Source organism: Ranitomeya imitator, chromosome 9 (genome assembly GCF_032444005.1).
Source record: "Ranitomeya imitator isolate aRanImi1 chromosome 9, aRanImi1.pri, whole genome shotgun sequence".
Lineage (NCBI taxonomy): Eukaryota > Metazoa > Chordata > Amphibia > Anura > Dendrobatidae > Ranitomeya > Ranitomeya imitator.
The window spans coordinates 24,112,663-24,256,841 of NC_091290.1; the positions used below are offsets into that span (position 1 = coordinate 24,112,663).

Here is a 144,179-nt window from a genome sequence, read left to right on the forward strand (position 1 = left end):
AGATTAGTGGATTTCTGCTTATTCACAGTGTAATGTACACAGAAAGCTGCCAGTCAATGGTGTGGGCAGGCTTATACAGGGCTCGGCATTCAGAGCGCTGCTAGATCTGCAGCAGAAAAGTGTGATTTTATCACAACTGCTCCACCCAGTAAAGTAGGGGACATCGCTGGAATCAGGGTCCCTGCCCCTATTTCATGCTGCTCTCAGATGGGTAGCAGTAACTTGGTGCCAGATTCCGTTTAGTATAAGTGCTATTATCTAACACGCTAGGATCATCTACATTTAGAATAGAGATGTCCCCTGGTTATATGGGGCTAATACTAGACGCGTCATTCACACCCCATGATCTGGTGATATACAGACATCCCCACTAGGATACTCACAGCGGCAGGTTCTTGGATCTCCGGGATCTCATAGATTCCACTGTCAGGAATCGCCAGCACAGTTGGATCTAAAACAGTGATAAAACGGTGAAGAAATAAAATGTATTAGACGACATCAATCCTACATACACAATACAGCAATCTACAGGAGAAATAACGGCCGTCTGTAAATGGGGATATCACTAATTATATGGGGACTGTAAATATGAGGAGCACATCGCCCTCACTGTACATGTGAGTGATGGGAAGAGAGAGCTCAAACTGAGCAGCAATATGCAGATTAGCCTGGAAGTGCACGAGGGCGTGTCACTGCACTCAGACGGTTTCTGCCACGCCCCCAGTGCACTTCCATCCAATTTGGTGCATTGCTTCTACGTTAGATTCTCCTGAGATATTGGATTTCTAAAAACTAAAAGGTTCCTTTCATTAGAGGGTAATGGACTGCCCAGTCAGAGCAGCACTTCACATGTACCATGTGCTGGCAGGTTCCCTGTACACAGAGTAGAGTAAATCCGCCATTGCCCCCTGTGCTCTAGAACAGGGGTCCCCAACTCCAGTCCTCAAGGCCCACCAACAGGTCATGTTTTCAGGATTTCCTTTGCATTGCACAGGTGATGCAATTATTACCTGGGCAAGACTAAGGAAATCCTGAAAACATGACTTGTTGGTGGGCCTTGAGGACTGGAGTTGGGGACCCCTGCTCTAGAATATCTGGAGATTCCTTCTAGAAGGACGGATATTCGTCCTACCTGTGATCAGATCGCTGCTCATTTCCACCTGACTCGTATTCGGGTCAGGGATCATTTCTGGGTGTAGATTTTGCCCATCTTCGGTGTCGCCTTCTGTTGTTTCCTAATAGTTAGAATATATAAATTTAATATGTGGAAGATTTCACTAAATTACCAAATCCATAAATCAGGGAGCACTAAACCTGCATTTACAGATGCAGCAGTTGTAACTATACAGATAATGCGCCATGTTTTCTCATTGTCTCATTTAGGTGGATTAAGATAAATTAAGATTGAAAAATCAAATGTTCAGTGTAAACTCCTCTGCACCGTGACCCCAGAGCCGTGTTACCTGCGCTCGAAATATCATGGGGACATCGTGTCCTTCATTCATTACAGTATTAAGCCGGTTTCACACATCAGTGCCTCTGGTACGTGTAGCGACAGTTTTCTCACATACCGGAGACACTGACACACGTAGACCCATTCAAATGAATGGGTCTATGCACATGTCAGCGTGTTTTGACAGACCACGTGTCCGTGTTCAAAACATGCATACATGTCTGTTTTTACCCGTGAGTATAGCAGGGGAGGGTGAGCCACGCGATATTCACCTGTCCCCGTTCCACCACCGCGCGCTGCTGTGTCTTCCGCATCCTCTGGCTGTGACGTTCAGGTCAAAGGGCGCGATGACGTGTTTAGTGTGCGCGCCGTCCTCTGCCTGAACAGTCACAGCCAGAGATCCGGAAGACACAGCAGCGCGCGGTGGTGGAACGGGGACAGGTGAATATCGCAAGTGCCAGTGTCCCCGCCTGCTCAGCAGCAGCATATGGGGCATAATATTCTATGGAGCATCTTATGGCCATAATCAACCTTTGTGCAGCATTATATGGGGCAAATGTTTCTACGAAACATGTTATGGGGTCATAATCAACCTTTGGGCAGCATTATATGGGTCATATTTTTGTATGAAGCATCTTATGGGACCCATCATAAACATTATGGAGCATTATATGGGGCATATTTTTGTATGGAGCATCTTATGGGGCCCATAATGAACTGTATGGAGCATTATATGTGGCTCCTGATTCAATATGGATATTCAAAAACACTTAACCTACTGATGTCTCAATTAATTTTACTTTTATTGGTATCTACTTTTATTTATGAAATTTACCAGTAGCTGCTGCATTTCCCACCCTAGGCTTGTACTTGAGTCATTAAGTTTTTCCAGTTTTTTGTGGCAAAATTAGGGTTCTCAGCTTATACTCGGGTCGGCTTGTACTCGAGTATATACGGTAATATACTGTATAGGAAACTTGTAGACATGACAATTCTGTAATATCGCCTGTTATCTCAGCATTACAAGCAGGAAGCCTGTAATCCTAGTGATAGACAGAGGCCGATATACAGACGTTCCGCCACTGAGCTGTGACTACATCTGCAGAATACAGACTGCCATCACAGGCGAGGAGGGAGCATAAAGGTACCGTCACACATAGCGACGCTGCAGCGATACCGACAACGATCCGGATCGCTGCAGCGTCGCTGTTTGGTCGCTGGAGAGCTGTCACACAGACAGCTCTCCAGCGACCAACGATCCCGAGGTCCCCGGTAACCAGGGTAAACATCGGGTAACTAAGCACAGGGCCGCGCTTAGTAACCCGATGTTTACCCTGGTTACCATCCTAAAAAGTAAAAAAACAAACGCTACATACTTGCGCTTAGTTACCCGATGTTTACCCTGGTTACCAGCAAAGACATCGCTGAATCGGTGTCACACACGCCGATTCAGCAATGTCTACGGGGAGTCCAGCGACGAAATAAAGTTCTGGACTTTCTTCCCCGACCAGCGATCTCCCAGCAGGGGCCTGATCGCTGCTGCCTGTCACACTGGACGATATCGCTAGCGAGGACGCTGCAACGTCACGGATCGCTAGCGATATCGTCTAGTGTGACGGTACCTTTAGGGATTAGTGGCCATAATTCTGCTTTCCCTGCCAGGAGCTGACAGGGAGGCCTGTAAGATCTAACACCAGCTCTTCTGATATCTGACTGGTGATCTGGTAAAGATCAGAAAACAAGGACGTGTGACAGAGAAGAGGAAGGATCCTTACCAGGCGTTCCGATGAGCGGGCCGGACCTTCCAGTACAGACAGGAGTTTTTGGGCGAGGTCCTGAATACAAGACAAATCGCCATTTTGAAATCTTGTTTCAGCCTATAAAAAGAAAAGAAATAAAAATGAAAATCCTGAGGTGAGAAAGGTCACAATGAAGGCGGCCATTTTATGTGACACTTGCTCCTCTGTCTGCAGACACAATGACGCCTTATCTGGGGATTAGTGGTGTTGTATATTGGAGGAAAGAAGAAACTTGTATCCCGCCATTATTATCTATTATTATGGAGAAGATTTGTGCGGAGCGTCCTCCACTTACCTGCTGTAGTGAAGTCCTGATGTTCTGAGGTAAATCTCTCAGATATTCTGAGGTGAGTTGACCTCGGTGGTATTTGGTCAGGCAGTCCCTTACTAGCCCCATCACCAGCCGGTGAGTGAAGCTGAGGACGCCATCGGGTGGTAGAAGCGCAGTGTCAGGGCGATTGTTAATAAAAATCCCCCATAGTGCGTCTACCTGAAGTTTATCTAGAAGATAGTGAGCCATAGCGAGTAAGTGCAAGTGCGCACAGTTCACCAGCTATAGAGTCAAACAATGACACCCGTGACACTGTGCGAGTTCTATAAATAGAGTCTGTGTTCCGTGATGTCATAATAGCCGACAATCAGTGATGTCATAATAGCGTCATGAGTGATGTTATCATGGTATCTTGCAATAGAGTCTTCATGGGCGGCTCTGTACAAATAGATGCTGCCTAGTAATTCTGAAAGTGGAAAACCATAGAATGAATTATGTCTCCATGTTATTATGGACATTCTGTTTTATTTCCAGCTTGAACACAACCAGGAAAAGGGTATGTTCACAAGATGCATTTTTGCAGCATTTTATTCTACCCTTAAAACCAGAGGTAGCAGGAAAAACGCTACGTACAATACTCATGTTTTTCAGCATTTTGTTTTTTATTTCATTGAGTTGAATGGTTGAAAATCGCTGCAAAACTGAAAGAATTGACAAACTTCGAATAAAAAAAAAACATTAGAAAAAAATGCAACGTGTGATTGAGAGTTTAGAAATCTCATTCTTGAAGCTGCTACTTTAAAATGAGCTGGGAATGTAAATTCAGACTTACAGGAGCATGGTCAGACCAGGAGATAATCCCTGTGTGGGCATCCAAACGAAGAGGTAAGGTCCTACTATCCACTAGAAAAAAAAAATTATGCTTTAGGTATGTGTATTAGGAAAAAAAGTGTAATCCCTTTCATTCACATGTAGATAGCGCCAAATATCGTGAAGATGGAATTCATCAGCTGTAGGTCTCAATTCCTTTCTATCACCCCTTATAGGAGGAACTGTCCAGATTAGCGGATCAAGGGGCATTAAAATCTCCACAAATGAGAGCCCTTAGATGTCTCTGTCGCCTTCTGAAAAAGGTTTTTGGCAAAAGTTAGTTGCACTGAATTTGGTGCATATATTGTTGTATAGTACACTCCATTAAATTTACACGTGAGGATGATATATCTTCCACCCGGGTCAATGTCAGTGTCAATCAGCTCAAAGGAGACCGAGTCCCGCACAAAAATACAAACTCTAGCCTTCTTATACACCCCATTAGCAAAAAAAACATATAGGAATCTTTTTATGATGCAAACGAAAATTTAAAAAAAAAAGTCATTGTGATATTGCATATATCCAAGAAAGGTGGGTTTCTTTGTATGAATGGGTTTTATGTGGCCATGTGCACACAACCCCAAAGCTTTCTTCATTCTCGAAACTAACAAAATAAGGTTCTGTATAACATCAGATCTTGTTTTCCTGAAAGTATAAAAAAAATGCAATAAACACTACAATGTATAGAATTATTTTACAACTAAGCCAAGCAGCTTACAAAGAGGTTACCTATATCACTTACCCAGTAGCAAATTCAATATTTTATCTGCAGTTTACAAAGTAGAAAAGGGTTGTATGGGGTTAACAGTACAACGGTGTCTTTCAGTGTGCACATTCCCATATAGTACCTCCTGGCAATACATTGCTTGTGTATTACAACACTATGTAAGTGAATCCCTTTAGTTGTCAGCGTTCACAATCTTTCCTGAAAATGTAATATCTTATAGGTATTTTTCAATATATTAATTTTGTATGTGAGCAGAAAGCATCAAAAGTGGAATACTTAGGGTATGTTTCCACTTCAGGATTTGATGCAGGTCAAATCTGCACCAAATCTGCACCTGAGGTCGCTGGCAAGTCACCTGCATTTTTCATGCGTTTTTTGACGTGTTTTTCATGCGGATTTGTGTGTGTTTTTGTAAGCTCAATAAAGATATACAAAAACAAAATGGTGATGTCATTTCTTATCCAACCTCTTCATTTACATACTCCATTGAAGAATAATGTTTACACACACAGTCAGATGATAGATAACAGATAGATGATAGATAGATAGATAGATAGATAGATAGATAGATAGATAGATAGATAGATATGGGATAGATAATAGATAGATCTATCGTATCTATCATATTTATCTATCGTATCTATCTATCGTATCTATTATCTATCTATAAATAATTAATTTAAAGAAAAGGGGGGGGGGGGGAAATGGCTCCCACGCAATTCTCTGCGCCAGAGGGGGAAAACCGACGGCCGGGGGCCAATATTTGTAGCATATAAGGGGGTAATAACCGTGGCCTCTCTCTAGGCTATGAATATCAGCCCGCAGCTGTCTGCGTAGCCTTTACTGGCTATTAAATTAGGGGGACCCCAAAAAAAATGACGTGGGTCCCCCTATATTTTATAGCCAGAAAGGCTACGCAGACAGCGGCGGGCTGATATTCATAGCCTAGAGAGGGGCCATGGTTATTGGCACCCCCGGCTACAAATACCAGCCACCCCAGAAATGGCGCATCTGTTAGATGCGCCAATTCCGGCACTTAGCCCCTCTCTTCCCACTCCCCTGTAGAGGTGGGATATTGGGTAATAAGGGGTTAATGTCACCTTACTATTGTAAGGTGACATTAAGCCCAGTTAATAATGGAGAGGCGTCAATAAGAAGCCTATCCATTACTAATCCTATAGTAGTGAAAATGGTAAAAAGAAACAGCCAGAAAAAAGTATTTTAATATTCTTAATTTCACCATACTTACCATACTCGATCACATGCAAAAAATTAAAAATAATAAACCAAAAATAATAAACCAGCCGTATACTACCTTTCCGCCGTAGTCCAATTAATAACGAGTGTCCCACGACGATCTCCCCTATAGAATAGTGACATCGGGTGACGTCACTGCTCTATAGGCCCTCTAGTGACACACTGACAGGAGACAATGGCTCCTGCAGTGCATCACTGAAGAGGTTACCTGAGTTCAGGGTCTCACTTTATGGCCGGCATCACACTAGTGAGTTTTACGGACATATGAGAGGCGCAAAAACTACGCATTGCACACAGACCAATGATTCTCTAAGGGGCAGCTCCTATCTGCCATATATTTCGCAGCCGTATTTTACGGGCGTAGAAAATCGCAGCATGCTGCGTTTGTCAGCGTATTGCGCAAAAAATCCGCCAATGAAAGTCTATGGGGCGACAAAAATATGGATTACACACGGACCAGCAGTGTGACTTGCGAGAAATACGCAGCGCTGTTCTAGAGAAAAGCCGGTAATTCAGTGCGGTGTACAGTAATATCACACCGACAGGTTAGAATAGAATAGATAAAATTAATGTCTACACATAGCATAGGGCAGGGGTCGGGAACCTATGGCTCGCGAGCCAGATATGGCTCTTTTGATGGCCGTATCTGGCTCGCAGACAGGGGGCCGGCAAGTAGGAAGCGGGGAGAAAAAAAAAAAAAGACGCCCCTTTAAATCTTCGGGCGGCGCCGTCCGCCGCCATGACCAGCTCCCCCCACCCCCGGGCCCCGCCCCCGCTCTAATACTCACCTCTATTGGTTCCTGCGGCGCCGGCAGCTGCAGCGTCCTCTGACTCTGCGACGTCTCAGAGCAGAGGGCGCGATGACGTGACTCCTGTGTGCGCCGCTCAGCCTCTCTGTCCTGAGCGTCGCAGAGCCGGAGAGACGCTGACTGCACCGGACCTACGCTAGGAACGGGAGAGGTGAGGATTTTACTTTTTTTTTTTTTTTCTTTATGTCTGACTGTCTGTGGGCAATGCTGGACACACTGGGGCAATACTGGAGACCATGGGGCAGATTGCTGGACACACTGGGGCAATACATGAGACCATGGGGCAGATTGCTGGACACACTGGGGCAATACAGGAGACCATGGGGCAGAATGCTGGACACACTGGGGCAATACAGGAGACTATGGGGCAGATTGCTGGACACACTGGGGCAATACTGGAGACCATGGGGCAGAATGCTGGACACACTGGGGCAATACAGGAGACCATGGGGCAGAATGCTGGACACACTGGGGCAATACAGGAGACCATGGGGCAGATTGCTGGACACACTGGGGCAATACTGGAGACCATGGGGCAGAATGCTGGACACACTGGGGCAATACAGGAGACCATGGGGCAGAATACTGGACACACTGGGGCAATACAGGAGACTATGGGGCAGATTGCTGGACACACTGGGGCAATACTGGAGACCATGGGGCAGAATGCTGGACACACTGGGGCAATACAGGAGACCATGGAGCAGAATACTGGACACACTGGGGCAATACAGGAGACCATGGGGCAGAATGCTGGACACACTGGGGCAATACAGGAGACCGTGGGGCAGAATGCTGGACACACTGGGGCAATACAGGAGACCGTGGGGCAGAATGCTGGACACACTGGGGCAATACAGGAGACCATGGGGCAGAATGCTGGACACACTGGGGCAATACAGGAGACCATGGGGCAGAATGCTAGACACACTGGGGCAATACAGGAGACCATGGGGCAGATTGCTGGACACACTGGGGCAATACAGGAGACTATGGGGCAGATTGCTGGACACACTGGGGCAATACAGGAGACCATGGGGCAGATTGCTGGACAACATGGGGGTAATATGCTGGACACACTGGGGCAGATTGCTGGACAACATGGGGGTAATATGCTGGACACACTGGGGCAGATTGCTGGACAACATGGGGGTAATATGCTGGACACACTGGGGCAGATTGCTGGACAACATGGGGGTAATATGCTGGACACACTGGGGCAGATTGCTGGACAACATGGGGGTAATATGCTGGACACACTGGGGCAGATTGCTGGACAACATGGGGGTAATATGCTGGACACACTGGGGGCAGGACTTGAGGCATGGACAGAATGTAGATACGGTTACTGTGCAGAGTGACACTATATCGCCTTTTTTTCTTCATGTGATGTAATGTAGAAGTTGTGAAAAATTAAGTAATGTGTTCTGCAAGCGGAGCTCGAGATAACTGTGTTATTTCCTGCAGAAACGAGTCCTGGCTGGAAGGAATGATGGCGGTCTGTGCTGGATGAAAGATGAAGGACTTCACCTAGAGACGTCACTGGTGAGTCAGTGTTGCCTATACACTGACACTATATATACACTGTATACTATATACTCAAATCTGGCATTCTCTCAACATCAGGTGGGAAGAATGCCAGCTTCCAGTCATGCGCAGGAAAAAGAAGAAGCCAGACTGCTGGACTGATGTCATGCATCGCAAGCTCACAATGTAAGTTATTTATTTAATTTTTTACTGCTAATTACCATTGTTTCAGTCCAGTTGTGGCTTTATACAGCAGGGAGGAGCATTCCTTGCTGTACTAAGTGAACATTGGAGCGATTGATCTGTCAATGGCCCTTTAAACATATTGTACGGCTCTCGCGGAATTATATTTCAAAATATGTGGCGTTTACGGCTCTCTTAGCCAAAAAGGTTCCTGACCCCTGGCATAGGGAGATATATACATATATTTCATACAGCGCTAGATAGCAGAAAAGCCAGTAATTCAATTGCCGGCTTTTGCTATCTCCTTCCCAAACCGACATGATATGAGACATGGTTTACATACAGTAAACCATTTCATATCCCTTTTTTTTTTTTTGTATATTCCTCACTACTAATGTACTAATGTTAATAGTGTGTGTGCGCAAAATTTGGGAGCTCTAGCTGTTAAAATAAAAGGCTAATTCGCGGAAAAAAACTGGCGTGGGCTCCCGCGCAATTTTCTCCGCCAGCGTTGGAAAGCCAGTGACTGAGGGCAGATATTAATAGCTTAGAGAGGGACCATGGTTATTGCCCCCCCATCCCCGGCTAAAAACATCTGCCCCCAGCCACCCCAGAAAAGACACATCTGGAAGATGCGCCTATTTTGGCACTTGGCCACTCTCTTCCCACTCCCCTGTAGAGGTGGGCTATGGGGTAATAAAGGGTTAATGCCACCTTGCTATTGTAAGGTGACATTAAGCCAGATTAATAATGGAGAGGCGTCAATAAGACACCTATCCATTATTAATCCAATAGTAGTAAATGGTTAATAAAACACACACACACATTAGGAAAAAAGTATTTTACTGAAATAAAGACACAGGGTGTTGTAATAGTTTATTATACTCTTAATCCAAATGACGACCCTCGTTCTGTAAAAAAGGAAAAATAAAAAAACAACAATATCCCATACCTTTCTGGAGCTCAGTCATGTCCCACGATGTAAATCCATCTGAAGGGGTTAAATAATTTTACAGCCAGGAGCCTGCAAGGGAAGGAGCTGTGACCTCATCCAGAGTCCCAGCTGAATGGGGCTTTCATTCTAGTGTTAAATGGAGGGTTCCATACTGTGCACTGGACAGTGAAACTGTGATGTCCAATGGGCGAGGGTCAGCAGAGGAGTTATTGTGCGTCTTTACAGTATGTCCTTTCAGTTGACCCTGCGATTCCTCGCTGTCTGTTAGCTGAGGATCAGGCCTCGACTCCTGTGGCATGAACTCAGGATGGGTCATGAAGCTACGGATGACACTGCAGGTCTGTCGCTTTTCAAGTCCCTCATACAGGGAGCTGTGAAAAAACATTAACCACCTTAATCTGAGTCTGTATCCTGTTCAAGCCTTTAAACCACAAGATCTGGCCTTTTCGGAGCTCCATTTCTGCATGGTCAATCTCATCTACATCCTCTGGCAGTTCTTCATGGGGAATTTCCTCTTTCATGGGCCCATGGCCTGCTTCTTTCAAAAACTAAAGTTGGCTTGTGGGAACTGTGCAGATTAACTGGCCCCATGACAGCTCCCCGAGTCCTATAAAGATGCACCAGAACTATTGGGACAAAGTTAGGCCAGAGCAACTGAATGGTTTACAATTACAATCTGTGCTGCAAAAGTTCCCACAACAACCGCACAAAAGATAGGGTTTCTGAAGATGTTCTCAAAAACATTCCGTTCCCCGTGGATTTTTCGGGCGTTGACCTCATTAAAAAATTGCATTATAACAAATGTGTTGAATACAATAGTGTAATGTTCTGAGGGAGGGAAATGTAGGGGTGCATTTCTTCCACTGTCAATGTCAAAAAAGGGTGTCTCCTGCGAAGAGCAGAGTGAAGATGATAGTCAACTGATATATGGCATGGCCCAAAATATTTTTCATCATAGTACGCAAGATGAGTGGCTTGTTACGACCGTGTGGTTTACGCAGAAGTAGTGATTCTGTGGGAGGCTCAGTGGCAAGTGCAAGGGATGCAAAGGTATCCATAATCACATTGACCCAAAGCACCTGTACAGCTTTTAAAGGAGAGTCCTGAGTGATGCAGGCTCCAGTGAAAGCAACAATGACAGCAACCACGTTAACAGTGAGCTGGAACTGAAGGAACTTGGAGATGTTATCATACACGTTGTGTCCCCACATAACGGCCTTTACAATGCAGGTAAAGTTGTCATCTGTGAGGATAATGTCTGAGGCTTCCTTTGCCACATCTGTACCAGCTATACAAATGGCAAATCCCTCTGCTTTCTTCAATGCTGGCCCTTCATTAGTTCCATCCCCTGTGACGGCAACCACTTGTCTCTGTTCCACCACTGTGCTGTCAATGATTCCTTTCACCAATGTGTGCTTGTCTGTGGGGGATGACCGTGCCAGCACTCGAAGACTTGGCCAAACTTTGTCCAGCTTTTCTTGTTCTACCTCCCCCTTTTCATTGTGAATTAGTGTGTTTAACTCTTCCCTCAAGGCACAGGAAGTCTTCCCCAGGTTGTAGGATGCCACACTTTGTAGCAATGGCACGAGCTGTGTTGATATTGTCCCCAGTAACCATGCGCACAGTAATCCCAGCTCGCTGGCACTTCAGTATAGCCTCTGGCTCCTCTGGATGAACAGGGTCTTCAATGCCCACCACAGCAATACAAGTGAGGTCAGACAAGATATTAGCTTCGTTATCCCAGTCAGGTTCAGTGCCTGCTGGGAAGTCCCGATATGCCAAACAAATCGTACGAAGACCATCACATGCCTTTGGCTCTATTACTTTTTTGACCATTTCATCCCGGGCTCTAGTCTTAAATGGGCATACCTCGCCACCTTGATCCAAAATTTTTGTACATTTGCAAAAAATTATTTCAGAGGCGCCTTTGCTGTACATGCGGAAACCTCCTCCAGACTCGCTGAGTACTATGGTCATGGACTTGCGCACTGAATTAAAGGTATACACTTTGTAGAGTTTCTCTTCAGGAATCTCATTACGAACAGCTTGGTAATCTTGCTTCAGGTCCAAAACAAATCCCAGCAGATCACATTTAGTCTTATTACTCACTTGTCTTGTAAGACTACCTTCTTTTTCTGGGGGAAAAATCTTTGATGTATATGCTGAGTTAATAGATTTTCCATTGATAAGCAGGTCTAATATTTTTTGGTTAACGTACCAGTCTTGTAAGAACATATAGCTGCAGCATTACCCATAGTTTCACAAGCATCCAAGTGACGAACAAGGTTAACATCCTTCATCATTTTCTTCATGGAGTATGCCAGCAATATGGTCACGGCAAGGGCTAGCTCCTCAGGAACAGCCACCACAAGTACGGTGACACCGATGATAAAAAATTTAAAGTACTGAATGTAGATAGGGGTGCACTCTGCGAGCCATGGACGCCCCAATACACCAAAAGTGTAAATGACAAAGTACAGCACCATGATCACGGTGATGGCAGACATGATAAGACCTGCTTTTCCAATCTGCACAGCTAGCCGGGTCAGTTTCCCTTGTAAGACAGACTTCTCCTTTTTTGGTACTTTGACCACTTTCTTTTCTCTTTCTTCACTTTCTAAGCCTTCCTCACTCTTTAGAGGTTGTATTTCCAGGGCGACACCATCCTGTGCTTTTGCTTTGTTGCGATTCTCTGGAGGTCCTTGTTTTTTACCTTTCTTTGACTCTTGCTCTTCCTCGCCCCCTTCATTTGCTCCCAAAAGAGTAAAAATGATGCCTGTCTGAGAGTTGATGCCTACGGCTGTGACAACCATGCGTCCGGACCCTTCCATCACGTGAGTGCCACACAGCAGCATGGGATCCTTCTCAAGGGACTTTTTCACCTGATCACTTTCTCCTGTTAGCGAGCTTTCATCCATTTTCAGGTCATTACCCTGGATCAAGATGCCATCTGCAGATAGGAGATCACCATATTTTATTTGTGCAATATCCCTGGCCACCAGTTCTGCCACAGGAATCTGGATGACTTGCCCTTTTTGGATAACAGTGAACTTTTACTCCTGCTCAATTCGACTCTGAAGGCCACGGAACTGCTTCACTTTGCTCCAATCATTGAATGCAGTTACCAAAACTACAATTATGACTGAGAACAAGGTGGTCGCTCCCTCAATCAAACCAGCTTGTGCTTCTCCTTCATCCTCCACTCCTTCAGCTGCTTCCGCACGTGCTTCATTATTTTCCCGTCTATCGCCCTACACGTGCCCTCCATTCTACAAATGACCTAAGACTAACATCCCCCGTAATCCGTCTCCAAGACTTCTCTCGTGCTGCGCCAGCTCTCTGGAATGCACTTCCCCAGACAATCAGACTGATACCTAGCCCCGACCTATTCAAGCGCGCTTTAAAAACCCATCTCTTCAAACAAGCCTACCACATCAACTACTCAGTAAACTAACTTTGTCCTGTTCCCTCCTTCCAAATATTATCTGCATGTGAATCTGCACCCTACTATTCACCTGTCTCCACACCCTCCATGCACACGATCAGGGCCGCCATCAGGGCATGACAGCCGTGACTGGCGTATGGGGCCCGGTGAGCAGAGGGGGCCCGCATCGGGCCCCGTCTCATCTGGTCACCGGGCCCCCCCTGCAGGCGCTGCGGCAGCGGCACACTATTGACGTGCGGGCCCGCGCCCGCACGTCAATAGTTAACAGCCGCCAGCCAGTCTGAGGCTGGCGGCTGAATAAGGCTGCAGTGCGCAGTCGCCGGCGTCTGACGTCATTGTCAGCCGCCGGGCCCGGCGGCGAGTGCGTCTGTGTGGAGCCTGGAGAGGGAGCTTCACCCGGCGCTGGAGCTTGGCCAGGTAAGAAGTTGTGTTTTTTTTTTTCTTTGAGAGCTGCTGCGATCCGGGGGGCAGGATGATGGACACACAGGGGCAGAAATGCTGGACACACAGGGGCAGAATGGTGGACACAGTGGGGCAGAATGCTGGACACACAGGGGCAGAAATGCCAGACACAGTGGGGCAGAAATGCTGGACACAGTGGGGCAGAATGGTGGACACAGTGGGGCAGAATGGTGGACACACAGGGGCAGAAATGCTGGACACAGTGGGGCAGAAATGCTGGACACAGTGGGGCAGAATGGTGGACACACAGGGGCAGAATGGTGGACACACAGGGGCAGAATGGTGGACACAGTGGGGCAGAATGCTGGACACACAGGGGCAGAAATGCCGGACACAGTGGGGCAGAATGGTGGACACAGTGGGGCAGAATGCTGGACACAGTGGGGCAGAAATGCTGGACACAGTGGGGCAGAAATGCTGGACACAGTGGGACAGAATGGTGGACACACAGGGGCAGAATGGTGGACACACGGGCAGAATGGTGGACACAGTGGGGCAGAATGCTGGACACAGTGACACAGGGGCAGAAATGCCGGACACAGTGGGGCAGAATGGTGGACACAGTGGGGCAGAATGCTGGACACAGTGGGGCAGAAATGTGGACACACAGGGGCAGAAATGCTGGACACAGTGGGGCAGAAATGTGGACACACAGGGGCAGAAATGCTGGACACAGTGGGGCAGAAATGCTGGACACAGTGGGGCAGAAATGCTGGACACAGTGGGGCAGAAATGCTGGACACAGTGGGGCAGAAATGCTGGACACAGTGGGGCAGAAATGCTGGACACAGTGGGGCAGAAATGCTGGACACAGTGGGGCAGAAATGCTGGACACAGTGGGGCAGAAATGCTGGACACAGTGGGGCAGAAATGCTGGACACAGTGGGGCAGAATGCTGGACACTGGGGCAGAATGCTGGACACAGTGGGGCAGAAATGCTGGACACAGTGGGGCAGAAATGCTGGACACAGTGGGGCAGAAATGCTGGACACAGTGGGGCAGAAATGCTGGACACAGTGGGGCAAAAATGCTGGACACAGTGGGGCAGAAATGCTGGACACAGTGGGGCAGAAATGCTGGACACAGTGGGGCAGAAATGCTGGACACAGTGGGGCAGAAATGCTGGACACAGTGGGGCAGAAATGCTGGACACAGTGGGGCAGAAATGCTGGACACAGTGGGGCTAATGCTGGACACAGTGGGACAGAATGGTGGACACACACAGGGGCAGAAATGCTGGACACACAGTGGGGCAGAATGCTGGACACAGTGGGGCAGAATGCTGGACACACAGGGGCAGAAATGCTGGACACAGTGGGGCAGAAATGCTGGACACAGTGGGGCAGAAATGCTGGACACAGTGGGGCAGAAATGCTGGACACAGGGGCAGAAATGCTGGACACAGTGTGACAGAATGGTGGACACACACAGGGGCAGAAATGCTGGACACACAGTGGGGCAGAATGCTGGACACACAGGGGCAGAAATGCTGGACACAGGGGCAGAAATGCTGGACACAGGGGCAGAAATGCTGGACACAGTGGGGCAGAATGCTGGACACAGTGGGGCAGAATGCTGGACACACAGTGGGGCAGAATGCTAGACACACAGTGGGGCAGAATGCTGGACACACAGTGGGGCAGAATGCTGGACACACAGTGGGGCAGAATGCTGGACACAGTGGGGCAGAATGCTGGAGACAGGGGCAGAAATGCTGGACACAGTGACAGGGGCAGAATGCTGGACATTGGGGCAGAATGCGAGACACAGTGGGGCAGAATGCTGGACACAGTGGGGCAGAATGCGAGACAGTGGGGCAGAATGCTGGACACAGTGGGGCAGAATGCTGGACACAGTGGGGCAGAATGCTGGACACACAGTGGGGCAGAATGTTGGACACAGTGGGGCAGAATGCTGGACACAGTGGGGCAGAATGCTGGACACAGTGGGGCAGAATGCTGGACACAGTGGGGCAGAAATGCTGGACACAGTGACAGGGGCAGAATGCTGGACACAGTGACAGGGGCAGAATGCTGGACACAGGGGCAGACTGTGAGACCCAGGGGCAGAATGCGAGACACGGGGCAGAATAGAGATACGGGGCATGATTGGAGACACGGGGCAGGATGAAAGACATGGGGGCATGACTGGAGACAGATGGGGCAGGATTGGAGACAGATGGGGCAGAATGGAGACACAGGGGGCATGATTGGAGACAAGTGTCAGGATTGCAGACATGGGGGCATGGTTGGAGACATAGGGGGCAGAATGGAGACATGGGGCATGATTGGAGACACTGGGGGCAGAATTGGAGACAGATCGTGCAGGATCATGGGGCAGGATGGATATGATGGAGACAGATGGGGCAGGATGGAGAGATCACATGGGGCGATCATATGGGGCAGGATAAGGAGATCATATGGGGCAGAATGGATACTCATGAGGGCAGGATGGGAGAATATCTGGCTGACGCCAGGAATGAGACACACGGGGCCAGGCTGGGTGATATTATTAATACCATAGGGGCTAATTTAGGGATATTATTACTGCAGTGATGTATTTATTTTATTTTTTGAGTATACTGTTTTAAATGGGGGGCGGTCCTGTTACTGTATAGAGTGATACTATGTCGCCTTCTTCATGTGGTGTAATGTAGAAGTTGTGAAAAATTAAGTAATGTGTTCTGCAAGCGGAGCTCGAGATAACTGTGTTATTTCCTGCAGAGAGAAGTCCTGGCTGGATGAAATGATGGCGGTCTGTGCTGGATGAAAGATGAAGGACTTCACCTAGAGACGTCACTGGTGAGTCAGTGTGTTACCTATACACTGACACTATACACTGTATACAGAGCTCCTGTGTATAATTTCACTAGTGATCACTATATTATCTGTACACAGACACTGCATACTAAGTACAGATCTCCTGTGTATAATGGCACTTATGGTGATAGTATGGTGCTTTTTTAAAAATTACTGATCAGAATTGTAGTATTCAGTCACTATGTGGTGGTAATATGTGGTCTGGACATGGTGTTGTGGTATTTGTTCCTTGTATGTGATATTATTCGATCACTGTGGTGGTAATATGTGGTCTGGTCATGGTGTTGTGGTATTTGTTCCTTGTATGTGATATTATTCGATCACTGTGGTGGTAATATGTCATCTGGTCATGGTGTTGTGGTATTTGTTCCTTCTATGTGATATTATTGGGCATTTTAAAAATTGAAAAATAAATAAAAATATACCTAAATTGTATTGCATATTTTAACAAATATTTAATAGGCTACAGCAGAGTAGGGCCCGGCCAAAAGTGTCTACCGTGTTATGGTGGCGGCTTAAAAAATCTTTTGGCCAAAACAAAAGCTGCCTGCTATATGTGTGATCTGGTGATGGGAACTGTTAATGTGTGATTGGTGAGAAGTGGAGTTTTTCCAAGAGAGAGTGGTGGGACTGTGGACAGTTCGAGGGGTGGAGCCTGGAGGCGGGGCTGGGGTGGAGCCTGGGCGGAGTCTCAAGGGGGCCCCGAAAATTTTGCCAGTATGGGGCCCCGAAATTTCTAGTGGCAGCCCTGCACACGATAACTGCACTTGATACTGGACTATTGCACTTAAAGGGACTCTGTCACCTGAATTTGGCGGGACTGGTTTTGGGTCATATGGGCGGAGTTTTCGGGTGTTTGATTCACCCTTTCTTTACCCGCTGGCTGCATGCTGGCCGCAATATTGGATTGAAGTTCATTCTCTGTCCTTCATAGTACACGCCTGCGCAAAGCAATCTTGCCTTGTGCAGGCATGTACTACGGAGGACAGAGAATGAACTTCAATCCAATATTGCAGCCAGCATGCAGCCAGCAGGTAAGGAAAGGGTGAATCAAACACCCGAAAACTCCGCCCATATGACCCAAAACCAGTCCCGCCAAATTCAGGTGACAGGTTCCCTTTAAACACACGGGCTGATGACCGGATCATGCAGCTTTATATGAAAATCCCTATTTATTATAATTGCCAGACCTGAAATAACAAGCACTTTTCACCTATTGTGTCCCCCCATTTCCTTGTAGATTGTAAGCTTGCGAGCAGGGACCTCACCCCTAATGTCACTGTTTAAATTGTCTTAACTTGTACTGAATTTATTGTCTGTACATGTCCCCGCTTAATTGTAAAGTGCTGCGGAATATGTTGGCGCTATATAAATAAAAATTATTATTATTATTATTATTATTAATGACAGGCCAAGTGATGGCTGCAATTTCCAGGATGATTAAGGTTACATCTTGTAATGCCTCCCATACAAGTTGCAATAATATTTTGGCTTTCTTTGGGGGAATAACATTTTTTCCAAATGTTTGTCTTCTCTTTTCCAAGTCTGCTAGGTTTCCGGACAAACCTTCTACTGGAGAGGTCTTTAGTCTTCTGCAGATGCTGTTCATTCCACCATAAGGTCCCGCAGTTCCTGCACGCTGCACCCAAAGTCCCCTTCATAGCTGCCATCATTGACAGAATTAGAAGGGTGATGATCTGTGGAATTGTTTGTCATTTTGTGGATGTGATTCCACAGGAGTCTGTGTACCACCTCACTTATCTCCTCTTTCTTTTAGGCTTGATTGTTTTCTTTTTTTAATGTTCTTGTATTCCTGCGTTCTATGTGAAGTCTTCCTTGGGGGATTAGCCTATACCACTCTCCTTTCACACATTTCCAATGAGTGCGTTAAGCTCGACAATGCAAACAGGATGCACATGTTACAGGGGTGTGGTGAGGGTAACCTGGTGGCTTATCCAGGTGTTCCTGGAGACCCGAAATGGAGGATAGCAGGTGCTTTTGTGATGTTTTAGTTGCCAGTTTTACTGCTGCGGATGACTTCTGGATGTCCTTCTCCTCCTCCGGACTGCACATCAATGGATTCCTCTGTTGTAACTAATGGCAAGGAAAAAGCGCGGGAAGAGGAGGAGGAGGAGAAGCTACATGGTGACACAGCCGCACTGCGCAGGGCTGTCAGGGAATCCATCACAATGACTTTTAAGAAATTATTTCCATATTAATGATCTCTTAAAAGGGGAGTTCAGTCCCTTCACGTTCAAAGACACTACTAGAATACCCATCATATTTAGAAATGCGACAGTCAGAGTTAGGAAGGCGGAAGGAACACACCAAAAACAAAAAACATACAAAAAAAATAACAACAATAAGCAAAAAAGGTGCCTAATAAGGTAGACATAACCAGAAAAAGAGCAGCCCTCACAAAACATGTAAGCTGGGGGTATCAGACTTCGCAGAGTCAATTGCCGTCCAACTGTAATCTGTAAACAGATCAGCACTGAAAAAAAAGGAAGAAAACTGCAATGTGTGCACAGAACTTTAGTGGAATTATCGTTCACAATTTTGTACAAATATATTCACGGTAATGCACACAGCGCCCCATAGTTCTTCACTACATTGTCATGCAAGATTCATCTTATAAAGCTCCATAAAGAGTCATATATATATAGAGAGAGAGAGAGAGCGAGAGAGGCTATATCTATAGTGCTCCCAGTGGGAACATGCCACAACTGAAAATGTGATCAGAAACAGCCTTAGTGTATTATTAAATTTGGAATGATGACACAAATAAGTAAAAAGTGTTTTTTTTTTATTCAGGAAAAATCTCAAATGAACTGTACAAGAGGCAGACGCGAAACAGCATGTCATCCCAACACTTTCCGGAAACATAGCTGTGCAAATATTATGTATGAGGTGGGTTACAAGTTAAACTGTACAATTAAACATAAAAAATAATCTTTACTGGTCCAAACATCTGTGCTAATTAACGTAATTCATATTCTATCTTTATTATTACATCTATACTGTGTTTCTTGGTCTGTCTTCAGTAAGCTCCCCCTAGTGGAGGCTCGAGAGACTTTTAACTAACTATACAACTGTGAAAAAGAATTTGGGGCTGTGTATATAAGAAATAAAAAAGTTTGGCCCCCCTTAAAGATATTGTATAAAATGAATTTGCACAGAGTTCTGGTTTTCTGTAGAATAATAATAAAAAAACAAACAAACATATCCTCCAGTACAATAGATATTACTGAACTTTTGCTGAAAACTAAAGGCGGCAGTTGAGTGTTCGGAGGCTCAGTCTTGTCTATAAAGAAGGGTTTCATTGCCGTTGGGGAAACCGTACATCCGAGTATACAGAGCAGAGCCGTTTAATGGCATATGGAGCATGTGGTCCCCGCCAGTACGCTTTAGTTATTAAAGCAGCTGTGATCCATGTGGTTAAAATCCTTCACTTCTTAAAAAACTGATCTGTATCAGTCGCAGTTCCAAAAAAAGCATGAACATCTGCGTTTTTCCCTGAAATATATATTTTTTTAACATATTCTAAAACACACCGGGCAGCAATCTGTATTGCACCGCATCGGTATATTGCTTCCAGTCCTTCCCATACTTGCTGGAGCATCGGTGCTCGTCACGTATACAGCGATGGACGAGCAAGATGGTCATGTATATGATATAGAAATAAGGCAGGAGATGATCGAAGCCGCAGGCTATGCAGTATGACAGCGCGCCCATCAAGTCTCCAGTGTAGTTGAAATGTCGGGCCACCCCCCAAAATCCAGAGATCATCAGTTTGCTGTAATGCCTCTTGCCATCTGCTGAAGTGTAAGAGCATTCAATATATTTGGGCTTTTTACCCCAGATCACACAGTTGCCGTTGGTACGTCTAAACAGATCCTTCTGATGGTTAGTCATCCTGAAGATGTAGTATCCGGTCAGACCGAGTAGTAAAACTCCTACAGCGGCAGGTGTAGATAGCTGGACTGGGTTGTACACCAAATATAGACCCTGAAGATATAAAGTGCACAGTGTTAGTATTTGTGAGTTTCATGGATCGCACTCATACCTATGATATTCTATGAAGCTGTGCACGTCTGATTTTTTTTTTTTCCTGAGACATCATGGTCCTCGGGAAATATAGGAGACATGTCATACTTTGATCCAAGTGTCAGATCAAAATCAGCAATGCAAAACTATGGGTCCGATTTTCACGGACTGATGGAAAAAGTGGAGCAACTTTTTTCCCCCCCCCCTCCGCATCCAAGAAAAACTGATGCCACTCTGATCAGAATAATTGGACCGTTTTTCTCATATGTGGAGATCAAGATCGCGTGACCCTATCCTTTAAAGGAATTTTTCAGTCTTTTTTTTTTTTAAATAAATAAATCTTAGGCTAATTACACATGCATTAGAGGCTACTGTGGCGAGAGTATGTTCATGTATGTCCATAAGTGTCCAGAGTCTTGATGGATGCTGAGGCATTCGTCCATAATAGGAACATTTTATATAATAATATATAATATTACCGTATATAAAAAAAAAAAAGTTTGCCATGCTTTCCCATGCCTGAGAAAAATGAAATGGAATGGAGATGCCATACCAGGCAGACAGAAGCCAAAATGACACTTTTTGGAATGAGGATCTATAAAAAATATTGACGTGCATGGCAGAAACTTTTAGCCTAACTTATTGTATAATAAAAAGTTATGTTATTTTACAATATTGTTTATGCATCAATTCCTTATAATTATCAAGATATAGCTTTAATTAGCTACTTTTAAATGATGGATCTGTACTGGCCATGTGATGTTCCCCGCGGTAAATGATGTGTTACAGTACAAGGGTGTAAAGAGTTTGTACCTGGCTAACAAAGCACCACAATATAATTTTTTTTTTTTTATTGTGCAAGGTTTTTTTTATAAAAAGGGAAAATGTACAAGTTTTATTTACTGGAACTGGAAAATCCTTTTAAAAATACAAGAAATTACAATGTCACATCTAAGTAAGCACAGCAGTCAATCACAGCTGCTGCAGCTAGTGATTGACTGCAGTGGTCATATTACTATTTCCTACAGAAGCATTGAGGAAGTATCCAAGCAGCGGTAGGAAAAAGATAGGCAGGGGAACAGGTAGGTGAATATACTTTTCTTTGGAAAATTACAAAGCTGAATTACCTGTAATGTGTAGAGGAAGGGCAACCAGACACAATCTCCCCATCCGAGGTACCAGCCAAAGTGGTCATGACAAATGTCTATTGTCTTCAGGTACCAGGCTTCGTTCCAGAAAAAATCCACAACGTAGATAGCCTGGGGATAACAAACCGCCACACCATCAGATAATGCTACAATAATGCTGCTCATAAAAATATTGTACAATTCGGTTTAGATCTCCTGCCGTCAATGATGTGTTGCATGTTAGCCCATCAGTAGCTGGCTAACCACCAGCAGACTAGAGTAGTTTACATAGCAAAATGAACAATTAATATTATGTAATTTTTTAACTATTTTTTTAATGCAACTTTTTGCTCACTTTTATCATTTCAGGCTGTGGAAAGACTAACTATAAAGTCCTGTTCACATTTCACATACATCTATTATATCCAAAGGATCACCACGCACCCAACATATGCCAAAAGTGGGGCGTGCAATATTATTCGGCCCCTTTAACTTAATACTTTGTTGCGCCACCTTTTGCTGCGATTACAGCTGCAAGTCGCTTGGGGTATATCTCTATCAGTTTTGTACATCGAGAGACTGAAATTCTTGCTGATTCTTCCTTGGCAAACAGCTCGAGCTCAGTGAGGTTTGATGGAGATCGTTTGTGAACAGCAGTTTTCAGCCCTTTCCACAGATTCTCGATTGGATTGAGGTCTAGAGTCTGACTTGTCCATTCTAACACCTGGATAATTTTATTTGTGAACCATTCCATTGTAGATTTTGCTTTATGTTTGGGATCATTGTCTTGTTGGAAGACAAATCTCCGTCCCAGTCTCAGGTCTTTTGTAGACTCCAACAGGTTTTCTTCAAGAATGGTCCTGCATTTGGCTCCATCCATCTCCCCATCAATTTTAACCATCTTCCCTGTCCCTGCTAAAGAAAAGCAGGCCCAAACCATGATGCTGCCACCACCATGTTTGACAGTGGGAATGGTGTGTTCAGGGTGATGAGCTGTGTTGCCTTTATGCCAAACATATCGTTTGTCATTGTTGCCAAAAAGTTCGATTTTGCTTCCACATGTTTGGTGTGTCTCCCAGGTGGCTTGTTGCAAACTTTAAATTACACTTTTTATGGATATCTTTGAGAAATGGCTTTCTTCTTGCCACTCTTCCATAAAGGCCAGATTTGTGCAGTGTACGACTGATTGTTGTCCTATGGACAGACTGTCACACCTCAGCTGTAGATCTCTGCAGTTCATCCAGAGTGATCATGGGCCTCTTGGCTGCATCTCTGATCAGTCGTCTCCTTGTTTGAGATGAAAGTTTAGAGGGACAGCCGGGTCTTGGTAGATGGTAGATTTGCAGTGGTATAATACTACTTCCATTTCAATATGATCACTTGCACAGTGCTCCTTGGGATATTTAAAGTTTTGGAAATTCTTTATGTATCCAAATCCGGCTTTAAGCTTTTCCACAACAGTATCACGGACCTGCTTGTTGTGTTCCTTGGTCTTCATGATGCTCTCTGTGCTTCATACAGAACCCTGAGACTATCACAGAGCAGGTGCATTTATACGGAGACTTGATTACACACAGGTGGATTATATTTATCATCATTAGGAATTTAGGACAACATTTGATCATTCAGAGATCCACAATGATCTTCTGGAGTGAGTTTGCTGCACTGATAGTAAAGGGGCCGAATAATATTGCACGAACCACTTTTCAGTTTTTGAATTTCCACAAAGATTTAAAATAACCAATAAATTTTGTTGAACTTCACAATTGTGCTCCACTTGTTGTTGATTCTTCACCAAAAATTTACATTTGATATCGTTATGTTTGAAGCATGATATGTGGGAAAAGGTTGAAAAGTTCAAGGGAGCTGAGTACTTTCGCAATGCACTGTGTGTATATATATATATATTACAATTGGTCACCATCTGCTGATTAATAATTATACAGTGGCATATAGGGCAGCATGGTGGCTCATTGGTTAGCACTGTTGCTTTGCAGCGCTGGGGTCCTGTGTTAAACTCCCACCAAGGACAACAAATAGTTTATATGTTCTCCCTGTGATTTCACGGATTTCCTCCCACACTCCAAAGACATACAGATAGGGAATCCAGATTGTGAGCCCCAATGGGGACAGTGATAATAATGTCTGTTAAGCACTGTGGAATTAATGGCACTATATAAGCAATGAATATTAATGTCGAAGGTATATATCTAGAAACATGCCCATCACTTCGTTTTCTTTTGACACCTTTTGGTTGGCTTACTTTTTTTTTTTATAATATAAACAAATTTATTAAGAATAAATGATTATATGACTTCATATAAAAAAAAGGTTATAGCTACTTATTAGCACAGATGGAGGGCAAAGCTTCTGCATTAGAGATGGAAAGAACCTGCTTTCCTTCCATGCTCGTGGACACCCACATATTTTGTAAAGTGATTTGTGACAGTCTTGTACTTTGAGTTCATCGACAAGTCCATTGGACACAAGTTTTCCACTGCTCTCACTGACAAATACAGATCGAGTTTTTGGAAGTAATTCAAACTTTTGCAAAGCGACGGACCAGAAGTAACTTTGTCTCGGTCCATGATCAGCAGGGGCGGATTATCAGAGGGTCAATATGGGCGGTAGCCCAGGGCCCAGTGGTCTGGGGGGGCCCTGGGCTACCGCACAGATTGACCCTCTGATTATCATCTGTGAATGCCAGCGGCCGTCGCCGCCAGCATTTATGTGCCCCCGCCGTACCCGGTGGGCAGAGAGAGGGGGCCCGCATCGGGCCCCTTCTCATCTGCTCACCGGGCTCCTTCCGGCGCTGTGGCGGTTTCCTATTGACGTGCGGGCGCTCGCCCGCACTTCAATAGTTAACAACAGCCGCCAGCCAATTCGAGGCTGGCGGCTGATGTCGGCCGCAGGCGCACACATCGCCGGCGTCTGACGTCATTGTCAGTCGCCGGCGAGTGTGCTCTGTTGGAGGGAGCTCAGCGCTGGAGCGCGGACAGGTGAGGAGACTTTGTTTTTTGTTTTTATAACGGTGGAAACACTGAGTGCAATGCTGGAGGACACTGGGGCAGATTGCTGGAGGACACTGGGGCAGATTGCTGGAGGACACTGGGGCAGATTGCTGGAGGACACTGGGGCAGATTGCTGGAGGACACTGGGGCAGATTGCTGGAGGACACTGGGGCAGATTGCTGGAGGACGCTGGGGCAGATTGCTGGAGGACGCTGGGGCAGATTGCTAGAGGACACTGGGGCAGATTGCTGGAGGACACTGGGGCAGATTGCTGGAGAACACTGGGGCAGATTGCTGGAGGACACTGGGGCAGATTGCTGGAGGACACTGGGGAAGATTGCTGGAGGACACTGGGGCAGATTGCTGGAGGACACTGGGGTAGATTGCTGGAGGACACTGGGGCAGATTGCTGGAGGACACTGGGGCAGATTGCTGGAGGACACTGGGGCAGATTGCTGGAGGACACGGGCAGATTGCTGGAGGACGCTGGGGCAGATTGCTAGAGGACACTGGGGCAGATTGCTGGAGGACACTGGGGCAGATTGCTGGAGGACACTGGGGCAGATTGCTGGAGGACACTGGGGCAGATTGCTGGAGGACACTGGGGCAGATTGCGGGAGGACACAAGGGCAGATTGCGGGAGGACACTGGGGCAGATTGCGGGAGGACGCTGGGGCAGATTGCTGGAGGACGCTGGGGCAATGTTAGAGGACACTGGGGCAGATTGCTGGAGGACACTGGGGCAGATTGCTGGAGGACACTGGGGCAGATTGCTGGAGGACGCTGGGGCAGATTGCTGGAGGACACTGGGGCAGATTGCTGGAGGACACTGGGGCAATGCTAGAGGACACTGGGGCAGATTGCTGGAGGACACTGGGGCAGATTGCTGGAGGACACTGGGGCAGATTGCTGGAGACACTGGGGCAGATTGCTGGAGACACTGGGGCAGATTGCTAGAGACACTGGGGGAAATGCTGGACATACTGGGGCAGATTGCTGGACACACTGGTGGTAATATTCTGGACACACTGTCTGGGGGCAATGCTGGACGCACTGGGGCAGATTGCTGGACGCACTGGGGCAGATTGCTGGACACACTGTCTGGGGGCAATATGCTGGACACACTGGGGCAATATGCTGGACATACTGGGGCAGATTGCTAGACACACTGGGGCAGATTGCTGGACACACTGGGGCAGATTGCTGGACACACTGTCTGGGGCAATGCTGGACACACTGGGGGCAGATTGCTGGACACTGGGGCAATATGCTGGACATACTGAGGCAGATTGCTGGACACACTGGGGGCAGGACTGGAGGCATGGGCATGATTGGAGACACGGGGCAGAATGAAAGACATGGGGCAGGATTGGATCATGGGGCAGGATGGATACGATACAGATGGGGCAGGATGGGGAGATCATATGGGGTAGAATGGATACTCATGAGGGCAGGATGCGAGAACATATGGCTGGAGCCAGGAATGAGACACACGGGGCCAGGGTGGGGAATATTATTACCATAGGGGCTAATTAAGGGATATTATTACTGCAGTGATGTATTTATTTTATTTTTTGAGTATACTGTTTTAAATGGGGGTCGGTCCTGTTACTGTGCAGAGTGACACTATATCGCCTTTTTTCTTCATGTGGTGTAATGTAGAAGTTGTGAAAAATTAAGTAATGTGTTCTACAAGCGGAGCTTGAGATAACTGTGTTATTTCCTGCAGAAACGAGTCCTGGCTGGAAGAAATGATGGCGGTCCGTGCTGGATGAAAGATGAAGGACTTCACCTAGAGACGTCACTGGTGAGTCAGTGTTACCTATACACTGACACTATACACTGTATACTATATACAGAGGTCCTGTGTATAATACCACCAGTGATCTCTGTATTACCTCTACACAGACACTGCATACTAAGTACAGATCTCCTGTGAATACTGGCACTTATGGTGATAGTATTGTGTTGTTGTTTTTTACTGATCAGTATTGTAGTATTCAGTCACTATGTGGTGGTAATATGTGGTCTGGACATGGTGTTGTGGTATTTGTCCCTTGTATGTGATATTTGGTCGCCAAGTGGTGGTAATATGTGGTCTTGACATGGTGCGGTGGTATTTGTTCCTTGTATGTGATATTATTCGATCACTGTGGTTGTAATTTGTGGTCTTGACATGGTGCGGTGGTATTTGTTCCTTGTATGTGATATTATTCGATCACTGTGGTTGTAATTTGTGGTCTGGTCATGGTGCGGTGGTATTTGTTCCTTGTATGTGATATTATTGGTCAAAATATGCCTAAATTGTATTGCAGATTTTAACAAATATTTAATAGGTTACAGTAGAGTAGGGCCTGGCCATTTTTCTGGAATAATCTGGTTCGGGTATATCATGACCCCCGTCACATGACCCCCGTCACATGACCCCCGTCACATGACCGGGGGGGAAGGGGCCCACAGTGTCTGAACAGCCCGGGGCCCTGGCTACCCTTAATCCACCCCTGATGATCAGATTCGCTTACTGTGTCTGTGGGGCTTCTTGGTGTGAGAAACAGGTTTTCACTCATAGAAGAGCTACCATGATGCGACTGGGCTACTGGAATTTCTTCCATGGACTCCGCAGAATCAGAATGATATTCTGCTGGAGGCCCGGCAGCCTGATTTGGATGCAGGGTAATGGGAGCCAAAACAGGTAAAGACCTTGATGGGAACTTAGGACACTGAGCAGCCAAATGGGGAGGTGTTGGCGACACCGGAATGTCATTGTCTTCATTAGAGGGAGGAATGACACAAAGGCCTGGGATGTCACTTCAATGTTTATTTGAGTCTTCAAAAGTGATTTTGTTGCTTTTTGTCCTTTTCTTCTTCTTCTTCTTTGGTTTTCTCTGTTCTGGTAATGTTTTATGGTCGAACTCAGGGTTTCTGTTCTCATGGTCAGCATTCGGGGGCACCGGTGAGTCTATTTAGTGATCCAGACGATGGACCCTCAATCATAACATCTGGATTAGTGTAAATAAGACTCCCGCCATAACTCTCATTCTGAGCTCATCCGTGTGGGTGGTGTTCCCGCAGGATCCATGTCTCTGCAGGTTGACTTCACCTCCTGCTTCTGCCGCTGGTGCATTATATATTCATAAGTGCTAAGTTTGTTCCACAAGAGGTAGATGTGAAAGCAGAGCAGCTGTCCTATCAGCAGAATCATAATAAGCCCCATCACTGACACCAGAGCGACCAGGCCCAGAATGTCAGATGCTTGAGTTTCCACTGGGGCTGTGGGCAGAAACAGAAACCACACGTCTGAAAGGTTCCGGATGGCTTCGAAATGCAGATCACTCCTCAACACCGCTGGTCCAAGGAAGTATGCAACAAATACCTAGGATGAGATTGTGCTCAGCAGGACGGTGCCCAGGAATGGAGATATAAGACAGTTGAATAACAACCAGTAATTTTTTTCTCCCACACAGTTATTGAGCCATTTGCAGTGGTCGTCAAAATTATTGACGCATTTATTGCACAAGCTGCAGTGCTTTGACTTTGCACCCACATCCACCTCACAGACGTAACAATGCATGTTTTCAACGACATGAGCATGCTTGGTCCTATCGAATACAGGCAGTGGACCAGGGGAGTTCTTGGCACATACATTTTCATCTGCTGGATCAATGATAACAGCCAAAAAATGGACAATACAATGTAAAGTGAACAGAACTCCCATATAAACATAGCCAGCAGCCACCCAATGCCGAGGCAAGAGTGGAACGAGAATGCTAAGTCCCTGATGAAGAAGGTCGTATACCTTCGAAATGCATTGGTTACCCCTTTTGGTCCTAACGCCGCTCCGTAGCTTTGTGACGTCATTACCGCGCAGCCGGATGAAGCACCGTGGATCGTGGGACACGGACGGCTATCCACCATATTTAGGGTAAGCGCTAAATACCACATATACCTGTGCTATTCAGATGTAACAATGCATGTTTTCAACGACATGAGCATGCTTTGTCCTATCGAATACAGGCAGTGGACCAGGGGACTTCTTGGCACATACATTTTCATCTGCTGGATCAATGGTAACAGCCAAAAAATGGACAATACAATGTAAAGTGAACAGAACTCCCATATAAACATAGCCAGCAGCCACCCAATGCCGAGGCAAGAGAGGAACGAGAATGCTAAGTCCCTGATGAAGAAGGTTGTATACTTTCGAAACGCGTTGGGTTACCCCTTTTGGTCCTAACGCCGCTCCGTAGCTTTGTGACGTCACACGCGAGCAGGTTCTGGCAGCCATTTTTTTCAGCTGTATCCAGGGACGCCTTCGGACGTGGCTCCCTTGGTATCACACAGCTGAGGCGCTCTCTGCCTCCTACCGCTAGCAAGAAGCAACTTACATCCAACCCCCTGCCTGTCCATTACCGCGCAGCCGATGAAGCACCGTGGATCGTGGGACACGGACGGCTATCCACCATATTTAGGGTAAATACCACATATACCTGTGCTATTCACGGATTAGTAAGGGATGGTTTTTATCATTGTGGTCTTTCGTGCACACCAGGCATCAGTCCTTTTTTAATAAGAGTAATATCCAGCTGAATGATTCAAGCAGTGAAGCAAGGAATTAACTCATTAACCAGTCCCACTAGTTCATTCCTAACGGAGACTCCTTGGACACAATTTTTTTTTCCCCAAGCGCGGCTTCATATGTTGTAGCATTGAATCATATTCTTTACAGAATTGGCACATATTCTGTTCAGATTCTAGCAGCTGGAGGCTGTCCTCCTTTCTCTACGAACCCTCCTACCTGGGGTAGTCAGCCTACCAAGTGGTGAGCACCACGCCAGTGTGACTCAGTATTTGAGAATGCCAAATCCGATGATAGTGTACAGAAGATAAGTGAACCAGCCCATGAACTGCAAAGGGTGCGCAGGCCAACTCCAGCCATTTCCCCGAGAGTGTTGAAGGGGCTCTGTTGCAGCGTCCATCCCTTCCTTGTCGGGCACTGTCTTACCAGATGGCTTCCTGCAGATGGTCATCAAAATCACCTTGATTTCTCGCCTCCAGGAGGCTTCTGACTGGTAGGAAAGTTACTGACATTTCTTCCAGAATGGAGTGTTCTGGCTTACACGCATCTGGGCATTTCTGAATATAACGATACATGAATATCAGGAGTAGTGTACAGAATATGTTATATATAATGGGATAAAATCAGACTAAAACTGATGGGTGATTTAAAAGAGGAGCAGGAAAGTCGAGGCTGGAGAGCTATCCATGCTCTTAGTACAGTGTTAATCCTCTGTAGATTTCACCGCCTGCTCTGGGCCAGACTGCACACAGTGAGGCTTAAGGTACCTTCACACTGAACGATATCGCTAGCGATCCGTGACGTTGCAGCGTCCTGGCTAGCGATATCGTTGTGTTTGACAGGCAGCAGCGATCAGGATCCTGCTGTGCCATCGTTGGTCGGAGCAGAAAGTCCAGAACTTTATTTCGTCTGTTGTGAATTCTGTGGTCAAGCTCCCTCCTGTGGTCATGAGTGGTACTTCGGCTGGTTCTGTCTATGAGCTTCCTCTGGTGGATGTGAGTGGGGCTGCGGCTTCTGAGTTTCCTTCCTCAGGTGACGAGGTTAAGTCGTTAGGGGCTGCTCTATTTAACTCCACCTAGTTCTTTGTTCCTGGCCTCCAGTCAATGTTCCAGTATTGGTCTTGCTTTCTCCTGGATCGTTCTTGTGGCCTGTCTGCTCTGCATAAGCTAAGTTTTGCTTGTGTTACTTTTGTTTGCTATATTTTCTGTCCAGCTTGCTTAATTGGTTTTTCTTGCTTGCTGGAAGCTCTGAGACGCAGAGGGAGCACCTCCGTACCGTTAGTCGGTGCGGAGGGTCTTTTTGCCCCTCTGCGTGGTTGTTTGTAGGTTTTTGTGCTGGCCGCAAAGCTATCTTTCCTATCCTCGGTCTATTCAGTAAGTCGGGCCTCACTTTGCTAAAATCTATTTAATCTCTGTGTTTGTATTTTCATCTTAACTCACAGTCATTATATGTGGGGGGCTGCCTTTTCCTTTGGGGAATTTTTCTGAGGCAAGGTAGGCTTATTTTTCTATCTTCAGGGCTAGCTAGTTTCTCAGGCTGTGCCGAGTTGCATAGGGAGCGTTAGGCGCAATCCACGGCTACCTCTAGTGTGGTATGATAGGATTAGGGATTGCGGTCAGCGGAGTTCCCACGTCTCAGAGCTCGTCCTATGTTAGTAACTATCAAGTCACTTTGTGTGCTCTTAACCACTAGGTCCATTGTGGTTCTGAATCACCTGTTCATAACAGTACTGGAGGCCCAAAGTACTAATGCTTCTCAATAGAGGGAAAAGAGAAGTTCTGAGACCATTTTTTTTTCTCTGTACTGTGTTTTGTCTTTCTTTTCCCCTAGACATTTGGGTGGTTCAGGACACAGGTGTAGTGATGGACATTAAAGATCTGTCTTCTTGTGTGGATCATCTCACTGCAAGAGTACAAAATATTCAAGACTTTGTGGTTCAGAATTCTATGTTAAAGCCAAGAATTCCTATTCCTGATTTGTTTTCTGGAGATAGAGCTAAGTTTCTGAGTTTTAAGAATAATTGTAAACTGTTTCTGGCTTTGAAACCCCGCTCCTCTGGTGACCCAGTTCAACAAGTTAAGATCATTATTTCTTTATTACGTGGCGACCCTCAAGACTGGGCATTTTCCCTTGCGCCAGGAGATCCTGCATTATGTAATATTGATGCGTTTTTTCTGGCGCTCGGATTGCTGTATGATGAACCTAATTCAGTGGATCAGGCAGAGAAAAATTTGCTGGCTCTGTCTCAGGGTCAGGATGAGGTAGAGATATATTGTCAGAAGTGTAGGAAGTGGTCTGTGCTCACTCAATGGAATGAATGTGCGCTGGCAGCAATTTTCAGAAAAGGTCTCTCTGAAGCCCTTAAGGATGTCATGGTGGGATTTCCTATGCCTGCTGGTCTGAATGAGTCTATGTCTTTGGCCATTCAGATCGGTCGACGCCTGCGTGAGCGTAAAACTGTGCACCATTTGGCGGTATTATCTGAGCATGGACCTGAGCCTATGCAGTGCGATAGGACTTTGACCAGAGCTGAACGGCAAGAACACAGACGTCAGAATGGGCTGTGTTTTTACTGTGGTGATTCCACTCATGCTATCTCCGATTGTCCTAAGCGCACTAAGCGGTTCGCTAGGTCTGCCACCATTGGTTCGGTACAGTCGAAATTTCTTTTGTCCGTTACTTTGATCTGCTCTTTGTCATCCTATTCTGTCATGGCATTTGTGGATTCAGGCGCTGCCCTGAATTTGATGGACTTGGAGTATGCTAGGCGCTGTGGGTTTTTCTTGGAGCCCTTGCAGTATTTTATTTCATTGAGAGGAATTGATGCTACGCCTTTGGCCAAGAATAAGCCTCAGCACTGGACCCAGCTGACCATGTGCATGGCTCCTGCGCATCAGGAGGATATTCGCTTTTTGGTGTTGCATAATCTGCATGATGTGGTCGTGTTGGGGTTGCCATGGCTACAAGTCCATAACCCAGTATTGGATTGGAAATCAATGTCTGTGTCCAGCTGGGGTTGTCAGGGGTACATGGTGATGTTCCTTTTCTGTCTATTTCATCATCCACCCCTTCTGAGGTCCCAGAGTTCTTGTCGGATTACCGGGATGTATTTGATGAGCCCAAGTCCAGTGCCCTACCTCCGCATAGGGACTGTGATTGTGCTATAGATTTGATTCCTGGTAGTAAGTTTCCTAAGGGAAGACTGTTTAATTTGTCTGTGCCTGAACACGCCGCTATGCGGAGTTACGTAAAGGAATCCTTGGAGAAGGGTCATATTCGCCCGTCGTCGTCACCATTGGGAGCAGGGTTCTTTTTTGTGGCCAAGAAGGATGGTTCGCTGAGACCTTGTATTGATTACCGCCTTCTAAATAAAATCACGGTCAAATTTCAGTACCCCTTGCCGCTGATGTCTGATTTGTTTGCTCGGATTAAGGGGGCTAGTTGGTTCACCAAGATAGATCTTCGTGGTGCGTATAATCTTGTGCGCATTAAAAAGGGCGATGAATGGAAAACAGCATTTAATACGCCCGAGGGCCATTTTGAGTACCTGGTTATGCCATTCGGGCTTTCTAATGCTCCATCAGTGTTTCAGTCCTTTATGCATGACATCTTTCGAGAATACCTGGATAAATTCCTGATTGTATACTTGGATGATATTTTGGTCTTCTCGGATGATTGGGAGTCTCACGTGAAGCAGGTCAGAATGGTGTTCCAGGTTCTGCGTGCGAATGCTTTGTTTGTGAAGGGGTCAAAGTGTCTCTTTGGTGTTCAGAAGGTTTCATTTTTGGGTTTCATTTTTTCCCCTTCTACTATCGAGATGGACCCTGTTAAAGTTCAGGCCATTTATGATTGGACTCAGCCGACATCTCTGAAAAGTCTGCAAAAGTTCCTGGGCTTTGCTAATTTTTATCGTCGCTTCATCAATAATTTTTCTAGTATTGCTAAACCGTTGACTGAGTTAACCAAGAAGGGTGCTGATGTGGTCAGTTGGTCTTCTGCTGCTGTGGAAGCTTTTCAAGAGTTGAAGCGTCGTTTTTCTTCTGCCCCTGTGTTGTGCCAACCAGATGTTTCGCTCCCGTTCCAGGTCGAGGTTGATGCTTCTGAGATTGGAGCAGGGGCTGTTTTGTCGCAAAGAAGTTCTGATGGCTCGGTGATGAAACCATGCGCCTTCTTTTCCAGGAAGTTTTCGCCTGCTGAGCGTAATTATGATGTTGGCAATCGAGAGTTGTTGGCCAAGAAATGGGCATTCAAGGAGTGGCGTCATTGGCTTGAAGGAGCTAAGCATCGCGTGGTGGTCTTGACTGATCACAAGAACTTGACTTATCTCGAGTCTGCCAAACGGTTGAATCCTAGACAGGCTCGTTGGTCGCTGTTTTTCTCCCATTTTGACTTTGTGGTTTCGTACCTTCCGGGCTCTAAAAATGTGAAGGCAGATGCCCTGTCTAGGAGTTTTGTGCCCGACTCTCCGGGTTTGTCTGAGCCGGCGGGTATTCTCAAAGAGGGGGTAATTTTGTCTGCCATCTCCCCTGATTTGCGGCGGGTGCTGCAAAAATTTCAGGCTAATAGACCTGACCGTTGCCCAGCGGAGAAACTGTTTGTCCCTGATAAATGGACGAGTAGAGTTATCTCTGAGGTTCATTGTTCGGTGTTGGCTGGTCATCCTGGAATCTTTGGTACCAGAGATTTGGTGGCTAGATCCTTTTGGTGGCCGTCTCTGTCGCGGGATGTGCGTTCGTTTGTGCAGTCCTGTGGGATTTGTTCTCGGGCTAAGCCCTGCTGTTCTCGTGCCAGTGGGTTGCTTTTGCCCTTGCCAGTCCCGAAGAGGCCCTGGACACATATCTCTATGGATTTTATTTCGGATCTCCCCGTCTCTCAAAAAATGTCGGTCATTTGGGTTGTTTGTGATTGCTTCTCTAAAATGGTCCATTTGGTACCCTTGTCTAAATTGCCTTCCTCCTCTGATTTGGTGCCATTGTTCTTCCAGCATGTGGTTCGTTTACATGGCATTTCGGAGAACATCGTTTCTGACAGAGGTTCCCAGTTTGTTTCGAGGTTTTGGCGAGCCTTTTGTGCTAGGATGGGCATTGATTTGTCTTTTTCCTCGGCTTTCCATCCTCAGACAAATGGTCAGACTGAACGAACCAATCAGACCTTGGAAACATATCTGAGATGTTTTGTTTCTGCCGATCAGGATGATTGGGTGTCCTTTTTGCCTTTGGCTGAGTTCGCCCTTAATAATCGGGCCAGCTCGTCTACTTTAGTTTCGCCGTTTTTCTGCAATTCTGGTTTCCATCCTCGTTTCTCTTCAGGGCAGGTTGAGTCTTCCGACTGTCCTGGTGTGGATACTGTGGTGGATAGGTTGCAGCAGATTTGGACTCATGTGGTGGACAATTTGACATTGTCTCAGGAGAAGGCTCAACATTTCGCTAACCGCAGGCGCTGTGTGGGTCCCCGACTTCGTGTTGGGGATTTGGTTTGGTTGTCATCTCGTTATATTCCTATGAAAGTTTCCTCTCCTAAGTTTAAGCCTCGTTTCAATGGTCCGTATAGGATTTCTGAGGTTCTTAATCCTGTGTCTTTTCGTTTGACCCTTCCAGCTTCCTTTTCCATCCATAACGTATTCCATAGGTCATTGTTGCGGAGATACGTGGCACCAGTGGTTCCATCCGTTGATCCTCCTGCCCCGGTTTTGGTTGAGGGGGAGTTGGAGTATATAGTGGAGAAGATTTTGGATTCTCGTGTTTCGAGACGGAAACTCCAGTACCTGGTTAAGTTGAAGGGTTATGGTCAGGAAGATAATTCCTGGGTCTTTGCCTCTGATGTTCATGCTGCCGATCTGGTTCGTGCCTTTCATTTGGCTCATCCTGGTCGGCCTGGGGGCTCTGGTGAGGGTTCGGTGACCCCTCCTCAAGGGGGGGTACTGTTGTGAATTCTGTGGTCAAGCTCCCTCCTTTGGTCATGAGTGGTACTTCGGCTGGTCCTGTCTATGAGCTTCCTCAGGTGACGAGGTTAAGTCGTTAGGGGCTGCTCTATTTAACTCCACCTAGTTCTTTGTTCCTGGCCTCCAGTCAATGTTCCAGTATTGGTCTTGCTTTCTCCTGGATCGTTCTTGTGGCCTGTCTGCTCTGCATAAGCTAAGTTTTGCTTGTGTTATTTTTGTTTGCTATATTTTCTGTCCAGCTTGCTTAATTGGTTTTTCTTGCTTGCTGGAAGCTCTGAGACGCAGAGGGAGCACCTCCGTACCGTTAGTCGGTGCGGAGGGTCTTTTTGCCCCTCTGCGTGGTTGTTTGTAGGTTTTTGTGCTGGCCGCAAAGCTATCTTTCCTATCCTCGGTCTATTCAGTAAGTCGGGCCTCACTTTGCTAAAATCTATTTCATCTCTGTGTTTGTATTTTCACCTTAACTCACAGTCATTATATGTGGGGGGCTGCCTTTTCCTTTGGGGAATTTCTCTGAGGCAAGGTAGGCTTATTTTTCTATCTTCAGGGCTAGCTAGTTTCTCAGGCTGTGCCGAGTTGCATAGGGAGCGTTAGGCGCAATCCACGGCTACCTATAGTGTGGTATGATAGGATTAGGGATTGCTGTCAGCAGAGTTCCCACGTCTCAGAGCTCGTCCTATGTTAGTAACTATCAAGTCACTTTGTGTGCTCTTAACCACTAGGTCCATTGTGGTTCTGAATCACCTGTTCATAACATTCGTCGCTGGATCTCCCGCTGACATCGCTGAATCGGCGTGTGTGACGCCGATTCAGCGATGTCTTCACTGGTAACCAGGGTACATGTTTACCCTGTTTACCAGCGTAAACGTAAAAAAAACACTACATACTTACATTCCGGTGTCTGTCCCCCAGCGCTGTGCTTCTCTGCACTGTGTAAGCGCCGGCCGGAAAGCAGAGCACAGCGGTGACTTCACCGCTGTGCTTTCCGGCTGGCGCTCACTGTCAGTGCAGAGAAGCACAGCGCCGGGGGACAGACACCGGAATGTAAGTATGTAGTGTTTGTTTTTTTTTACGTTTACGCTGGTAACCAGGGTAAACATCGGGTTACTAAGCGCGGCCCTGCGCTTAGTAACCCAATGTTTACCCTGGTTACCAGGGGACTTCGCATAGTTGGTCGCTGGAGAGCTGTCTGTGTGACAGCTCTCCAGCGACCACATAGCGACGCTGCAGCGATCAGGATCGTTGTCTAGATCGCTGCAGCATCGCTAAATGTGACGGTACCTTAAGTCCTCATGTCTCATACTCGGCAACACATATTATCTTCTATTTACTTGGAGTCAATGGCTGAGAACCTCTACCACCTGCATTCAGTAACACATGCTGATATAAGTACACGTTCACACTGTGGCCTTTAATAAACACAACCTGGTACCGGAGGCGACACTGCTCGGTGGTGATCTGCACACACCGGCCACCTGGGCTGCTATGTACCCAAGGCGGTGACTGGAGCAGATCCGCTGTGTACAACAACGGGAGCAGACTTACGGAGCACGACAATAACAAACTGGTGCATTTTGCTAACTTGAAAGTGTCTAGAAGGGCACTAATACTGCCTGAAATACTTAATAACCGTTTGTTACTTTAGTGAAAGTTGACAGAAGTCAGAGTTGATCATTGACCATACCTGCAGGATGTTAACAAGAATCATGGAGTTTGTGACTTGCCCATACAGTTCTTGCTGTTTTGCGGCATAAGACAGGTTGATTAAAGTCCAGGCGACAATTCCGGGGCGTCCGTTGAAGAAAAGCTTAAAGTCAAACCACTTCCCAATGCGAGGGTTAAATTCAATCCCCATCATGTAGTCATAGAGAAAGTTGCCAGTGAATTTACTGGAAAAAAAAGAGAATTAAAATTTAAAACAGATCATAGATCTTTTTAAAATAAAATGTTTTCACTTTTTTTGTCATCTTCCTATGCAAGATGTAGAGTGGCAGTGGTGCCATTTGCATGCCGTTTTTTTGTTTTTATTCCAAGTCTTTCTTGACTTTGTGGCTCCTCAGTCATACTAAGGTCACATGAAAGTCTCATAAGTCTGCATATTGCTATGGAGCGTGACTGTCAGGAAACAAAATCTATGTGTGACGCCAAGACATGAGTATATACAGTATATATCTATATACGGTAATTGTGATTGTGTCAAAATTGCAATGGTTGATTTTAAGGAAAGAAAAGAAAACACAATTCTTCCTTTTTATTCGATGGACTAGCAAATGTTGTGAACGGGGTGGAGCAATTGGCTCATTTATAGTAACATACTGTATAGTAACATATCTGCAGCTTAGGAACCGTCACATATCTGATAATATAAGAAAGGCAGGAGGAACCTGCCGTAAGTGCACATATGCATAAGACTACGTTAACTCCTAAGTTCAGATATTTCTTTTGTTTGATCTATTTTGATCAACAGACAAATGGAACTTATGTCTCAAATGGATATGAAATTATGTCCATAACTGAAACAAATGGAAGCAGAGGGACCCCAATGATTACTGTGAGTTGCGTCTAGGTATCGTTAGGTGATAGACACATGACGGAACACAGACGGAACCGGAATTGTCAGACTCTGAATGTCTAAGTAGAAATGTGAACGTAGCCTTAGGCGAAAGTCGGCCATATCTTCTAATATTGGCAGTCTAATGTGTTAGTGGGGTTTTCCAAATTATCCCCAAAGGTAAATTGAATCCTTTGTTCTAATGGGAAGTTCCCCCAAAAGGAGTGTCACAGTGGCATACTCTCCAGCCACTTCCTTCAGTGTTCATGTCTACGGGAGAGTCGGGATGAATATCTGTTGGCTTAATGATTACTGCCTATGGTGTAAGGGCACCAGTTGACAATCTAAACATAGTGGTAATGTCATCACTTCTATGGGGTGGAATATAAGAAGTCAACTCAAGATGTTGTAAAGATAAGAAAAATGAAAGGCTCCTCCACAGAGACAATGTTACCTGTCAGATGCCCATAATGGAGTATAACAGTGCTCCACTGTCACGCTTTGACGGTCTCTGGCAAGGAAGGGGGGCCTCAAACTGTCCCTAGAACTGGGACCCTAACTATACCTGTCCTGGGGGTACTCTTGAAGGTAGAGAGGCCGATTCTCTGACCTTACTATACTCCTGTTAAAACCTGATCTGCCCGCTCCCCCACCCCAAGAGGCAAGGGACAGAAATGTTATATAAACAAGACACAAAGACAAAACAGGGATAACAGAAAACCTCTATCATACAAAAGCACTAACCAACAATAAGGAGGAGGATAGGGGCAGGGAGGAATAAACTAAATGAGAACAGGGACCAGGAGATAAACACACACATACTACAGCAAACCACAGATCACTACTACAACAACTCTAATCCAACCACTTAGGTTTAGTACACAGCACATGAAAACAAATCATTTAACGGCAGGGACAAAAAGGTCTGACAAGTTTACATAGGAAGAAGTAATAACCAGATCAGAAGCAGCCGAAATGGAGCTGCATGTTTCTGACCAGCATAGAAAGGGTTGTTAACCTCTTCAGCACCAGAAGAAACTAAATCCATTTAATATGGGACAAAAATCACACATCTCTAAAGAAGACCTGCGATTCATTACCCAGTGTGACCATCTAACTCCAGGTCTTCCAGGGGGACGTGACACCCTTGTAACATCAACAGTGCACCTGTATAAATAATAATAATAATCTGTACACTCCCGTAAACCATACGATTGTGTCACGGGTTTGTCATAAGCTGCAGAGAGTCGCACTGCATCTAGCTGCAGAAGGTCTCTGCGTTTGACTTTGCAGACACCTTCTTAACCTTTCTAACTCTTTGACCCAGTGGCAACCTTCCTCCAGCTCTAATTGACACACCTGGACCTGGGTGTTTATAGACTCCCAACCTGCTTCTGGGAGTCACTGGTGATATTTCCATTTCCCCCTGTTGAGGCTTAGAGCTATAGCAGTTGGCTATCTTCTTCTTTGGTGTTGCTGGAGGACGTTTGTGTTACATCTCTGAGTTTTCTAAAGATAAATGTTCCCCCTTGTTGGTCTATCCCAGTTGTCTTTAGTCATAGTGGGGATTGACTAGTGCTCATCCTGTCCTCCCCTAAACAGGGATTATCGCCAGGGTGAGGCAGAGATTAGGCTCCTGCTCGGCAATAGGTGTAGAATCCATATATAGGGACGTTTAGGGCAGACAGGATGACTTTAGATCTGCCTAGGGGTCTCCACTCCCTCCTTCCCTAGTGTTGGGCTTCTTCCCTTCGTGTTGCACTTAGTCTTACACTGTGCATGAGATTTAGGGAGCTGAATGTCACTTTCATAGTTCTACTGAATGCTTTCTTACCGATCCTTGACGTTGGTTGGGAACAAATAGGCTTTGATCATCGCAAATGTGGAGACGGAGTATCCTAGTACATTTGTACACCATAATAAGGGAATCCAATTGTCAATGATGATGGTGGGAGAGAACCAGTGGAAATAATAGGCGTTAGCGAACCAGAGAATGTGTGTTACAATCCAGGCCTGGAGTCCATTGATCTGGTACTTGTTAACAATACCTGAGAAAAGAAAGCGTATTGGGTTATTTGCATAAATGACTTGCTGATATTGGGCAATGACACCGAACACCAAAATTGCAAGGTCGCATTGTAACACTGCAAGTAATGATTATAATGGTTGCAATAGTACAAACATTTGTAAAAAATTGGAACATGCTGGATTGTTTGGTCACAGATCAGAAACCATAAGCATCTCATTTTGCATAAGGTTAAATGCAATTCACGTGAGACTCCCTCGGTGTTTCAAATCCTAAACTTTTTGCCAAACCATGCTATAAATGCTGCGCAACCCCAATGCAGCAGCAAATAACATACCCATTTTTGGAGGGAGGTTTGTGACTCACGCAATTTAATGCCATGACTCTAGCCTTAATTGCAGGATGTTTTACTAACACATTATTGGACTTTAATGCATGATTTGGAAATGTTTTACAATGATATAAGAATAAACTAAACAAAACGCATATCAAGACTCACCAGCCGGTGTTCGTGCTCCTTCTTGGACACCTCCTACATATCCTGGGAGGAATTTATGGCAGATATCCGGAAGTAACACGTACAGAAACACCTAAAACAGTAACATGATTTTACTGAAATCTGTTGTCCCAAAAAGTAATCTACTCATCAGTGTTTTGTTCTGACACTTCTGGTGCCAATTATAAAGTAGAAAACAAACAATTGGATATTTTGGACATCCATCATAGCCTTAAACTTGATTACAACAATTGGTGATCCAGTAAAGCTTTCTCCATGCTAATGGAGAGTTTATTATCCTTTGCATGCTCAAAAACTGAAGTGGCAAAGTTTGTCACAAGTGATGTTGCCCAAAGTTTTACAACTTTTTGCGTCAGACATAAAATTTAAAAAATTGGACATGTCTTAGCAACAACAGAAAAGTGGTGGAACATTGTAGCGAAAATCTACACCAGCTCACAGATAGTATAGATTAAATTTTTTTGGTTCATGGACAGACCAAAGATGTGTCAAATTTATTTAGGAGGTATTTTTATAGTAAATCTGTACCTCTGTATAAATGAGGACTAAACTCACAACATTTTTTATACATAATTTTTAGTTACCTGAAAAGAGACCCAGGCCGCATAGATGTAAACGGCCTTCCAGGAGATCGCCGGCGTCTTGTTCCATATCTCAGACAGCTGAGTTTTTCCCGAATACAAATCAAGGATGGGGCTGGTGAGAGCGCACTGGTACTGATCACACGACATCACAAAATAATAGACTATAAGTGGCGCAAACATCAGTAGGAAGATGACGCTACCCAACGAGAACCAGTCCACCTCCCTGCAGGAAATCAGGACAGATAAAGAATACCTTAGTCAGCATTTTTTTTTTCTTTTTATGCAAAAACTGTAGAAAACAAATATTTGATCATCTTCCTTAAACCAAGTAGCTAAGCACTGTGTTCACATATTTATTTGTGATACCTGTTGTTAACGATGTCGGGTCACCGAGCTGTCCCAAAATGTCAACTGTTTCTAGCAATTATTGACATGTTGGGAAATGGCTGGAGATATGACAGCCATATTGTTTGGTATTCAGAAGATATAGCTAAGAAATGGAATAGTATTTTGACAGCTTCATGGAAGTTGCATTGTGTCTATCCGTTCTCCCTTGGATGCAAGACTGCTGCCAGGAGGAGTTAATCAACGTGTGTCCTGCCTTTCCATGCAAAGTTTTTCCATATCTACGGGATCGGCCTACAGTCTAATTTGTATGGTAGTAGAGCGCCCCGTCAGGGCTGTGGGGTACTCGGTACCGGGTCCGGTGTTCACAGGGGGATGTCACGGTGGCTGACCTGGTCCGTGGCCCTGGGACGTCCGTATAAAAAGGGAAAGGTCTTTAAAGGGGAAAAGTCTATGTTCGTGACACCACCTGTGGTATTCGGTCAGGGTGACCGACGCTGCTTTAAGGGGTCCACTGGGGTGATGTTATGGCAGCTAGATGGTATACCTTCCCACACGTGAAGTATGTCCCGAGGGCTTCCCAGTGTGTAGATGGTGAATTGCGCAGTGAAGAACAAGGACAAAAGGTTGCAGTCTCTTTACCTTTACCTTTACTGAAGACTTCAGCATTCACAGTCCAGATCACCAGACCACAGGGCAGGCAGAGTCCGACCGGTTCAGAGGCAAGTCCAGAGTCCCCTTGTCCAGGTGGAAATCAATAGCCTTCCCTTGCGCTGCGGTGGTGTAGTCCCTTACTGCATAAGCTTCAAATAAGGTCCTCACAGATGTAGTGTCTCTCTCTCTGTTCCCCGTAGTCGGATAGGACAAAACCCGTATGACTGGTGACTTGAGCCTGTTTATAGGGTCTCTTAGACCCGGCTCTGTGGGTTGTCACCGTGCCTCCTGGGTGTAGGTGCGGACAGGTAACGTGCAATTAGCTGTCCTGCCGGTCTCTGAAGTAAGGCATAGAGGTCTTTACTATCTCGGTGTCCCGGCTACCGGTGTTCTGCGCCTCAGAAAGAGGCAGCCTGTTCGGGGCTGGTCCCCTTCTGGTATCCTCTCCTTTGCTTTGCCTTCCTTCACGCTCACTGCAATACAGTTCGCCTTCAAAATGTCTCTTTCTGGGAGCTGCAGCTCTGAGGGCATGCACAGCTCCGTGGACCCTCTGTCCTCCTCAGACAGATGTCTGGAACTTTCTCTGCTGATGTTCTTTCCCTCTCAGTTTCTTCTTTCTGCCAGGAGCTGCAGACCCCCACGTCTGCTCAGCTATTCTCCTATCGTACCAGCTCCGCCTAGCTGATGTTCCTCGACAAGCTCCCTTCTGGCAATCTCTCTCTAGCACATCTTTCTGCTTCCTTCCCCTCTGTCTCTCTGACAGGAACTGACTTTCCCTACAGACTACCAGTTATATATATATGGGGAGTCACCTAGTAAATAGGATTACAAGCTCCCCCTGGTGGCCTGGAGTATAAATTGTGTTGCATGTTTGTGATACCTGGATGCAGTTATCCTTCCTTGCCTCTGAACGTAACATCACTCTCCCCGAGAGGAAAGCAATACCACTGCGATGACCAGGACCCTGGGGCGCCACAGTAGTCTCCAAACTCTCCCAACAGATGAAGTCAGGAGAGAGAAAGATCCAGCCCCAGAGGTTAGCGGAGTCTGGTTGCGCCGAGCGCTACTGTATATGGGGGGTTGGGACAGATAGCTGTCAGGCAATAGATCAACTATCTAATTAATATAGGGGTGTTGCTATCCACTACTCTTGGCACACAGTGAGTGCGCAAACATCGTGCACCCGCAGTGTCAGAGGCAGTGCGGGGAATGAAGGGAGAGGGAGTGACAGCTGATGCTCTCTCCATCATTGCTTTGGAATGTACCGGCAGACGCCGGTATAGTTCAAGGCTGCGACGGGGGTATCGGCACTGGCGACAGGTGGGCCCCCCTGCCTCACAAGGGCCCCATAGCGATTGCGTGATGTGCTGCGAGCTGGGGGCCCCTTGGTGAGTCGGGGCCCTAGGCAGCTGCCTGGTCTGCCTGCCCCTAACACCGGCCCTGCTCTTGGTCACGGTCTTTTGGCCTGGTGAGGACAGTCACTCCCACACTGACCTTTCCATGGGCACCATTTAACAGTTATCACATCTCCAATGGAAAGGTGATTGTTATAGACCCTTCAAATTCCCTTCTGGTCCTGGCAACATATGTCACTGGATGCAGACAAAATGTTATTAAAATCTGGACTTATTAACTTTATCAATATACATTTATTTTTATTTAGTAACTAATAAATAGGGTTCTACTGATGAGATAAGGTAAAAGAATAATTGTGATTTTCTTACCAGGCTCGCCCCCATTGGCCGTCGTGATCTTTTGCACCATTGGCTATTTTTTTGTGCTCTCCCTTTGATGCATTTTTCCGGCGCTCACCCATTTTTATGCTGCAAGATAAAGAAAAAAGGCATGAAAATCTTCAACAAATCCACCACATCTGAATGCAGACTTGTTGAGCTTTTTACTTTACATCAGAGTACTGACAAACCTAGCAAGTACAGTTTGCAATTGCTCTCCTTTCTCTGATTTCCTGCAAAGTTTGTGCTCCTACAAAGCATCAAATCTGTTCAAGCAGTGCTGCAGTATAAAGCATATGCATAGGTTATATTCATATAGCGCTTTAACCAGCCACTGGCTCGGTCAGAGGCACTTTGTGTTCTGCTGGACCACAATTTCACCATGTAGCTCTATTCGTGTTGGTCCCAGGATGCAGCCAACTGCGGTGTTTCAGTTATAATTACCATAAAACAATATTCCAGCAGAAGCCCTGATAAAACCGGGAATCCTGTTTGCTGGTACTTTGGATTGAAACGCAGACACATTACTCGGCAGGAGAGGGTTGTATGTGTGCACTTAGCCTTACGGTACATTTACACAATGTTAAGGACTGGCGGAACGCACCATGTATAGATGGTAAGAAACTAGGTGCGTTCGCAGTCCGAGGTCCACCGTGCAGGTAAAAGACCCTGCAGCTAGCCAGACGGACAATATGGCGGTACACTAAAGGATACACGCGTGGGTTAAACCTCACCCAGCGTGAAGAAAGCGATCCTGTTAATCCACAGGACCGCAGTACCGCACTAGTGCGCGAGCAAGTGGTCAGCGGACTTAACCCCAGAAGGGATTGGAGCCCGATTAGACCCTTGCTGGCGTAACACCGCAACTGGGTGTGTAGAGAACCTTAAGGAATATAAGTGCACAAGAGTGCGAGCGATGCCGCACTAACGGACGCCACTAACCACCCAGACTCGGGTATGGAAAGCGCAAGACAGGCGCACGGCGCCGTACTGGCAGGCACAGCTACAGGACGCTGAGATGTGTTTTTAGTGCTGTAGGCTAAGTCGGGCGCTAGGTAGCAGCCATACACCTTCCGCGAACAGACATTCAATAGGGAAGGGGTTTCCAAGGACGACTTGCACTCACAACATACACACATCAACAATTGTTTGACAATACTAGCGCATGGCCGTGCGGTCATGCGCAGTTTATATAACAGCAGCACAGGAAGTGGCCACAGCACTTTTGCCCTTCTAGGACCTGCCAAGAGGACCAATGGAATGTGCTGCAGAGCCTGAGCACATGACCCTCGATCTCCAACGGGAGACCTTACGCTGGGCATGCTCAGTACATGCAGACAAGGACTTAGTCCCAGAGAAGTCCGCTCGCTGCTGACCAGCACTGACTTTAATGGCAGAGACTGGAGAAGCAGCACTAACTCTCAGAACAGAGTGAGAATGAGCAAGACGCTGGGACCGACGTCCTTGCTGAGCAGGCTCCACTGCGGCTGGACAAGAATGGGAGACCGCAGCGGAAGTGGCTTGAGATTCCCCCTGTGCAGAAGCGGGAACTCGACCCCTAACACACAAGCTCTCTAAACAGGCTGCCAAATGAGCAAACTGCTTGCTTAAAAATCATTGTTCTCGGCAGCACGTCGTCCTGTGTAAACAGGACACGTGCTGCCGAGAACAATGATATTTTATACGCACAGAACGATCATATTAACGATTGGAAGAATGGTCAGCTTGTCTAAACCGGTCTTTAATGTGACAGCAGATCATCTTCTATGTGGTCTTTTAATGGCCATGAATCCACCAGTGTGAATACACCATAGTCTGCAATGCAGCTAAAGTCGGCCTGATAGATCAGATAACTCTTTCTCTTTTGTCACTTCCATGCACAGTGATGTGGCAGTAACTTAATTCTAGGACAAGAAGTGTTTCATTTTAATATGTCCGATCCTTCTGTCCCCTGACAACATCTATCGGGTGAGGATGGGGAGATACCCATTCACATTAGGCAGTTAACATGTTGTGCCGAAATAGGCAGGGTCTTCTGAGATTATTTCTAGGGTATATGAAGAATTTACAGGGGTTATCCAGCATCAGTCGTGTACAGCGCTACTGACTCGGCACCCAGTATTGGCAGGACCGGTCATGCAGCGAACGGTCACCGCACCAGTCGGGGTACAGCGCTACTGACTCGGCACCCAGTATTGGCAGGACCGGTCATGCAGTGAACGGTCACCGCACAATTCGCTGTACAGTGCTACTGACTCGGCACCCAGTGTTGGCAGGACCGGTCATGCAGCGAACGGTCACCGCACCAGTCGGTGTACAGCGCTGCTGACTCGGCACCCAGTATTGGCAGGACCGGTCATGCAGCGAACGGTCACCGCACCAGTCGGTGTACAGCGCTACTGACTCGGCACCCAGTATTGGCAGGACCGGTCATGCAGCGAACGGTCACCGCACCAGTCGGTGTACAGCGCTGCTGACTCGGCACCCAGTATTGGCAGGACCGGTCATGCAGCGAACGGTCACCGCACCAGTCGTGTACAGCGCTGCTGACTCGGCACCCAGTATTGGCAGGACCAGTCATGCAGCGAACGGTCACCGCACCAGTCGGTGTACAGCGCTGCTGACTCGGCACCCAGTATTGGCAGGACCGGTCATGCAGCGAACGGTCACCGCACCAGTCGGTGTACAGCGCTGCTGACTCGGCACCCAGTATTGGCAGGACCGGTCATGCAGCGAACGGTCACCGCCCCAGTCGTGTACAGCGCTACTGACTCGGCACCCAGTATTGGCAGGACCGGTCATGCAGCGAACGGTCACCGCACCAGTCGGTGTACAGCGCTGCTGACTCGGCACCCAGTATTGGCAGGACCGGTCATGCAGCGAACGGTCACCGCACCAGTCGGTGTACAGCGCTGCTGACTCGGCACTCAGTATTGGCAGGACCGGTCATGCAGCGAACGGTCACCGCACCAGTCGGTGTACAGCGCTGCTGACTCGGCACCCAGTATTGGCAGGACCGGTCATGCAGCGAACGGTCACCGCACCAGTCGTGTACAGCGCTGCTGACTCGGCACCCAGTATCGTCAGGACCGGTCATGCAGCAAACGGTCACCTCACCAGTCGGTGTACAGCGCTACTGACTCGGCACCCAGTGTTGGCAGGACCGGTCATGCAGCGAACGGTCACCGCACCAGTAGATTTTCTCATCTACTGATGCAAATGTGAAAAGCGCCGGAGTCATGGAACATAGCTAAAAAAACACCTACAACTGAAGAGAATAAGTAATATCTTTCCCAATGATCTAGTGACTAGACTATGTATTAGACTTCAGCTGGACATCCACTTTAACATCCTCTTAGTGCAAGAATCAGCTATTATTTTTCCATTTGCTTGCCTCGACGTTTGCTCAGTGACAAGTGTCACTTTACTTGAAGGAAATATGACATTTCCAATATGGCAATTATTAGAGGCTTCTTAGAGACTTGGATGGATGACGCTTTAAAAGCATTCCTCCGACTGCACTTATAGTCAGGTGAGGCTGAGATGCCGAGTTATACGTTAGTCACATCCACATCATCAGACAAGAATTAATCAACCGTATATTTTATGCAAATGTGTTTTTAATAGCCCTAAGAAAGAATGGGAACGTTGTAGTCTGACTGATATTGCAGGTTCCTAATGATGATGATGTAGGAATAGGTGAATGCGCTGCCATGATGGAATCAATATTCTGACATAAGTATATATTATTTAGGTAGGATGCCATATTAGTCACGGGGCATTGTACTAATGGAATGAATCTTCATTTTAGGACAGTTGTATAAATTAAGGGGTTGTAACAAGATGTATGGAGATCACTAAGAGAAGATATCCTTATAAAAGGCACCAGGAAATGCTTCCTATTGATAGCGTGTACATAGTGGGAAGCTACCCTGTTGACAATGCTGATGTCACGCTGGGATGTTCTTCGTTAAGCGAGAGGGACCCCAAATTGTCCCTGGAACTGGGACCCTAACTATCCCTGTTCCATGGGTACTTTTGAAGGTAGAAAGGCCCGGTTGTCTGACCTTGCTATGCTCCAGTTAAACCCTAATCTGTTCTCTTCCCCACCCCTTGAGGCATGGGACAGAAATATAATGTTAACAAGACATAAAGACAAAACAGGGATAACAGAAAACCTCTGGCAACAATAGTGATGAGGATAGGGTTTGGGAGGAATAAACTAAATGGGAATAGGGACCAGAAGATAAATACACACATACTACAACAACTCCACTCCAACCACTTAGGTTTAGCACTCAGCACAGGAAGACTAATCTTTCAACGGCAGGGACTAACCTCCCAAAGACAGTGTATATATAGAGGGAGTAAATGATAAGCAGATGCAGCTGAGAACAACCAGGCTGTATGGTCTTAGCCAGCATGGAAAGAGTCCTTAACCCTCTCAGCACCAAAGGAAAGGCAATTTATTTAAAATAGGACATGAATCATATCATCTCTACAGAAGAGTGAGATTCATTACCTGACTTGACCGTCTAACTCCAGGTCGTCAAGGGGGACGTGACACCCTTGTGACAGCTGATTATAGAGAAAGGTCCAGCAATGGAGCCCAAGGGCAATGTTTTAATTGAATAAAGAAATTAAGCAATTCGGCAGAACTGCAGGGACTTGTGCTTTAATCTTTGCACCATTGTTATCTTCTACGCTAGGTATTCTTATCAGCTAAATGATGTGGATCATATAAACTCAACCCTGTGATTATAGACGCACCCTCCATGACATAATATACAAGAGCTAGCTATACAAGGCAGCACAGTGGCTTAGTGGTCAGCACTGTTGCATTGCAGCGCTGGGATCCTGGGTTCAAATCCCACCAAGGACAATCTGCAAAGAGTTTGTATGTTCTCCCCGTGTTTGCTCTGGTTTCCTTCCACATTTCAACCATACTGGTAGAGAATTTAGACTGTGAGCCCGAATGGGGGCAGTGATAACAATGTCTGTAAAGTGCTCTGGAATATGATGGTGCTATAGAAGAAAAGCATAAGGGTATGTGCAGACGTTCACTATTAGGCAGCGCTTTGGACGCAGCACATGTCTGCTGGGTCCAAAGCGCTGCTGGCTATTGAACGCAGGTGATTCCGCATGTGTTTATTGAACCGTGTGGAATCAACGCGCCCAATACGTTGTACGAGTGATATTTATCATGAGGAGACTTGCCTCTCCGCAACATAAATTGATATGCTGCAGTCTGGAAAGACGAGCCGCATGTCCGTCTCCACAGGTAAGCCGCGGGCGTCGGTGCACGCATAGTAGACATGGGATTTCTTGAGATCCCATCCACTATGCTGTAACATCTGGACAGTGCGGACGTACGCAGCATCCAACCCGCAGCGTTTACTGCTTGTGGGAACATACCCATATCAATAAATACCTGCGCTTCAATACATATACACATCATTCTTGGCTGAGAGTGCATCCTAATTGGCTGCCTGGTACATGCGGTGCAACGTATCCCATGGGAAGATTTTGCCTTGAAAGTTGCTGTGTATTTAGTCACAGATTTAGTTGCATTGATGTCAATCTAACGATTCTGCCAGGTACACAGCATTTCAATAATGTGCAGCATGCCAATTACATTTTTGTAAAACTGTACTTTGTTGAAAATTTTTCACATACCATCATACAAAATAGAGGAAGCATGAAGGGAAACATCCCATTTTTGAGTGTGCAGCAGTTTCCCTCCAGACAGGATATCACTCTCTATTACTGTCAGTTATTTTATAAGAAAGCAGAGACTGGGAAGGTATTATTATCACAAGTTTTTTTTTTTTTTCAAGTTATTTAGTTTGCAATGTGCTTCTAATGGATTGTATCAGTGTTTGACACAGTTCCCAGCATAGCGACGTCCTTCTTAAGTTTATCAGTTGCGTCAGTTGTCTCCTTGTGCTGAAGTCCAGATGATGATTAAGGATTCATCAGGCAAAAGTAGACCTTGAAGAGGATCTGAAGGCCACAGGAGGAATAATAAAGGTAGTCGGAGAAAATGTGCTCCTTTCATGGGTGCTATGAATACATTAGCGGACTTGACCGCTCTTCTGTAAATGGGGTTTAACTATAATATCCCCCATGTCAGGTGTATACACTCAGGAGATATGCTCCCAACAGTGGCCAGGGTCGGAACAAATACCTGGGCATCCATCCTCTATTTGGACCAAGTGGAAAAATTAACCAACCGCAGGTGTCCACTCCAATTAATAATTAATGCAAAAGCAATATGCTCTTTTAATTGTGTTTTTTTTGCTGTATTTTTTTAAATGCATTTTCTCATTTTTTTTATGCAGATTTAATGCAGGTTTTTTTAGCGAGCAAAGACTGCGGTTGCACGCGTAAACAAACAATTGTGATTTTTACATGCGTTTTTTTCAGTCTACGGTGAAAAATGCATAAAAAAGTGCACAGTTGGCGTGAGCTTTCATGAAACTGGGAATTATATCTTTTGATATTACATTCACTTTAGATGAATTGTTAAACGCAGAGGATATTTCGCACAGAAAAACACAGCAGAAAGCAAAGCGACAGGGGAATATGGCTGAGGCCGGGATCACACTTGCGAGTGTGATACGAGAAACTTGTGCGTCAATACCCGGCGGCACTCGGGACCGGAGTATAGAAATCACCATGCTTTTTCTGCATTTTTGGCTGGTGTGCATCAAAATATACAATAAGCATCTGCATTATTGATTGCATTTTTTGTCTTCTTTTGTGCTTTCCCTTTCTTATGCGTCTTTTTATATCCAATGCATATTATAAACGTTGCAATGCTACACCTCACATTGTAAGATACAATTCTGTTCGCTTTCAATGCTCATAAAACCTTGGACAGGTCATGAAAAATTTGCCTATTTGGTTGTAATCACGCCAAATTTTTCTTGATTGATGCACTTGCGTTTTGTGAATATAACAGGACTATCAATTTCTCAAATAAAATCATTTAAAAAAAAATACAATAAATAAAAAATGATAAATTGTAGTTAGAATAGAAAAATAAGCCAAAGGTAAAAAAAAAAAAAGACAAAGAATTACACAGAGAAGGGAACCTTTACTCTGGTCACTGCAGACTTCACATGACTTACACATGACCAGATGCTTGTGGGCTGTAACCACAGAACGAGAGGACAAGTCTCGGGAAGGATCGCGCTGATTTTAGAAGCATAAAGCAGCCTATTTAAATGACCTTGAGTTTAGTCAGTGTTATATACAGGAGTTGTCCACTAGTTTGATATTGACGACCTATCTTTAGGCTATGTCTGTACAAACCACAGGGGCCTGTAGAGGCAGAGGGTCCACTTTGGCCACAACCATTAGAGGGTGATTCCTGCCTTCATACATTGATATTGTCGGATAGTGTGTGTAAATAAAAACACTTTTGTAATTTGCTGCTTATCAAAATTGTCAGCTGTTCTTGAGATATTAACATTTCTCTTTTGTTTACAGTCTGTTGCCTGGGAGACCGACCACCTCTGCAGTCTAGCTTATAAGCACTGCGCTGAAGCTGTCCAGGATTGGAAGGCGACAGTGTGTTTCAGGTATCCTGACCAGCGGCCACGCAGTGCTTAGAAGTAGAGTTGGGAGAACTGATTCGAGGGACTTGGGTCCATCGGCCATGGCAGTAGTCTCTAATCTGTTGGACCGGGAGCTCACAAATCTCTTACCTCTCTGGATCACCAATATATCTTAGAAGGTAAGAGATTCGTGAGCCCCCTTCTTCCGTCTAGTAGGTAGAGACTAATGACCTGGCGTGGAAGTAGAGTCTTGCATTTCGATCCACGTAACTATTTACAAGCTCAATAGAAAGAAGCTTGTAAGCACTTTGCATGTTCTGCTGTGCAGCAGCGGTGGTCGGTCTCCAAGGCAACGAGCTGTAAACAAAAGAAAAGTGTTAATATCTTAAGAACTGATTACCGTAAATAAAATAAAAAAAAACATTTAATTGCAAAATTGCTTCTATTTAAAAGCAGTATCTGACAATATTCACCCATGAAGATGGGAATAACTCTCTAAAGCATATGCTGCTCCTCACAGATTGCGCCGTCATTTGCAAGAATCATTGTGGACGGTTACAGGGTGGTTGTAATTTTGCAACGGGATCTCAGTTGTCTGTTTGCCCCAGGTTGGTACTGTATAATAATAATAATATTAATGATAATAAACCTGAAGATTTACATAATGGAGATGTATGTAAAAGAGGAGGGATTGACTTAGTAATTAGCATTTTGACTTTAGTTTCCAGTTCCTTCCAGGATTCTGTAGCTGCAGGCAATGGACATGCAAAGAATCCAATGCCCATCACACAATGCTCAAAACCCGAAACAAAGAAACTTAATTGCAGGTGAGAAGATACCGACTGTGAGGTAGAGGAACGTGATCAGGACTCGCCCGACTAATTTACAAGTGAATATGACGCTGTGATGTGATAGGGAATGCTCCTACAGGAATGTTAATAAACCGTTTACAGTACAGATCACTTCCTGAAAGTTTAAAAAAGTTCCCAATGTAATTACCGTACTATAAGAAAAAAAACTTCTGCGTCATTGATGAAGATTTTTATATTTGCACATGGCAGCATGACCTGAATATTTACAGCTTGTTGAAAAAGCTGACCGTACTTCATAGATATTATCTCCCTCCACTCACCATACATACCAATATTTGGCCAATTGTCTTATTAAGAGGGAGAAGGGGTGAAAACAACAAAGGAAACAGTTGTTTACAGTCATAATCTTTCATTTATCCTGGAGACTCGGAGGCCCACCGTACACATTAGATGATTGGCCGATCCTGCTAAAATTATTGGATTTGGATGATTGATCTACTACGTAGGGGACCGTAAGCTACTGGTGAGATAGTGCACCACTATCACTACTGTTCCTGCAGAGGCCAGCTATATTACATCTGGCTACAAAAAAAGTTATCACTCCACCTGTTGCTAAAATGGGGCCCTTCTTGCACCCCAGCAGTGAGCATGCTTTACCAAAACGCCATTATTTCTCTATGGGACTAACGGAGAAAGTCAAGCTCTGTACTCCGTTATCTCCATCTCTTAATGGAACTGCAGACAAGCACGTACTGCTGTATATCTGCAACTGAAGCATTCTTGGATGTAGAACCCTTGCAATATATTATGTTTGTTTTTTTTAAATAATATATATTATAGTATGTAAGAAACCTAGATAGTTTTAAAATGTTATGGCACAGGGGACTAAATAGCTGAAAACGCAACTTTTTATTTATGCAACAAGTTACAAAAAGTTATGACCAGTAAAAGGGCCACATAAACAAGTGAATTAGATCTGCTTGACATGTATTTGTTACAGATGGCGTACTGTTTGATTGCTCAGTCCGTTAGGTGAAGTTGGCCTTAAAAGGGTTTTCTCAACTTGTACTTTCAATCAATTTAATTTGTGGGGGTAAGAAGTCCACTAGGACCCTGTCTGATGAGCACAATTAATGGCTCAATTCCCACCAAGGACAACATCTACAAGGAGTTTGTATTTTCTCCGTGTGTTTGCATGGGTTTCATCTGGTTTCTTCCCATACCTCAAAAACATACTGATAGTAACAGTGGGGACAGTGATGATGATGTCTGTGAGGCGTAGTCGAATAAATGGCGCTACAGAAGTAAAATCAATAGTAAGTGAATATATGGGCTATATCAATAACAAAGGAACGATGAATGACTGTATCTGAAACTGCAGCGTGACCCATTCATTTCAATAGGACAAGCTGGAAGAGATGCAGCCCGATCAGTGCAGATTCTGAGAGTCATATAGTGCATGGGTCATTAATTGAGGATAAGCCCTTAGAATATTTCATCAGTCATCTTGTGCAACTACAGACCTAAATGTTATTTGCAACAATTGGAACATTACGACTTCACCCATATACATTTCTGTTTGTGCAACATACTGTATCTGCTGCATGTAACTGTATGATTAAACTGCTGAAATGTCACATAATCCTGCTCACAGAGTGATATCAGCTACATTCTCAGCTGCTCTATACTGCAGGTTCATCCTAGTTTACGTTCAAAGATTAGGCCAAGAGCAAAGTTTACTAAAGTGGAAAAAATGTGAACGCGGAGCTCCCAGGTTCTGCACATAAGTTAGACATCATACACATTCTCCCAAGCCTTCGTATTGCTGGGACTATTCGACTAAGTTCCCACTATGGCTTTTGGTGAGATTTTTTTTTTTTTACGCTTTTTTGACAAAAATGCAAGTAAATCTATTTTATTCAACGGTGCATAAAATCTGCAACATTAAAAACTCACCATAAACTCATCGTGGGAACGTAGCCTTAGTTCTCCCATGCTGTAACGAGTTCTTTACATGTTTGTTTTTTCCATCCAATAAAGTGTTGCTATTTCTGACTCCTTCATCCTTGTATAGCATGGGAAACATCAGGCAGGATATCTCCCTATATAACGCATTCTAGACTTACCACTTCTAAGATTTTTGTTATTTTCCTTCGTAAACAAGAAAAAATGTCCAAGTAGCAGAATTATTGAGCTGCTTTACCTGCTTTGTGTGTCAGGGCCTGGTTCCATGCAGATTCTTTTGTGCTGGCAGGATAATGTCTGCAGGCAGCTCTACCTCCCCTCAGTCCTGCTCTCCTCCCCTTGTGTGACACACTCAGCCTGCACACCAATGGCACCAGCCACAGCAAACACATCATCTGCACAGACATCTGGATTGGTGCAAGAGCCTCAAACCATCTGAGCCATCACAATAACTAGAGTCCTGGAGGATACAGCACAGAATGCACTGTATACAGTCACACTGTGTGTATACACTGTCTGTGTGTGTTACAGAGTATTTCTATGTAAGGTTTAGTATCAAATGGGTCACATCAATCACCTATCCTTCAATCTATATGCATCTAATAATAATAATCTTTATTTATATAGCGCCAACATATTCCGCAGCGCTTTACAGTTTAACAGTTTCAAACACAACAGTCATATCATCTATCATCTTTGTTTCTATATTCATCTATTATCTTTCTTTCTATATGTATCTATCATCTTTCAAGAACAAAGAAAACTGCGGCACTCACCCCGTTGTTGCTGTGTGAACGTGTTCTTTATTGAAACATGGCTTTACGGAAGATCATACATCCAGCTAGGCAGCAGGTTTTACAGGAGGGTGCGGTGATGGAGCGTGGACGACGGCCGTTTCGCACTGAGTGTGCTTCAACGGGTCCAGGTCATTGGATATGTATTCAGCTTCACGCTTTTACTGCCAGAGCACCTGATGCCCACAAGCTGTTTGTGACGATTGCATGCAGTGAGTTCTAGTCCAAAGGAGTACACACTGCTCTAGTGCCGTCCCGCTCTCACCTTTCTTTGCATTTGAATCTATCATCTTTCATTCTTTCTTTTTTTTCTTTATGCATCTATTATCTTTCTTTCTTGTTTACTTAATTTTTTTTCTCATCTATTTATTTATTTCTCTCTCTTTCTATATGCATCTATCATCGTCCTTTCTATAAGCATCCATCATCTTTCTCACCTTTCTTTCTTTCTTTCTCTCTCTCTCTCTCTTTCTTTCTTTCTTTCTTTCCTTCTTTCTTCCTCATATCTATTCATCTGTCATTTAAGATGCAACAACAGCTCTAGAGTCAAAGGATAGGTGCCAAACCAATGGTTGTAGTAGCCCAAAAACCTTGTCATATAAAAATTAAAAAAAAAAGCCGGCACTCAAAAATGAAAAATTATCAAAAGTCCAGTGAAACTTTTAATAAGCCATATGTTTTGTAAATATTTTTCCCAGCAATATTCACTCCTGAAGGATGATGATGGAACTTGATATTCTGATTCAAGGATGATTTTGATTACAAACTAAAATACAACCGTTTCGACTTCTTAGAGTCTTCCTCAGGTATAATGTCATGCATCAAGCCATATGTGCAATAGGCAACTTTTGGACTCCACAGAGCTTTTCTCAAAACTACAGAAAACCGCTGATGGTGTAGAGGAAAACTTCCCTGGGTGCTCCTGTGACAATGTTTTCCCGTTTGTCTCTATACATTCAGCCCCAGGTGTATGTCAAATGTGACCGCTACAGCCTGTGATAGACTGCTGCCAGACTGTCATTGATACAATCATATACTGTATACTGAAACATTAATTTGTATAGGGTGAGAGGTTCATCAAGGATGATCTTCTTTCCCCATTACAATAACACGTATGCAGGCTCGAACTGGCCCACCAGAGAACTGGTGATGGGCAATGATGGTGAGGGGAGGCAGTGATGGGCAATGATGGTGGGGGAGGCAATGATGGAGATGATGGGCAATGATGGTGAGGGGAGGCAATGATGGAAGTGATAGGCAATGATGGTGGGGCCTCCAATGATGGAGGTGATGGGCAATGATGGTGAGGGGAGGCAAAGATGGAGGTGATGGGCAATGATGGTGAGGGGAGGTGATGGGCAATGATGGTGAGGGGAGGTAGTGATGGGCAATGATGGTGGGGGAGGCAATGATGGAGGTCATAGGCAATGATGGCGGGAAGGCAATGATGGTGGGGGAGGCAATGATGGAAGTGATGGGCAATGATGGGGGAATGCAATGATGGAAGTGATGGGCAATGATGGTGGGGGAGGCAATGATGGAGGTGATGGGCAAAGATGGGGGAGATGATGTTGGAGATGATAGGCAATGATAGGGAGGGGAGGCATTGATGGAAGTGATGGGCAATGATGGTGGATGAGGCAATGATGGAGGTGATGGGCAATGATGGTGATGGGAGGCAATGATGGTGATGGGAGGCAATGATGGTGAGGGGAGGAAGTTATGGGCAATGATGGTGGGGGAGGCAATGATGGGCAATGATAGTGGGGGAGGCAATGATGATGGGAGGAGGCAGTGATGGAAGTGATGGGCAATGGTGGTGAGGAGGCAATGATGGTGAGGGGAGGCAATGATGGAAGTGATGGGCAATGATGGTGGGGCCTCCAATGATGGAGGTGATGGGCAATGATGGTGAGGGGAGGCAAAGATGGAGGTGATGGGCAATGATGGTGAGGGGAGGTGATGGGCAATGATGGTGAGGGGAGGCAGTGATGGGCAATGATGGTGGGGGAGGCAATGATGGAGGTCATAGGCAATGATGGCAGGAAGGCAATGATGGTGGGGGAGGCAATGATGGAAGTGATGGGCAATGATGGGGGAATGCAATGATGGAAGTGATGGGCAATGATGGTGGGGGAGGCAATGATGGAGGTGATGGGCAAAGATGGGGGAGATGATGTTGGAGATGATAGGCAATGATGGGGAGGGGAGGCAATGATGGTGGATGAGGCAATGATGGAGGTGATGGGCAATGATGGTGATGGGAGGCAATGATGGAAGTGATAGGCAGTGATGGTGAGGGGAGGAAGTTATGGGCAATGATGGTGGGGGAGGCAATGATGGGCAATGATAGTGGGGGAGGCAATGATGATGGGAGGAGGCAGTGATGGAAGTGATGGGCAATGGTGGTGAGGAGGCAATGATGGTGAGGGGAGGCAATGATGGAAGTGATAGACAATGATGGTGGCAGAGGCAATAATTGAGGTGATGGGCAATGATGGTGAGGGGAGACAATGATGGAAGTGATGGGTAATAATGGTGGGGGAGGCAATGATGGAGGTGATGGGCAATGATGGTGAGGGGAGGAAGTTATGGGCAATGATGGTGGGGGAGGCAATGATGGGCAATGATAGTGGGGGAGGCAATGATGATGGGAGGAGGCAGTGATGGAAGTGATGGGCAATGGTGGTGAGGAGGCAATGATGGAGGTGATGGGCAATGATGGTGAGGGGAGGCAATGATGGAAGTGATAGACAATGATGGTGGCGGAGGCAATAATTGAGGTGATGGGCAATGATGGTGAGGGGAGACAATGATGGAAGTGATGGGTAATAATGGTGGGGGAGGCAATGATGGAGGTGATGGGCAATGATGGTGAGGGGAGGCAATGATGGAAGTGATGGGCAATGATGGTGGGGGAGGCAATGATGGAGGTGATGAGCAATGATGGTGAGGGGAGGCAATGATGGAAGTGATGGGCAATGATGGCGGTGGGGGGGCAATGATGGTGGGGGAGGCAATGATGGAGGTGATGAAATGGACAACGATGGTGGTGGGGGAGGAGGCAATGATGGAGGTGGTGGAATGGGCAGTGGTGGGGAGAATGATAGGGGTAGTGGGGGAGAAGGCAATGATGGAGGTGGTAACATAGTAACATAGTAACATAGTTAGTAAGGCCGAAAAAAGACATTTGTCCATCCAGTTCAGCCTATATTCCATCATAATAAATCCCCAGATCTACGTCCTTCTACAGAACCTAATAATTGTATGATACAATATTGTTCTGCTCCAGGAAGACATCCAGGCCTCTCTTGAACCCCTCGACTGAGTTCGCCATCACCACCTCCTCAGGCAAGCAATTCCAGATTCTCACTGCCCTAACAGTAAAGAATCCTCTTCTATGTTGGTGGAAAAACCTTCTCTCCTCCAGACGCAAAGAATGCCCCCTTGTGCCCGTCACCTTCCTTGGTATAAACAGATCCTCAGCGAGATATTTGTATTGTCCCCTTATATACTTATACATGGTTATTAGATCGCCCCTCAGTCGTCTTTTTTCTAGACTAAATAATCCTAATTTCGCGAATCTATCTGGGTATTGTAGTTCTCCCATCCCCTTTATTAATTTTGTTGCCCTCCTTTGTACTCTCTCTAGTTCCATTATATCCTTCCTGAGCACCGGTGCCCAAAACTGGACACAGTACTCCATGTGCGGTCTAACTAGGGATTTGTACAGAGGCAGTATAATGCTCTCATCATGTGTATCCAGACCTCTTTTAATGCACCCCATGATCCTGTTTGCCTTGGCAGCTGCTGCCTGGCACTGGCTGCTCCAGGTAAGTTTATCATTAACTAGGATCCCCAAGTCCTTCTCCCTGTCAGATTTACCCAGTGGTTTCCCATTCAGTGTGTAATGGTGATATTGATTCCTTCTTCCCATGTGTATAACCTTACATTTATCATTGTTAAACCTCATCTGCCACCTTTCAGCCCAAGTTTCCAACTTATCCAGATCCATCTGTAGCAGAATACTATCTTCTCTTGTATTAACTGCTTTACATAGTTTTGTATCATCTGCAAATATCGATATTTTACTGTGTAAACCTTCTACCAGATCATTAATGAATATGTTGAAGAGAACAGGTCCCAATACTGACCCCTGCGGTACCCCACTGGTCACAGCGACCCAGTTAGAGACTATACCATTTATAACCACCCTCTGCTTTCTATCACTAAGCCAGTTACTAACCCATTTACACACATTTTCCCCCAGACCAAGCATTCTCATTTTGTGTACCAACCTCTTGTGCGGCACGGTATCAAACGCTTTGGAAAAATCGAGATATACCACGTCCAATGACTCACCGTGGTCCAGTCTATAGCTTACCTCTTCATAAAAACTGATTAGATTGGTTTGACAGGAGCGATTTCTCATAAACCCATGCTGATATGGAGTTAAACAGTTATTCTCATTGAGATAATCCAGAATAACATCCCTCAGAAACCCTTCAAATATTTTACCAACAATAGAGGTTAGACTTACTGGCCTATAATTTCCAGGTTCACTTTTAGAGCCCTTTTTGAATATTGGCACCACATTTGCTATGCGCCAGTCCTGCGGAACAGACCCTGTCGCTATAGAGTCACTAAAAATAAGAAATAATGGTTTATCTATTACATTACTTAGTTCTCTTAGTACTCGTGGGTGTATGCCATCCGGACCTGGAGATTTATCTATTTTAATCTTATTTAGCCGGTTTCGCACCTCTTCTTGGGTTAGATTGGTGACCCTTAATATAGGGTTTTCATTGTTTCTTGGGATTTCACCTAGCATTTCATTTTCCACCGTGAATACCGTGGAGAAGAAGGTGTTTAATATGTTAGCTTTTTCCTCGTCATCTACAACCATTCTTTCCTCACTATTTTTTAAGGGGCCTACATTTTCAGTTTTTATTCTTTTACTATTGATATAGTTGAAGAACAGTTTGGGATTAGTTTTACTCTCCTTAGCAATGTGCTTCTCTGTTTCCTTTTTGGCAGCTTTAATTAGTTTTTTAGATAAAGTATTTTTCTCCCTATAGTTTTTTAGAGCTTCAGTGGTGCCATCCTGCTTTAGTAGTGCAAATGCTTTCTTTTTACTGTTAATTGCCTGCCTTACTTCTTTGTTTAGCCACATTGGGTTTTTCCTATTTCTAGTCCTTTTATTCCCACAAGGTATAAACCGCTTACACTGCCTATTTAGGATGTTCTTAAACATTTCCCATTTATTATCTGTATTCTCATTTCTGAGGATATTGTCCCAGTCTACCAGATTAAGGGCATCTCTAAGCTGTTCAAACTTTGCCTTCCTAAAGTTCAATGTTTTTGTGACTCCCTGACAAGTCCCCCTAGTGAAAGACAGGTGAAACTGCACAATATTGTGGTCGCTATTTCCTAAATGCCCAACCACCTGCAGATTTGTTATTCTGTCAGGTCTATTAGATAGTATTAGGTCTAAAAGTGCTGCTCCTCTGGTTGGATTCTGCACCAATTGTGAAAGATAATTTTTCTTGGTTATTAGCAGAAACCTGTTGCCTTTATGGGTTTCACAGGTTTCTGTTTCCCAGTTAATATCCGGGTAGTTAAAGTCCCCCATAACCAGGACCTCATTATGGGTTGCAGCTTCATCTATCTGCTTTAGAAGTAGACTTTCCATGCTTTCTGTTATATTTGGGGGTTTGTAACAGACCCCAATGAGAATTTTGTTACCATTTTTCCCTCCATGAATTTCAACCCATATGGACTCGACATCCTCATTCCCTTCGCTAATATCCTCCCTTAAAGTGGACTTTAGACAAGACTTTACATAGAGACAAACCCCTCCTCCTCTCCGATTTTTACGATCCTTTCTAAACAGACTGTAACCCTGTAAGTTAACTGCCCAGTCATAGCTTTCATCTAACCATGTCTCGGTTATTCCCACTATGTCAAAGTTACCTGTAGATATTTCTGCTTCTAGTTCTTCCATCTTGTTTGTCAGGCTTCTGGCGTTTGCGAGCATGCAGTTTAGAGGATTTTGTTTTGTTCCAATCTCCTCACTGTGGATTGTTTTAGAAATGTTCTTACCTCCCTTCTGAGTATGTTTTCCTGGGTCGTCTTTGTTCGAGTCTAATGTTTTTCTTCCCGTCCCCTCTTCTTCTAGTTTAACGCCCTCCTGATGAGTGTAGCGAGTCTTCTGGCGAATGTGTGTTTCCCAGGTTTGTTGAGGTGATGAGGAAAATAATGGGGGTAGAGAGGGGCTGCATTATACTTTATGAGGGGGCTGTATTATATTCTGTGGGGGGACTGCATTATTCTCAGGGGACTACATTATGTTCTGGGGGGCTGCATATTACTATATGAGGGGGCTACAGTGTACTCTATGGGGGGCTGCATTATATTCTGTGGTGGGGCTGTATTATTCTCTAAAGGGACTGCATTATATTCTGGGGCTACATATTACTATATGAGGGGGCTACAGTATACTCTATGGGGGGCTGCATTATTCTCTCAGGGGACTACATTATATTCTGGGGGCTACATCATACTATATTAGGGGGCAGCATTATGCCCTATGAGGGGGCTACAGTATACGCTATGGGGGGCTGCTTTATATTCTGTGGTGGGGTGCATTATACTATATGAAGGGGGCTGCATTATACCCTAAGAGGGTGCTACATTATTTTCTATGGTGGGGACGGCGTTATACCTGAGGGGGTTGCATTATATTTTGTGGCGTGCTGCATTATATTCTATGAGGGAGGCTACATTATATTCTATCAGGGGGATACATTATATTCTATCAGGGGGCTACTTTATGAGAGGGGCTACACCAACCCCTGCTACGTAATTAAGATGTGTATGTAACGCTCGCTCCGAGACTGGTTGGCGCGGGCACCTGGGGGTGTGGCCCCACTGGACCACAGACCGAACTTCCCTGGAAGGGGCGTAACTAAGTAGCTTCCTAGGTGTTCGCTGGAGCCTCTGATGGTGAGGTCAGACTTGTGCAATAGGAAGCTACCAGGTACCACTCCAGGGTGGAGTCGGACTGTGGATGCTGATCCCACCGGGGACAAGACACGGGCAGGCAGGCACGGCTGTGACACTGGCTGACAGACGGGTATGGCAGAGGCCCTGACGGGCGGACTGGCTTGACGGAGATACAGGCAGGCAGACGGGCGCGGCTGGCACTCAGGCAGACAGGTGGGCACGGCTGGCACTGGCAGACAGGACTGATACTCTGGTAGGAACTGGTATTCAGATGGATGTGTGGAAACAGGAAAGAACCTGTTCAGACTGGAGAATATAAAGGAACAGGTAGAGACCTGTATGGAAAGTTGCAGAATAAAGATAGAGCAAGAGTGGAAGCAAAGCTGAATCGCAGGAGGCGGAGTACGAGTAGAAGGTGGAGCTATGAGCAGAGAAGGAGAAGGCAGAGCCAAGGACGGAGCCGCAGGAGGTGGAGCCAAGAGCGGAGACGCTGGAGGCGGAGCCAAGAGCGAAGACGCTGGAGGCGGAGCCAAGAGCGGAGACGCTGGAGGCGGAGCCAAGAGCGGAGACGCTGGAGGCGGAGCCAAGAGCGGAGACGCTGGAGGCGGAGCCAAGAGCTAAAGACGTAGAACCGCAAGGAGCGGTGCCAGGTGGAACCGCAAGGAGCGGAGCCGTAGAGCAAAGCCACAGAGAGCGGAGCAAGGTCAGAGAGCAGAGCTGAGAGAAAAGCTGAGAGACACAGAGCCACCGTTTGTGGTAGAACTGAGCAGAGAGAAGCAGAGCCACAGACAGTGGCGAACAGAGCAGAAAGATAAGGCAGAGGTACACACAGCTGAGTGGGAAATGACTAATGACAAAGAAGGAGCAGGGACGGACATAGACCAGAGTACCGGCAGGAACAGACACGGATACACAAACAGAACACAGATGAAGGCCTGCAATAGTGCAGCCCTCAGAGACAGGAAACACACGACCTGGCAGCTCAATAGCAAATGCTAACTGAGGGGAATAGTTTGCTCAGGCATCCTCCAATGGGTGAGGATGCCTTAAGTATCAGAGGCCTCAAGGCTATTGGCCAGAAGCACTTTAGGGAGGTGCACACAGTCTCAATAAGAATCCGGAGTGGCTGGCGCCGCCCCCCTATGCACACAGCCAGGAAGTGTACACAGAGCAGGCCGCCATGAAGCACATGGCATGGAACCAGCAGCAGACAGATCTCACAGCATGGCACTGGGTGAGTGAGTAGATGTAACAGGCAGGTGGGGAATGGAAGGCCATGCAGTGATGCCGGCAGGGTTGTTACAGTGTACTACCTTATATTATACCATATTAGCGTGTTTTACCGCACAATTGGTGGTCTTGTTTTTATTTCTATGTAGCTACAGAGTGGGCCCCAAGAATGTTTTTCTCTGGTGGGCCCAAGGTGCTCCGGTCCGACGCTGCACTTATGAAAGATCCTCCTCTCTTTGTTCACTTTTCAGCTCGGCCCACAGTGTAATATGTATTTATTGGGTCCGGCATGTCTGATCTTGGACAGCCAATACTTTTGTTCTCGGACAGATAAGCCGCCACTAGTGAAGACTGGCAGCAGCTCTCTCATATGAAAACTGAAGGATCGCTCAGGAGGACAAGAGCTCAACTGTGTATAGAGAAGTCAGGAGAGATGGCGGCTGGCTGATGAACGATCAGTCAAACAATCGTTTGGCTAACAGCAATCTATTGTGTAAGGGGCCCCTTACCTTGGTGTGTCATTTATGTCACACCTACTGATCGCCAAAACAGGACGCTTTCTCCTGACCATTGCCAGGAGGAGGTCCGCTCTTCTCTGTTGATGGGGCACAACTGCCAACATCAAGCTGATTGACAGCCACTACCCCCTGCCTAACTGCCTGTTAGTCCCTAGGTCCATAGTAAAAAAAAAATGGTCCCGGACAACCCCTTTACAAGGTGCAGCATAAGAGGCAGGAGAAATACATACTCGGCAAACCCGGCTGCCCAGGGCGCTTTACCTTGTTTAATGTTGATCTATGTGAACCCTAAACAGAAACATGTTCTCTCAAGTCTTGTTCAGGAGAACATACATTCTTTTGTTTTAGGCAATACAACCATGTGGACGTTAAACAAATGTGTTACACAAGAAAAATGTGTTATACTAGAGAAAAAAATCCTTTGGGTCAGACTCCCATGAGGGTAACTACAGGGGGCACAAAGTTTTCAGCCTATCCACTTTATATTTGGAGGGGTGCATTATTAATGAGGTGACTCTAGGGGGGCAGCATTATGGCCCATCTCATCAATGCACCCGAATGGCACAATATTAAAAAAAAGGAATAAATTAAACACTCCTCCATAACCAGGTAGATTTGCTATTAATGACTCGAGGAAAGTGTTTTACAATCCTTATGAAAACTGTAATACTGGCCATATTAGTAGTCGTGAATAAATATTGCTATTTCATAGGCAAATATTTAGCATGAATGAGTCATACTAGGACTGAAAGAAAATACTTTGCAAAAAAATCACTAAGTATATAGCCGGAACTTTGAAGCATTCAAGGTGCAGAAAAAATGTCCATTGACTTCATAGCTGACTCAATGAGGAGGTATGTGCCCTATAAAAAACAGTAACACCCAGTAATTGGGGTAACCCCCAGCCTGTCTAGCAACAGGTGTAAATATACACTGGTAATAATATCCCTGACTTAAATCACTTTATACATAGAGAAGGCCCCTTTGTTCGATGCACCAATGGGGGGCCCAGTGGTCTATAAACACACCTGTATAGGTGCAGATGCCTGCAGTGGTTTTTGTCTGTTTTATATGTGGCATGTATATGAAAGTTACTTTATTGATGGCATGTATGGCACAAGCCAATAAAGAGCAGTCATTATCTACTGTGCGTCCAAGCAGAATATGAATGAGCAATACTTCTCTTGGGCTCTGTTTCCTTAATTTTCTGCTTGGTGTTATAATTTATTACAGTGAATTAAAATTTGCTAAATAGATGCAACCCCAACACTATTATAGGGCCGGTATTAGAATGTGAAACAGGTTCTAACATTACACTGTTCCCAGTATTTACCGTCACATGATTTTGTGATTGCAAACCTCCATAATAAAACTAGTAGAAAAGTTTGGGTACCTGGCTACCAATACAGAGAAATAACTACGCTAGTGGTGGCTGTATGATTCTGTATGCTGTAAACTCTCCTTAATGGTGGCTGTATAAATAAATACGCACATAGTGAGCTCCCCCTAGCAATGGCTGTATATACCTGCACACATTGAGTTCCTCCTAGTGGTGGTTGTGTAAACCTATATACCGTAATTTCCCCATAGAGGTGGCAGTAGAAAGTGTATGCAGTGAACTACTAGTGGTGGCAATATACTGTATATCTATATGCAGCTGGCTCCTTCTAGAGGGGGCTGTATTAATCTACAATGGTGTCAAAAAGTAACCCGCAGGCCCTGGCGAGTCTCTGCTACTGCCCATAGAAAGACACATCCCATAGAAAGGTGGATAAGGCAACCATACCAACGCAAGTTCACTGTGCATGCATCCAGTCTGTGACAGATTCCCTTTGAGCCATTCAGAGGGGAACTTGCTGGTGTGTTTTCGATCATTGTACTGCTCGATAACCCAAGTGCGCTTCAGCTTGAAGTCACAAACAAATGGCCGGACATTCTCCTTCAGGATTTTTGGGTAAACAGCAGAATTCATGGTTCCCTTTAACACAGCAAGTCTTCCAGGTCCCGAAGCAGCAAAACCGCCTCATACCATCACACTACCACCACCATATTTTACTGTTGGTGTGATGTTCCTTTTTTTAAATGCTGTGTTACTTCTACGCCAGTTGTAATGGGAAATTTGTCTTGTTTCGTCAGTCCAGAGCATTCTCCCAAAAGTCTTGGCGATCACCAAGATGTTTTCTGGCAAAACTGAGACAAGCCTTTGTTTTTATTGCTCAGCAGTGGTTTTCATGTTGGAACTCAGCCATGCAGGCCATTTTTCCCCGTCTCTTTCTTATGGTAAAGTCATGAACACTGACCTTAATTGAGGCAAGTGAGGCTGCAGTTTTTTTTTTAATTTTGTTCTGGGGTCTTTTGTGACCTCTTGGATGAGTCATTGCTGCGCTCTTGTGGTAATTTTGGTGGGCAAGCCACTCCTGGGAAGGTTCACCACTGTCCCATGTTTTCGCCATTTGTGGATAATGGCTCTCACTGTGGTTCACTGAAGTCCCAAAGCTTTAGAAATGGCTTTATAACCTTTTCCAGACTGATACAGTGGGGCAAAAAAGTATTTAGTCAGTCAGCAATAGTGCAAGTTCCACCACTTAAAAAGATGAGAGGCGTCTGTAATTTACATCATAGGTAGACCTCAACTATGGGAGACCAACTGAGAAAAAAAAATCCAGAAAATCACATTGTCTGTTTTTTTTTTAATCATTTTATTTGCATATTATGGTGGAAAATAAGTATTTGGTCAGAAACAAACAATCAAGATTTCTGGCTCTCACAGACCTGTAACTTCTTCTTTAAGAGTCTCCTCTTTCCTCCACTCATTACCTGTAGTAATGGCACCTGTTTAAACTTGTTATCAGTATAAAAAGACACCTGTGCACACCCTCAAACAGTCTGACTCCAAACTCCACTATGGTGAAGACCAAAGAGCTGTCAAAGGACACCAGAAACAAAATTGTAGCCCTGCACCAGGCTGGGAAGACTGAATCTGCAATAGCCAACCAGCTTGGGATGAAGAAATCAACAGTAGGAGCAATAATTAGAAAATGGAAGACATACAAGACCACTGATAATCTCTCTCGATCTGGGGCTCCACGCAAAATCCCACCCCGTGGGGTCAGAATGATCACAAGAACGGTGAGCAAAAATCCCAGAACCACGCGGGGGGACCTAGTGAATGAACTGCAGAGAGCTGGGACCAATGTAACAAGGCCTACCATAAGTAACACACTACGCCACCATGGACTCAGATCCTGCAGTGCCAGACGTGTCCCACTGCTTAAGCCAGTACATGTCCGGGCCCATCTGAAGTTTGCTAGAGAGCATTTGGATGATCCAGAGGAGTTTTGGGAGAATGTCCTATGGTCTGATGAAACCAAACTGGAACTGTTTGGTAGAAACACAACTTGTCGTGTTTGGAGGAAAAAGAATACTGAGTTGTATCCATCAAACACCATACCTACTGTAAAGCATGGTGGTGGAAACATCATGCTTTGGGGCTGTTTCTCTGCAAAGGGGCCAGGACGACTGATCCGGGTACATGAAAGAATGAATGGGGCCATGTATCGTGAGATTTTGAGTGCAAACCTCCTTCCATCAGCAAGGGCATTGAAGATGAAACGTGGCTGGGTCTTTCAACATGACAATGATCCAAAGCACACTGCCAGGGCAACGAAGGAGTGGCTTCGTAAGAAGCATTTCAAGGTTCTGGAGTGGCCTAGCCAGTCTCCAGATCTCAACCCTATAGAAAACCTTTGGAGGGAGTTGAAAGTCCGTGTTGCCAAGCGAAAAGCCAAAAACATCACTGCTCTAGAGGAGATCTGCATGGAGGAATGGGCCAACATACCAACAACAGTGTGTGGCAACCTTGTGAAGACTTACAGAAAACGTTTGACCTTTGTCATTGCCAACAAACGATATATTACAAAGTATTGAGATGAAATTTTGTTTCTGACCAAATACTTATTTTCCACAATAATATGCAAATAAAATGATAAAAAAACAGACAATGTGATTTTCTGGATTTTTTTTCTCAGTTTGTCTCCCATAGTTGAGGTCTACCTATGATGTAAATTACAGACGCCTCTCATCTTTTTAAGTGGTGGAACTTGCACTATTGCTGACTGACTAAATACTTTTTTGCCCCACTGTATATCTCAATTACTTTGTTTCTCATTTGTTCCAGAATTTATTTGGATTGTGGCATGATGTCTAGCTTTTGAGGATCTTTTGGTCTACTTCTCTTTGTCAAGCAGGTCCTGTTTAAATGATTTCTTAATTGAGAACAGGTGTAGCAATAATCAGATGTCATGCTGTGACCGTCTTCAGTAAGGAAGAGGGGGCCTCAAACTGTTCCTGGAACTGGGACCCTAACTATCCCTGTCCCTAGGGTACTCTTGAAGGTAGAGAGGCTTAAGTCTCTGACCTTACTATGCTCCTGTTAAACCCCTGATCTGTCACCTCCCACACCCCATGAGACCTGGGACAGAAATATAAGGTAAACAAGACACAATCACAAAACAGGGATAGCAGAAAGCAACAAACATACAAACACTCACCAAAGGTAAATAAGTATAAAGGGAAGGATAGAAAAGCACCAACCAAATGGGAATAGGACAATGAGAAAAGCATACACCCAAAAACAGCACGAAACAATCTCCAAAAACAACAACGATCTCCTATTCAGCACAGCGTCTCTAATGAGCTGAAAAGTAAAACTTTCACTGAAAAGATAGAGCAGGTCTGGCCAGGTTTTATAGGGAGAGTTAATGACCAGATCATCAGCAGCTGAAAATGGAGCTGCAACCTTCTGACCAGCATAGAAAGGGTCATTAACCTTTTCAGCACCAAAGGAAACCAAATCTATTTAATATGGGACACAAGCACACAGTCTAAATGGAAGATCGGCAATTCACAATATGTAGTAATCTTCTAAAACCAGATCTCCCAGGAGGACGTGACACACTCGTCACTTCATGCCTTAGTGTGGCTAAGGAAATTGTACTCAGCTTCCCAAAGATGTGATTTGTGTTTTACGTGCATAAGGGCAGGCAAGCACCTTTTCACACAGGGCCCTGTAGGTTTGGATTTCTTTTTCCCTTAATAATAAAGACCTTCATTTAGAAACTGCATTTTGTGTTTACTTGTGTTATATTTGTCTAAAATATAAATTTGTTTGTGATCTGAAACCAGGGCTGCCACTATGAATTTTAGGACCCCATACCGGCAACATTTTTGCGCCCGTTGAGACTCTGCCTAGGCTCTACTCCACCCTAGCTCTGCTTCAAACCTTCCACAGTACCACCGCCCACTCTTGGAAAAACTCCTCTTCTGCACCACATCCTCACCAATCACTCATTAATAGTTCCCATCGAACACCAGCAACTTTTGTTTTGGCCAAAAGATTTTTTTAAGCCACCACCACGACAAGTTAGACTATTTTAGCAGCACCCTACTCTACTCTAACCCAGTAGACATTTCTTAAAATATCCAATACGCTTTTTAAGTATATTTGTCTTTATTTTTCTTTAAGGGAATGCATCACACACATTTTTTAAAATGACCAATAATACCACATATAAGTTACAAATACTGTCACACCATGACCAGACCACATATTACCACCATATAGTGACCATAAAATACCACATACAAGGAACAAATACCTCCTCATCATGACCAGACCACATATTACCACAACATAGTGACCAAATAATACCACATACAAGGAACAAATACCTCCACATCATGACCAGACCACATATTATCACCACATACTGACTGAATAATACCATGTACAAGGAACAAATACCGCCATACCATGACCAGACCACATATTACCACTACATAGTGACTGAATAATACCATGTGCAAGGAACAATTACCACCACACCATGACCAGACCACATATTACCACCACATAGTGACTGAATAATACCATGTACAAGGAACAAATACCGCCATACCATGACCAGTCCACATATTACCACTACATAGTGACTGAATAATACCATGTGCAAGGAACAATTACCACCACACCATAGCCGGACCAAATATTACCACCACATAGTGGTTGAATAATACCACATACAAGGGACAAATACTGCCATACCATGACCAGACCACATATTAGCACTACATAGTGACCGAATAATACCATGTGCAAGGAACAAATACCACCACACCATGACCAGACCACATATTACCACCACATAGTGGCCACATAATACCATGTACAAGGAACAAATACCGCCACACCATGACCAGACCACATATTATCACCACATAGTGACCAAATAATACCATGTACAAGGAACAAAAACCGCCACACCATGACCAGACCACATATTACCACCACATACTGACTGAATAATACCATGTACAAGGAACAAATACCGCCATACCATGACCAGACCACATATTACATATTATTATTTTACCACTACATAGTGACTGAATAATACCATGTGCAAGGAACAATTACCACCACACCATGCCCGAACCACATTATACCACCACATAGTGATTGAATAATACCACATACAAGGGACAAATACTGCCATACCATGATCAGATCACATTACCACCACATAATAACTGAATAATACCACATACATGGGACAAATACCACCACACCATGACCAGACCACATATTACCACCACATGGTGACCGAATACTACAATACTGATCATTAATAAAAAAGGCAATACTAAGTACCATTATACACAGGAGCTCTGTATATACTGTCAGTATACAGGTAATACAGTGATCACCAGTGACATTATACCCAGGAGCTCTGTATATAGTGTCAGTGTACAGGTAATACCAGTAGTGTAGCTACCGGGGGGCAGAGGGTGTGGGCGCCCCGGGCCCGGTGCTGTGAGGGGGCCCACCCAGAGCTACGCTACTGTAACGGTGCGCTGCGCCGTTACATTCTGCGGCAGAGCATGGAGAATTGATCTCCCTGCTCTGCCGCCCAGCCGCCATGGGGCCCCTGAGCAGACAGGGGCTTGGTGCCAGCAGTGGGCCCCGCTGTACCTGCATTTAGCCGATACAGCTGATCGCAATGATGGGAGAAGGAGCGCTGCGCTCCTTCTCCCATCATCCCCCTGTCAGTGTCGGCGTCTGACGTCGCCAACACTGACAGCGGGCGTGATGACGTCACTGCCCGGCGCCCGCTGTCAGGAGAGCAGCGGGAGCAGCGCAGGAACCAGGAAAAAGAGAGGTGACTGTTTATTTATTTATTTTTTTAATGGGTCCTGCTGCCTTATTACAGGGTCTGCCTATGGGGATCTGCCGCCTTATTACAGGGTCTGCCTATGGGGGGCTGTCGCCTTATTACAGGGTCTGCCTATGGGGGGTTGCCTTATTACCGGGTCTGACTGTGGGGGCTGCCTTATTACAGGGTCTGCCTATAGGGGTGCTGCCTCATTACAGGGTCTGACTATGGCGGTGCTGCCTTATTACAGGGTCTACCTACAGGGGTGCTGCCTTATTACCGGGTCTGCCTATAGGGATGCTGCCTTATTACAGGGTCTGCCTATAGGGATGCTGCCTTATTACAGGGTCTCACTATGGGGGTGCTGCCTTATTACATGGTCTGCCTATAGGGGTGCTGCCTTATTACAGGGTCTGACTATGGGGGCTGCCTTATTGCAGGGTCTGACTATAGGGGTGCTGCCTTATTACAGGGGCTGCATATAGGGATGCTGCCTTATTACAGGGTCTCACTATGGGGGTGCTGCCTTATTACAGGGTCTGACTATGGGGGCTGCCTTATTGCAGGGTCTGACTATAGGGGTGCTGCCTTATTACAGGGGCTGCATATAGGGGTGCTGCCTTATTACAAGGTCTCACTATGGGGGTGCTGCCTTATTACAGGGTCTGCCTATAGGGGTGCTGCCTTATTACAGGGTCTGACTATGGGGGCTGCCTTATTACAGGGTCTGACTATAGGGGTGCTGCCTTATTACAGGGGCTGAATATAGGGGTGCTGCCTTATTACAGGGGCTGCCTATAGGGGTGCTGCCTTATTACAGGGGCTAACAGGAACAGGAACACATGGGCTACTTGCACAGTGAACAAGTCTGTATGATCATGTTCACACACCACCAAGAAAACGTATCAACCAAATACCCTGTTTTTTACATCTATTACTAGCACTTGCGGATTACTGCAACATTTTTTCAAACTGAGTGTTTTTGGTTTTACTATTCTCTTTTGTGTCTTCAGGTTTCTTGGTGGTGTGTGAACATGATCATACAGACTTGTTCACTGTGCAAGTAGCCCATGTGTTCCTGTTTCCATAATTGTTCTCTTGTGTCTACAAGACTGGGGAGTTCCACCACTCCTCTTGGGCTATCTGCACAAAAGCTGTTCTACCCTGTATGCACACATGGATTTTTCCTCTCTGAACCCTGTTCACACAGGTAATATACAGATGATCAGGTTTTTAAATACATCAGATAGGGATTGCATACATTAGTTAGGACTGCTCTGATAAGGGTATACCGTGAAGTTTGGTAGAGCAGCTTAGTATACATTTTTTGCAAAAAACGTATCAACCAAATACCCTGTTTTTTACATCTTTTACTAGCACTTGCGGATTACTGCAACATTTTTTCAAACTGAGTGTTTTTGGTTTTACTATTCTCTTTTGTGTCTTCTTATTACAGGGGCTGCCTATAGGGGTGCTGCCTTATTACAGGGTCTGACTATAGGGGTGCTGCCTCATTGCAGGGTCTGACTATGGGGCTGCCTTATTACAGGGGCTGCCTTTTTACAGGGTCTGACTATGGGGATGCTGCCTTATTACAGGGTCTGACTATGGGGGTGCTGCCTTAATACAGTGTCTGACTATGGGGCTGCCTTATTACAGTGTCTGACTATGGGGGTGCTGCCTTATTACAGGGTCTGCCGCCTTATTACAGTGTCTGACTATGGGGGTGCTGCCTTATACTACAGAGTCTGCCTATATGGGGTGCTGCCTTATTACAGGATCTGCCTATATGGGGGTGCTACTGTCCAAACAAATTATTACAGGGGAGTATTTGTTAGGAGTCGAGTTTCCTCTGCTGCACAGGGGGAATCTCGATCCGTCTCCGCTGCGGTCTCCCATTCTCCTCCAGCCGCAGTGGAGTCTGCTCAGCAGGGACGTCGCTCCCAGTGTCTTGCTCGCTCTCACTCTGTACAGAGAGTTACTGCTGCTTCTTCAGCTCCTGCCATTAAAGTCAGTGCTGGTCAGCGGCGAGCGGACTTCCCTGGGACTAAGTCCTTGTTTGCGCACACTGAGCATGCCCAGAGCAAGATCTCCCGTTGGAGATCGAGGGTCATGTGCTCTGGCTCTGCAGCGCATTCCATTGGTCCTCTTGGCAGGCCCTGGAAGGGCAAAGTTTCTGTGGCCACTTCCTGTCCTGCAATTATATAAACTGCGCATGACCGCACGGCCATGCGCTAGTGTACAATTGAATACGTGTGTTTGTTGTGAGTGCAAGTCGTTCATTAAATACCCCTACCCTATTGTATGACTGTTCGCGTATGGAGTATGGCTGCTATCTAGCGCCCGACAAATCACTCAACGTGTCACACACGTATCAGCGTCTATTGCTGTGACCGCCAGTGCGGCGCCACGCGCCAGTAGTGCGCTTCCTGACCCACGTCTGGGTGCTTAATGGTGCCTGCCAGCACAGCACAGTTCGCACTTCGGTGCTCTAATTATAAGAGTTTCCTAACACACCCTGTTGCGGTGTTGTGTCAGCAAGTGGTCTAATCGGACTTCAATCCTAGTTGGGGTTAAGTTCGCTGACTGCTTGCTCGCCTTCTATGTACGGTACCGCGATCCTGTGACGCAACAGGATCGCTTCCTTCACATTGGGTGAAGTTTAACCCACGCGAGTATACTTATGAGTACCGCCATATAGTCCGTCATTACTCAGCAGCAGGTTCCATCTCTGCACGGTGGACCCCGGGCTACGAACGCACCGTACACTATCAGTCTTATTATTTGGTGCGTTCCGCTAGCCCTAACATTACACTAGCGCCAGGGTCTGGCTAGTGATGACGGACAAACAGCAATCCCTGCGGTATATACAGCAGCTGGAGGGTAGGTTGGCGGCTCTCGAGAGCGCAACCTCAGCTGTGGATGTTACCGCAGTTGCTGTACAGGCTGCCAGCGTGGCTGCAGCAACTTTGTCCATTGCCACCCCTGTTCCGACATTTTCTCGCTTCCCGCTGCCAGAAAAATTTTCTGGTAATAGCAAATTTTGTAGGGGATTCGTGAGTCAGTGCTCTATTCATCTCGAGCTTCTGGCTGCACGTTTCCCCACAGAGCGGGCTAAGGTGGGATTTATTGTGTCTCTATTGTCGGACAGGGCGTTGGAATGGGCTACGCCGCTGTGGGAGCGTGGCGATCATGTGGTGCAGAGTGCTCCTCTGTTTTTGAGCACTTTAAAACAGGTCTTTTTAGGACCTCAAGTCACCCATGACACTGCGCTCCAACTGCTGGCATTAACTCAGGGTGAGTCCTTGGTCAGTCATTTTGCCGTCCAATTCCGCACTTTAGCATCTGAGCTGGAATGGTCGGATAAAGCTCTTATCCCCATATTTTGGAGGGGCTTGGCTGACCATGTAAAGGACGCTCTGGCCACTAGGGAGATTCCTGCCACACTGGAGGAGTTAATAACAGTCTCCACTCGAATTGACCTCCGTTTTAACGAGCGGAGGTTAGAGCGAGCCCAGTGTAGGCAGAGGTTTCGGCTGGCTCCTACTTTCGCCAAACCTCTGGAATCTCCGGTCCTGGTTCCTGAGTCACATGAGGCCAGGGAAGTGTCACAAGCGGGACCTAAGTCCCGGACCGCTTGTGCACTCAGGGTCTGTCATGTTTGCCAGCAGTCTGGACATTTAGCCACCAGATGTCCTCAGTGGTCGAGGAAACGTCAGCGTCTAGTGGTCGTAGGTGGAGGTACACTAGACACGGCGACGTTTGCCTCTAAATTGTCCTTTAAGGGGACAATTACTATAGGCTCATTCTCCCACTCGGTGGAGCTCTGCGTGGATTCTGGGGCGGAGGGCAATTTTATGTCTTCTGCCTTCGCCCAACGCCACGCAATACCTCTGGTTATGCTAGCTCAACCTGTAACGGTACGAGTGGTGAATGGGTCGACTCTGCCCTCACAGATAACTCACCAGACCATCCCTTTTACTCTGTCCATGTCGCCATCTCATCAGGAGATTATTTCTCTGCTTGTCATTCCAGAGGGAATTAATGAAGTCCTGTTGGGAATACCTTGGCTACGGTACCACTCTCCTCATATCGAGTGGTCCTCAGGCAGAATTCTGGGATGGGGTGAATCTTGTGGGGGTAGGTGTCAGAGGGAGTGCGTTCAGGTAGCTACAACTGAGGTACCCGCAGATCTTTCCTCTCTCCCCAAGCAGTATTGGTCGTATGCAGACGTATTCTCCAAAAAGGCGGCGGAGACCCTTCCGCCCCATCGCCCCTATGACTGTCCTATTGACCTCTTGCCTGGTGCTGAGCCTCCCCGGGGTCGAGTCTATCCGCTATCTCTCCCGGAGACGGAGGCAATGTCACAGTACATCCAGGAAAATCTGCCAAGAGGGTTCATCAGGAAGTCAGTGTCACCTGCTGGGGCAGGGTTCTTCTTCGTGCAGAAGAAGAGTGGGGAATTGCGTCCATGCATAGACTACAGGGGTCTTAACGCCATCACCGTTAAGAATAAATACCCTTTGCCTTTGATATCTGAACTGTTTGATAGGCTTCGGGGAGCAAGGGTATTTACTAAATTAGATCTGCGGGGTGCTTACAACCTGATTCGCATCCGTGAGGGGGACGAATGGAAGACGGCTTTTAACACCAGGGATGGGCACTATGAATATCTGGTGATGCCCTTTGGGCTCTGTAATGCCCCAGCCGTTTTCCAAGACTTTGTGAACGATATCTTCCGGGATATGCTTTCCACCTCGGTCGTAGTCTATCTGGATGATATTCTCATCTACTCTCCAGATATTGACTCCCACCGGAGAGATGTTTGCAAAGTCTTCGACCTCCTACGGGCAAACTCCCTCTATGCCAAGTTGGAGAAGTGTATGTTTGAGCAGGAGTCCTTACCTTTCCTAGGCTACATCATCTCAGCCCAGGGATTGGCTATGGATCCTGCCAAACTACAGGCTGTGATGGACTGGCAGGAACCCCATTCTCTTAAAGCGGTGCAGCGCTTTATGGGGTTCATCAATTATTATCGCCAGTTCATCCCGCATTTCTCAACTTTGGTAGCTCCCTTGGTTGCCCTCACCAAGAAGGGGGCGAATCGCAAATTGTGGTCTGAGGAGGTCTCCAAGGCTTTTATCTCTATAAAGTCACACTTCGCTAGCGCTCCCATTCTTCATCGCCCCGATGTTGATAAGCCATTTATCATGGAGGTGGATGCCTCTTCTGTTGGTGCTGGAGCAGTCCTCTTCCAAAAGGATGCTCAAGGTCGGAAGCATCCTTGCTTCTTTTTCTCCAAGACCTTTGCACCAGCAGAGAGGAATTATTCCATCGGGGACAGGGAGTTGCTAGCCATGAAGTTGGCTTTCTCGGAGTGGAGACATCTCTTGGAGGGAGCACGTTTTCCCTTCCAAGTCTTCACAGATCACAAAAATTTGGTGTATCTGCAGACAGCTCAGCGGTTGAATTCTCGCCAGGCCAGATGGTCCTTGTTCTTCTCCCGGTTTCATTTCACCCTCCATTTCCTTTCTGGGGAGAAGAACATTCGGGCCGACGCTCTCTCTCGCTCCGTTGTGTCATCTGCGGAGGAGGAGGAGCCTCAGTTTATTGTCCCCACCGAGAGTTTGAGAACCGTGGCCCCGGTTTCGCTGGAGTCTGTGCCCCCGGGCAAGACTTTTGTTCCATCTAGTTTGCGACCGGAGGTTCTCTCTTGGGCGCACTCGTCCAGGGTGGGTGGACATTTTGGTACTAAAAGGACATCAGAATTACTGGCGAAGACATACTGGTGGCCGCATATGGCTCGTGATGTCGCGGAGTACGTTCGGGCGTGTGTCTCTTGCGCCAGGAACAAGACTCCTCGGCAACGGCCAGCTGGTTTGCTTTATCCTCTGCCCGTGGCTGACAGGCCCTGGGAGATGGTCGGGATGGACTTTGTGGTTGGCTTACCCAAGTCTCGTAATTGCACCATTATCTGGGTGATCACCGATCATTTTTCCAAAATGGTGCATTTGGTGCCTCTTCCACGGCTACCATCTGCACGGGCGTTGGCTGTCTTGTTTATCAAGCATATCTTTCGCTTACACGGTATGCCAGACAAAATTGTTAGTGACCGGGGTCCCCAGTTTGCGTCTCGATTCTGGAGGGAGCTATGTCGTCTACTCAGTATTGAGTTAAATCTCTCTTCGGCATATCATCCCGAGACGAATGGGTTGGTAGAAAGGGCCAACCAGACCTTGGTCACATATCTGCGACATTTTGTTTCTGCCAGACAGGATGACTGGGCATCCTTGCTACCGTGGGCAGAGTTTGCACTTAACAATGCTGTAGCCGACTCCACCGGTCAGACTCCATTCCTCTTAAATTACGGCCAGCATCCGCGTGTTCCTGTGCCCATGCCTGTGTCTTCCGCTGATCCCAGGGTGGCAGAATGGGCTGTGGAGGCACGGGACATTTGGGATCGCACGCAGGATGCCATTCGGGCCTCCAAGGAGAGAATGAGGTCCTCCGCCGATGTTCATCGGCGCCCCGCTCCGACTTTTGCCCCTGGCGACTTGGTATGGCTCTCCGCCCGTAACATCAGGCTGCGAGTTGAGTCCACTAAGTTTGCTCCTCGCTACTTGGGTCCCTTCAAGGTTCTCGAACAGGTTAATCCTGTGGTCTACCGCCTGGCTCTTCCTCCACGCTTGGGTATCACCGACACCTTTCATGTGTCCGTCTTGAAACCCGTATACATGTCCCGGTTTTCCGAGTCATCTGCCGGGACATCGGGTTCGTCTACAGATGATTACGAGGTGAACGCTATTTTGGGGTGCAAGGTGGTACGCGGCAAAAAGTTTTATTTGGTGGATTGGAAGGGTTATGGTCCAGAGGACAGGTCTTGGGAGCCTGCTGGAAACATTCGGGCCCCACAGCTCATTGCTGCCTTCGAGTGTAGCGAGGCCCAAGGAGGGGGGGGCATGTTAGGAGTCGAGTTTCCTCTGCTGCACAGGGGGAATCTCGATCCGTCTCCGCTGCGGTCTCCCATTCTCCTCCAGTCTGCTGAGCAGGGACGTCGCTCCCAGTGTCTTGCTCGCTCTCACTCTGTACAGAGAGTTACTGCTGCTTCTTCAGCTCCTGCCATTAAAGTCAGTGCTGGTCAGCGGCGAGCGGACTTCCCTGGGACTAAGTCCTTGTTTGCGCACACTGAGCATGCCCAGAGCAAGATCTCCCGTTGGAGATCGAGGGTCATGTGCTCTGGCTCTGCAGCGCATTCCATTGATCCTCTTGGCAGGCCCTGGAAGGGCAAAGTTTCTGTGGCCACTTCCTGTCCTGCAATTATATAAACTGCGCATGACCGCACGGCCATGCGCTAGTGTACAATTGAATACGTGTGTTTGTTGTGAGTGCAAGTCGTTCATTAAATACCCCTACCCTATTGTATGACTGTTCGCGTATGGAGTATGGCTGCTATCTAGCGCCCGACAAATCACTCAACGTGTCACACACGTATCAGCGTCTATTGCTGTGACCGCCAGTGCGGCGCCACGCGCCAGTAGTGCGCTTCCTGACCCACGTCTGGGTGCTTAGTGGTGCCTGCCAGCACAGCACAGTTCGCACTTCGGTGCTCTAATTATAAGAGTTTCCTAACACACCCTGTTGCGGTGTTGTGTCAGCAAGTGGTCTAATCGGACTTCAATCCTAGTTGGGGTTAAGTTCGCTGACTGCTTGCTCGCCTTCTATGTGCGGTACCGCGATCCTGTGACGCAACAGGATCGCTTCCTTCACATTGGGTGAAGTTTAACCCACGCGAGTATACTTATGAGTACCGCCATATAGTCCGTCATTACTCAGCAGCAGGTTCCATCTCTGCACGGTGGACCCCGGGCTACGAACGCACCGTACACTATCAGTCTTATTATTTGGTGCGTTCCGCTAGCCCTAACAGTATTTAATCGTAATACCAAACAGAAAACCTACCCCTAAAACCATAAATCTTTATTAATAATCCCAGTTAATACCATCAATCCACAAACTAGATAAAAAACATCCCGCTAGGGAATCATATACCAGGAATTAGGGATGCAGCCGATATATGTAATCGTATATCCCCCAAAAAATTTTAACCAAAAAATTGTGATGTAAAAAAAACACAAATGAAAAATACAAAAACAATGAAAAAAATTAAAAAAAGGATGTGCAGGATATAATATGCCTTTCCTATCCCTAGTAGGCCCTAGATTCTGATATCCTTCCTGTAAGCGGAGGTTGGCACCCTAAATATGCAATGTGGCGCCCCCGCTCCACGACGGCTGCCCCTTAAATCTCTGGATGATCCCTATAACAGTTACAGACAAAACACAAAAAATATGGATCAATTTAGATCCATAGCTATAGTAGACACACATAAGCACTGATAAATGGCTTCTAGGCCAGTCTAACTATAACTACCTCTATTCTTTTCTGCACATAGACATAAGTATGTAACAATAGTCACCTAAATATATGTGGTCAGACTATAGAGTCACAAGAGGCAAAAAAAGAGGGGAGCTATGCTGAATCTAAGCTGCCCTTATGGGTATCATAGAAAAATTAGTTAAACATACATTAACAACTCCATAGTTTTTCATCAGAAAAATATACCCTTATTTTTATCATGCCCAACTGATGCCTCTGAGCACAGATTTTGGTAGACAGGACAATGATTCCTGCTTGTAGCTCAATAACCTATTAAGAACAATTGATCTCTAAGCCCCCTGATGAACCCCCTAAGGAAAGATTACGGGGGAGAAACGCGTCGGGACAGTGTGAGCTAATGTATCGGCATGGCCACTTTAAAGGCCCCTTCACATTAAGCGACGCTGCAGCGATACCGACAACGATCCGGATCGCTGCAGCGTCGCTGTTTGGTCGCTGGAGAGCTGTCACACAGACCGCTCTCCAGCGACCAACGATGCCGGTAACCAGGGTAAACATCGGGTAACTAAGCGCAGGGCCGCGCTTAGTAACCCGATGTTTACCCTGGTTACCATGCTAAAAGTAAAAAAAAACAAACACTAGATACTTACCTACCGCTGTCTGTCCTCCAGCGCTGCGCTCTGCTTCTCTGCTCTCCTCCTGTACTGTCTGTGAGCCGGAAAGCAGAGCGGTGACGTCACCGCTCTGCTTTCCGGCTCACAGCCAGTACAGGAGGAGTGCAGAGCACAGCGCTGGAGGACAGACGGCTGTAGGTAAGTATCTAGTGTTTGTTTTTTTTTACTTTTAGCATGGTAACCAAGGTAAACATTGGGTTACTAAGCGCGGCCCTGCGCTTAGTTACCCGATGTTTACCCTGGTTACCAGTGAAGACATCGCTGGATCGGTGTCACACACGCCGATCCAGCGATGTCAGCAGGAGTCCAGCGACGAAATAAAGTTCTGGACTTTCTTCAGCGACCAACGATCTCCCAGCAGGGGCCTGATCGTTGGTCGCTGTCACACATAACGATTTCATTAACGATATCGTTGCTACGTCACAAATAGCAACGATATCGTTAACAATATCGTTATGTGTGAAGGTACCTTTAGGGATTGTCTGAGGAGCAATAAGCTAAGTGAACGGATGTTATGAGCTATGGTTTTGTATCATGTTTTGCACATTTAGCACATTTAGCACTTTATAAAAAGAGGCATCTTGTGATATAGTGTTCTTTCTATGTTTGCTTTTTTTTTACTTAAATATTTATGATTGAGGATATTGGTGTTGCTAAATCTACATTCAGTGAGCTCTCCCTAGTGGTGGCTGTATAAATCAATATGTAGTAGTTTGTTCTAGTGGTGACTGTATATACAGTTGTGCTCAAAAGTTTACATATCCTGTACCAGTTGTGACTTGTATTGTTCAAGATTATTGTACCTGTTTTTATTATGTATACTGTTATGAACTGGTGATTTAGAACCACAATGGACCTGGTGGTTAAGAGCACTGAAAATGACCTGATAGTTACTAATAACATAGGACGAGCTCTGAGACGTGGGAACTCTGCTGACCGCAATCCCTAATCCTATCACACCACACTAGAGGTAGCCGTGGAGCGCTCCTGACCAGACCTAGGCGCCTCAGACACAGCCTGAGAAACTAGCTAGCCCTGAAGATAGAAAAATAAGCCTACCTTGCCTCAGAGAAATTCCCCAAAGGAAAAGGCAGCCCCCCACATATAATGACTGTGAGTAAAGATGAAAATACAAACACAGAGATGAAATAGATATTAGCAAAGTGAGGCCCGACTTACTGAATAGACCGAGGATAGGAAAGATAGCTTTGCTGTCAGCACAAAAACCTACAAACAACCACGCAGAGGGCGCAAAAAGACCCTCCGCACCGACTAACGGTACGGAGGTGCTCCCTCTGCGTCCCAGAGCTTCCAGCAAGCAAGAAAAACCAATATAGCAAGCTGGACAGAAAAAATAGCAAACAAAAGTAACACAAGCAGAACTTAGCTTATGCAGGGCAGACAGGCCACAAGAACGATCCAGGAGAGAGCAAGACCAATACTGGAACATTGACTGGAGGCCAGGAACAAAGAACTAGGTGGAGTTAAATAGAGCAGCACCTAACGACTTAACCTCGTCACCTGAGGAAGGAAACTCAGAAGCCACATCCCCACTCACATCCACCAGAGGAAGCTCATGGACAGAACCAGCCGAAGTGCCACTCATGACCACAGGAGGGAGCTTGACCACAGAATTCACAACAGTACCCCCCCCCTTGAGGAGGGGTCACCGAACCCTCACCAGAGCCCCCAGGCCGACCAGGATGGGCCAAATGAAAGGCACGAACCAGATCGGCAGCATGAACATCAGAGGCAAAGACCCAGGAATTATCTTCCTGACCATAACCCTTCCACTTAACCAGGTACTGGAGTTTCCGTCTCAAAATACGAGAATCCAAAATCTTCTCCACAATATACTCCAACTCCCCCTCAACCAAAACCGGGGCAGGAGGATCAACGGATGGAACCACAGGTGCCACGTATCTCCGCAACAATGACCTATGAAATACATTATGGATGGAAAAAGACGCTGGAAGGGTCAAACAAAAAGACACAGGATTAAGAACCTCAGAAATCCTATACGGACCAATGAAACGAGGCTTAAACTTAGGAGAGGAAACTTTCATAGGAATATAACGAGACGACAACCAAACCAAATCCCCAACACGAAGTCGGGGACCCACACAGCGCCTGCGGTTAGCGAAACGTTGAGCCTTCTCCTGGGACAATGTCAAATTGTCCACTACATGAGTCCAAATCTGCTGCAACCTATCCACCACAGTATCCACACCAGGACAGTCCGAAGACTCAACCTGCCCTGAAGAGAAACGAGGATGGAAACCAGAATTGCAGAAAAACAGCGAAACCAAAGTAGCCGAGCTGGCCCGATTATTAAGGGCGAACTCAGCCAAAGGCAAAAAGGACACCCAATCATCCTGATCAGCAGAAACAAAACATCTCAAATATGTTTCCAAGGTCTGATTGGTTCGTTCAGTTTGGCCATTTGTCTGAGGATGGAAAGCCGAGGAAAAAGACAAATCAATGCCCATCCTAGCACAAAAGGCTCGCCAAAACCTCGAAACAAACTGGGAACCTCTGTCAGAAACGATGTTCTCCGGAATGCCATGTAAACGAACCACATGCTGGAAAAACAATGGCACCAAATCAGAGGAGGAAGGCAATTTAGACAAAGGTACCAAATGGACCATCTTAGAGAAGCGATCACAAACCACCCAAATGACCGACATCTTTTGAGAGACGGGGAGATCCGAAATAAAATCCATAGAGATATGTGTGTAGGGCCTCTTCGGGACCGGCAAGGGCAAAAGCAACCCACTGGCACAAGAACAGCAGGGCTTAGCCCGAGAACAAATCCCACAGGACTGCACAAATGAACGCACATCCCGCGACAGAGACGGCCACCTAAAGGATCTAGCCACCAAATCTCTGGCACCAAAGATTCCAGGATGACCAGCCAACACCGAACAATGAACCTCAGAGATAACTCTACTCGTCCATTTATCAGGGACAAACAGTTTCTCCGCTGGGCAACGGTCAGGTCTATTAGCCTGAAATTTTTGCAGCACCCGCCACAAATCAGGGGAGATGGCAGACAAAACTACCCCCTCTTTGAGAATACCCGCCGGCTCAGGCAAACCCGGAGAGTCGGGCACAAAACTCCTAGACAGGGCATCCGCCTTCACATTCTTAGAGCCCGGAAGGTACGAAACCACAAAGTCAAAACGGGAGAAAAACAGCGACCAACGAGCCTGTCTAGGATTCAACCGTTTGGCAGACTCGAGATAAGTCAAGTTCTTGTGATCAGTCAAGACCACCACGCGATGCTTAGCTCCTTCAAGCCAATGACGCCACTCCTCGAATGCCCACTTCATGGCCAGCAACTCTCGATTGCCAACATCATAATTACGTTCAGCAGGCGAAAACTTCCTGGAAAAGAAGGCACATGGTTTCATCACCGAGCCATCAGAACTTCTTTGCGACAAAACAGCCCCTGCTCCAATCTCAGAAGCATCAACCTCGACCTGGAACGGAAGCGAAACATCTGGCTGGCACAACACGGGGGCAGAAGAAAAACGACACTTCAACTCCTGAAAGGCTTCCACAGCAGCAGAAGACCAATTGACCACATCAGCACCCTTCTTGGTTAAATCAGTCAACGGTTTAGCAATACTAGAAAAATTATTGATGAAGCGACGATAAAAATTAGCAAAACCAAGGAACTTTTGCAGACTCTTCAGAGATGTCGGCTGAGTCCAATCATAAATGGCCTGAACTTTAACAGGGTCCATCTCGATAGTAGAAGGGGAAAAAATGAAACCCAAAAATGAAACCTTCTGAACACCAAAGAGACACTTTGACCCCTTCACAAACAAAGAATTCGCACGCAGGACCTGGAACACCATTCTAACCTGCTTCACGTGAGACTCCCAATCATCCGAGAAGACCAAAATATCATCCAAGTATACAATCAGGAATTTATCCAGGTACTCTCGGAAGATGTCATGCATAAAGGACTGAAATACTGATGGAGCATTGGAAAGCCCGAATGGCATAACCAGGTACTCAAAATGGCCCTCGGGCGTATTAAATGCTGTTTTCCATTCATCGCCCTGTTTAATACGCACAAGATTATACGCACCACGAAGATCTATCTTGGTGAACCAACTAGCCCCCTTAATCCGAGCAAACAAATCAGACAGCAGCGGCAAGGGGTACTGAAATTTGACCGTGATTTTATTAAGAAGGCGGTAATCAATACAAGGTCTCAACGAACCATCCTTCTTGGCCACAAAAAAGAACCCTGCTCCCAATGACGACGACGATGGGCGAATATGACCCTTCTCCAAGGATTCCTTTACGTAACTCCGCATAGCGGTGTGCTCAGGCACAGACAAATTAAACAGTCGACCTTTAGGAAACTTAGGGTACCGTCACACTATACGATTTACCTACAATCACGACCAGCGATATGACCTGGCCGTGATCGTAGGTAAATCGTAGTGTGGTCGCTGGGGAGCTGTCACACAGACAGCTCTCCAGCGACCAACGATGCCGAGGTCCCTGGGTAACCAGGGTAAACATCGGGTAACTAAGCGCAGGGCCGCGCTTAGTTACCCGATGTTTACCCTGGTTACAAGCTTTAAACTAAAGAAAAACAAACAGCACATACTTACATTCCGGTGTCCGTCAGGTCCCTTGCCGTCTGCTTCCCGCACTCAGTGACTGCCGGCCGTAAAGTGAAAGTGAAAGCACAGCCGCTGTGCTCTACTTTCACTTTACGGCCGGCAGTCACAGTGCGGGAAGCAGACAGCAAGGGACCTGACGGACACCAGAATGTAAGTATGTGCTGTTTGTTTTTTTTTAGTTTAACGCTTGTAACCAGGGTAAACATCGGGTAACTAAGCGTGGTCCTGCGCTTAGTTACCCGATGTTTACCCTGGTTACAAGCGAACGCATCGCTGGATCGCATCGCTAGATCGCTAGATCGGTGTCACACACACCGATCTAGCGATGACAGCGGGAGATCCAGCGATGAAATAAAGTTCTAAACGATCTGCTACGACGTACGATTCTCAGCAGGATCCCTGATCGCTGCTGCGTGTCAGACACAGCGATATCGTAATGATATCGCTGGAACGTCACGAATCGTACCGTCGTAGCGATCGAAATGTTATAGTGTGACGGTACCCTTACTAGCAGGAATCAAATCGATAGCACAATCGCAATCCCTATGCGGAGGTAGGGCACTGGACTTGGGCTCATCAAATACATCCCGGTAATCCGACAAGAACTCTGGGACCTCAGAAGGGGTGGATGATGAAATAGACAGAAATGGAACATCACCATGTACCCCCTGACAACCCCAGCTGGACACAGACATAGATTTCCAATCCAATACTGGGTTATGGACTTGTAGCTATGGCAACCCCAACACGACCACATCATGCAGATTATGCAACACCAAAAAGCGAATATCCTCCTGATGCGCAGGAGCCATGCACATGGTCAGTTGGGTCCAATACTGAGGCTTATTCTTGGCCAAAGGCGTAGCATCAATTCCTCTCAATGGAATAGGATACTGCAAGGGCTCCAAGAAAAACCCACAGCGCCTAGCAAACTCCAAGTCCATCAAATTCAGGGCAGCGCCTGAATCCACAAATGCCATGACAGAATAGGATGACAAAGAGCAGATCAAAGTAACAGACAAAAGAAATTTCGACTGTACCGTACCAATGGTGGCAGACCTAGCGAACCGCTTAGTGCGCTTAGGACAATCAGAGATAGCATGAGTGGAATCGCCACAGTAAAAACACAGCCCATTCCGACGTCTGTGTTCTTGCCGTTCAGCTCTGGTCAAAGTCCTGTCACAATGCATAGGCTCAGGTTTATGCTCAGATAATACCGCCAAATGGTGCACAGTTTTACGCTCACGTAAGCGTCGATCGATCTGAATGGCCAAAGACATAGACTCATTCAGACCAGCAGGCATAGGAAATCCCACCATGACATCCTTAAGGGCTTCAGAGAGACCTTTTCTGAAAATTGCTGCCAGCGCACATTCATTCCATTGAGTGAGCACAGACCACTTCCTAAACTTCTGACAATATATCTCTACCTCATCCTGATCCTGACACAGAGCCAGCAGATTTTTCTCTGCCTGATCCACTGAATTAGGTTCATCATACAGCAATCCGAGCGCCAGAAAAAACGCATCAATATCACATAATGCAGGATCTCCTGGCGCAAGGGAAAATGCCCAGTCTTGAGGGTCGCCACGTAATAAAGAAATAATGATCTTAACTTGTTGAACTGAGTCACCAGAGGAGCGGGGTTTCAAAGCCAGAAATAGTTTACAATTATTTTTAAAACTCAGAAACTTAGCTCTATCTCCAGAAAACAAATCAGGAATAGGAATTTTAGGTTCTAACATAGGATTCTGAACCACTAAATCTTGAATATTCTGTACACTTATAGTGAGATTATCCATCAAAGAGGACAGACCTTGAATGTCCATGTCCACACCTGTGTTCTGAACCACCCAGATGTAAAGTGGAAAAGAAAGACAAAACACAGTGCAAAGAGAAAAAAAATGGTCTCAGAACTTCTCTTTTCCCTCTATTGAGAAGCATTAGTACTTTGGGCCTCCAGTACTGTTATGAACTGGTGATTTAGAACCACAATGGACCTAGTGGTTAAGAGCACTGAAAATGACCTGATAGTTACTAATAACATAGGACGAGCTCTGAGACGTGGGAACTCTGCTGACCGCAATCCCTAATCCTATCACACCACACTAGAGGTAGCCGTGGAGCGCTCCTGACCAGACCTAGGCGCCTCGGGCACAGCCTGAGAAACTAGCTAGCCCTGAAGATAGAAAAATAAGCCTACCTTGCCTCAGAGAAATTCCCCAAAGGAAAAGGCAGCCCCCCACATATAATGACTGTGAGTAAAGATGAAAATACAAACACAGAGATGAAATAGATATTAGCAAAGTGAGGCCCGACTTACTGAATAGACCGAGGATAGGAAAGATAGCTTTGCGGTCAGCACAAAAACCTACAAACAACCACGCAGAGGGCGCAAAAAGACCCTCCGCACCGACTAACAGTACGGAGGTGCTCCCTCTGTGTCCCAGAGCTTCCAGCAAGCAAGAAAAACCAATATAGCAAGCTGGACAGAAAAAATAGCAAACAAAAGTAACACAAGCAGAACTTAGCTTATGCAGGGCAGACAGGCCACAAGAACGATCCAGGAGAGAGCAAGACCAATACTGGAACATTGACTGGAGGCCAGGAACAAAGAACTAGGTGGAGTTAAATAGAGCAGCACCTAACGATTTAACCTCGTCACCTGAGGAAGGAAACTCAGAAGCCACATCCCCACTCACATCCACCAGAGGAAGCTCATAGACAGAACCAGCCGAAGTACCACTCATGACCACAGGAGGGAGCTTGACCACAGAATTCACAACAGTATACCCCTCCTCACATGTAAAGCGACATGGAGTAAATGGCACTATAATAATAAATAATAATTCCCCGGCAGAATTTTTGCCTTCTTGGCCTTTTTCATAAAATGTGAATGATAACACCAAAACTTTTTCTCCACTCATGGTAAGTGGTTGGGTGAAGCCATTTATTGTCCAACTATTATGTTTTCATTTTTTAAATCAAAATGACAACCCAAAACATCCAAATGACCCTGATCAAAAGTTCACATACCCCATTTCTTAATACCATGTATTGTCCACTCTAACATCAATGTCAGCTTTAAGTCTTTTGTGGTAGTTGTGGATGAGGTTCTTTATTTTTTCAGATGGTAAAGCTGCCCACTTTTCTTGGTAAAAACAGCCTCCAGTTCCTGTTAATTCCTGGGCTGTCTAGCATGAACTGTGCACTTAAGATCTCCCCAGAGTGGCTCAATGATATTGAGGTCAGGAGACTGAGATGGTCACTCCAGAACCTTCACTTTTTTTCTGCTGTAGCCAATGACAGGTCGACTTGGCCTTGTGTTTTGAATCGTCATGCTGGAACGTCCAAGTATGTCCCATGCGCAGCTTCCAGGCTGATGATTGAAAATTTGCTTCCAATAATTGCTGATAACATGCTGCATTCATCTTTCCTTCAACTTTGACCAAGTTTCCTTTGCCTTTTTAGCTCACACATCCCCAAAGCTTCAGTTATCCACCTCCTTGCTTTACAGTAGGAATGGTGTTCCTTTCATCATAGGCCTTGTTGACCTCTCTCCAAATGTAATGTTTACGGTTGTGGACAAAAAGTTAAATTTTGGTCTCATCACTCTAAATTACCTAGTTCTAGAAGTTTTGAGGCTTGTCTCTGTGCTGTTTTGCATATTGTAGGCAAGATACTTTGTGGAATTTGCAATCATCAGCCCGAAAGCTGCGCATGGGACCTACTCAGACATTCCAACATGACAACGATCGAAAACATATGGCCAAGTTGATTTGTCATTGGCTACAACAGAACAAAGTGAAGGTTCTGGAGTGGCCATTTCAGTCTCTTGACCTCAATATCATTGAGCCACTCTGGGGAGATCTTAAGCGCGCAGTTCATGCTAGACAGCCCAGGAATTTACAAGAACTGGAGGCTTTTTTTGCCAAGAAGAGTGGGCAGCTTTACCATCTAGCATACACGTTTTGGAATGTAATCCTTATTCGTTGCATAAGGATTCCGAAACGCGTATGCTAAATTTGCACATTTTTTCTGCTCATGTACACTGGTGCCACTTTTTTATTTTTCAATAAAGACTTCTGAATTTTATTCAACACTCTGGATATTTTTCTATTTCTATTGTAAGTCAATACAAAAGTGCCCTGGACCCATTAAAGGATTATTCCTAAAATAGTAAGTTATTTGTCACGCATACAATAGGTGATAACTTCCTAATTTCAGTGGTCCGACCATAGGACCCCTAGTGTCAGAGAAGCAGAGTACATTTTTTGGATATTTTCAGCATTTCTATAGACATTCAGTGGTGCGAAGAACGAGTATGCGCCCATCTGCCATATTAAAGTTGGGGCTCTCTGACTCTATGGATAGCCGAGATAGGGGATAAATTACTATTTTGAGAAGAACATTTTTACACTTACTTTCATAGCAGAAGACAACCTTTTTAAGGCCAGTTTCAGACAATCATAATACCAGTACAGGTCTTGACCTGACCATGAATCTGATATTCCAAACTGGCAAAATCATAAAATCCCTGTATCAATAAAATGAATGTAGGGAATGTGCCTGTATTAACCCTGTCTGAAACGTGTCTTATATCAGAAAAAGTAACAAGATGTGTTTTAATCCATTACATAGAAGACATTAATATTTGCGGAGGTGCAAGTGTGAGGGAAGTTTTATCATGTGAATTGAGACCTGCCGGACTACGGCCGTTTAACCCCTTGCTGGCGCTTCTACGGGTCCATAGAAACTTGTCTTACTCTACTAAAACAGTGACACAAAGTAGCATTGACTCTCACCTTGATCAAAACTCCAATGACTCCATGTGCAAACATTGCAATATTCAAGGCTAAGCAAACACAAGATGCTAAAGCAAGCGTCATATACTGCATTATCACTTACAAACATACTGTATGTATTATAGGGGTAGAATGCAAATGTATAAATGGAAGCTTGTGGCTGACATCTAGTGGTCATAGTAAGAATGCAACTGCTTTATGCTTCGCCTATTAGTGAGTTTATGACCCCTATGTCTTCACCACAACCTGTTTCCACAACAGGCATCTGATTGATGTATTCAATTTTCTGGTGCCTTGCTTCTTTCTTTCTTTTCTTTCTTTCTTTTTTATTAATTGCCGCTGCCAGTTTTCAGTTTGGAGGAGGGGGGTGTTTGATCATTTAACATATTCCAACTGTGCGCCATATTAATGAAGTATGACAAAGCAAAATATCCCAATTTCTGACCAAGGGTACAATGTGGATATAACATTTTATTTTTACAATTTTTTTTTAGCATTTACACTTTTACCGACCATTGTCCCAGCATATAAAACCATCTTCAAATCCTCTTACTTAATTTTGTCAAACTCCGAGAATCTGCCATACATCTTGTGATTTATTTTGACAAAATTAGATAATTTATGAATGCGCGCCAGTATGTTCAGAAAAGCAAGAACCAGTCAACATATGACCATATTTTTAACCCTAGTTGTACAGATCAATATTAGAATGTTCATTTTGAGTCCATACTCTCAAAATATAGAATCAAGCTACAATTCATACACACTTTTTCCACTAGATGGCGCTAACAGATCCACGGGTTGTAAAAGAGTAAAAACTGAGTATAAGTGACTATAAATACAAGTATGGTTTTTTTGCAGTTGCATTGTATTTTTAAAAGCCAAAAAAGGGAACCTTTATGATTAATTATTATTATTTAAGACGGGTCTAGACAATACTAATTACTACATCTACCATAGATAGGCAAGAACACTTGTTGAACAAAATAGACGGTATGAGCTATGAGAATATTCACAAGGCACCACTAAATATACTTGGGCTAGGTACATTTAGAACAATATATGGTCCTCCCTAAATTTTTCAAAATATGAAAGACAGTGGAAATGCCAAATAAATTAACATCTATACATGAAAATTATAGAGTCGTAAATCACCAAAAATAATGATAAAAAATATTACACTTTTGGTAGTTCATTAAAATATACACTGGACTAAAAAGACCCATTTTATAATTATTGAAGTAAGAGGAATATAAAGTGGAATTAATACCAAATAGATGTTAGAGATAAAAAAATCAATCATAAGTTAATATTAGTTATTATGGCAAATCATAGCCAAATATATAATTATAATAATGACTGTGCAAATAAAAACCCAACATAAAAATACATAATTTGACTATTATAACATAACACATGTCTATCATTAATAAATGTGTAAGTAAAGAGAAAAACAAAAATTACACGATAATGTGAGTGTAAAGTATATAAATACATCTATGCAGCATCAATAGTAAAAACAGATAATATTACAAATAATAATAATAAAAAAACAACATTATATTCTCACCTTCCGTCGTCCGCAGCACCCTTCTCCCGCTCCTCGCGACGCTCCGGCCCCAAGAATGCATTGCGGCAATGACTCAAGATCACGTAGCGGTCTCGCGAGATGATGACGTAGCGGTCTTGCGAGACCGCTACATGATCACGGGTTATTGCCGAAAGGCATTACTGGGAATGCAGCGGCTCGAGGAGCATCGCTAAAGGCCTGGGCTGGATCCGGAGGCCGCCGGAAGGTGAGTATATAACTATTTTTTATTTTAATTGTTTTTTTTTAACAGGAATATGTTGCCCATAGTGCTATATGCTACGTGGGCTGTTAGATACTACATGGCCTGTGTTATATACTGCGTGGGCTGTGTTATATACTGCGTGGGCTGTGTTACATACTACGTCGCTGTGCTATATACTACATGGCCTGTGTTATATACTACGTGGGCTGTGCTATATACTACGTGGCTGTGTTATATACTGCGTGGGCTGTGTTATATACTGCGTGGGCTGTGTTATATACTATGTGGCCTGTATTATATACTGCGTGGCTGTGCAATATACTGCATGGGCTGTTTTATATACTGCGTGGCCTGTGTTATATACTACGTCGCTGTGCTATATACTGCGTGGGGTGTGTTTATATACTACGTGGCTGTACAATATACTACGTGGGCTATGTTTTATACTATGTGGGCTGTGTTATATACTGCGTGGCCTGTGTTATATACTACATGGGTTGTGTTATATACTACGTGGCTGCGCTATATACTGCGTGGCCTGTTATATACTACGTCGCTGTGCTATATACTACGTGGCCTGTGTTATATACTGCGCAGCTGTGCAATATACTACGTGGGCTGTGTTATATACTGCGTGGCCTGTGTTATATACTACGTCGCTGTGTTATATACTACGTGGGGTGTGTTATATACTACGTCGATGTGTTATATACTTCGTGGCCTGTGTTATATACTACGTAGCCTGTGTTATATACTGCGTGGGCTGTGATATATACTACGTGGCCTGTGCTATATACTACATACATACATATTCTAGAATACCCGATGCGTTAGAATCGGGCCACCATCTAGTATATACATAACAGGGGCGGCTGAGGGCATATATACATTACAGGAGTGTCAGGGAGCATACATACATACTTCATAGGAGGGCTGGGGCATATATACATCACAGAGTGGCAGGGGTCACATATACAGGTGCTTCCCAATAAATTAGAATATCATCAAAAAGTTAATTTATTTCAGTTCTTCAATACAAAAAATGAAACTCGTATATTATATAGAGTAATTACAAACAGAGTGATCTATTTCTAGTGTTTATTTCTGTTAATGTTGATGATTATGTCTTACAGCCAATGAAAACCTAAAAGTCATTATCTCTTATTATTAGAATAATTAACAAAAAACACCTGCAAAGGCTACCTAAGCGGTTAAAAAGGTCCCTTAGTCTGTTTCAGTAGCTCCACAATCATGGGGAAGACTGCTGACCTGACACATGTCCAGAAGGCAGTCACTGACAGTCTCCACATGGAGGGGAAGCCACAAAAGGTCATTGCTAAAGAAGCCGGCTGTTCAGAGTGCTGTATCCAAGCATATTAATAGAAAGTTGAGTGGAAGGAAAAACTGGTAGAAAAAGTTGCACAAGCAAGCGGGATAACCGCAGCCTTGAAAGGATTGTTAAGAAAAGGTCATTCAAAAATCTGGGGAGATTCACAAGGAGTGGACTGCTGCTGGAGTCATTGCTTCAAGAGCCACCACACACAGACGTATCCAGGACATGGGCTACAAGTGTCACATTCCTTGTGTCAGCCACTCATGACCAATAGACAATGCCAGAAGCGTCTTGCCTGGGCCAAGGAGAAAAAGAACTGGACTGTTGTCAGTGGTCCAAGGTGTTGTTTTCAGATGGAAGTAAATTTTGCATTTTATTTGGAAATGAAGGTCACAGAGTCTAGAGAAAGAGTGGAGAGGCCACAATCCAAGCTGCTGGAGGCCTAGTGTGAAGTTTCCACAATCAGTGATGGTTTGGGGAGCCATGTCATCTGCTGGTGTAGGTCCACTGTGTTTTCTCAAGACCAAAGTTCTATCAGGACATTTTAGAGCACTTCATGCTTCCCTCTGCTGACCAGCTTTTTGGAGATGGAATTTTAATTCTCCAGCAGGACTTGGCACCTGTCCACACTGCCAAAAGTACCAATACCTGGTGTAAAAACAACAGTATCACTGTGCTTGTTTGGCAGCAAACTCTCCTGTCCTTAACCTCATAGAGAAGCTATGGAGTGTTGTCAAGAGGTAGATGAGAGACACAAGACCCAACAACGTAGACGAGCTGAAGGCTGCTATCAAAGCTTCCATAACCCCTCAGCAGTGCCACAGGCTGATCGCCTCCATGCCACACCACATTGATGCAGTAATTGATACACAAGGAGACCTGACCAAGTATTGAGTGCATTTATTGAACATAGTAGGCCAACATTTCAGATTTTAAAATCATTTTTCAAGCTGGTATTATAAAGTAACTAATTTACTGAGATAATGAGTTTTGGGTTTTCATTGGCTGTAAGCCATAATCATCAACATTAGCAGAAATAAACACTTGAAATAGATCACTCTGTAATGACTCTATATGTGACTTTCACTTTTTGTATTGAACTGAAATTAACTTTTTGATGATATTATAATTTGTGAGAAGAACTTGTACATCACAGGAAGGGTTGGGGCATATACAGGGGCGGATTATCAGAGGGTCAATATGGGCGGTAGCCCAGGGCCCAGTGGTCTGGGGGGGCCCTGGGCTACTGCAGAGATTGACCCTCTGCTAATCATCTGTGAATGCCCGCCGCCGCCGGCATTTATGTGCCCCCGTACCCGGTGGGCAGAGAGAGGGGGCCCGCATCGGGCCCCTTCTCATCTGCTCACCGGGCCCCTTGCAGCGCTGCGGCGGTTTCCTATTGACGTGCGGGCGCGAGCCCGCACGTCAATAGTTAACAACAGCCGCCAGCCAATTGGAGGCTGGCAGCTGAAGTCAGCCGCAGCGCACACGTCGCCGGCGTCTGATGTCATTGTCAGTCGCCGGCGAGTGTGCTCTGTTGGAGGGAGCTCGCCGCTGGAGTGCGGACAGGTGAGGAGATTGTTTGTTTGTTTTTTTTTTTATTTTTTTTTATAACGGTGGACACACTGGGGCAGATTGCTGGAGGACGCTGGGGCAGATTGCTGGAGGACGCTGGGGCAGATTGCTGGAGGACGCTGGGGCAGATTGCTGGAGGACGCTGGGGCAGATTGCTGGAGGACGCTGGGGCAGATTGCTGGAGGACTCTGGGGCAGATTGCTGGAGGACGCTGGGGCAGATTGCTGGAGGACGCCGGGGCAGATTGCTGGAGGACGCTGGGGCAGATTCCTGGAGGACGCTGGGGCAGATTGCTGGAGGACGCTGGGGCAGATTGCTGGAGGACGCTGGGGCAGATTGCTGGAGGACGCTGGGGCAGATTGCTGGAGGACGCTGGGGCAGATTGCTGGAGGACTCTGGGGCAGATTGCTGGAGGATGCTGGGGCAGATTGCTGGAGGACGCTGGGGCAGATTGCTGGAGGACGCTGGGGCAGATTGCTGGAGGACGCTGGGGCAGATTGCTGGAGGACGCTGGGGCAGATTGCTGGAGGACGCTGGGGCAGATTGCTGGAGGACGCTGGGGCAGATTGCTGGAGGAAACTGGGGCAATGCTGGAGGACGCTGGGGCAGATTGCTGGAGGACGCTGGGGCAGATTGCTGGAGGACGCTGGGGCAGATTGCTGGAGGACGCTGGGGCAGATTGCTGGAGGATGCTGGGGCAGATTGCTGGAGGACGCTGGGGCAGATTGCTGGAGGACCCTGGGGCAATGCTGGAGGACACTGGAGCAGATTGCCGGAGGACACTGGGACAGATTGCCGGAGGACACTGGGGCAGATTGCTGGAGGACGCTGGGGCAGATTGCTGGAGGACGCTGGGGCAGATTGCTGGAGGACGCTGGGGCAGATTGCTGGAGGACCCTGGGGCAATGCTGGAGGACACTGGAGCAGATTGCCGGAGGACACTGGAGCAGATTGCTGGAGGACACTGGGGCAGATTGCTGGAGGACGCTGGGGCAGATTGCTGGAGGACGCTGGGGCAGATTGCTGGAGGAAGCTGGGGCAGATTGCTGGAGGACGCTGGGGCAGATTGCTGGAGGACGCTGGGGCAGATTGCTGGAGGACGCTGGGGCAGATTGCTGGAGACACTGGGGCAGATTGCTGGACACACTGGTGGTAATATGCTGGACACTGTCTGGGGGTAATGCTGGACACACTGTCTGGGGGCAATATGCTGGACACACTGGGGCAATATACTGGACATACTGGGGCAGATTGCTGGACATACTGGGGGTAATATGCTGGACACACTGGGGCAGATTGCTGGACACACTGGGGCAGATTGCTGGACACACTTTCTGGGGGCAATGCTGGACACACTGGGGGCAATATGCTGGAGACACTGTCTGGGGGCCATGCTGGACACACTGGGGCAGATTGCTGGACACACTGGGGCAGATTGCTGGACACTGGGGCAATATGCTGGACATACTGGGGCAGATTGCTGGACACACTGGGGGCAGGACTGGAGGCATGGGCAGAATGTAGACACGGGGCATGATTGGAGACACCGGGCAGAATGAAAGACATGGGGCAGGATTGGATCCTGGGGCAGGATGGATACGATGGAGACATATGGGGCAGGATGTGGAGATCATATGGGGTAGAATGGATACTCATGAGGGCAGGATGCGAGAACATATGGCTGGAGCCAGGAATGAGACACACGGGGCCAGGGTGGGGAATATTATTACCATAGGGGCTAATTGAGGGATATTATTACTGCAGTGATGTATTTATTTTATTTTTTGAGTATACTGTTTTAAATGGGGGGGCGGTCCTGTTACTGTGTAGAGTGACACTATGTCGCCTTTTTTTCTTCATGTGGTGTAATGTAGAAGTTGTGAAAAATTAAGTAATGTGTTCTGCAAGCGGAGCTCGAGATAACTGTATTATTTCCTGCAGAAACGAGTCCTGGCTGGAAGAAATGATGGCGGTCTGTGCTGGATGAAAGATGAAGGACTTCACCTAGAGACGTCATTGGTGAGTCAGTGTTACCTATACACTGACACTATACACTGTATACTATATACAGCGGTCCTGTGTACAATGTCACCAGTGATCACAGTATTACCTATATATTATATACAGAGCTCCTGTGTATAATACCACCAGTGATCTCTGTATTACCTCTACACAGACACTGCATACTAAGTACAGATCTCCTGTGAATACTGGCACTTATGGTAATAGTATTGTGTTTTTTATTTTTATTACTGATCAGTATTGTAGTATTCAGTCACTATTGTGGTGGTAATATGTGGTCTGGAAATGTTGTTGTGGTATTTGTCCCTTGTATGTACTATTTGGTCACCAAGTGGTGGTAATATGTGGTCTTGACATGGTGCGGTGGTATTTGTTCCTTGTATGTGATATTATTCGATCACTGTGGTTGTAATTTGTGGTCTGGTCATGGTGCGGTGGTATTTGTTCCTTGTATGTGATATTATTGGTCAAAATATACCTAAATTGTATTGCAGATTTTAACAAATATTTAATTACAGTAGAGTAGGGCCCGGACATTTTTCTGGAATAATCTGGTTCGGGTATATCATGACCCCCGTCACATGACCCCCGTCACATGACCCCCGTCACATGACCGGGGGGGCCCTGTTGTGAATTACATAGTAACATAGTAACATAGTTAGTAAGGCCGAAAAAAGACATTTGTCCATCCAGTTCAGCCTATATTCCATCATAATAAATCCCCAGATCTACGTCCTTCTACAGAACCTAATTGTATGATACAATATTGTTCTGCTCCAGGAAGACATCCAGGCCTCTCTTGAACCCCTCGACTGAGTTCGCCATCACCACCTCCTCAGGCAAGCAATTCCAGATTCTCACTGCCCTAACAGTAATGAATCCTCTTCTATGTTGGTGGAAAAACCTTCTCTCCTCCAGACGCAAAGAATGCCCCCTTGTGCCCGTCACCTTCCTTGGTATAAACAGATCCTCAGCGAGATATTTGTATTGTCCCCTTATATACTTATACATGGTTATTAGATCGCCCCTCAGTCGTCTTTTTTCTAGACTAAATAATCCTAATTTCGCTAATCTATCTGGGTATTGTAGTTCTCCCATCCCCTTTATTAATTTTGTTGCCCTCCTTTGTACTCTCTCTAGTTCCATTATATCTTTCCTGAGCACCGGTGCCCAAAACTGGACACAGTACTCCATGTGCGGTCTAACTAGGGATTTGTACAGAGGCAGTATAATGCTCTCATCATGTGTATCCAGACCTCTTTTAATGCACCCCATGATCCTGTTTGCCTTGGCAGCTGCTGCCTGGCACTGGCTGCTCCAGGTAAGTTTATCATTAACTAGGATCCCCAAGTCCTTCTCCCTGTCAGATTTACCCAGTGGTTTCCCATTCAGTGTGTAATGGTGATATTGATTCCTTCTTCCCATGTGTATAACCTTACATTTATCATTGTTAAACCTCATCTGCCACCTTTCAGCCCAAGTTTCCAACTTATCCAGATCCATCTGTAGCAGAATACTATCTTTTCTTGTATTAACTGCTTTACATAGTTTTGTATCATCTGCAAATATCGATATTTTACTGTGTAAACCTTCTACCAGATCATTAATGAATATGTTGAAGAGAACAGGTCCCAATACTGACCCCTGCGGTACCCCACTGGTCACAGCGACCCAGTTAGAGACTATACCATTTATAACCACCCTCTGCTTTCTATCACTAAGCCAGTTACTAACCCATTTACACACAATTTCCCCCAGACCAAGCATTCTCATTTTGTGTACCAACCTCTTGTGCGGCACGGTATCAAACGCTTTGGAAAAATCGAGATATACCACGTCCAATGACTCACCGTGGTCCAGCCTATAGCTTACCTCTTCATAAAAACTGATTAGATTGGTTTGACAGGAGCGATTTCTCATAAACCCATGCTGATATGGAGTTAAACAGTTATTCTCATTGAGATAATCCAGAATAACATCCCTCAGAAACCCTTCAAATATTTTACCAACAATAGAGGTTAGACTTACTGGCCTATAATTTCCAGGTTCACTTTTAGACCCCTTTTTGAATATTGGCACCACATTTGCTATGCGCCAATCCTGCGGAACAGACCCTGTCGCTATAGAGTCCCTAAAAATAAGAAATAATGGTTTATCTATTACATTACTTAGTTCTCTTAGTACTCGTGGGTGTATGCCATCCGGACCCGGAGATTTATCTATTTTAATCTTATTTAGCCGGTTTCGCACCTCTTCTTGGGTTAGATTGGTGACCCTTAATATAGGGTTTTCATTGTTTCTTGGGATTTCACCTAGCATTTCATTTTCCACCGTGAATACCGTGGAGAAGAAGGTGTTTAATATGTTAGCTTTTTCCTCGTCATCTACAACCATTCTTTCCTCACTATTTTTTAAGGGGCCTACATTTTCAGTATTTATTCTTTTACTATTGATATAGTTGAAGAACAGTTTGGGATTAGTTTTACTCTCCTTAGCAATGTGCTTCTCTGTTTCCTTTTTGGCAGCTTTAATTAGTTTTTTAGATAAAGTATTTTTCTCCCTATAGTTTTTTAGAGCTTCAATGGTGCCATCCTGCTTTAGTAGTGCAAATGCTTTATTTTTACTGTTAATTGCCTGTCTTACTCCTTTGTTTAGCCACATTGGGTTTTTCCTATTTCTAGTCCTTCTGTGAATTCTGTGGCTGAATTCACTCCTGTGGTCACAAGTGGTACTGCAGCTTCTGAGCTTCCTCCCTCAGGTGTTCTGGTGAGCTCGTTAACTGCTTCATTACTTAACTCCGCCTGATGCTGCTATCCTTGCTCCTTGTCAATGTTTCAGTGTTGGATCTGAGCTTCTCCTGATTGTTCCTGTGACCTGCTGCTCTGTATAGCTAAGTGCTTTTTGCTTTTTTGTTGCTTTTTTTCTGTCCAGCTTGTCTTTTGTTTTGCTGGAAGCTCTGAGACGCAAAGGGTGTACCGCCGTGCCGTTAGTTCGGCACGGTGGGTTTTTTTGCCCCCTTTGCGTGGTTTTGCTTTAGGGTTTTTTGTAGACTGCAAAGTTCGCTTTACTGTCCTCGCTCTGTCCTAGAATATCGGGCCCCACTTTGCTGAATCTATTTCATCCCTACGTTTTGTCTTTTCATCTTACTCACAGTCATTATATGTGGGGGGCTGCCTTTTCCTTTGGGGAATTTCTCTGGGGCAAGTCAGGCCTATTTTTCTATCTTCAGGCTAGCTAGTTTCTTAGGCTGTGCCGAGTTGCCTAGGTAGTTGTTAGGCGCAATCCACAGCCGCTTTTAGTTGTGTTTAGGATAGGATCAGGTGTGCAGTCTACAGAGTTTCCACGTCTCAGAGCTCGTTCTTGTATTTTTGGGTATTTGTCAGATCACTGTGTGCGCTCTGATCGCTAAGCACACTGTGTTTCTGGCCTTCATAACACCTGTCATTAGCAAACATAACAGGGCCCACAGTGTCTGAACAGCCCGGGGCCCTGGCTACCATTAATCCACCCCTGGGCATATATATATATTACAGAAGAGGCAGGGTTTGCCACTGCAGTTGTCTTTGGTGGGATTGGAGTGTGCAGTACAGAGCATACTGACTCCTGATACAGGACATAATCCTTTATTCCACATGCCGCAGCTTTCAGTAGTGAGCGCTATGGCACCGTGGTGGTCCCCCGGCCATCGCTTCAAGTGGCGCTGCAAGCAGGGTACTGTCACCAAGATAGAGGCAGCAGACAGCAACGGCAGGAATGCTAATGTTAATGGAGATGCTGTGGGCATTGGTGGAACCCCTGCAAGGACACTCCATATGGGCACCATATTTAGTGTGCTACCAAAGTTTGACGCCAATAATATGCCACTTTCCAACTGGGTGTCCCGGCTGCAAAGCACCCTGAAGATTTATAACATCAGCCCAGACTTTGAAGCGATGGCCGGGGGACCACCACTGTGCAAGAAGACTACAGTACACAAGATGAGGTGCAAACAAAAAAGGGTAGATTTATTGGAAGGCAAGGAATGAAGTGGCTGAGGAACATGCATACAGGGGTATGCAATGGCAAAAGATAATTTACAAGCGTTATATTCTTTAGCTTGTTCGTAAATTAGTATGGTGCTCCAACTATTACAGACTCAATATATGTCACACAAGTAAATACAAACAATAAACAAAGAATGATGCTACTCTACGTATAACCTCCCTGGCCTTTACTAAGCAGGCCTCACAGCTGCTGTGTTCTGACTATTGAAGCCTACACTAGGCCCTGACATGTGCACAAAACAGGAACAAACTCACAGTGATGGTGGGGACTCAGATCCAGTCCCGGGGCCCCCTACAGTCTAGTACGGTGGTGCGCACAGCTTTCTGCCAGCTCTGTGAAACGTGGTCTTCTCCTTGCTTCGGGGTCCTGGAGGTGCTCCTGGAAACTGTAAATCCCTTTCTCGGTATCTTCGTGGCTTCTCAAACTAACACAGGACAGCCACCCTCGCTGCACCTGGAAAAGTCTGTGAAATCTCCCCAGCCCACTCTGTTACAGGCTGGGGGTCCTCTCTTGCAGCTATCTCAGGACACAGTTCTCCTGTCTTGCAGCTATAAGCACAAAGTTCTCTCTGCAGCAGCTTCAGCTCTCACACACACACACACACACACACACACACACACACACACACACACACGCTGTTCAGGCTCCACCCCTACCATCTGCACAGTCCAGTTCATTCACACAGTATATCCCAGGGGAGAAGCAGAACATTCCATCCTGCCAGACAAGGGGGTGCAGTCTCTTATAGTAACAGCGTGTTCCTTACTGTCCATAACAGCACCACCCTCCTACACCAGCACTGAGTACTGAGGAGTACAGATCCTCCAGTGTTCTCACGTCGCCGGCCTTTATTTACAAGCTACCAGCGGACACATGTGACAGCTACATCTGCAGCCAATCAGTGATGTCATACTCATTACTACTTGTGTCACTACTTAGTGATATATGTTGCATAGGCTTAAAGGGATTGTTCACCAATGGACAACCTCTTATTAATGTGTCCAGGATGCGGAAAAAAAATTGATAACTACCCCTGGACTGGCACCTTTCCTCCCAACTCAGCAAAGAATTCTCCATCGGTGTGCTGGGATCAATATCCGGCGGGGCGCGGATGTGAGACCTGCAGCCACTAAGTTGCCGCCAGTCGGCTACAGCACTCACTTTTTGTCCGAGGAGAAGGAACAGTGTTGTCCAGTAGTGAATAACTTCTTTAAAGGGAAGGTATCATCAGAAAATAACCTATTGTTTAAATCAGGTCTTTGTGTAAAAAAACAAATGAATGTAAGTCCAGCTATATATATATATATATATATATATATATTCAGTACAGGGTTCATCAGTCACAATAGTTGATGTCGCATAGACGGACTGCAGACTTGTAGTCTAAGGCCAGACAACCCCTTTAAGGTTTGTGGATCTGTAAAGCAAATCGACAAGCAGAGGAAAAAAAAATCACATAAAACAAAGTCTAGGTTGACATAAAAATATACCACTATTCAAAGTCATGCAAAAAAAATTCACACAACTGTCTGGAGTTTTTATTCTTTTATTTTTAGACGAGTATTAATCAAGGCAATAAATAACATTCTTATTAGGTCATCAACAAAGGTCATTCACAAATTCTATATTTGAGTTTCCTTTATTTTTTTTTATTTTTTTTATTATTGAACACTTAAACAACTGGTTTGTGCAGCTTTTTATGAGTAATACCTGAGAAAATGACAAATCTAAAAATAGCTGCACAATGCTGACCCTTAAAGCCCTGCATAGAAAACAGAACGTAACTTAAAGGGGTATTTTGGTTTAAGCAAATAAATTGTACTTTATATTTTACTTTATATACATTTTTCTGTATCAATGTTAGACTTGCTCATTGGCATTCCCTAGTAAGTTCAGATTCAAATTTGATAATGGGGCTGACCCCCAACAAGGCCCATGAGAGTAATATAACCTGGGTTTGCAGAGGACACACTGCACCTAAAAGTTGAAATACCATCTTAAATCTCCCCAGGTCTGAGCACTCGTATACTTTGCTTCCATTCCGGATCTTTGGAAACAGTCCATTGTTTACACTTCACGTTTTTGACCAAAACCTGTAGACAGGTGATTAATCAGGTCACTGGTGTATCGCTGAGGCACACATTGCCGCTTCTTTACTGACGCTAAAACAGGCAAAGAGAAAACGCATCCTCCAATGGTGAAGCCCAACTAACAATTTTCTGCACAACAATAGTTTATTGTACTTACAAAATAAGTAGAATAAAATCAATTATATAAAATCACATCAAAGATCATCATTCTGACTCTGAATTTTGCCTCTTAAGCCGAGGTCACACTTGCGAGTGCAATGTGAGAAACTCACATCAGTACCGGGCACTCGGGACCGGAGCGTTCAGCTGCATGTATTTGTGGTGACACCGGTGGTATCACTGGCGCTGGCTAGGGGGTGCTATCAGGGGGTCATGTGAATGACTACAGGGAGTGCAGGGACAAGGCACGCTGTGCACAAGGACCTGAGACTAAGCAGTGAGCAGCGCACAGGACCTGGCACTGAGCAGTCACGTGACCAGGGGGCGGAGCCACTGCACGTGAGTGCATGCAGGGAAGGCAACTGAATGCACAGAGTGCAAGGCAAAGACAGTGCATGTGGTCAAGGAAAGCTGAGGGTCAAAAGCCTGATGAGAGCGTAGTACCTAGGGATAAGACAAAGAGTAAACGGAGACAAGCCAAGGGGGTCAGATAACCAGGAGACAGTGCAGTACAAAGCAGGATACAGAGGCGAGAGTCAGGGGACGATCTGGGTCATACACAGCAAAGCACAGAGGACAGAGGCACAACAAGTACGGAAGTGCTCATGTTTAATGTATTTGTCTATATTTGCCCCGTATTCACATGTAAAGCGCCATGGAATAAATGGCGCTATAAAAATGTATAATAATAATAAAAAAGTAACCTGGGTCAGCAACCACTAGCCGCGTATACGGAAGTATCACCGACACCAAACCCAGGAACTGATAACATTAAATAGCCGCCCCAGAACCAAAGAGAGGCGAACTATAGTTAACCCTTACCTGACCATGACAGAAGCTGAACCATCCTGTCCAGGGTCATGACAGTATTTCTATGCAGCTGCACACTCCGGTCCCAAGTGCCGGCGGCATTGCTGGGTATTGATGCGAGAGACTCACGTGAGTTTCTCGCATTGCATTCGCAAGTGTGACCCCGGCCTTAGCTTCATCAGGGGGGTTGTGATGAAGCCCAAAAGCAAAACTCAGAGAATTATTATTATTATATATTATTATTATTATTATTTATTTATATAGCACCATTGATTCCATGGTGCTGTACATGAGAAGGGGTTACATACAAGTTACAAATATCACATACAGTAAACAAACTAACAAGGACGGACTGATAAAGAGGGGCGAGGACTCTGCCCTTGCGGGCTCACATTCTACAGGATTATGGGGAAGGAGACAGTAGGTTGAGGGTTGCAGGAGCTCCGGTGTTGGTGAGGCGGTAGCTCCGGTGTTGGTGAGGCGGTAGCTCCGGTGTTGGTGAGGCGGTAGCTTCGATAGTGATGAGGCAGCAGCGGTGTCAGTGCAGGCTGTAGGCTTTCCTGAAGAGATGAGTTTTCAGGTTCCGTCCGAAGGATCCGACTGTGGTTGATAGTCGGACGTGTTGGGGCAGAGAGTTCCAGAGGATGGGGGATATTCGGGAGAAGTCTTGGAGGCGATTGTATGAGGAGCGAATAAGTGTGGAGGAGAGAAGGAGGTCTTGGGAGGACCGGAGATCACGTGAGGAAAGGTATCGAGAGATTAGTTCAGAGATATATGGAGGAGACAGGTTGTGGATGGCTTTGTAGGTCAGTATTAGCAATTTGAACTGGATACGCTGAGGGAATGGGAGCCAGTGAAGAGATTTGCAGAGGGGGGAAGCGGAGGAGTAGCGAGGAGAGAGATGGATTAGTCGGGCAGCAGAGTTAAGGATGGACTGGAGAGGTGCAAGGGTGTTAGCAGGGAGGCCACAGAAAAGGATGTTGCAGTAGTCAAGGCGGGAAATGATGAGGGCGTGCACAAGCATTTTAGTAGATTGGGGGTTGAGGAAAGGACGGATCCTGGAGATATTTTTGAGCTGGAGGCGACAGGAGGTGGAAAGAGCTTGGATGTGTGGTTTGAAGGACAGGGCAGAGTCGAAGGTTACTCCTAGGCAGCGGACTTCGGGTACAGGGGAAAGCATGATGTCATTGACTGCGATAGATAGGTCAGGTAAGGAAGATTTGTGGGATGGAGGAAAGATGATGAGTTCAGATTTGTCCACATTGAGTTTGAGGAAGCGAGAGGAGAAGAAGGAGGATATGGCTGATAGGCACTCTGGGATTCTGGACAGCAAAGCGGTGATGTCTGGGCCAGAGAGGTAGATCTGAGTGTCGTCAGCGTAGAGGTGGTACTGGAATCCATGGGACTTTATGAGTTGTCCCAAGCCAAGTGTATAGATTGAGAAGAGTAGGGGTCCTAGAACAGAGCCTTGGGGGACTCCAACAGAGAGAGGGTGGGATGAGGAGGTAGTATGGGAGTGGGAGACGCTGAATGTGCGGTTGGAAAGGTACGAGGCGATCCAGGATAGGGCGAGGTCTTTGATGCCAAAGGAGGAGAGCATCTGCGAGAATGACCATTAATATGATTTTTATATAAGTGATTTTATTTGACTGATTTTTTAAGTACAATAAACTATTGATGTTGAGAAGGCCGAGCTTATAAATTCCTATTTTGCATCTGTGTTCTCTAAGAAAACAAATGTAACATCAACTGATCTTCACTGTACTATCAATGTAATAAAATATTTCACGCTGTCCATAAAACAGAGAGATGGCGAGGGAACACTTAGCTTATTTAAATTAATTTAAATCTCCTGGTCCAGATTAATTACATCCTAGGGTACCGAAAGAGATAGCAGAAGAAATTGCAGAACCACTAGCCAGAATTTTTGAAAATTCATGGAGAACAAGAGAAGTCCCAAAAGATTGTAAAAGGGCAAATGTTCTCTGTATCTTCAATAAAAGAAAGAAGATGGAGACAGGAAATTACAGGCCAGTGATCCTTACTTCTATACCAGGAAATATCTTTGAAGAAATTATTAATCAACATGTATGTAAGTACTTGGATAAGAATACAGTAATTAACCAGAGCCAGCATTGGTTTGTAGCAAACAAGTCATGCCAAACTAATCTAATTTCCTTCTATGATGGTATCACTGACTGGGTGGATCAGGGAAATGCGGTAGATATAGTATATCTCGACTTCAGCGAAGCATTTGATAAAGTATCTCATACTATCCTTGTTAAAAAAAATTCCAAGTATGGGATTGACAAGGCTACGGTTAAGTGGATTCATAACTGGTTCAGTGTTCATACTCAAAGAGTGGTAATAAATGGTTGCACATCCAATTGGAAAAAGTGTTTCAAGTGGGGTACCACAAGGCTCTATCCTGTCCCCAGTGCACATTTTTATAAATGATCTAGATAAGGGAACTGAAGGTAAACTATTCAAATTTGCAGAGGATGCGAAGATAGGAGGGATAGCTAACACTAGAGAAGACAGAGAAAGGATTCAGAACGATCTAGATAACAATGGGCAGCGACTAATAGAATGGTATTTAACAGTGAGAAATGCAAGATTTTACATCTGGGCAAGAAAAACAAAAAAAAGATATCTACAGAATGGGAGGAATAGAACTAAGAAACAGCATGTATGAAAAAGACTTGGGTATACTAATAGATCACAGACTGCACATGAGTCAACAGTGTGATGCAGCAGAAAAAAAAGGCAAACACAGTTCTAGAATGAGAGTTAAGAGCAACATAGTCTAGATCATGTGAAGTAATTATCCCCCTCTACTCCTCCTTGGTCAGGCCTCATCTGGAATACTGTGTCTTGTTCTGGGCACCACATTTAAAAAAAAAAGACATCGAAACACTGGAGCAAGTTCAGAGAAGAGCTACCAAGATGGTGAGCGGACTGTAAACTATGTCCTACAAGGAACGGTTAAAGGATCTGGGAATGTTTAGCTTGCAAACAAGAAGACCAAGAAGAGACTCAATAGCTGTCTACAAATATCTGAAATGCTGTCACAGTGTAGAAGGATCCGCTTTATTCTCATTTGCACATGGAAACACAAGCAGCAATAGAAGGAAACTGAAAGGGAGAAGATGCAAGTTAGATATTAGAAAAAAAAACTTTTGACAGTGAGGGTGGTCAATGAGTGGAGCAGGCGGCCATGACAGGTGGTAAGTTCTCCTTCAATGGAAGTCTTCAAAGAGAGGCTGGACAGACATCAGTCTGAGATGGTTTAGTGATTCCTGCATTGAGCAGTAGATTGGACACTCTAACCCTGCAGGTCCCTTCCAACTCTAACATTCTATGATTCTATGAATAAACTGTTGTTGCAGAGAGAAATTGTGTGTGGGTCTTCACTCTTGGAGGATGTGTCTTCTCTTTGTCTGGTTTAGAGTCAGAGAAGAGGTAATGTGTATCTCAGTGATACACCAGAGATCTGGTGATTTAAGACGATTAATCACCTGTGTACATGTTTGGTCTAATACTTAAAGGGACTCTGTCACCCGAATTTGGCGGGACTGGTTTTGGGTCATATGGGCGGAGTTTTCGGGTGTTTGATTCACCCTTTCCTTACCTTCTGGCTGCATGCTGGCTGCAATATTGGATTGAAGTTCATTCTCTGTCCTCCGTAGTACACGCCTGCGCAAGGCAAGATTGCTTTGCGCAGGCGTTTACTATGGAGGACAGAGAATGAACTTCAATCCAATATTGCAGCCAGCATGCAGCCAGCAGGTAAGGAAAGGGTGAATCAAACACCCGAAAACTCCGCCCATATGATCCAAAACCAGTCCCGCCAAATTCAGGTGACAGGTTCCCTTTAAAGTGTGAGCACTGAGCATTGGACTGGAATGGACGCAAAGTTATACTTTGCCAGTGCTTACACCTGTGAACATTTATGATTATTTAGTAAGCCTGACCAGCTTTGTGGTGTTCAGTAGCACACATTGGATAAACAGTCCAAGTCAAAAGTTTGGATACACCTGTTCATGTAATAGTATTCCTTGTTCTTATTGGAATATGCACCATGTAGATTCAGACTGAAGGCAGAAAGACCACGAAGAGACACATATGGAAACAAGCAGTAAAGAAACAGATGTGGAACAAACCAGAATATGCGTTTAATCTTAGATTCCTTAAAGTACCAGCCTTTTTACTCTGACAACAGCTTTATACCCCTTTGCATTGACTCTTATCTATATCTAGTTGGCACATTTGCACGCTCTACCTGTATGGGGACATTAGCAGTTCAATCTGGGTTGATATAGGAACCTTTGGTGATTAGCAACTCAATAAGGGGACAATATATCTGGTAACCAATGTAGGTATATAATTCTCTCAATATTTATCTATAGTAGTTGCATTCTTAGCATTTGCGTCATATGGCAGGATCAGGTTAAAGTTTCCATCTTAATTATCAAACTGCAGTACTTAAATGGTGTGTCCGCTTTCCTAGTAAAAACTACCAAAGAAACTCATCCTTACTTAGCAAATAACACCCTATCATGGCCTCTACACCACTGTTTGTCGGCCTTTGTTGACATGGCTGCAGTGGTGATGTCCTGTCTACAGCGTGTGACTGCTGCAGCCAATCACTCAAATCATCAATCATGTCTAGGTGGATGGTATGAGACCCCTGAGATCAGTGATTAGCTGCAGCAGTCACGTGCTGTAGGTGTGATGTCACCACTGCAACCATATCAACAGAGAGTGAAGGTGTGAAGCCAAGTGGCCTGGCGGTAGGTAGAGATAATTTAGGGTTGTTTTTTTTTTTAATCAAATCATGCATTTAGGAAATTTGACTATGATCACATAAAACCCATTTACGTTCATCAGATAGTAAAATATAATAAATGATTAGACCCAATTCTTTCTAACGATCTATAAATTCACATACAGTACCGATCAAAAGTTTGGACACACCTGTTCATGCAAAACTCATCTGTTAAAGCAAAGGATAAGACATGATGAAACTCAACAAGCCCAGTCATTATTTTTCCCTAATATGTGCTGGGCATGTTAAGACACTCCCATGGGCATAACAGAGAGTTTTGCTGAAATTGGCAGGTTTGACTGTATTTACTTCTATGTGTACGGGAACCTTTAAGAAACAGTCAGATGGCCGTATAACTCGGACGGGGATCGGTAAGTAGTGCTCGGACTGGCTGTCGGCTCTCTCGACATAGAAATTCATCCTGTCACGCTCGGGTCGGGAGAATCGGCAACCAGTCCGAGCATTGCATTGCGATCCCTGTCCGAGTTACACGGCAATCTGACTCTTCCCTTAGACTTGGAAGTTAGTGAAAATGGACATCTGGGATTTGGACTTCTGATCTAGAATTACGGAGCTCTAAATGAAGGACATATTACAACATTACTCAGAGGTGCATTCGCCACATTTCAAGGTAGAATGCTGGACAATGAATTTCCAAACCATTGAACACCCCTCTATTGTAAAACATTTTTTATATGCATTGTGTGGCACAAACTCTATTACCAAGTATTATATAAAGTCCCATGATGATCACCATAGCTAAACATTATTAAATAAAGCGCATATCAATTTTCACATTTTTTTACAATCAGTTACTACGTAAGTGTCATTGGCGTAATAAACATGTATCTCTACCTTTTGGACATGCTAGAACCAATTAGTAAGACTGCAAAGGCTTCTGCTAATGAAATATCTCTTACTGTGGAACATTAAGTTTGTAGATGCTAGACAGGGCTGATGGTTGTCCCGGCCGCTCAGTCCTCTGTGCGGTCAGCACAATGAGTCAGCTGGGACCCGGGCAGAGAAACACATAAAATGGTATTTAGTGATTGTGCTGCAGGCAGTCATTTTTCTTCCCCTTCGTGTGAGGTAACAATGCAGGTGCCTCAGAGTGAGCCAAATTGTAGAAGCTGTGTGCGGGATGAACACAAAGAGAGGGAGATGTGCGATTGTCTGCAGACAAATAGATTTTAGAGGTCTGCTTGATGCATCCGTCTGACCTTTTGCTAAGACGTGGACAGCAATTTAACCGAAGCAGATGGTGAACGTTAAATCTGTACTCCGGATTCTCAACACTATTCCTGTACATACGGTAATTGTAATTCTCTTCTTTTCTTTTATGAGAGACTCAAAATAGAGGGAGAAATGTAAAAGGTTATGCTACTGTTCAGTTTAGCGTCTAGCTTAATAATAAATGAATAAATGAAAAAGTTATTTATGGAAAAATATGGTTGAGCTTTCTTACAAGTCTTTTACCTCTCCCCAGAGCTAGTTTCATATCTACTCTGCTCAGTACTAGGAACACATGGGCTACTTGCACAGTGAACAAGTCTGTATGATCATGTTCACACACCACCAAGAAACCTGAAGACACAAAAGAGAATAGTAAAACCAAAAACACTCAGTTTGAAAAAATGTTGCAGTAATCCGCAAGTGCTAGTAAAAGATGTAAAAAACAGGGTATTTGGTTGATACGTTTTTTGCAAAAAATGTATACTAAGCTGCTCTACCAATCTTCACGGTATACCCTTATCAGAGCAGTCCTAACTAATGTATGCAATCCCTATCTGATGTATTTAAAAACCTGATCATCTGTATATAACCTGTGTGAACAGGGTTCAGAGAGGAAAAATCCATGTGTGCATACAGGGTAGAACAGCTTTTGTGCAGATAGCCCAAGAGGAGTGGTGGAACTCCCCAGTCTTGTAGACACAAGAGAACAATTATGGAAACAGGAACACATGGGCTACTTGCACAGTGAACAAGTCTGTATGATCATGTTCACACACCACCAAGAAACCTGAAGACACAAAAGAGAATAGTAAAACCAAAAACACTCAGTTTGAAAAAATGTTGCAGTAATCCGCAAGTGCTAGTAAAAGATGTAAAAAACAGGGTATTTGGTTGATACGTTTTTTGCAAAAAATGTATACTAAGCTGCTCTACCAATCTTCACGGTATACCCTTATCAGAGCAGTCCTAACTAATGTATGCAATCCCTATCTGATGTATTTAAAAACCTGATCATCTGTATATAACCTGTGTGAACAGGGTTCAGAGAGGAAAAATCCATGTGTGCATACAGGGTAGAACAGCTTTTGTGCAGATAGCCCAAGAGGAGTGGTGGAACTCCCCAGTCTTGTAGACACAAGAGAACAATTATGGAAACAGGAACACATGGGCTACTTGCACAGTGAACAAGTCTGTATGATCATGTTCACACACCACCAAGAAACCTGAAGACACAAAAGAGAATAGTAAAACCAAAAACACTCAGTTTGAAAAAATGTTGCAGTAATCCGCAAGTGCTAGTAAAAGATGTAAAAAACAGGGTATTTGGTTGATACGTTTTTTGCAAAAAATGTATACTAAGCTGCTCTACCAATCTTCACGGTATACCCTTATCAGAGCAGTCCTAACTAATGTATGCAATCCCTATCTGATGTATTTAAAAACCTGATCATCTGTATATAACCTGTGTGAACAGGGTTCAGAGAGGAAAAATCCATGTGTGCATACAGGGTAGAACAGCTTTTGTGCAGATAGCCCAAGAGGAGTGGTGGAACTCCCCAGTCTGCTCAGTACTAGTATATATTACACTCCATGCTGTAGCTGCTTCTGCCTGCAAACTAACTACAAAAAGTGAGGAATCACTCTGTGTGATGTGCACCGTATGGGAAAGATCACAGCAGCTTGTATCCTCCCACCAGCTCAGAGTCAATTGCAAATTAAAAAAATAGAGCCTGCAGTGGGGAACACTGGCGAAAATGTAGGAAACAGGTCATATTGGGGCCAGGGGAAGGGTTATTATGTGCACACTGGACAGCTTATACTGAAAGTTACTTATAAGTATTGTTACCCTTTATATAATTAGTACGCTATGGATTTGTATCTAATGAAGAACAATGAAATTTCGATATCTTAGCTGATGTGGCTAACCCTTCAGAAGAGGAAAAAGTAAGAAGGCAGCAAGCTATTTACATACTATCAGAATAGGAAGCTTGTGACTCAAGGCCTTCCTCAGTCATTCCTAGCATCACATCCCAAGAGCTAACGTGGCTTTGCTACCATGTATGTATGACATAGTGGCAGAGGCACAAGCAAATAGAAAGTGACAACATCTCCTAGTGTCTAGAAAGGGATAAATCATGTGTATACAGGAGGAATGTGCGTGGGACCCGTTTCCTTAAAATACAGATGACATGTAAGTGTCCATCACAGTGCGTGAACAGGGAGCAGGAATGATCAGAATCCAGTCTGCAACTATACTTATCCGGATACCAAAGGATGGAAGGAAGTACATGGGCGAGATGCCTCACAATCTCACGGTATTCACTGGATTTGCTTTATAGCCTACCACATACTGTATATGCACAGAGGTTAGTAGGGCAGGATTTATACATAGTGATTGTGGCAGCTATCAACTCGAGAAAGTTATATTGTAACAGTAATAAATCTATGAACATAATTAGATCTGTTTGGGATCAAATGATCCTAGTATGTAGAGAAAGGGTGTCAGCTCGTCGCAAGGGCCACACTTTTATCTATTCTAGAAACATAGGAAATGTCAAACCATCACAACATCTATATTGCCACTATGCCAATATCAATGTTTCTATAGCTGTTTAATACAAGTGATGTTATTATTATTATTATTATTATTATTATACATTTTTATAGCGCCATTTATTCCATGGCGCTTTACATGTGAATACAGGGCAAATATAGACAAATAAATTAAACATGAGCAGATAACAAGGCACACGAGTACATAAGGAGGGAGGACCCTGCCCGCGAGGGCTCACAGTCTGCAGGGGGTGGGTGAGGATACACTAGGAGAGTGAAGAGCTGGCTGTGCAGCTGTTCAGTAGGTTGAGGATCACTGCAGGCTGTAGGCTTGTCGGAAGAGATGAGTCTTCAGGTTCTTTTTGAAGGTTTCTATGGTAGGCGCGAGTCTGATGTGTTGGGGTAGAGAGTTCCAGAGTATGGGGGAAGCACGGGAGAAGTCTTGGATGCGGTTATGGGAAGAAGAGATGAGAGGGGAGTAGAGAAGGAGGTCTTGGGAGGATCGGAGGTTGCGTGTAGGTAGGTACCGGGAGACATGTTAGTAAAAAGATAACTAGATTAAGGATAATCTGACTATTAAAAGGGTATGTTCACTCTTCAATGTTTAATGTATGTACACAGTGACTGCACCAGCAGAATAGTGAGTGCAGCTCTGGGGTATAATACAGGATGTAACTCAGGATCAGTAATGTAATGTATGTACACAGTGACTGCACCAGCAGAATAGTGAGTGCAGCTCTGGAGTATAATACAGGATGTAACTCAGGATCAGTAATGTAATGTATGTACACAGTGACTGCACCAGCAGAATATTGAGTCCAGCTCTGGGGTATAATACAGGATGTAACTCAGGATCAGTAATGTAATGTATGTACACAGTGACTGCACCAGCAGAATAGTGAGTGCAGCTCTGGAGTATAATACAGGATGTAACTCAGGATCAGTAATGTATGTACACACTGACTGCACCAGCAGAATAGTGAGTGCAGCTCTGGAGTATAGTAAATAAGGCAGCACACTGCAGCGCTAAAACATGCAAACATGAAACACGAAAATTGAACTGCATTACTGCACTAGAAATATGAAAAAAGAGAGCGTTTAGCGCATAAAAATTGCCAATTTTATGTGTACCTGGTAGCCCCTTTACGGCATCTCTCTTATACCAGGTCCTACACTTGCCTTTCCTCGCTGAGAATAAACATCTCCATATGAATGGGTACTTGTGAAACCTCTTGTTAGACTAAAATTCTCTCTCTCTGTGGAGGGGTATTGGACCTGCTGTAATTAAAACACCTGTGGCTAGGAGGCAGAGTGCTCGATCAGAAGGCTAAAGAATACATTTCAAAAGACTGACCGTCACATCCAAAACATAGACTAAGTGTGAACAGGTGCTGAACCCAGAGTCGCCAACTCGTATATAGTCAAGTAAATAAGGCAGCACACTGCAGCGCTAAAACATGCAAACATGAAACACGAAAATTGAACTGCATTACTGCACTAGAAATATGAAAAATGAGAGCGTTTAGCGCATAAAGTGGCTACCAGGTACAGATAAAATTGGCCATTTTTTTGCACTAAACGCTCTCATTTTTCATATTTCTAGTGCAGTAGTAGTTGGCGACTCTGGGTTCAGCACCTGTTCACACTTAGTCTATGTTTTGGATGTGATGGTCAGTCTTTTGAAATGTATTCTTTAGCCTTCTGATCGAGCACTCCGCCTCCTAGTCACAGGTGTTTTAATTACAGCAGGTCCAATACCCCTCCACAGAGAGAGAGAATTTTAGTCTAAGAAGAGGTTTCACAAGCACCCATTCTGATGGAGACGTTTATTCTCAGCGAGGAAAGGCAAGTGTAGGACCTGGTATAAGAGAGATGCCGTAAAGTGGCTACAAGGTACACATAAAATTGGCCATTTTTATGCGCTAAACGCTCTCATTTTTCATATTTCTAGTGCAGTAATGCAGTTCAATTTTCGTGTTTCATGTTTGCATGTTTTAGCGCTGCAGTGTGCTGCCTTATTTACTTGACTATATACGAGTTGGCGACTCTGGGTTCAGCACCTGTTCATACTTAGTCTATGTTTTGGATGTGACGGTCAGTCTTTTGAAATGTCAGCTCTGGAGTATAACATAGGATGTAACTCAGGATCAGTAATGTAATGTATGTACACAGTGACTGCACAAGCAGTGAATGCAGCTCTTTAGCACTTTTTTCAGTTTTATAGGAATAAATTATTATTTTCATCCTGAAGTTGAAACCTGCACAAACCTATTCCCTTTAACAGGTGGAAGTTTGTTACAATTGTATCCAATCTACAAATGCTTTTGGAGGGTATCACAGTAAAAACATAACATATTTCTTTCTTATGATAGTTTGCTACAATGTATTAAATTGAAGTTTAGGCTATTTAGTTCATAATGGATTGGTTAGGGAAGATACAGTGGTATAAAATACCCCCAGAAAATAATAAAAAAAAAATCTTTAAGTCATGTAATTGAGATCTTTGAATATTGAAGGGTGAGACAACAATTTGTTGCCAAACACAAGAAAAAAAGAGAGGTGAAGCTATCTTTACTAGAGTCTATTATTAAGATACATTCAGACTATCAACTTTGAGAAATCTCTGCTATTATTTAGCCTTTAAAATGATGCATTTGATGACAGGAAATAGGGAAAAATTGAAACACAAAGGTACATTAGAATTTTGTAAAACTTTTCCTTATGCAGTAATTACGATTTACGTATATATACACAAAAAAGACCTTAATTATTTTTTTTTAATGTGCTTGTGTTCTTGTTTTGTGGTCAAGGTGAGATGTCAGAATGAGGCAAGATGTGAATGAAATGATCTATTGTAAATGCAAGTGGCTCTTCTATAGATAGAATACAGGATGTACAGGTTGTTCTAACACTTTAAATAGAGGAGACAACTGATCTGATTGCTGTAAATGAATGTGAACACGTTCACTATGAACAATATAAGATTTCTTTATATCAGTAATATATTGCCCCAGTTATTGGAGTCATAGCTAATAATATAGAGCTGCATGTATAGAGTTATCCAGGCCAAAGACCACCAATATCAGTACATCACTTCATGTACAGTCATGGCCAAAAGTGTTGGCAACCTTCAAATTGTTTCAAAAAATGAAGTATGTCTCCCAGAAAATTATTGCAATTATATATTTTGTTATATACATGTTTATTTCACTTGTGTTTATTGGAAAAGCACAAAAAAAGAGGAAAAAAAAAGACAAATTGGATATTTCACACAAAATCCCCAAAATGGGCCTGACAAAATTGTTGGCACCTTTCCAAAAATTGGGGGGTAAAAAACTTTATTTCAAGCATGTGATGCTCTTTCAAATTCACCAGAGGCAAGTAACAGATGTGGGCAATATGACAAAATCACACCTGAAACCAGATAAAAAGTGGATAAGTTGACTCAGTCTTTGCATTGTATGTCTAGCATGGAGAATAGAAAGAGGAGAATAGAACGGTCTGGTCTTGAAAGCCAACATTTTGGAAAAAATATAAACAATTTCAAGGTTCAGGTCCATCTCCAGAGATCTTGATGTTTCTTTGTCTATGGTGCTCAACATAATCAAGAAGTCTGCGACCCATGGAAATGTAGCTAATCTCCCTGGACTTCAATTGTGGAGAAAAATTGATGAAAGGTTGCAACGTCGAATAGTCCAGATGGTGGATAAGCAGCCCCAATCTGGTTCCAAAGAGATTCAAGCTGTCCCGTAGGCTCAGGGTGCATCAGTGACAGCACAAACTATCCATCAACATTTGAATGAAACAAATTGCTATGGCTGGAGACCCATGAGGACCCCACTGCTGACACAGATATATAAAGAGGCTAGACTGCAGTTTGCCAAAACGTACGTGAGTAAGCCAAAATCCTTCTAGGAAAGCATCTTGTGAACATTTTTGGTAAAGCACATCATTCTACTGTTTACGGAAATGGAATGAGGTCTACAAAGATAAGAACACAGTACCTACAGTCAAATATGGTGAAGTTTCAAAGATGTTTTAAAGCTGTTTTGCTGCCTCTGTGGCAGTCATCATAAAACCTGAAGATTACCAAAGAATTTTGGGTCGCAATGTAGTACCCAGTGTCAAAATGCTGGGTTTGCGTCCTAGGTCATGGGTCTTCCAGCAGTACGATGACCCCAAGCATATTTCAAAGCCCCCAGAAATAGATGGAAACAAAGCGCTGGAGAGTTCTGAAGTGGTAGCAATGAGTCCAGATCTAAATCCCATTAAACCCCTGTGGAAAGATCTTAAAATTGCTGTTGAGAGAAGGCGCCTTCACATATGAGAGACCTGGAGCAGTTTGCAAAAGAAGAGTGGTCCAAAATTCCAGCTTCAAAATCCAGGTAAAAGTTCTGTGTAAACATAACCAAAATCAAGGGTATATTGGGGACACATACGTCAAATGAAGAATACAAACAGGGCCCCATTGACTATAATTAGATCTGTCCGATTTCTGTTACGAGGTCAGTCACCAAAAACGCATTGTGGGAAAGCAGCCTTATATTACTAATGCATGCAAAAAAATGTAAATGTTCACATTTTATAAATCAGGTGTATAGCATTAGACCACTGGTAGAAGGTCCTGGTCTGTAGAGATATGACTGTCAGGTCACCTTTCTGTAATTATGCAGAGTTTGCACAGGATGGAGGGTCAGCTGATTCATCCCTGGGAAGCATGTTTAATATGTGAACCATTAGTCTAATCTCTGACAAGGTGATTATTATGTCCCATCCGGAGCTTTGATGACATATGGGGATTCCAAGCTCATCTGTTTGGAGATTCCCTCCTATAAGCCTATGACACGCAGGAGAAGGGACCCAAACAGAAGGACACTCTCCCAACATCTCCATATATTTTCCTGTTTCCACCATAAACACATCTTCTTCTTCCTTGGTAGCAGAATGATTAAAGCACGTTTAGATGTAAAGTCCCAGGATGATAAATGTTCACAAGATGAGTAAGAACATATAAAACGCAATTCCAACCATATGCCTGAAACGTGAGCACATGCAAGTCAACAATTAATACAGAGATCTCCGTTTGCCTCCAGATGGGGTATCCCAATACGGCTACAATATTAGCACACGGAAAACCCTTTTACTTTGTACAGTTAATTGGTCTGATAATCCTCACTTCATTTGCATGGAAATTGTGACATCAATGCAAAGCAGGGTAATTAAGTTTGAATATAGCAACAAAACACATCACATAAACATTACCACTGCCCCAGATTGCATCCATACAGGCGTATTGTCTAATGGGATCTATTGTTAGAAGAAGCGTTTAAACCAGAATTATCTGGTGACATTAGTGATAGTATGAAATCAGTATAAAGACAATCTAAAACTTAGATAACATAGGACAGAATAAGAAAGTTACACTATATGGACAAAAGTATTGGGAGACTTATACATTACACCTACAGGGACCTTTACATTCTGCTCCCATAGACATTAATATGGAATTGGTCTCATTTTCAAGCCTTAACAGCTGCCACTCGTCTATAAGATTTTGGAATGTGTATGTGTCAATTTTTGCCCATTCACTCTGTATAGAATTGTTTTAAATCATTCACTGATGTAGGATGATGGATCCTCGTTGGCGATCTACAGCCGGGCTTTGTGTGGCCATTTAAGTTATTCGGCACCAAATTTACCATTTATGGACCTTCCTTTGTGTATTTGGGCACAGTCATGATGGAAAAGAAAAGGGTCATCCCCAAACCGTTTGCACAAAGTTGGAAGTTACAATTGTCCAAAATGTGTTAGTTTGCTGGAACATTGAAGGGAATCTGTCAGGTGGTTCGTGCTGCCCAAATCTCAGACAGCATGAATTGCAGCCATGTGGTGTCTTGTTCTCTCCAATCCTCCAGCATTTTCTTAGAATATACACTTTGACAATCTGGCCAAGGGCAGAGCTGGACTAGTCTGGTCTCTGGCTATGGTCCCCAGCCGGCTCTTCCCAGCGCTGTTAGAGATGATTGACAGGTCTTTTCCTATGTACATGTGAGGGAGAGACTTTTCAGTCAACTCTAGCAGATCTTCAAAATATATTTTCTCTGAAATTCTAAAGTGTTTCAGAGAATGAGATAATGTCACACTGGATGAGGGAGAAGTAAAATGTACAACAACGGGAAAAGGGAGGGGAAGCCCAAACACTAGGGAATGGGGAAGTGGAGACCCCTGGGCAGATCTAGCAACACTCTGTCTCGCCTGATGTCCCTAAATAGGTTCCTCACCTATCGCCGGCAGGAACTTAATCCCTGCCTGACCCTAGTGATAAACCCTGGATAGGGAGGGGACGGGGTTGAGCACTAGTCATGCCCCACTACAACTTAAGACAGAGAGGGTGGACAAACGAGGATATGCTTAGCTTGAGAAGACCACCGAGATATAATGCCAGCGAGTACTCCAAGAAGACACTAGCCTACTGCTAGTACTTCCAACAAGACAGATGGAACTTGAGCTAACACCAAGACTGAAGGTGTTTAAACCTTCAGCAAGTTTGTGTTAATTAGCAGCAGAAGGTGGCGGTAACTGTTAGGTCCTAGATGGAGATGGATATCACTCCGTGACAGAGATGCAAAAATCAAGAAGGTGCTTGCAGAGCTAATCGCAATGACCTTCTACAGCCGGATCCAGGATGACTGTCACACCTGACACACCCGAGACAGATACCTAACTGCAGTCTTACGGCCAGGCTGCCATACATGTTACCCGCGGTTTGGGAATCATGAATCTCCTGACAGATTCCCTTTAGATTCATCTTAGCTGGAAAACCTGAGCCCAAGCTGCCCCTAATTAACACTCCTATGGCATTATCCCTCCTACGCCAAATTTTACAGCTGACACAAAGCAGTCAGGCAAGTAAAGTTCTCCTGGTATTCACCAAACCCAGAGCTGTCCATCAAATGGCAGATAGAGAAGTGTCATCCCTCACTCCGCAGACATGTTTCAACTGCACCAGAAGCCAGTGGTGGTGATCCCCCCTTCCTTTGACAACTTGCATTGTGCTTGATGATAGGTTTGCAATCAGCTGCTCGTCCATAGAAACCCATGCCACGAAGCTCCAGTGCAGTGTTTGTGCTGATGTTAATGCCAGAGGTGATCTGGACTCTGCAGTTATGGAGTCAGCAGAGCGTTAGTGACTTTTCTGCCCTCTGCTCCTCATCACTCACTTGGCAACCCTACTGTGCAAGTTTATGTGGCCCCACTTCGTGGCTGAGTTGCTGGGGTTCCCAAATTCTCCATTTTTCAGCGTTAAGACTTGAAGTTGATTGTGGATTATTTAGGATGAAAAAAAAAAATAAATCAGGAAATGACTTATAAGAACGGTGCTGGCTGATATCAGTGGGGCTCTTTTCAACATGGCATGGCGAGGGAGCCTGAAGACTGAATAACAGACCTGAATTCCAGGATTAAGATGTGTGTGCCAATACTATCGTACATTATAGCGAGTAGACGAGTATTTATCCAGTGATCGGCCACTCCTGCTGTTCACTGCGTTGAAGCTCTTTTGGTCTTTAGACCCCAACAACTCAAAATGTGCAACAATGTGCAAACCGATATCCACAGCAGATATGTGGTCAGTTCTTCAGGTTATTTGGAACACGGATCTTTTTCACAGATAACACTTACACCTGTGATAGTCTACGTCAATGTTCCCCAAGTTCGGTCCTCAAGAGCCACCAACAGGTCATGTTTTCAGGATTTCCTTAGTATTGCCCAGGTGAGAATTCCATCATCTAGACAGGCAACAATTCCATCACCTGGGCCATACTAAGGAAATCCTGAAAACACGACCTGTTGGTGGCTCTTGAGGACCGGAGTTGGGGAACACTGGTCTACGAGGTTGTTCACATGTCAGTGATTTTTTGCTCTGTGCAAAATTGCGGAGATATGTTCAAGATTGTGAGCCCTCGCGGGCAGGGTCCTCTCTCCTCCTGTACCAGTTATGACTTGTATTGTTTAAGATTATTGTACTTGTTTTTATTATGTATACCCCTCCTCACATGTAAAGCGCCATGGAATAAATGGCGCTATAACAATAAATAATAATAATATTAACCAGTGTGTCGGATCAAACTCTGCAATGAAAGTCTATGGGTCTGTGAAAAATTTGGACAGCACATTGATACCATCCGTGTGTGGTCCGATCTTCACCGGCTGAGGCCTCATTCAGACACTCGAATTTTATACTTATGAGTAAAACAAACTATTTTGATCAGCGTGGCCCGAGTGTCCTATGATTTTCTCGTACATGGAGAAATTAAAAAAAAGAAAAAACATTCTCCATCTTCTCCTTTCTGACAGCCTGTGAAAATCATACCACACTCGGATGTCATCTGAATGCAGTCCAGATTTTTTTTTTTATGGACCCTTTGACTTGCATTGCCGATTTTGATCCCACCCTAGGATCAAAATCAGACATGTCTCCTTGATTTTACACAGATCGACACCCAAAAAAATCACAGACATGGGAGTGGCCCCGTAGAGAATCACAGATACGATGCTGTCACTGATAACACTCGTGTGCAAAAGTCGGACGTTGGAATGAGCCCTGATAGGAAAAAGCGGAGACATTTTTTTTTTCCCTTACCATCAGTGAAAAAAAACTGACGAAACTCAGTCCGTTTTTCTCCTTCGTCAAACATCTTGCATCTGAATGAGTCCTTACAACCTTTTTGGCATGCAACCACTTAGTTGTTCAGTGTGAGTGTGTTTTTTGTATTCCTTGTTGGAGAACACTTCAAACAAATATCATTGTATTTCCTGTGTATTATTTGGATGCATTTTTTTTTTTTTTCACAAGAAAACCCTGTTACCCCTGCGGTAACCTGAACTAAGTGTAATCTGAAATATGTTCATTTTGAATTACTGCATAGTGCAAGTGTTGCTGAAATAGGGCCAATCCTAATATTTATTACAGTTCAGTCTTTTGGCGGATGGCGAAGTGCGATGCCTGACTTGTCAGTGATGTAACCTTTCTAAAAGCGGTGCAGGAATGCTCTCCTGACACGGGTGACAACCATTTATCCTACTTGAAAAGATTTCAAAACACTTTTAGGGCCATGGGGTACTTGTGTAATTATCCCAATAATGTGACACAGAGTATTAACCCCTTGCCCGTTTAAGTCGCTTGCAATTTGGCACATATGGGACGTAGAACGGATATTAGAAGAAAGAATGCACCTTCAATTCACGGAGAGGGCAAAGTATGGAGTCGGAATGAACCATGAAGATAAGGTCTTAAATCTACATTCAGTATTAATAACATTAGGGCAAAGTCATTTGCATAAATTATCCCAGAAAATTATAATATCTACGCATCAATTATATTGGCATCTAGGGAGTACTGTACATGGTGGTATTTTTATACACAGGGGACATTATTATAGTAGTTATACTCATGTACATACTACGTAGGAACAGTATTATAGTAGTTATATTCTTGTACATAGGAGCAGTATTATAGTAGTTATATTCTTGTACATAGGGGCAGTATTATAGTAGATATATTCTTGTACATAGGAGCAGTATTATAGTAGTTATATTCTTGTACATAGGAGCAGTATTATAGTAGTTATATTCTTGTACATAGGGGGCAGTATTATAGTAGTTATATTCTTGTACATAGGGGCAGTATTATAGTAGATATATTCTTGTACATAGGAGCAGTATTATAGTAGTTATATTCTTGTACATAGGGGCAGTATTATAGTAGTTATATTCTTGTACATAGGGGCAGTATTATAGTAGTTATATTCTTGTACATAGGGGCAGTATTATAGTAGTTATATTCTTGTACATAGGAGCAGTATTATAGTAGTTATATTCCTGTACATAGGGTGCAGTATTATAGTAGTTATATTCTTGTGCATAGGAGCAGTATTATAGTAGTTATATTCCTGTACATAGGGGCAGTATTATAATAGTTATATTCTTGTACATAGGGGCAGTATTATAGTAGTTATATTCTTGTACATAGGAGCAGTATTATAGTAGTTATATTCTTGTACATAGGGGCAGTATTATAGTAGTTATATTCTTGTACATAGGAGCAGTATTATAGTAGTTATATTCCTGTACATAGGAGCAGTATTATAGTAGATATATTCTTGTACATAAGGGCAGTATTATAGTATTTATATTCTTGTACATAGGGAGCAGTATTATAGTAGTTATATTCCTGTACATAGGAGCAGTGTACATAGGAGCAGTATTATAGTAGTTATATTCTTGTACATAGGGGCAGTATTATAGTAGTTATATTCTTGTACATAGGAGCAGTATTATAGTAGTTATATTCTTGTACATAGGGGCAGTATTATAGTAGTTATATTCTTGTACATAGGAGCAGTATCATAGTAGTTATATTCTTGTACATAGGGGCAGTATTATAGTAGTTATATTATTGTACATAGGAGCAGTATTATAGTAGTTATATTCTTGTACATAGGGGCAGTATTATAGTATTTATATTATTGTACATAGGGGCAGTATTATAGTAGTTATATTATTGTACATAGGAGCAGTATTATAGTAGTTATATTCTTGTACATAAGAGCAGTATTATAGTACTTATATTCTTGTACATAGGAGCAGTATTATAGTAGTTATATTCTTGTACACAGGGGCAGTATTATAGTAGTTATATTATTGTACATAGGAGCAGTATTATAGTAGTTATATTCTTGTACATAGGGGCAGTATTATAGTAGTTATATTCTTGTACATGGGGCAGAATTATAGTAGTTATATTCTTGTACATAGGGGCAGTATTATAGTATTTATATTCTTGTACATAGGGGCAGTATTATAGTAGTTATATTCTTGTACATAGGAGCAGTATTATAGTAGTTATATTCTTGTACATATGAGCAGTATTATAGTACTTATATTCTTGTACATAGGAGAAGTATTATAGTAGTTATATTCTTGTACATAGGAGCAGTATTATAGTAGTTATATTCTTGTACATAAGGGCAGTATTATAGTAGTTATATTCTTGTACATGGGGCAGTATTATAGTAGTTATATTCTTGTACATAGGGGCAGTATTATAGTAGTTTTATTCTTGTACATAGGGGCAGTATTATAGTATTTATATTCTTGTACATAGGGGCAGTATTATAGTAGTTATATTCTTGTACATAGGAGCAGTATTATAGTATTTATATTTTTGTACATAGGAGCAGTATTATAGTAGTTATATTCTTGTACATATGGGCAGTATTATAGTATTTATATTCTTGTACATGGGGGCAGTATTATAGTAGTTATATTCTTGTACATAGGAGCAGTATTATAGTAGTTATATTCTTGTACATAGGAACAGTATTATAGTAGTTATATTCTTGTACATATGAGCAGTATTATAGTAGTTATATTCTTGTACATAGGGGGCAGTATTATAGTAGTTATATTCTTGTACATAGGAGCAGTATTATAGTAGTTATATTCTTGTACATAGGGGCAGTATTATAGTAGTTATATTCTTGTACATAGGAGCAGTATTATAGTAGTTATATTCTTGTACATATGAGCAGTATTATAGTAGTTATATTCTTGTACATAGGGGGCAGTATTATAGTATTTATATTCTTGTACATAGGGGCAGTATTATAGTAGTTATATTCTTGTACATAGGAGCAGTATTATAGTATTTATATTTTTGTACATAGGAGCAGTATTATAGTAGTTATATTCTTGTACATATGGGCAGTATTATAGTATTTATATTCTTGTACATGGGGGCAGTATTATAGTAGTTATATTCTTGTACATAGGAGCAGTATTATAGTAGTTATATTCTTGTACATAGGAACAGTATTATAGTAGTTATATTCTTGTACATATGAGCAGTATTATAGTAGTTATATTCTTGTACATAGGGGGCAGTATTATAGTAGTTATATTCTTGTACATAGGAGCAGTATTATAGTAGTTATATTCTTGTACATAGGGGCAGTATTATAGTAGTTATATTCTTGTACATAGGAGCAGTATTATAGTAGTTATATTCTTGTACATAGGAGCAGTATTATAGTAGTTATATTCTTGTACATAGGAGCAGTATTATAGTACTTATATTCTTGTACATAGGAACAGTATTATAGTAGTTATATTCTTGTACATAGGAGCAGTATTATAGTAGTTATATTCTTGTAAATAGGGGCAGTATTATAGTAGTTATATTCTTGTACATAGGAGCAGTATTATAGTAGTTATATTCTTGTTCATAGGGGGCAGTATTATAGTAGATATATTCTTTTACATAGGCAGCAGTATTATAATAATCATGTTATTGCATATAGGGTAATATTATAGAACTTGTATACATGTGCACAGTATTGGTATAGTTATAATTTTGTTCATTTTTGGCGTGACCATGATACGCTGCTTCCATTTATCAGGCGCCTCCATGTCAAACAATCATTTGATGTCCCCTCTGTGTCATTGCTTGGAAAAGAAGGGAAGTCTCTATCTTAATTAGCATTTTGTTTAAAGCCATTGCTAGTTCTGAAGTTGTCTGGTATCTAACACCAATGACCTCACCTCTGGGTATTCCATTCAGAAAGGCTCCTACAAAGCATTTGTTTGCATTTAATACATGGCTATGCTTACAGGTTAATTGAAACATGAACAATGACAGGACAGCTGCATTCACAGCCTCAGGAGCAGGCAGTGAGTCACAGGTCAGAGTTACTGATGGGACATTCCTGCGCTGTGTAGGTACTGTAGGTTTACAACCAATGGCATGGCGTAGGGCACAACTAATGAAGGAGATGCTCTATATTCAGCCAGGGTTTATGACAAGATTAAGTAATGTCTTGCATTGCTTGGCGTGTATACAGTCTTGTACACAGTCTTTATGTAAAGTTCCCTTCTTGGTTTAGCTGGGAAAAGTTCACTTTTTTCTTAAACTTTTGCAAGTTTTTGGAGTGGCCAGAATTAATGTCCTTAAAAAATATGGGAATACGTTAAAAAAAACTGGAAGAGAAACAAGAAGGTGGTTACTTATTGATAACTCGAACACCAGTATGACAGACAGCTTCAATGCCACTGAAATCTGTAAGAATTCTTTAGACAACACATTAAACTGCGACCTTTAATGAGTTGTGGGGTAACCCCATTATTAAATGAAACTGAAAACTGGATTTAAAGAAACAAGCAAGACCGGGTAATCGCCACCACCCAGTTGCCATTTTTAGATAGTTATTCCAGCCCATATAATACCGCCATATAGTGTTACGATATTATTTCCAAATTCGGCCCAAATGATTTTTTTAGTGGATCTGATTACTTTAGTGTCATTGACAAAGGTTATTGTTTGCATAAAGTAACCTGATTGAATATGTAGACATGGAATTGCATTGTATTTAGTAAAGTGATTCAAATGGTAAAGATAGTGACATAAAAAAAACAGGTTTAAAGGGTTTATTTATTTATTGTACTCGCTTATAGGCTGCCGTCACATGCTCAGTGTTTGGTCAGTATTTTACATCAGTATTTGTAAGCCAAAACCAGGAGTGGGTGATAAATCCAGAAGTGGTGCATATGTTTCTATTATACTTTTCCTCTAATTGTTCCACTCCTGGTTTTGGCTACAAATACTGATGTAAAATACTGACCAAACACTGCTGGTGTGACGGCAGCCATATAGTGCCATTGATTTCCACATTGCTTTGCAGGCGCCATCATCATCACTGTCCCCCTTAGGGGCTCACAGTCTAAATATAATTGGATTTATTCCCTTCTTGGTCACTTATGGCATAGCCAACGTTTTTGTGCAATAAATGTCCGATAGATGTGGACCCCACGCCCCACTGAGACCCTTGTACAGAATGGAGCCCTGTCTTACACAGTCGGGAATAAAGATGTTGCCACATATGCATGGCTGTCTCCACTTATTGGTACGCGAGTTGCAAAAATTCCTGAAAAAGTGTTCTCTACAATTTTTGAAATTAAAAAAAGAAAAAAAAAGAAAATGAATGAAAAGAGCTGTGCATATGAAGCTACCTTTTCAATTCAACACCTGAATACATGCGGGTGCCAGGGCTGGGACATGCCATATTCCAAAAATGTCCAAAATGGGACAATACCATTTAAGTCCTGTTATGTCTCATTGTCTCTTCTTATACTTTAGTTCAGTTCTATTATATTTTGAGCTAAGGACTTAACCATGCTGTTATCTTCGGACAAAAATGACCGACCTTGAACTTCAATATTCTTTAAAATATTCAAGATGCGGCTCTGAAACACGTGGCCGACCGACCCATCCTCATTTAAGTCAATCAACCACAAGTTTCAGAACCGCATCTTGAACACCCCAAAAAATACCAAAGTTCAAAATAGGTCTCCCCAGACTGAAGACAACAGCAGGGTTAAGTAATCAAAGACCAATTAGGAACATAACAAGTGCAGGTGGGGTATACCTTCGGAGTCTGCTTTGTAAAAAAAAAAAAAAGGTAACTTACCAATATAATCAAATCTCACCATTCCCCATTTCTCGCTGTAATAGTCTAATTTTTCTAGAACAATTTTAATAACCCTTTTTATTATAAGCAGATAATCAGATCCATGCCAATTTCTTTTTTTTATCAGAATATCTGATTGCCACGTACAATTTGAGTGATGCTTTAGATCAGGGGTGTCAAACTGCATTCCTTGAGGGCTGCAAACAGGTCATGTCTTCAGGATTTCCGTGTACTGCACAGGTGATAATTTAATCACCTACACATAATGATTGCAGCACCTTGTGCAATGCTAAGGAAATCTTGAAAACACGCATGGTTTGCGGCCCTCGAGGAATGCAGTTTGACACCCCTGCTTTAGATGCATAGAAAAGACAAGCGTTGTATAATTCTTGTATACCCTCCCCCACGTTTGTCCCATAGGTCTAGTGCTACACCTTCAGCGCTTGTATCAAAGTAATAATAAAGTTTGGAAGCATAGAGTTCAGTGGTTTGCATTTTGGTTGTGGTTCATAAAAAGGATTTTTTTAGGATGATTTGTGGCTCAATTAATTGAGACTGACATTTTAGTACAGCAGTCTTGATGAATAGTGCAACGGAGCAAACTGCTGATGAATTTATTAAGAGGCATCTGAATATTAGTGGATTAAGGACCATCTTAGAACTGGTGCTGTTTGCGGGTACAATTTAGTCGTAATTTAAGTAACACTTTTGCTGTGTAATTTATGATGAATTTGTCTCTTGTATCCCTTCCAAGCTCCGCACACTTTTCAACCATTTTGTGGACCCAGTCAGGACTGTTGACAAAAAGACAAAATAAAAGTTGAGCAAAATTTTGCAAGATTTCAAGACGTTTTGTGCCAGAATTCTGACTTTTTTTTTTAATAGGACCTAAGATCACATTACAAAGAAGCACAGAGAACAGAGACAAGAAAAAGAAAAAAAAAAAGAGGAAAATCTACTGAGGGGTATAAGCAATCAGGCATAACAAGAATTTACAAGTTCTTCTTCAAAACTTTTTGTGAGATGTTTGAGATTCCTGCATATTTCTGCAAGTTCGGAAGTAAAAGTAAGATGGTCGCTGAACAAAGGCGACGCGCGCTTCCTAATTCCTTGCTTTTTAACACTCATTACAATGTTTGTTTGTGAAAACCTTCCCATTTGTAAGGTGTATAGCGTGATACGATCTGGGAAATGATCTGTGTAATGCGTCTTCTTAAAAGAGTTTTCAACTTTTATCTAAGCAAATCCTTTTTATTAATAACTGAAAAGTTAAGCAACGTTCTATTACAATTAAGGTATCGATACGGGTCCCTCACAATCCTGAGAAATTGGAGGCTCAAAGATCCCCTCCTGTGAATGGAGCGGTGTTGACCATGTATGACTACCACAATTATAGCAGTGCTCCGTTCACATAAGGGGAATTTGGGGCCACACATCTCTTGATCGGTGGTAGCCTACAATCTGCAACAATCCTCGTTCCACCAAACCGCTGCACAACCAGCTCTATCCTCCCCTACTGTATCCTCACCCATCCCTTGTAGACTGTGAGCCCTCGCGGGCAGGGTCCTCTCTCCTCCTGTGCCAGCCGGTTACTTCTATTGTTTAAGATTGCTGTACCCATTTTTATTATGTATACCCCTCCTCACATGTAAAGCACCATGGTATAATATTAGATAATAATAATAACTCCAGCAGTCAGGACCTCAGCGATCATCTGTTTGTACTTTTTTTTTTCCCGGTGGTGTCACAAGAACGCTGTCTATTGTGTTCTTTGTGTCCTTTGCTCTTGGTAACAACAGTCCTGGTCAACTTTGCCAACTTTTTAAAAAGTGTATGGAGTTTATATTGGAGAGAGTTTGTTTGGCAAATTCATCATCGCTTACACAACAAAAGTGACATAACTTACTATAAAAATATAATGGACTGGAGTATATTTGCTTGCGGTGGCGCACGGCCTCTGAAAGATGCTCCAAATTCATTATACCAGTACACCAGGGCGCTCTTCATCAACACGGGGGGTACAAAACCCCAATCTTTATTTTCTCCTAATCAGGGGGGAAGTTATCGAGGTGCTGCCACATAAGTAGTCACCATTATTATAGATGTCCCAGATTTTGCACTGGCGTCTCACGAGCTTTATGTAAAGCTTCTGTCCTTTATTTATGAGGAACATTGTAGAAATCAACAGCGTTTGTTATTTGTTCAACGGAACACACAATATTGAAGTGAAGCCGATGTCCATTTTAGATCATCCATCTATCGCCATGTAGCCAAGAGAATGGGACAAAAACAAAACTGGCAAAACCAAACCTCAATTAAAGCTTCACGTCTTATTATAACATTTTAATTATAAGATTATAATACTAATTAATGCATACATGTAACCCTGATGTTGTCTTCGGTCTGGGGAGACCGATTTTGAACGTTGGTATTTTTTGGGGTGTTCAAGATGCGGTTCTGAAACTTGTGGTTGATTGACTTAAATGAGGAAGGGTCGGTCGGCCACGGGTTTCAGAGCCGCATCTTGAATATTTTAAAGAATATTGAAGTTCAAGGTCGGTCGTTTTTGACCGAAGACAACAGCAGGGTTAATACCTAGATGGCACATAACTTGGAGTCTCCATAGATTGCAGGCTCCATGTGTCGTCATATGGTGCCTCAGTGAGGTGCAGTATTTTCCCCCACAAGCAATGGTTCATTATAAACCCATTGCAGTCTATGGTGATTGTATCATCAATATGTACCAATCCTGGACATGTACGTTGCTAGAATACATTCTTGTGTAGATGCCTCATTGTAGCAATTTACAAGAGCTAATTAGTTACGTCTTACCTAAATGTCACTAAAAAAAAACCTAGAGGAAGATACAATGGACTTTTTAATAAGTTGGCAAAAAGTTGCACAAAGTGTACAAAGAGAGAAAAACGGCTCAAGAGAGAAGTTTTATAACTAAAGATGGACCAAATTTATCAAAGATCGTGAGACCGTCAAAGCAAGACTGATGTCAAATATTCCCCCATACAGATAGTATGATATATAACGAGGCTGTTATTTCTATGGGTCATGATGACTATACGACACTGAGTAATTTATTTTTGGTGCTATTCTCAGGGTGCAGGACAATACATGTTTCTATTCTCCAGCCACAAATTTTGCAGAACCCCTAATTTTGGACGAGCAGCGACATTGATCAGCCCTCGCACCCCATGGCGTCTGACTCACCCAGTACATCTTGAGGCAGAGTTGGGACATAAGGGAAAGCTGAAAAAGACTGTAGTGACATAACCTCATCATTGCAGGGGTGGTCTTTGGACTCCAGTGGGTGTAAGGAGTGAGCCCTATAAGGTAGAGGTTGGCTTGGCAGATGGGTGTGACAGACACCGAGAAGATATAAAGCTGGGTATATTGGCTCACAAGGGCCATAAAATTACTCACACAAGTTTCACAAAGCCAGTTCATCAAATAGCTGGATAACCTCAGCACTTAATTTTACACAGCTGGATTCTGCCAAGTCCAACATTTCATCTCCAGTCAGTGAGTAAAACAGCAGAGACTTTTCTGCATTTGCTTTTTATTTCTGCCTGTGATTTTTTTAAATTAATGTCATATATGCTAATTAACAGTTAAAATCTTTAATAGCAGTATAAATGATGTTTTTATTTATTTTTTTATTTTTTTTTAAATTCAATTTAATGTACTGATAAAAGCTGTTGAATGCTTATTTGACCCTCAACCTTTTCCCTTCAGACCTGTTCCCCCATAAACATGCACATTACGGTTATTTCAGGCACGCATGTGTGTGTTTATTGGAAAGAGGGGCTTCCGTTGTTGACAAACTTTTCTGGTGGCTGCTTATTTCTAGGGGGAACAAAAGGATTGGGCATTACAATTCAACATGCCTGATCCTTGTCTTCCCTGGCATCATCTGTTAGGAGACCTCCCCTGCCCCCTACCCCCCGTAAACTTTACATACTTGACCAGACTCTCCAAAATAGATGCCTTTAATTATAACGTGTAGTCCTGTTTCTATTATTAATGTAGCACTAAGAGTATTTAGGGATTTTTTTGTTTGTTTATACCTGTTTATACCAGCTTTTAACAATTTGACATAGCATCTGATTTCCCATTCGTTGCAACCCTAAAGGTAGATGATGCTGTCAAATGTAAATGCACAAGTGTCCATGCCCTACATTGGGTCATCTACAAAACATAACTTTGTAGCATTACCAGTAAGGCAAACTTACCATAAACCATTGTGAATGGAAATTCAATTGCGTTAAATAATAATAATTTTTATTTATATAGCGCCAACATATTCCGCAGCACTTTACAATTAAGCGGGGACATGTACAGACAATAAATTCGGCACGAGTTAAGACACTTTAAACAGTGACATTAGGAGTGAGGTCCCTGCTCGCAAGCTTACAATCTACAAGGAAAGATACAAGATTGATGACGAAATTTCCCAATGCAAAGAGCAAAAAGAGAACATTTTTAGTTTAAAAAAAAAAAAGGGAAAAAAGAACTGTTCTTTTTCTATGTAGCATGACTTACCGTATATTGCACGCAGTAATAAAAAAAATAAAAAGTTGAGTACAAACATAATAGTGTTTCCTTGATTTCGTTAATAGTTGCATTGCATGTTACTTTAAAGTCAAATCCATTGGAGCAATTGCACAAATTTACACAGAATTTAGGATAATTAATGGCAGATCACATACCTAAACTTTGTATCCCAATTTCCATTAAATCTGGAATCCCAATTTGACACCTGTAACAAATAACTAGGATGTATCAAACATATCTGACAATGTAATGGGCTATTAACAGTGACACATTCAAAGTAAATGATAGTAAATGGATGTTTTTGTAGCAACAGGACTCCTTGAAATGCCTCTTAGTGGAAGCTGGTGGGCTGCAGTTATAAATCTCCCCTAAGAGAGGAGTGAGGTCCAGTGAATGGCAAAGAGATGAAGTAAAGTATCGGGGAAGGGCATGACATAAGCTGCATCCTCTCTAGGTATAGGTTTACATATTACACCGTGAAAGCAGCAAGGTTACATTACAATATGTGCAAGCTTCAGAAAGCAAGTTTACATTCCAACAACCACGTGTTCTCAGTTAAGTTTAGAATTTGATGCAATTTATAGAAACAAATAGGAACAGGTTCCACTTTTAGTACATCATCTATTATATAATCTGCCCTGAAATAGGAGGTGCCAGGGTTCTGGATCCAGAAAAAAAATGTTACGAGATATAAAGAATCTCTAAACGATCAACAATGCACTGAAAGTTTCTCAACAGTATATATATGTATACATTAGATAGATTTGGTCTTGAAAAAGGTTCTCGTATTGAAACTTTGCTACAATGGGCTTATAAATAAACAACTTTTGTATACTTAGATTTGGTCTTGAAAAAGGTTCTCGTATTGAAACTTTGCTACAATGGGCTTATAAATAAACAACTTTTGTATACTTTTTTTGGTATAATGCCTCCAGTTTTCTTATGTATCAGGATGGTCTGGTATGTTCCAAGGAAGCTTTGCATACTCATTTCTTAAAGGTGCTGCTTTATTTTTTCTAAATATATTATCTATCTATCTATCTATCTATCTATCTATCTATCTATCTATTTATCAATCTAAGATTAAGGCAGCACTCCATAGTCCAATTTTCAATGGTTTATTGACCCATCATAGCAGGGCAACATTTTGTTCCAAGTGTGGAAAAAAACATTGCTTGCTGTGATGGATTAATAAACCATTGAAAATTGGACTATGGAGTGCTGCCTTTATCTTTTTTTGGATATTTTCAGGTTTTGTTTCGCCTGAGAGGCTTTTTTGCACCCAACTATATATTTTTTCATTGCTAGTGCTGCACCTATATTCTATATTTATCTATCTCTTATTATACTTATAGCTATCTTATTCCTGTCTATTGATCTATGTGTTGATTTTTCTGGATTTGTATCTATTTATTTTACTCACTTATATAGCGCTATTAATTCCACAGCACTTTACAGACATTATCATCACTGTCGCCATTGGGACTCACAATCTAATTTCCCTATCAGCATGTCTTTGGAGTGCGGGAGGAAACCAAATAACCGGAGGAAACCCACACAAGCACAGGGAGAACATACAAACTCCTTACAAATGTTGTCCTTGGTTAGATTTGCACCCTGGTCCCCAGTGCTGCAAGGCTGCTAAACACTGAGCCTCCGTATCCATCCATCTAAAAGGCAGCACTCCATAGTCCAATATTCAATGGTTTTTTTGACCCATTATAGCAGGGAAATGTTTTGTTCCAAGTGTGTAACCTTATCTATCTATCTATCTATCTATCTATCTATCTCTATCTATTATCTATCTATCTATCTATTATCTATCTATCTTTGAGAAAAAATGGAACAGCACACTATTTAGTCAGCGGGTGCCCAGGCCTACCCAGCAAATCATCCAATGCTTGCCAAAAATCTAGAAGTAAAAAAGGAAAGGAGCACTCTAATATTTATATAAAAAAAATTGAGGTGTAATAAATAAAAGAATACTATTATACTAATCCGTACGTGATTTGGAGTTATATTGGGTTGTGGATTGGTGTATATACCCATTTATACCTTTATGGTCACATTGATTGAGGCATATGTACCCGGAGGGGTTCTATGCCTCCCACTAGTACCATTGGTATTCAAAAGTAATCCCATCAAAGGGTCTGTTAGTATTGCCAGGGTAAGGGTTCATTACCATTATCCCTATTCTCGTGATACCCCATTAGGATATATATATAACTAATCTCATAAAGTCCCCTGGATTCCAGTACCACCATTATGCAGATGACACTCAGATCTACCTCTCTGGCCCAGATGTCACCTCTCTGCTGTCCAGAATCCCGGAGTGTCTATCAGCCATATCCTCCTTCTTCTCCTCCCACTTCCTAAAACTCAATGTAGACAAAACCGAACTCCTCATCTTTCCTCCATCTCACGTACTGTATCTCCCCTACCCGACCTATCTATTATGGTAAGCGGCATCACACTCTCGCCCGCACCTGAAATCCGCTGCCTTGGAGTAACTCTCGACTCTGCCCTGTCCTTCAAACCGAACGTCCAAACTCGTGCCACCTTCTGTTGCCTGCAACTCAAAAATATTTCCAGAATCTGTCTCTTCCTCAGCCCTCAATCTACCAAAACTCTTGTGCATGCCCTCATCATCTCCCGCCTCGATTATTGCAACACCCTCCTCTGTGGTCTACCTTCTAACACCCTCACACCCCTCCAGTCCATCCTTAACTCTGCTGCCCGACTAATTCATCTCTCTCCTCGCTACTCCCATTTCTCCTCTCTGCAAATCCCTCCACTGGCTCCCAATTCCCCAACGAATCCAGTTCAAATGACTAACACTGACCTATGATGTACAATAACAAATTGTATTGTGGTACTGTGTTAGCCAGAAAAATCGATGTGAAAACTTTTCTGCCCAATGATGACAGAAGTATTCTAGGAGTGATACCTTTATTGGCTAACCAGAAAATAATATGTTTGCAGCTTTCAGAGCACAGTGGCTCCTTCTTCAGGCAAGATTACAAATAGATTAATAAGAAAAAAGCACAATATTTAAAGAATACTACAGTAGGACATTTGTTAGGGGGTGGGAAGTGTGAGGAGTCCATAGATAAGCCAATGTAATCAAATTAGGCCTTTTCTTACAAATGGAGAGGCAGTGGGAATAATGTTCTTAGTTATTTGGAGTCCATCAGGTGGAGGTGTCAATTGTATCCATGTAGTGACTCATAAATCCAGGTGTTAAATTGAGTCCTAGTGTCAACAAATTAAACATATTCATTAGTTTGTATTCCCAAATTTTTCTTTCCCTGTGGTCCTTAAAATTACCTTTTAGTATTAAGACTTTTAAATCTGTCATACCGTGTCCAGGTCCAGATAAATGTTTTCCCACCGGAGTGTCCACTTCATTCCTGATTGTGTGTCTGTGTAGATTCATCCTAGTTTGTAGTCTTTGCATAGTTTCCCCAATATAAATACTTCTAGGGCACCTCGTACATTGTAAAAGATGCAGCCCCCATTTTCCTATCAATTTTTGGGGAAAAAAAGTGCATCTTATGGTAAAAATATAGTATCTCATATGTATCTAGCAAAAACATAATTTGCTTCATACCAGCATTGAAAGGTTCATTGTGGACCGTAGGATCCCAGTTTATGTCATATATATGTTATAGCAATAGGTAAAGGGGCTGCATATAAAGCAACAACTGAATCCATACTCCTATTGCAAGTACATAAGAAACTGGGATCCTACGGTTCACAATGAACCTTTCAATGCTGGTATGAAGCAAATTATGTTTTTGCTAGATACATATGAGATACTGTATTTTTACCATAAGACGCACTTTTTTCCCCCCAAAATTGATGTGCTGTAAGTGCACAGTTTAGTTGCAATTACTAGTTGATTGATGTGATATGATGTGATAATCTAAGTACAGCACAGAATGAAGCTGCTGTCTGGTAAGTGCAGGGCTCATATTTATATAGTTCTTGCAGTAAAGGGAACCAGTCTTCTAATTCAAGCTGCCCAAACCGCTGGCTGTGTTATTGCAGCCTTATATGTTTTACTCCAAAACACTGCAACATTTCAGAATACACATACTTTGAAAATCTGCCTTTGGGGCTAGTCCGAGGCAGGTCCGAGGTGGCTTCTACCTGCCCTGATCCACTGTACGGACAGGTCACTCCCTATGCCCACTTATAAGGAACCTTTCAGTCAAGGATATTGTTGATCGGTAAGGGTCCGACAGCTGGGACCGGCATAAGTCGGCAAAACAGCAAAATGTTATCCTCTCTGGAATGGAGCAGCCGTGTTCACAGTCTATTCATTATGGGACTGACAAACGCTGTGCCCGTCTTTTTCAGGTAGTCCCATACAGAATAAAAATGTTAGACCTGCCACTCCATTTCATAATGAGTATCAAGGTGCCCCATTGGGGACAAAATTCCCCATTCTACCAATTGGTGCGGGTTGCAGCCGTCGGACACTAACCTATCAGTAAGTTAACACCTATCGAGTTGATAGTTGATAACTTATTTTCACTGGACAATCCCTTTAATATTTCATAACTGGTATCTGATTGGTTAAGAACGCTCATTCCAGATCATGGACTCATGTAAACATAGTGTTAATCAGACAACAAATTAGCAAAATAGTCATTCTTTAGCTGATTGCATCGTTGGTAGCAGCACGTCTTCCTGCGGAAATAGGGGATGTGCTACAGACAACCTCCACGCTGTATGGGGACAGACTGATCATATTAAGGCTATGTGCACACGTTCAGGATTTCTTGCAGAAATTTCTTGTGCAAAACCAGACATTTTCTGCAAGAAATCCACATGTGTTTTTACCGCGATTTTACCTGTTGTGAATTCTGTGGCTGAGTTCACTTCTGTGGTCACAAGTGGTATTGCAGTCTCTGGGCTTCCTCCCTCAGGTGTTTTGGTGAGCTCGTTGGCTGCCTTGCTATTTAGCTCCACCTGAGTCTGTCTTCCTTGCTCCTTGTCAATGTTCCAGTGTTGGATCTGAGCTACTGCATCTTTCCTTGGGCCTGCTGCTCTGCTAGATAAGTGCTTCTAGTTTGTTTTCTGTTTTTTTTCTGTCCAGCTTGCTATTGTCTTTTGCTGGAAGCTCTGAGAAGCAGAGGGGTGCACCGCCGTGCTGTTAGTTCGGCACGGTGGGTCTTTTTGCCCCTTTGCGTGGTTTTCGTTTTAGGGTTTTTTGTAGACTGCATAGTTCTCTTTGCTATCCTCGCTCTGTCTAGAATATCGGGCCTCACTTTGCTGAATCTATTTCATTCCTACGTTTGTCTTTTCATCTTGCTAACAGTCATTATATGTGGGGGGCTGCCTATTCCTTTGGGGTATTTCTCTGAGGTAAGTCAGGCTTGTATTTCTATCTTCAGGCTAGTCAGCTCCTCAGGCAGTGCCGAGTTGCATAGGTAGTTGTTAGGCGCAATCCACTGCTGCTTATAGTTGTGTGAGGATAGATCAGGTACTGCAGTCTACAGAGATTCCACGTCTCAGAGCTCGTCCTATTGTTTTTGGTTATTGCCAGATCTCTGTATGTGCGCTGATTACTGCACGCTGTGTTGCCTGATTGCCAGCCATAACAGTACAAGGAGCCACACCAATGATTCCCAATAGAGGGAAAAAAGAAATCCTGACATCATTTTTTTTTCTTAGCTCTGTCTTCAGTCTTTTTTTTCCCCTAGACATTAGAGTGCTTCAGGACACAGTTGTGGACATGGATATTCAGGCTCTGTGCTCCTCAATGGATAATCTCGTTGTAAATGTACAAAAGATTCAAGATACTATTGATCAGAAATCGATGCTAGAACCAAGAATTCCGATTCCTGATTTGTTTTTTGGTGACAGAACTAAGTTCCTGAGCTTCAGAAATAATTGTAAGCTATTTTTGGCCTTGAAACCTCATTCTTCTGGTAATCCTATTCAACAGGTTTTGATTATTATTTTTTTTTTGCGCGGCGACCCACAGGACTGGGCGTTTTCTCTTGCACCAGGAGATTCTGCATTGAGTAATGTTGATGCATTTTTCCTGGCGCTCGGATTGCTTTACGATGAGCCTAATTCAGTGGATCAGGCTGAGAAAAATCTGCTGGCTTTATGCCAGGGTCAGGATGATGTAGAAGTATATTGTCAGAAATTTAGGAAATGGTCAGTACTCACTCTGTGGAATGAATCTGCACTAGCGGCTTTGTTCAGAAAGGGTCTCTCTGAAGCTCTTAAGGATGTAATGGTGGGATTTCCTATGCCTGCTGGTTTGAATGAGTCTATGTCCTTGGCCATTCAGATCGGTCGTCGCTTGCGCGAGCGTAAATCTGTGCACCATCTGGCGGTACTGCCTGAGAGTAAACCTGAGCCTATGCAGTGCGACAGGACTATGACTAAAGTAGAACGGCAAGAACACAGACGTCTGAACAGACTGTGTTTCTATTGTGGTGATTCTACTCATGCTATTTCTAATTGTCCTAAACGCACTAGGCGGTTCGATAGCTCTGCCGTTATTGGTACTGTACAGTCCAAATTCCTTTTGTCCATTACCTTAATGTGCTCTTTGTCATCGTATTCTGTCATGGCGTTTGTGGATTCAGGCGCTGCCCTGAATCTGATGGATTTGGATTATGCTAAACGTTGTGGATTTTTCTTGGAGCCTTTGCGGTGTCCTATTCCGTTGAGAGGAATTGATGCTACACCTTTGGCCAAGAATAAGCCTCAGTACTGGGCCCAGCTGACCATGTGCATGGCTCCTGCACATCAGGAAGTTATTCGCTTTCTGGTACTGCATAATTTGCATGATGTGGTCGTGTTGGGGTTGCCATGGCTACAAACCCATAATCCAGTATTGGATTGGAACTCTATGTCGGTAACCAGCTGGGGTTGTCAGGGAGTACATGGTGATGTTCCATTTTTGTCTATTTCGTCATCCATTCCTTCTGACATCCCAGAGTTCTTGTCGGACTTTCAGGATGTATTTGAAGAGTCCAAGTCTGATGCCCTACCTCCGCATAGGAATTGTGATTGTGCTATCGATTTGATTCCTGGTAGTAAATTCCCTAAGGGTCGTTTATTTAATTTGTCCGTACCTGAACACACCGCTATGCGCAGTTATGTGAAGGAGTCCCTGGAGAAGGGACATATTCGCCCATCGTCGTCACCATTGGGAGCAGGGTTCTTTTTTGTAGCCAAGAAGGATGGTTCGCTAAGACCGTGTATTGATTACCGCCTTCTTAATAAGATCACTGTTAAGTTTCAGTATCCCTTGCCATTGATTTCTGACTTGTTTGCTCGGATTAAGGGGGCTAGTTGGTTTACTAAGATTGATCTTCGTGGTGCGTATAATCTGGTGAGAATCAGGCAGGGAGATGAATGGAAAACGGCATTTAATACGCCCGAGGGTCATTTTGAGTATCTGGTGATGCCGTTCGGACTTGCCAATGCTCCATCTGTTTTTCAGTCTTTTATGCATGACATTTTCCGTGAGTATCTGGATAAATTCTTGATTGTTTACTTGGATGACATTTTGATCTTCTCAGATGATTGGGAGTCTCATGTGAAGCAAGTCAGAATGGTTTTCCAGGTACTGCGTGCTAATTCCTTGTTCGTGAAGGGATCAAAGTGTCTCTTCGGTGTGCAGAAAGTTTCATTTTTGGGGTTCATCTTTTCCCCTTCTACTATCGAGATGGATCCGGTTAAGGTTCAGGCCATCCAGGATTGGACTCAGCCGACATCTCTAAAAAGTCTGCAGAAATTCCTGGGCTTTGCTAATTTTTATCGTCGCTTCATCTGTAATTTTTCTAGCATTGCCAGACCATTGACCGATTTGACCAAGAAGGGTGCTGATTTGGTTAATTGGTCTTCTGCTGCCGTGGAAGCTTTTCAGGAGTTGAAGCGTCGTTTTTGCTGTGCCCCTGTGTTGTGTCAACCTGATGTTTCTCTTCCGTTCCAGGTCGAGGTTGATGCTTCTGAGATTGGTGCAGGGGCGGTTTTGTCACAGAGAGGTTCTGGTTGCTCAGTGTTCAAACCATGTGCTTTCTTTTCCAGGAAATTTTCTGCTGCTGAGCGTAATTATGATGTGGGCAACCGAGAGTTGCTGGCCATGAAGTGGGCATTCGAGGAGTGGCGTCATTGGCTTGAGGGTGCTAAGCATCGCGTGGTGGTATTGACTGATCATAAGAACTTGACTTATCTCGAGTCTGCCAAGCGCTTGAATCCTAGACAGGCCCGTTGGTCGTTATTTTTTGCTCGTTTTGATTTTGTGATTTCATACCTTCCGGGCTCTAAAAATGTGAAGGCGGATGCTCTGTCTAGGAGTTTTGTGCCCGACTCTCCGGGGTTATCTGAGCCGGCGAGTATCCTCAAGGAAGGAGTCATTGTGTCTGCCATCTCCCCTGATTTGCGGAGAGTGTTGCAGAAATTTCAGGCTAATAAACCTGATCGTTGTCCGGCCGAGAAACTGTTCGTCCCTGATAGGTGGACTAGTAAAGTTATCTCTGAACTTCATTGTTCGGTGCTGGCCGGTCATCCAGGAATCTTTGGTACCAGGGAGTTGGTTGCTAGATCCTTCTGGTGGCCATCTCTGTCACGGGATGTGCGTGCTTTTGTGCAGTCCTGTGGAATTTGTGCTAGGGCTAAGCCCTGCTGTTCACGTGCCAGTGGGTTGCTTTTGCCCTTGCCGGTCCCGAAGAGGCCTTGGACACATATTTCGATGGATTTCATTTCTGACCTTCCCGTTTCTCAAAAAATGTCGGTCATTTGGGTGGTCTGTGATCGCTTTTCTAAAATGGTCCATCTGGTGCCCTTGGTTAAATTGCCTTCCTCCTCTGATTTGGTGCCTTTGTTCTTCCAGCATGTGGTTCGTTTACATGGCATTCCTGAGAATATTGTTTCTGACAGAGGTTCCCAGTTTGTCTCGAGGTTCTGGCGAGCCTTTTGTGGTAGGATGGGCATTGACCTATCTTTCTCCTCGGCCTTCCATCCTCAGACTAATGGCCAGACCGAACGAACCAATCAGACCTTGGAAACATATCTGAGATGTTTTGTTTCCGCTGACCAGGATGATTGGGTGTCATTTTTGCCGTTGGCTGAGTTCGCCCTTAATAATCGGGCCAGCTCGGCTACCTTGGTCTCTCCATTTTTCTGCAATTCTGGGTTCCATCCTCGTTTCTCTTCAGGACAGGTTGAGTCTTCGGACTGTCCTGGTGTGGATTCTGTGGTGGACAGGTTGCAGCAGATCTGGACTCAGGTAGTGGACAATTTGACCTTGTCCCAGGAGAAGGCTCAGCTTTTCGCTAATCGCAGACGCCGTGTGGGACCCCGACTTCGTGTTGGGGATTTGGTTTGGTTATCTTCTCGTCATATTCCTATGAAGGTTTCCTCTCCTAAATTTAAACCTCGTTTTATTGGTCCGTATAGGATTTCTGAGATTCTCAATCCGGTGTCTTTTCGTCTGACCCTCCCAGACTCCTTTTCCATACATAATGTATTCCATAGGTCGTTGTTGAGGAGATACGTGGCACCTATGGTTCCATCTGTGGAGCCTCCTGCCCCTGTTTTGGTGGAGGGGGAATTGGAGTATATTGTGGAGAAGATTTTGGATTCTCGTGTCTCTAGACGGAAACTCCAGTATCTGGTCAAATGGAAGGGTTATGCTCAGGAAGATAATTCCTGGGTTTTTGCCTCTGATGTCCATGCCCCAGATCTTGTTCGTGCCTTTCATGTGGCTCATCCTGGTCGGCCTGGGGGTTCTGGTGAGGGTTCGGTGACCCCTCCTCAAGGGGGGGGTACTGTTGTGAATTCTGTGGCTGAGTTCACTTCTGTGGTCACAAGTGGTATTGCAGTCTCTGGGCTTCCTCCCTCAGGTGTTTTGGTGAGCTCGTTGGCTGCCTTGCTATTTAGCTCCACCTGAGTCTGTCTTCCTTGCTCCTTGTCAATGTTCCAGTGTTGGATCTGAGCTACTGCATCTTTCCTTGGGCCTGCTGCTCTGCTAGATAAGTGCTTCTAGTTTGTTTTCTGTTTTTTTTCTGTCCAGCTTGCTATTGTCTTTTGCTGGAAGCTCTGAGAAGCAGAGGGGTGCACCGCCGTGCTGTTAGTTCGGCACGGTGGGTCTTTTTGCCCCTTTGCGTGGTTTTCGTTTTAGGGTTTTTTGTAGACTGCATAGTTCTCTTTGCTATCCTCGCTCTGTCTAGAATATCGGGCCTCACTTTGCTGAATCTATTTCATTCCTACGTTTGTCTTTTCATCTTGCTAACAGTCATTATATGTGGGGGGCTGCCTATTCCTTTGGGGTATTTCTCTGAGGTAAGTCAGGCTTGTATTTCTATCTTCAGGCTAGTCAGCTCCTCAGGCAGTGCCGAGTTGCATAGGTAGTTGTTAGGCGCAATCCACTGCTGCTTATAGTTGTGTGAGGATAGATCAGGTACTGCAGTCTACAGAGATTCCACGTCTCAGAGCTCGTCCTATTGTTTTTGGTTATTGCCAGATCTCTGTATGTGCGCTGATTACTGCACGCTGTGTTGCCTGATTGCCAGCCATAACATTTACCGCGTTTTTGGTGCGTTTATTTTTCTGGAGGTTCCAAATGCAATAATATAGTGGGAAATTCACAAAAAATCCGCAAAATGAATGAACATGCTGCGTTTTTTTACCGCAATGTGTTTATTTCACGGAAAAAAACGCATCATGTGCACAAAATTGCGGAATGCATTCTAAATGATGGGATGCATAATGTATGCGTTTTTTTTAAGTTTTTATAGCGCAAAAACACAAAAAATCTGCAACGTGTGCACAAAGCCTAAGGATTATGTCCACAGACAGTTTTTTCAGCTTTTCGTGTGAACAAACCTATAAAGAAGATTGACTTTTAGATTTAACGGGGGTAGTGGAACCACTACGCTGTGATCTGAGGAGAGCCTGGAGGCGCATGAGGTTAGACTTAGCTCCAGATGGTCACCAGGTGATATTCCAGGACAGACCTTGGACGCACAGCAGCAGACCCCAAAAGGGGCAGACAGATGGAACAGCCAAGACTAGATGGACTTGATAAGTACAGGCAGGTACGACAGGAATACTGGGAAACAAGGCACGTGTAGACAGGTGTGGCTGGTATACAGACTGGCATGGCAGGTACAGCTGGTATACAGACTGGCACGGTAAGTGCAGGCTGAAATGACTGGTATACAGGCAGGAGGGTGCTGGCAGGCACGGCTGATATACAGGCAAGTGTGTGCTGGTGGGCATGGCTAATGTACAGGCATGTACGTGCTGGCGGGCAGGGCTGGAATACAGGGACACAAGGCAAATATGGGCAGACAGGTACAGGACAGGTAAATTGACTGGTGGGAACTGGGGACCTGACAACAAGCAAGCGTACAGACAACCGAGTTAAGACGTTGCTCAGGCACCTCCATTCAGGTGGAGGTGCCTTAAATAATAAGTGTCTCCCAGCCATTGGAAGGAGGAGGGAGCGCGTGCATGCCCTACGCACATTGCCCAGGGATCTGCGAGTTGTGAGCAGACCCCGAGCAGCAGCCAGAGGAGGAAGTGTGGGATGGGCTTTATGCACTTGCCCAGAGCTCAGTGTTGGTCCTTGACATGACTGCATTTAACATCCTTCTTCTTCTCTGCATTGATGTCAATGAACAGAGTAAGGAAGGGAATAGAGATGAAGATGGGACTGTGATTTATGCCAAAAATGTATCTAGAAGGGAGACCAGTCATTACAGCAGAGCTCATGATGTCTGCAAGGTGCAGATTTCGTTCTGGTAGAACAGTGAATAGGGGACCTGGATTGTGGATCGGGGTGTGGAGAAATTCAGTGATATGACTTGTACAATGCAACGAACATTGCATTTCAGATAGGTTACTGTTCCGGAATCGGATTGATTTATTTGCAAATGGTCCCTTGAAAAGTGCTTAACATTCTTCAGAAGTTTTAGATCCTGTCTGGTCAGTGTGGTAGCAAAAACAAATGAAATATTATCTGCTCATTTTTATGTGATGAGAGAAGCATCTGACACAGCATTCCCCATCTGGGGGTCTACAGCATAGAGAGCTGCCACCCAAATTAGTAATTACATCAAGACATTCCCTGGTTCTCTGATGAATATCCAGATTGTTATACAGTGACATTAGGGCACATTCACATGTGATGGCTAAAAATGATGGTAAAAGCCCATAATGTAACACATTGTAAACCCACATGCACTTAGTAGATGAAGTTTCAGACTATGGTAGGTATGCAGTTTTCCTGTGATTTCTATGAGGTTGTGATTTTCTCCATTCATGTCTCAATGAGATAATAAATAAACCACATGATAAAAGCATCGGAAGGGACAAAAATGCAATGTTGGAATTAACATTAATTAATCATATTCCTCACCAATCGTTACACTGATGCCTCTACCCTGTGCCAGCCATTACACTGGTTACCCTTCCACTCCAGAATCCAGTATAAACTTATTACCCTCATCCACAAAGCTCTCCATGGCTCAGCTCCACCCTACATCTCCTCCCTGGTCTCTGTCTACCACCCTACCCGTGCCCTCCATTCTGCTAATGACCTGAGGTTAACATACTCAATAATCAGAACCTCCCACTCCCGTCTCCAAGACTTTTCACGTGCTTCGCCAACTCTTTGGAATGCACTACCCAGGTTAATACGATTAATCCCCACAGCTTTAAGCGTGCCCTAAAAACGCATTTGTTCAGACTAGCCTACTGTCTCAACGCATTAACCTAACGATCCCTGTGTTGCCCATTCAAAATTTTTTACCATACGCTTTATGCATTTAATAGCCCTCTGTGTCTGTACTTTCACACATTCTGGCTGGAAACCAGTTCATGCAGCATTACATGAACACCCGAGCCTTACACTATGGCTGGTCCGAACAACGAAAGCAATTGTTACCATCCACCTCTCGTGTCTCCCCTTTTCCTCATAGTTTGTAAGCTTGCGAGCAGGGCCCTCACTCCTCCTAGTATCTATTTTGAACTGTGATTATTGTTATGCTGTAATGTCTATTGTCTGTACAAGTCCCCTCTATAATGTAAAGTGCTGCGGAATATGTCTGCGCTGTAGAAATAAAATTACTATTATAATTAATGCACTTACATGAAATATTGTTTTTTGCATTTTTTAAGGCAAGAATCACTGATGAATAAATGTAATAAAGCTGCAGTTAATGAGCACATCCTAACGGTTGGACCAAGATCGGACAGTAATGGTCATCAGACTGGCTGTGGCTCTACGACCTGAGCAGGACAGCTTCATACATTTCTATGCAGCTCTCACGCTCCGGTTGGGAGAGCCGCGGCCTGTAATAATAATC

General features: G+C 44.3%; 1 protein-coding gene, 1 long non-coding RNA gene and 2 pseudogenes across 5 annotated transcripts; all 4 read right to left on the bottom strand.

Annotated features, from left to right (window-relative positions):
- Positions 1-388: 388 nt before the first annotated feature.
- Positions 389-3,249, bottom strand: LOC138649437 (uncharacterized). Its single transcript, XR_011315311.1, has 3 exons — positions 3,229-3,249; positions 1,133-1,235; positions 389-451 (listed from the first exon to the last, which is right to left on the bottom strand). It is a non-coding gene; the product is annotated as an uncharacterized lncRNA (long non-coding RNA).
- A 6,723-nt stretch (positions 3,250-9,972) lies between these two features.
- Positions 9,973-18,364, bottom strand: LOC138648590 (plasma membrane calcium-transporting ATPase 4-like; annotated as a pseudogene).
- A 1,002-nt stretch (positions 18,365-19,366) lies between these two features.
- DHCR7 (7-dehydrocholesterol reductase) lies at positions 19,367-55,006 on the bottom strand. 4 transcript variants are annotated; one of them, XM_069740095.1, is made up of 8 exons: positions 54,802-55,006; positions 43,678-43,776; positions 40,955-41,177; positions 40,353-40,443; positions 39,662-39,875; positions 36,961-37,165; positions 21,752-21,883; positions 19,367-20,585 (listed from the first exon to the last, which is right to left on the bottom strand). In XM_069740095.1, exons 2-8 carry the CDS (start codon positions 43,767-43,769, stop codon positions 20,121-20,123), a joined length of 1,422 nt encoding a protein of 473 aa, XP_069596196.1. In that variant the 5' UTR covers positions 43,770-43,776; positions 54,802-55,006; the 3' UTR covers positions 19,367-20,120. The 4 variants fall into 4 exon arrangements, with proteins under 4 accessions (XP_069596196.1, XP_069596193.1, XP_069596194.1 ...); XM_069740092.1 differs by lacking the exon at positions 54,802-55,006 and adding an exon at positions 54,264-54,545; XM_069740093.1 differs by lacking the exon at positions 54,802-55,006 and adding an exon at positions 54,017-54,331.
- LOC138649576 (palmitoyltransferase ZDHHC1-like) lies at positions 21,891-29,789 on the bottom strand (annotated as a pseudogene).
- Positions 55,007-144,179: the final 89,173 nt, after the last annotated feature.

Excerpts from the sequence above, each read along its gene's own strand:
- DHCR7 (XM_069740092.1), bottom strand. The coding sequence starts at position 54,292 with ATGGAACCAGGCCCTGACACACAAAGCAG. Across the intron at positions 43,777-54,263 it reads GGCCCTGACACACAAAGCAG|CATAAAAATGGGTGAGCGCC; the intron begins GTAAAGCAGCTC and ends TTTATCTTGCAG. Across the intron at positions 39,876-40,352 it reads AGGAGCACGAACACCGGCTG|GTATTGTTAACAAGTACCAG; the intron begins GTGAGTCTTGAT and ends TTCTTTTCTCAG.